The sequence below is a fragment of the Phoca vitulina genome, unplaced genomic scaffold, assembly GCF_004348235.1.
Source record: "Phoca vitulina isolate PV1807 unplaced genomic scaffold, GSC_HSeal_1.0 scaffold6, whole genome shotgun sequence".
In the NCBI taxonomy this organism is placed as follows: Eukaryota; Metazoa; Chordata; class Mammalia; order Carnivora; family Phocidae; genus Phoca; species Phoca vitulina.
Genome location: NW_022589709.1, coordinates 59684658 through 59828836, shown reverse-complemented (window position 1 = coordinate 59828836; position 144179 = coordinate 59684658). Strand labels below are relative to the sequence as shown.

General features: G+C 40.5%; 1 protein-coding gene across 3 annotated transcripts; it reads left to right on the top strand.

The window, feature by feature from the left end:
* Positions 1 to 29236: 29236 nt before the first annotated feature.
* Positions 29237 to 131223, top strand: RGS7BP (regulator of G protein signaling 7 binding protein). Of its 3 annotated transcripts, none has more exons than XM_032404345.1 (6): positions 29237 to 30062; positions 30960 to 31126; positions 87348 to 87478; positions 104924 to 105071; positions 114987 to 115057; positions 125938 to 131223. In XM_032404345.1, the coding sequence occupies exons 1-6, from the start codon at positions 29898 to 29900 to the stop codon at positions 126027 to 126029; spliced, it is 774 nt and encodes a 257-aa protein (XP_032260236.1). In that variant the 5' UTR covers positions 29237 to 29897; the 3' UTR covers positions 126030 to 131223. The 3 variants fall into 3 exon arrangements, with proteins under 3 accessions (XP_032260236.1, XP_032260238.1, XP_032260237.1); XM_032404347.1 differs by lacking the exon at positions 29237 to 30062 and adding an exon at positions 30221 to 30300; XM_032404346.1 differs by lacking the exon at positions 29237 to 30062 and adding an exon at positions 30453 to 30543.
* The last annotated feature ends 12956 nt before the right edge of the window (positions 131224 to 144179 follow it).

Here is a 144179-nt window from a genome sequence, read left to right as displayed (position 1 = left end):
CTGTATGGATTTTGCCCTCTTTACAGGAAAACAGCCCGTTAGTCAAGAACTCTTTCAGTAAAACATTTTTGGCATCCATTTCCCGGGTTATGCCTCTATCTAAAGGGTCCTTCAATTTGTCAGTTAATTCAGCATAATTAAATACCATTATTTCATGCAGGTGTGGGGCTGAGGATAAAACTAGCATAATAAATACAGCTTCTGGGGCGCCTGGGTGGCTCAGTCAATTGACTGTCTGCCTTTGGCTCAGGTCATGATCCTGGGGTCCTGGGCTGGAGCCCTGAGTCGGGCTCCCTGCTCAGCAGAGAGCCTGCTTCTCCCTCTCCCTCTGCCTGCCACTCTGTCTACTTGTGCTCTCTCTCTAGCTCTCTGTCAAATAAATAAATAAAATCTTTAAAAAATAATAAAATAAAATAATAAAATAAAAACAGTACAATACATACAGTTTCTGTCCTTAAGGAGACTACATTGGATGCCTTCACCTCCCCCTGGTCCCGTTTTCCAGGCTTTGCCACAATCCTGGTGGCCCCTTTCTGCCTCTACTGGGCCTTTCCTTTTTCTGCTTTTACTTAAAATCTAGGCACTCCACAATTTGTTTTCTGATTTACCACATGATACTTCAGGAGTAGTTTTCAATCACATCTAATATTATAACTCAGAAATACTGTCTTCTCTTGTGGTGTAGGCTCTGACATTCTCTGTGAGAACAGGCTAAAGGGAAAACTAATGCTTATATTGAATTCTATTTTACAGATGGAATCCCAGTTAATCAGTAAGTACTCCCAGAGTACTGCAAGGCCTTGGAATATTGCCAGTTGGTCATTTGTTCAATTGAATCTGGATTAAATGGATACATCTAGAAGAATACAAAGTACCAAATTTGATAAAATAAGAAAAATAAGGCTTGAATAAATAAGTAAACATTAAAGAAATTGAAGTGATGGCCAAAGATCTCTCCTTCCAAAAAGCCAAGAATGTTTAACAGATGAGTTGTACAAAGCTGCTCAGCTTCTTGCATGAGGCCAGTGTAATTATGATTCCAAAATCAGATAATAACAGTAAAAGAAAAAAATATATATGCTCATTTTATTTATAAATGTGGTTATAAAATTATTTCAAAAATAGCTAAATACAATAGTACCTTTCAAAAGTACACTTTTTAGAGTTCCTACATTCCCAAGAATGTAGGTATGATTTAGCATCAGAAAAATCTATCAATGTAATTCACCATATTAATATGTTGAAATATAAAACTGAAATCATTATGGCAAACAATGGGGGGGAATTCTATTAAATTAAGTGGTATCTATCATGAAAAATTCATAAATATCTAAGTAATAAAGGGATTTTTCAGCTTGGTGAACCAACAACAAAATGTTACATAGTAAACTAACTCTAAATATGTTCCTGATAAGATCAGAAATAAGACAAAGGTGACCCCATGACCAACACTGATTAACAGATTATTGAAGATCCTGTGAAACACTATATATATATAAAGGACAGGGACAGCAAAAGAAAAAAGAATGCAAGGGAGAAAATAATTAATGCAATATAGCAGATTATGAGAATGAGTGACACAACCTACATGATCCCCTCACTAAACACAAAGAAATCATGGGGCCAAATCCAGTGCCCATTTCTCAAAAATGAGAAACGGAAATGAACTTCCTTAACTTGATAAAGAGCCTCTCTGTAAAATCTAAAGATAGTATTGTACTTAATGTTAAGAGTCTTAACTTTCATCCCCTGAGATTAGGAACAATGCATGGATATCCACTCCTAACACTTTGATTCAGCATTCAAATGGATGTTCTAGACAACATAATCAGGCAAGAAAAAGAAATAAAAGACAGTCAGATAGTAAAGAAAGAAGTAAAACTCTTTAATTGCGTACAATGTGATCCCATTTGTAAAAAAAATCCTAATAAAGCCACATATAAAATGGCTATATGAACTCACAAAGGTCAGCAAAAGCAAAGGACACAAGATCAGTTTACAAAAATCAGTCTTATTTCTATATACTACAAATAATCAAACTATTAAGAAAGCAATTCCATTCATAACAGCATCAAAAATAACAAAATTCTGGGGCACCTGGGTGGCTCAGTCATTAAGCATCTGCCTTCGGCTCAGGTCATGATCCCAGGGTCCTGGGATCAAGCCCCACATCAGGCTCCCTGCTCTGCGGGGAGCCTGCTTCTTCCTCTCCTGCTCCCCCTGCTTGTGTTCCCTCTCTCGCTGTGTCTCTCTCTGTCAAATAAATAAAAAATCTTAAAAAAAAAAAAAATTCTGACAGTAATATGGCAGTTGGTAGAGTAGGAAGATCCTGAGCTCACCTCCTCCCAAGGATGCACAGAAGCAACAACTACATGTAATGCAACTCACTATGAAAACAACCTGAGACTGGCACCACAGATCTTTCACAGCTAAAGGCATAAAGAGAAAGCCCCATTGAGAAAGGCAGGAAGGAAAGAGGCAAGGTAGGGAAACAAACCCCCAGGAGAGTGGCAACCCACAAGCAGGAGGTATAACACAGGTGTGGAGGCACAACCTGAGAAGCAAGGGGATCAAGCCCAAGTAGGGTTGGGTCTGAGCACCTACAGTGGGAAGAGGAGCTCCCATGACATATGGCTTTGAAAATCAGTGTGGCTTAATCGAGGAGGACCAGAGGGCTATAGGAAACTGACTCTCTGCTCTTAAAGGGCCAGCATGCTATATCACTTAGCCAGAGGCCCAGCACAGAAGCAGCAGTTTGAAAAGCACCTAGGGTATACATGAAGGAAGTGTATTGACTAATTTTAGGACATACGCTGGAAGGGCAGGGATCTATAGGAGCATTCCCTGGGAAGAGAAGTGCTAGTGGGTGCCATTTTCTTGGCCTCCTTCAGCCTAACTAGCTGGATGCTTCTGGAACCAGCTCTGACACTCTCCGTCTACCCTGCTGGCACTGCTTACCCCACCATGCATTCCCCTTTGGGCCTACCCTACCCAAATGGTCTTTCTATCAGGCACCCCTCCAAAGAAGCTCCAACCCCATCACATTCAGCTGGAAGCCCCAGCCAGAGCAAGCACCTTCAAGAGCAATTCCTGCCTGGAGTTTGGGGAAACTAGTCCCATCTACCAGTGCCTCCTTAGTAGATACAGCGAGGCCTCTCACTCAGCTGTGCCAGGAGCTAACCCTGCCCACCAGTGAGCAATAGCAGTTGCACTGGTCTTTACAGACAACCAGGCCGAGGGCCAGCCTTGCCAAGTGGGCATCCTTAACAGTTGTGGTTGACTCACAACAGGAGGGTGCATGTAGCTCACAAAGGGTACACCACTGGAACACCTGGTTCTGGTGACCAGGGGACAATGTTACTGGGTACCAGAGGTCATAAGGCCACTCACTACTTTCAAGACCAAGAGACACAGCTATCTACCTAATAGATACTGAAAAACACAAATGGTCAAACAAAACGATGAGACAGAGGAATATAATTTGAATAAGAGAACAAGACAAAACCACAGAAAAAGATAAGCAAAACACAGATAAGCAATCAATCTAATAAAGACTTCAAAGTAATGGTCATAAAGGTAGTCACCAGACTTGAAAGAACGGATTAACTCAGTGAAAACTTCTACAAAGAGATAGAAAATGTAAAAAAGAGCTAGGCAGAACTGAAGGATACAATAACTTCTATAAAAAATACACTAAAGGGAATCAACAGCAGATTAGAGAATGAAAAAAGAACACATCTGAGAGCTGGATGACACAGTAGTGAAAAGCAAGCTGAAGAGAAAAAAAAAAAGAAATTTTTTTAGGCACCTCTGCAACACCATCAAGTGTACTAACATTCACTTTATAGGGATCCCACAAGCAAAGAGAGAGAAATAGGGTAAAAAACTTATTTGAAGAATAATAGCTGAAAATTTCGCTAACCTGGAGAATGAAAAGGACATATATGGTGAGGAAGCACAGAAAACCCTAAACAAGATGAACCCAAAGAAGTCCACAATACACATAATAAAAATGTGAAAGATTAAAGGGAAGGAGAGAATGTGGAAAACAGCAACTAGTTACATACAATGGAAATCCCCTAAGTGTCTTAGCTGATTTTTCAGCAGAAACTTGGCAAACCAGAAGAAAGTGGCATAATATATTCAAAGTGCTCAGGGGGAAAACTTACAACCAAGAATACTTAACTCGGTAGGATTATCATTCAGAATTGAAGAAAACATAAAGATTTTCCTGTACAAACAAAAATCAAAGGTGTTCATCACCACAACACTGGCCTTACAAGAAATGTTAAAGGGACTTCCTTAAGCAGAAAAGAAAAGATCCTAACTATAACTCAGACAATTATAAAAGGAAAAAAACTTCACTGGTAAAATCAAACATACAGTAAAGGTAGTAGTAGATCAATCACTTATAAAGCTAGTATGAGGGTTAAAAGACAAAAGTGATAAAATAAATTTTCTCTACAACAATTAGTCAAGGGATATACCAAATAAAAAGATGTAGAATATGACATATATATAAAACATGGAGGAGAGAGTAGAAATGTAGTGCTTTTAGAATATATTAAGTTGATGGTCATTTAAGTACAAATATAGACTGCTATGTACACAGAATGTTATATATCAATTTCATGGTAACCACAAACCAAAAACCTATAATAGTTACACAAAAAATAAAAAGAAAGGAATCCAAACATAACGCTAAACAAAGTCATGAAATCACAAGGGAAGTGAACAAGAGAAGAACACAGAACCACAAAAACAACCAGAACACAATTACTAAAATGGCAGTAAGTACATACCTATCAATAATTATTTCAAATGTAAACGGGTTAAATGCTCCAATCAAAACACAGAGGGTGACTGAGTGCATAGAAAAACAAAACCCACCTAAAGACACACACAGACTCAAAGTGAAAAAAATAGGAAAAGACAGTCTACACAAATTAATGAAAAAAAAAAAAAATCTAGGTCAGCAGTACTCCTATCAGACAAAATAGACTTTTAAAAACAGCCCTAACAAGAGACAAGGGTGTGACATAATAGTAAAACCAAGCCAATCCAATAAGAAACTATAACAATTGTAAATATCTATGCATCCAACATAGGAACGCTTAAATATATAAGGTAAATATTAACAGACATAAAGAGAGAAAATGACAGCAATACAATAACAGTGGGGACTTTAATATGTCACTTACATCAATGGATAGATAATCCAGACAGAAAATCAACAAGGAAACAGTAGCTTTGGAGGGCATATTAGACCAGATGGCCCTAACAGATATATATAGAACATTCCATTCAAAAATAGCAGAAAACAGGGACACCTGGCTGGCTCAGAAGCATCTACTCTTGATCTCAGCATTGTGAGTTCAAGCCCCATATTAGGGTGTAGAGATTACTTAAATGAATAAAACCTTAAAAGAAACCAGAAACAATATTCTTTTCAGGTGCACATAGAACATTCTGCAGGATAGATCACAGGTTAAGCCACAAAACAAGTCTGAATAAATTTGAGAAGATTTAAATCATATCAAGCATATTCTCTGACTGTAATGTTATGAAACTAGAAATCAATTACAAGAAAAAAATCTGGGAAAAAAATAAACATGAGAAGCCTAAACAACATGCTACTAAACAACCAATGGGTCAAAGAAGAAATTAAAGAGAAAATTAAAAAATTCCTGATGACAAATGAAAATGGAAACACAAGAGTTCAAAGAGTTTGGAACAGAGGAAAATCAGTTTTAGGAAGGAACTGTTTAGCTACACAGGCTAAGCTCAAGCAACAACAAAAATCCCAAATAAACAATCTAACTTTACACCTAAGGAAATAAAAAAAGAAGAACAAAGAAAGCCCAAAGTTAGTAAAAAGAAGCAAACACCAAAGATCAAAGCAAGAATAAATGACAAAGAGACTAAAAAACAATAGAAAAGATCAATGAAACTAAGAGGTGGTTCTTTGAAAAGATAAACAAAACTGATAAACCTTCAGCCACATTCATCAAACAAAAAAGAGATGACTCAAATAAAATCACAAATCAAAGAGAAGTTACAAATGACACCACCCAGAAAAACAAAGAATTATGAGACACTAGTATGAAAAATTATAGGCCAACATATTGGGCAAACTAGAAGAAATGGATAAATTCCTAGAAACATACAATCTTCCGAACCCAAATCAGGAAGAAACAGAAAAGCTAAACAGACTGATTCCTACTACTGAAATTCAATGAGTAACGAAAATTTTCCAACAAATAAAAGTCCAGGACTAAAAAGCTTCACAGGTGAATTTTATCAGACATTTAAGGAAGAGTTAATACCTATCCTCTCAAACTATTCCAAAAAATAGAATAGGAAGGGATGCTTCCAGATTCATTCTTTAAGGCCATTTTCACCCTGATACTAAACCCACACAAAGATACTACCAAAAAAATTACACACCAATATACCTGATGAACATAGATGCAAAATCCTCGACAGAGTATTAGCAAACCACATGCAATAATACATTAACAGGATCATTCAACAAGATCAAGTAGTATTCATTTGGGGATGCAAGGAGAGTTCAGTATCTGTAAATCAATCAACGTGATATATACCACATTAACAAAATGGATAAAAATCTAGGATCATCTCAATAGATGCAAAAACAAAAAAACAAAAAAACAAAAACATTTGACAAAAATTCAACCTCTGTTTATGATAAAAGCTCTCAACAAAGTCCATATATAGGGAACATACCTCAACATAATAAATGTCATATGTGAAAAATTCACAGCTAAAACCCTACTCAATGGTGAAAAGCTGGCAGGTTTTGTTCTAAGATCAGGAACAAGACAACGATGTCCCCCTCACCGCTTTTATTCAACATATTACTGTAGGTCCTAACCACAACAATCAGAAAAGAAAAAAAATCATCCAAATTTGTAAGAAAGAAGCAAAATTGTCACTACTTGCAAATGACATGACATTATATGTAGAAAACTCTAAAGACTACACCAAAAACTATTAAAACTAATAAATGAATTCAGTCAAGATGCTGGCTACAATAACAATATACAGAAATCCTTCAGATTTTTATACACTAATAATTAACTAGGAGAAAGAGAAATTAAGAAAACGATCCCATTTAAATAACATCAAAAAGAATAAAATACCTAGAAATAAATTGAACCAAGGTAGTGAAAAACCTGCTCAGAAAATTTTAAGACACTGATGAAAGAAATTCATGACACAAATGGAAAGATACACTATGCTCACTGACTGGAAGAATTAAAATGGCCATACTACCCAAAGCAATCTACAGATTCAATGCAATCCCTATCAAAATACCAATAGTATTTTTCATAAAACTAGAACAAATAATCCTAAAATTTGTATGGAACCACAAAAAACCCTGAAGAGCCAAAGCAATCTTGAGAAAAAAGAACAAAACAAGAGGTATCAAATCTCATATTTTAAATTAAGCTATAGTAATCAAAAAAATATGGTATTGGCACAAAAACATATACATAGATCAACAGAACAGAAGAGATCCCAGAAATCAATCCACACTTATATGGTCAATTAATTTATGACAAAGGAGGCAAGAATATACAATAGGGGTAAAGATAGTCTCTTCATAAATGGTGCTTGGAAAACTCAACAACTACATGCAAAACCGTGAAATTGGGCCACTTCCTTACACAAAAATAAACTCAAAATGGACTAAAGACCCAAATGTAAGATGTGAAACCATAAAACTTCTAAAAGAAAACATAAACAGTAATCTCTTGGGCATTAGCCATAGCAATATTTTTCTGGATATGTCCCCTCAGGAAAGAGAAACAAAAGCAAAAATCAACAATTGGGACTACATCAAACTTAAAAGCTCTTGCACAGTAAAGGAAATTATCAACAAAATGAAAAAGCAATCTACTGAATGGGAGAAAATATTTGCAAATCATCTATCTCATAAGGGGTTAATATCCAAAATATTTCAAGAACACACACATCTCAAAACCATAAAAACAAACAAAAAAAACCCCCAAATAATCTAATGAAAAATGATCTGAATAAACAATTTTCCAAAGACAACATACAGATGCCCAAAAGACACATGAACAGGTGCTCAACATCACTAATCATCAAGGAAATGCAAATCAAAACCACAATGAGATATGGCTTCATACCTGTTAGAATGGCTAGAATCAACAAGAGAAGAAACAATAACTGTTGGCAAAAATGTAGAGAAAAATGAACCCACATGTACTATTGGTGGGCATGTAAATTGGTGCAGCCAGTGTGGAAAACAGTGTAGAGTTTCCTCAAAAAATTAAAAATACAAATATCATAGAACCCAATAATCCACTTTGGGATATTTGCCCAAAGTAAATGAAAACTCTAGTTCAAAAAGGTACATGCACCTCTATGCTTATTGCAGCTCTATTTATAAGAGCCAAGATATGGAAGCAACCTAAATATCCATCAACGGATGATAGATAAAGAAGAAGTGGCAGTATATATATAGAATGGAATGCTACTCAGTCATAAAAAAGAATGAAATCTTGCCATTTGTGACAATCTTGGTAGACCTAGAGGTTATTAGGCTAGTGAAATAAGTCACACAGAGAAAGACAAATACCACATGATTTTACTTATATGTGGAATCTTAAAAAAAATAATAAATAAATAAACATCAACAACAACAAAGCCAGACTCATTCATACACAGAGAACAAATTTGTAGGTGCCAGAGAGAAGGAGGTGGGGAGACAGGTGAAATAGTTTAAGGAGATTATGAGGTAAACTTGCAGTTATAAAACAAATCACAGGAATAAAACGTCAGCACAGGAAATATAATCAATAATATTGTAATAACTTTGTACAGTGATGGATAGTAACTAGACTTATTGTGGTAAGATTTCATAACATATATAATTGTTTAATCACTATGTTGTACACTTGAAACCAATGTATGTCAACTATATTTCAACTAGACATACAAAAAATTGGGCACCTCGCTGGTTCAGTTGATAGAGCATCTGACTTGATCTCGGGGTTGTGAGTTCGAGCTCCTTGTTGGGTGTAGAAATTATTAAAATTAATCAAATCCTCAAAATAAACATGCATTTTGGGGCACGTGGCTAGACCAGTCCACAGAGCATGTGACTCTTGATCTCAGGGTTCTGAGTTCAAGCCCCACATTGGGCATGGAGCTTACTTAAAAATAAATAAAAATTTTAAAAATAACTTTAAAAAAAGATACAATCTTTTTAAAGAATTGGAAATTTAAGAAAGAATAAAATACTTAGAAATAAATTTAACAAAAAAATGGAGGACTTGTGCATCAAAATTTACAAAACATTGAGGAAAATTGGAGATCTAAGTGGAGAGGGACATTTCAGGTTCATAGATTTGAAGACTCAATATTATTAAAATGTCATTTCTCTCCAAACGGATCTATAGATTCAGTATAAACTGTATCAAAATCCCTGCAGGCTCTTTTGCAGAAACTGACAAGCTGATTCTGAAATTTCTGTGGAACAGGAAAAGATCTAAACTGCCAAAAAAATTTTTGACAAACAAGAACATTTATTTTTAGTTCATTGAACACATTTTCCTTTAATTCTATGAATATATTTATAATAGTTGCTTTGAAGTCTTGGTCGGCTAAGTCAACATCTGGACCCATTTGAAGTCATTTTCTACTGAATCCCATTTTTCTGAGTCTGAGTCACACCTTCCTGTTTCTTTGCATGTCTAGTAATATTTGGTTGGAAACTAGACATTATATAATGATGTTGTAGTGATTTCGAATTGTGTTGTGTTCATCTGCAGATTGTTGCCTTTTTGTTCTACTGGGTAGTTCACTTGCCTGGACTGAAACTGGAAACTTAGTCTTTCCTGGGTTATGCTGCTGCTGATATGTCTGTTCTAATCTTACAGTTGGTAGTAATTGCTCTGCTAGCCTGCGGTACACTGTGTGCCTCAATGTTTTTGGAAGTTCTGGAAGTAATTTCACAGGCATCCAAGGATTTGGACAGACATCACACTCATATCTGAGAGATCACCCTAAAGTCTCCTTGCTTCTAGGCAACCCACCCTCCAACCAACTTCAAAATAATCTGCCATCCTCGGGCTCTGTCCTCCAGTTGGTTTTATTCTTAAATTTTTAACTTTATATTGCCCAAACTGCACACAATTGGAAAATGTACTTGCTTTAAAAAAAAAAAAAGTGGCAGTAAATTCATGGCTGCCTTTTTAAGTTCTTTCAAGTCTCCTTTTTGCTGTCTTGCCTGGAATCCCCACACATGGGTAATTTGGCTGTCAGCCAGGAATTAAGGCAGCGTTGATACTCAGATTTTGATCTTGCTCTTCATTACTGTCCCACACAGAATTTCTCCTTGTACTTCCACCTAATTTTTCAGTGATGGAGTGTGATCTGGCACCTCGAGCCGGTTTACATCTGTGGTTTTCTAACTCTGTAGCTGTGGGGTTTAGGAATAAGGCCAAACCCTTCTCAAGCCAAATCACAACCTTGAAATTCTTAACTCTTCCAGTTACGGTTTTTTAAGAGAAAACCGTCCTCTGGCTTCTATTTCAGATCACAGTACCTTCAATCCATTGCATTTTAAAGTATTTTATCCAGCTATTATTATAATCATTACCTGTAGTGTGATTCCCATAATTATATGACTCAAAAGCCATTTACTAGAAGGTTCCTCTCCTCTCTTTTATTTTTAATTTCTCAATTTTTTTGGAAGTTCTTTTAAATGCTATCAGGGCTCATCTTTAAAGGCATTATTAAACTTACACTGATTTCTGTTAAAGGCAACGCTACACAATATATTTACTTCTCCCTGTTTGAGACCATTGCATAGGAGAGGGTGGTCGGTGGGCATAGGAGAGGGTGGTCGGTGGGCACAGGCTGAATGGACTCAGGAAATTTAAATGGCTAAGAGATTTGGAAACAAGAATAAAACCAAGTTAAAGTTGGTCTGCTTTTTATTATTGCCATGCACTAGTAATTCTAAACAATATAACTGATTAAATACAGCTCCCCTCTCTTTTGGTATGAAGTATGCCATTGTTGTTGATAAGCACATTTTAACCCCCATCCTCCTCCCCTCTAATTCTCAGTTTTTCCTAATAAGGTCTGAGATTTGAGGTCTAGATTATTATTGTGTTACTATATTTATACCATATAAGTTCTTCAAAGTAAACTAATATCAAGGTGTATCACAATTGCTTACAAACAGCTTTGTTTGAGCTGGTTTCGCTGCTCACACCCTTTTTTTTTTTTTTTTTTTGCATGTGTATTTCTCAGCTTTGGTTAACAAAGTGTGTGAGGCTTGAGGTCTGTATTATTACCATTGTGTTATATTGACACCACGCATTGCCTCTTTCAAGATTAGTTATATAACTAGATCAATGGCAACTCATCATATTTAGCTTTGTTTTTTTGTTTTTTTAAGATTTTATTTATTTATTTGACAGAGACACAGCAAGAGAGGGAACACAAGCAGGGGGAGTGGGAGAGGGAGAAGCAGGCTTCCCGCCGAGCAGGGAGCCTGATGTGGGGCTCGATCCCAGGACCCTGGGATCATGACCTGAGCCGAAGGCAGATGCTTAACGACTGAGCCACCCAGGTGCCCCTAGCTTTGTTTTTTATACTTTCCCACTCTTGAGCTCTTCTGCTTTATCCATCAATAATTTTACCAAGAAAAATAGGTCATTACGTACAATAAAATATCCTTATTTCACTCTCAAATGTAAAAACTAGTTGGGTATAAAATTTGGAAAATACAGTCTTTCCTCATTATTACTACAGACCTTATTCACTGTCCTCTGGTACATAATATTGCAAAAGAATTCTGAGGTCAGCCTGATTTTTATTACTTTGAATTAAGGTTTTTTGTTTTTTTTTTTTACCTTTTACTTTTTTTTACCTTTTACCTATATGATTTTTTAGTCTAATATTGCAAATATTATACAAGCATATGTTTTGGGGTAGAAAACATATTTTTACTAGAATGCAATGAATTTTTTTCAATCTGTACACTTAGATGAGAGATTTAAGATTAGCTTAGGGAGCACTAAAGAAGCTACTAAAATTTCAGTGGCAGAGTAAAAACTAGAAGAGGGAATTTACTTAGAAGGGGAGTTTAAGTTTACCCAAGAGAATCTGATAATAGGAGAAGAATTCATATTTCTAAATTTTAAACTTCAGGAAATTTATACTGCTAATTTTTTATTATTTGTACTCTATTATTATCTGGTGACATCTGATGTGGGAATGTTGGGGTTCAGAGTGAACAGTCAAGAAAGAATTCTTGAGATGTCTTTGGTGCAAAAAGTTGGTTTTATTAAAGCACGGGGACAAGATCCATGGGCAGAAAAGGCTGCACTGGGGTCATGAGGAGTGGCTGATTATATACTTTCAAGTTGGGAGGGGGTCAGAGATAGGGTAAGTCTCTAAGGAATTTTGGAAGCAAGGTTTCCAGGACCTTGAGGGGGCTAGCTGTTGTTAGGAAAAGGTCATTTATTATCTAATAAAACCTTAGTCATGAGACCCTTCAGATGTATATTGGTGGGCCATATGCTTGGAGGATGATTGCCAAAATACATCTTAGGGGGTAGCAGTAAAGGAAGTTTCTGAAGGAATTTTTATATGTTAAAGGAGACTTATAGGATCCTGGAAGTCAGGATAATGTTAAGATTGCCTTTTACCCTTAGCAAAGTATCAACATCGAGGCAGTTGATTTCCTAGAGGAAGGTCACTTTGCCTGTCTCAAGGATTTGTCAATGGGCTGTAAGTTGTAAGGAAATTTAATTTTTTTCTTTGGCCTCTGTTTCCTACATCAATATCCTTGTTCTGTAAGCTCAGTTAGACAATGTTACTGACCATAAGTTCAGATAGGAAATAGAACTAGAGGTGAATTCTTGGCCTAGTGTTTGAGGAAGCCTCAAATTACTTATTAGTTTTGATCATTTTAGAAATTTCAGAGGACAACCTTAATAGGAAGGAATAGTGGCAAAAACTAAGGAAGAAACCATACAAAGTTATGGAAAAGAATTCTCATATATTCCTTTGATCTCTTCTCTCAAAGGAAATAAACCATACCTTTGATAAACCAATGGTCAAATTTCAAGCCTATTAGTTAAGACCCTCAAAAAAAGGGTCTTACCATAGGGACATTTCATTGGCCACTTCCACTTGCTGGTGATCAACAGAGATGTGGACACTTTTACCATCTTTCATACTACCACGTGAATGGAATATTTAAAAGGCTTGCACTGGCTCAGCGAACCTTCACCTTTTCTCTTGCTCTGCCTTTTTTAGACTATCTTCCTCCCAAGACTGTGAAGAGTTCACAAATGGCTGGTACTTAATCCTTTGCCAGCTCTCTTTTACTGCCATGGTCTTGTAAAGGTTAGATGGCAGCATCTAGAAGTTTTCCTCTTCATATAATCACTGTTCTTCAGAGTGCCTACAATATGCACAAAGCTAGACATATGGTGAGCACTTTCTGATACCCTTTAAATAATATATGAAGGGGCGCCTGGGTGGCTCAGTTGGTTAAGCAACTGCCTTCAGCTCAGGTCATGATCCTGGAATCCCGGGATCGAGTCCCACATCGGGCTCCCTGCTCAGCGGGGAGTCTGCTTCTCCCTCTGACCCTCCCCACTCTCATGTGCTCTCTCTCTCTCATTCTCTCTCTTTCAAATAAATAAATAAATAAAATCTTTAAAAATAAATAAATAAATAAATAATATATGAATGAATAAGCCCATCATCACCTAGATTTTTATTTCAGACTCCTGAACCACTTGTGGCTTTTCCTTATTCTAAAACTACTTCCTTTTCTTTCCTCCATGTCCTGTATTTTTTTATATGTCTATGTATGTTATTCTAATGTTTCCCAACTCCTCTGAAAGGAAATAATAATCCTGGGCATATATCAATTTATCGTGCTATACAGATCTACGTTATTACTGATTTTTTTTAATGGATTGATCTATTAGTTATTGAGAAAGGTATGTTACAATCTCCCATTATGATTGGGGCTTGTCTATTTCTCCTTTTAATTAAGTCAGTCTTTGCTTTCTATGTTTTGAGGTTATGTTATCAGATAGCTTCCTAGTAAAGGCTTTACCACCATAGAGTGATTATCTCACACTAATGCCTCTTATTTTATCTTTTTTTAAGATTTATTGATTGATTGTGGGGGAGGGGCAGAGAGAGTGGGAGAGAGAGAATCTCAAGCAGACTCCCTGTTGAGCAGGGAGCCTGACTCGGGGCTTGATCTCAGGACTCTAAGATCATGCCTGAGCCCAAATCAAAAGTCAGACACCTAACCGACTGAACCACCCAGGCACCCCAGTGCCTCTTATTTTAAAGTATATTTTTTCTGATATTAATACATCTATTAACTTAAATTTGGTTATTACTTGCATGGAATGTATTTTCTCTTTCTTTAACTTTCTACCTTTCTGCATCTTTATATTTAAATGTGTCTCTTACAAACAGCAATTTTTGATGATATTTTAGAATAATTATAGATTTATAGGAAGTTGAAAAGATATTGCAGGAAGAATTACAGATTTGTAGGCAATTTAAAAGATATTATCTTCACTCAGTTTCCCCCAATGATTACATCTTACATAACCATAGTACAATATCAAAACCAGGAAGTCAACATTGGTACAACATGTGTGTAGAGATCTAGGTCATTTTATCTAGTTTTGCATAACTACCACTGTAATCAAGAGACAGAACTGTTCTGTCATCACAAAGACCTAAACAGCCAAATAAACAAGATGACTTAGCCAACTAATGTTAGGTAGCCTTTGTCAGGGTCCCTCCCACTTGCCATGTAGTATGGTGGCCTCTAAATGAAGTGGCGTATTGCAGACATGAGGTAAAACTATATTCAGCAACGTCTGGTTCTAAGGATTCAAATGATGTCGTTAAGGCTCTGTCTCTGCCTCCCTCTGGGAGGACTGCCTTATCAGGTAGGTTCTCTTTATGTGGTAGTAAAGAGGACTATAGGAAGCTTCTGGCTTCCATTATCTACACAGTGAGTGATTACAGAGAAAAGAGTTGGCCCTCTTTACCTTAATCTCTAGGCTAAATCCTAAAAGGATAGAGTCTTGTCCCTACCTTTGGACTAGTCATTACATCTAGGAGATGGATGTTTGGATGGTCCAGATTCAGTTGTGACCCTCCCTTATGGTGGAGAAGTAGGACCCCATAACTGCATCCCCCCATCACCAAATCATACAAAGAGGGAGAGAGGCAGCTCCTAAAATGCAAAGAGGTCTTCTGTTAGCAGAAGAGAGGGGCTGACAGAAATGTCAGCTGCCACTGTACCAGTGACTTTGAGAGATGGCCTGGGTGGACAGTTGCTCTTCTATGCTTTCTCTCAGAGAATTATTCTCAGGCCCTAAACTTTCACTTCTACCAGGGGAATTCTCAGACACCCACCCAGGGCCCTCATCTCTTTACTGAATTTCAGAATGGCATTTATAATGATCTGCAAGGCTTCTTCCTGAAGAAGTCTTATTATCACCACAATGTAACACATTTAGATGCGGTCTAATTATTTTCCCACCAAACTAGCTTCTCCTCTGCATTTTCCTATTTCAGGCAATGGTTGCATCATGATTTGGCCTCCTAAATGTAAAACGCTGGAGACATTCCCCACACCACCCTTCCCCATCTCTGTAGGTCTTCTCGAGAGTTCCTAGGTAACATCCCTCACAAGTTCCCTTTCCTTCCCCACCACTGCTTTTGAATTCCAGCTTCCATTATCTTATGGCATTAGTCTTTCTCATTCTAACCTCTACCTTCTCCATTCTATATACTGATAGCAGATTAAAAGTCACAAAATATTGCTGGACTTCAACTCCCAAAGTAAAAAAATAATAATAAAATCAATTTTCTCTAGTGTTTATAGGCTACAGTCCAAAACACTTGGCCTGATATTTCAATATCTGCTATAATCTGGCTCCAACCCACTTTTCCAATCTACTTGATTATCATTTGCTTATACAGACTCTCTGATCCAGCCAAACAGAGGTACTTATCATTCCCCACACATACTACATACATCAGAACCTTCTTATTATGCTTTTGTTCATACTGAGTCCCCTGTGTTGAGAGCTTTCATCATTGTTTTCTCCTCATCTCAGTCCTCTTTTAAGACCCACCTCCAATTTCATTTCTTCCTGAAACCTTTCTTTACAACTTAAGCAATGTGCTGCCTCCCTCTTCTATGGCTAATCTGGCCCACTACTCATTTAGTAACAATATGTGAGGTCACCTTTCTGAAGTCAGGTAAGTCACTCTGTGTGTCCCAAGCCGACTCAGCCTTTCACCCAGCTCCCCAGACACTCCAAGGACAGGTCATGCACCACAGTCTTCAGATCTAAAGTCAGTCTTGTTGGCAGAGGCCAGACGCCTGCTGTGGGTGAGTTTGTACACCAACGTGGTCCCTGAGTTGCAAACTTTCTCTGTCCCCAAGAGCGTTGGCATGGCCGGTAGCACCAAACTTCTGTTGTAAATTTTTCTTCACCTCTCCAGTTCCTTCTGGAAAACAGGATTCAGTTCTGTATCGCAGCCCATTCTCTGTGACCCTAAAATCTTTCTGAGCTCTTGTCAGCCTGCTTTCCTATTACCCTGTCTTCTGGAGATGCACTCCCAACAGGCTACTCTCACAGATGATACCCACCCTCTAGACTGATCACCACTTCTGCTTCTGTTACTCTAAGTTCCTCTTCAGCAGGGATTTACCTTGTCTTTGGATCACCAGCAACTAGCACACAGTAGGTACACGAGTCATGCTTTTGAACCAAAAAAAAAAAATCCCCACTGAATGAGATCTCCATGAATTTTTGCACTCATATGAATCATGCCAATTTTGTCCTTTCCCTTTGCACACGACATAACGGACAGTTAGTTCCCCACCAAGGATCAGTTGTCTTTCAGTCCTGTCCAGATTCTCTTCTTCCCCTTCCTTATATACCTATACTCCTAACTTCCCAGAATGCCTCAGTCAGGCATGAGTTATGGCAGTTAGCACTTGCCATCTTACACTGGTATCTGTTTGGATGGTTCTGAGGATGGACACAGTGTCATCTAATTTCTTGGACTCCCGATCGCATAGCCCAGTGCCCTGAAAACACCAGACACTCCATAAAGTTTTGTTGATGATGACCTGAGTTTATTATAGAAAACTGAAATGATCTGTTGTCTTTAATGTTGTGATGAAGAATTATCTATCCATGACTCAATATTGGTTTCTTATTCCTCAATATATCCCTGGCCTGTGCCAGATTCAGATACTTCCTCCTGTACAGTACTTCCCAGTCTCCTCGCCTAAGAATTTTAATAATTTGCATTGCAATTATGACTATAGAGTAACAAGAACATTTTTTTTTATAAAAAGGAGGGAGCTGGTAGCTCAATTTAATGCACACAAAAACACTGACAAACAATAAAATTAGGCCCTCTCCTTCTGAAAGTTCTGAATAAATCTACCTTTATTTGTCTTTTTTCTTTTTTCTCTTTTTAGGCCTGAGGGAAAAGCCTATTGGTATACCTTTGTTCTTAACTAATATTGTCATGTAAGGTGAGAATTACCTTGTATCTGTCATTTGGATCATAAAGTCAACATAGATTACTAAAGCAGTCATTTAATTTTTTTTTTTTTTTTTTTTAAAGATTTTATTTATTTCCTTGACAGAGAGAGACAGCGAGAGAGGGAACACAAGCAGGGGGAGTGGGAGAGGGAGAAGCAGGCCTCCCGCTGAGCAGGAAGCCCGATGTGGGGCTCGATCCCAGGACCCCGGGACCACGACCCGAGCCGAAGGCAGACGCTTAACGACTGAGCCACCCAGGCGCCCCCAGCAGTCATTTAATTTTAAAAAATAGTAGAGACTCAGTATATTTGTGGGATATACCACAAAGGTCTAATAAAGCTTCTTTTACTTTAATCAGGTTATCAGAGACCTTATTGCAGAGTTAGTTCCAGTTATGTGGAAATAACAAAAATGAATGTGTGCTTTTTTTTAATATTTTTTTAAGATTTTATATATGTATTTGACAGAGGGAGACACAGCAAGAGAGGGAACACAAGCAGGGGGAGTGGGAGAGGGCGAAGCAGGCTTCCCGCTGAGCGGGGAGCCCGATGCGGGGCTCGATCCCAGGACCCTGGGATCATGACCTGAGCCGAAGGCAGACGCTTAACGACTGAGCCACCCAAGTGCCCCTGAATGTGTGCCTCTTTGAGGGAAAGGTGAAGCAACAGAATTATTTTTGTCTGAAAGGAAAAAACCTGAAAGGTGACTTGCTATCCTTCTTTAAGGATGTAAGAGTTCCTGTAAAGGGACCAGTGGCCTCATTTTACCTGAGTGACGACTTGGAGAGCTGGTGATGGACTGGACACTGGCAGTTTTGAAAAAGCCAGAGGTACTGCAGCTGCATTTACTGCCAAAGTGGAAGTCAGACACACTGTCCCTCTGCCAGGTGCCAGAACAGAGACATCAGGTAAGTCCTTCCAACTTCCAGAGAGGTGGAGAGAGGACAGAATGAGCCAGACGGGAGGGGCTGGAATCCATCCTAGGCTGATGCGGAAACTTCCATCTCCCACTGCCCCGAAAGGGCCGTCTTACTCCCGGATTCCTTCGTGGAGGAAAAACCCCAAATCCTCCATGCCTATGAGTTAAGAGACACTCTCCCAGCCTCACTCCTGTCCCTATTTCTGTCAGGGTTTAAAAGACTTTGCTACACTATCATTTTCAAAAGCCAGTTTTGATTTTAACTCAACCAGCTCACTTCCAGCCTGGCTCTTTATTTCCTATATTCACTAAGAAAGTGGAATTAAATTGTGTCAGGGAGAAATTTAGAACATACATAAAGAACGATGTCCCGACTGCAGTTTCCTGGGTCTAGAACAAGTTACTGAGAGATACTGTAGAATCTTCTCCCAGAACCAACCTTGGAGTGGAAACCCAAGCCCGGCTCTCAGCTGGCCTCTCTCTCTCTGATGGGAGAGGAATGTCACTCACCACCCTCTGATGCGTCCGAATTTCAGTCATCAGGTCGCAAATTCAAGAGTTTGAATGCTGAATCTCTGAAGCCAGCCAATGGTGTTATTTTGTGGCCCTTTATTGATTCAGTCGATTATTTTATTAGCATTATCTAAGACCTAGATACTTTAAATCTGGATTTTATTTTCAGTATTGAATGGAGATCAACAACACTGAATTCCGATTAAGAACTCTTGGAAATACTGTCCACACTCATTTCCAAAAACGTCAGTAGATTTCCATTCATTTGCATATTGGACCACATTCTTTCTTCTCTTCTCTGATGCCTTTTTTTCTGTAATTATGTGTTTTTATTAAAAACAACATATAACTTTTGCTTATCCACTGGTTCTTCCCTTCTTTTTCAAAAATGGGCTTTAAAGGCAAACATCAGAACCTACAATTCTGTATCAACTGTCCTATCTCTGTCCTTACCCTCCTACTTACTGTCCCTGCCTCCTTCCCCTCTTTACCCTAATTGCTCACTTACCATTTGGAATTTGTTCCTTCCATTTATTAGATATACACAACTTTCCACAATGACCTCTCCTTGCCAAAAGGTATTTTTCTATGTCCCTTTCCTCCTTAATATCTCTAGGACAACTTACAGCTCACTCCTTGAAAGGGACTCTGCCTTGTGCTTTGTGACACTGCACTGAGTGATTCTTCGGTTTTCCTGGCAGCCCCTTCTCCATCCCTCTGCTGGCTCCGTGCCTCGTCCCACCTCTCGTGTGCTGACATGCCTCGGGATGTCATCCCTCTGCCTGCTTTCCTTTCTACACTTACTCCTTCCTGGAAACACAGCCATTCTCAAGGCTTCGGTGACCACTTTTTGCTTCTGATTTCTAAATGTACATCTCCAGCCCTAACCTGTTACCAAGTCTAACATTTTCAGTTGCCCAATTCTATCAGGAAAAGCTCCATTTTCTAATCGCCAAGACTAGGTAATTTGAATTCATCTTTTAATCTTTTCTCTTATCCCTGCCCTGCCTATTTTCCCTAATAGTGAGCCATCTGGAAGCCCAGTCTTTCAGAGACGGGATGCACCCACTCAGGGCTACTCATGTGAGCAGGAGTCCTGGAACCATGATGAGTGGGAAAGTAGTGTGTGTATGTGCACGCACATGCACGTGTGTGTGCGCGTGTGTGTGTGCACGCGCCTGTGTGTAGGGGATCATTACCAATCCAGACAGTCTACAAAGATTCTTTGCTAAGACGGCCTAAGTAAGTAGAACCCTAAGAAGAGAAACTAGAAGGCTGAGAGGTAAGAATATATGATCAATATAGAAAGTCAAATTGGCACAAATTTAAAAGTTTAATGATATCAAACTGGTATGTGGGGAAACAGGTACTTTCGTAAGAAGCTTGTTATTTGATACAGCTACTTGGGATACAAATTTCAGAGTGCCTCTTTTAAATGTAAATGCACGTACTCTATGACCCAGCAATTCCACTTCTTTATATATTCTTATGAAATATCTGCCTTCATATGAAGAAAAGGGCATGCTTCAGAATTTCCTTGCAACATTGTTAATAGTAAAATATTGGAAATAATCTAAACGTCCCAACTAGGGGATGGTTTAGTAAACTGTGATGTTTCTCTTACTCTGAAATAGGATGTATCAGTACCAGACTGAGGTAGATACATACTGATACAGAACCTTCTCCAAAGACATGCTGTTGAGCAGAAGAAAGGTCCCAGAGTAACACATACAATGTATCATTTCTATGAAAATATACACATACATAAACAACACTAAAAGACTACCTTCTTTTCAGGGAGATGTGAAGTAAACAACTGTGTAACAGGAGATCTACACAGCAAACAGCTAGGAAGGATTATTTCTAGGGAAACAGGATAGGACCGAGGCTGGGATGGTACTCAAAGGGGACTTTAGCCTTATCCGCACCATCACTTTTTTACGATAGGGAAAAGTTATGTTTCTATTAATTACGTAATTATTGGAGAGACGAGGACAGAGGGAAATGAAAAGGGAGAGGGAGGGAGGGCTAGAGAGAAAGAGAGAATGAGAGACAGCAAACAGGAACCAGGGAATGAAGCAAAGACAGGAAACAGAATAGCCAGAAATGAGCCAGGGCACAGATGGATCAAAGGACAGTTAAGGAACTGGCTCTGCAGACACAGCCTGTCCACTGCAGTGTTCCTCTGACATGTGCTTCAGCACACTTGGCAGGCCCAGAAGTGTCCTCAAAGGAACCAAGTTGTGCCGGAAGGAGTGGCCACTGCAGACAGGGTTGGTGGGGCCAGGACAGCAGTGGCTGATGCACATCTTGGTATGACCTGGTGCAGATCAGGTTTAGACCAGAGCCATGGTTGGCTAAAAAGAGGTCTTGTCGATGGGCAGGAGGTTCCAGAAGAATCCATAGACAAGGCAGGCTGAACTTTGGCCAGAGGGTACATGTCTTGTGTGCACAGAAGGCAGAAAGAGCTCTACAGACTGAAAGTTAGATGTACATTTCAGGGATAACTGTCAATGAGTTTTGTTTTTTCTGTGGAAGACTGAAACACCTGTTGCTTTTTACCTTAGATAGTTCATACTATTTTCTCGTCAGTTCTGTTATGAGGTAATGCTCTCACCCTAAAAAGGTCTTAAATTTCTCCCCAGGTCTTAGTGACACAGTCAGATTCCTGATCCACTTGGATTATTCTAATAGCCTAACAAATGGCTTCACTCTCTCTTCATTACAATGCATCCTACCTACCACTACCAAATTAATGTTCTTAAAGTATCACTTGCCTCTTACCAATTCACTTCATCAAGAAACAGCAGTCATTCTCTTTTGCCCATAGTCTATCCCAACACAGTGTCAGGATCAAACTCCTCTGTTTTGCTCTACAAGTTCTTAGGAATGTGAAACCTGCTACACTTAGCTACCATGAACTCCCTCTCTGCCCATAACCTGAATCTTCCTTAGCTCACTGGAAGAGAGCCCCCAAGTCCACTCTTTTGAAAGTCTACGAAGTCACTGGGAGACCTCAGAGTAGTCCCTTAGTGTTTCTTCTTCTCAATGTGGCCTAAAATCATGCACGTTATTGTCATTCAGAGAAAATCATTTCCTCTGCTTCTTACCTACTATTCTCCTTCCTTTCCTGAGCCAAAGGACCTGAGCCATTTATCCTGTCTCTGTGACCGGAACCCTATCACTCTCACACTAGCTAACATGGTGCCTTGTTCATGGCGAGTCACTACTATGATAGCATGATTTGACGCATCAGATACTTGAGCACACTTGTCCTTTATATATTATATTAATCAGAACTCTTTTGGCTGCATATTATGGTAACTCTGATCAAAAAACTTAGTTTAAAAGGAATTTGGTTCACCTAACTGAAATTATAGGTGTAAATTAATTTAAGGCCAAGTTAGATCCACCTGCTCATGTAATATTAAAAATCAATCTTTCTATAATGACATCAAAAAGAATAAAATACCTAGGAATAAATTCAACCAAGGAGGTTAAAGACGTGTACACTGAAAACTTTAAGAAATTAATTAAAGAAATTGAAGACACAACCAAATGGAAAGATACTGTGCTCATAGATTAGAAGAATTAATACTGTTACAATGTCCATACTCTCCAAAGCAATCTACAGATTCAATGCAATCTCTATCAAAATTCCAATGGCATTTTTCACAGAAAAAGAACAAAGATACTCCCAATAACCCAGGCAATCTGGGGAAAGAAGAACAAAGCTGGAAACATCACACACCCTGATTTCAAACTATATTACACAGATATCATAATCAAAACAGGATGGTATTGGCATAAAAATAGGCTCATAGATCAATGGAACACAGTAGAGAACCCATAAATTAGCATACGTATATATGAACAATTTATTTGCAACAAAGGAGCCAAGAATATACAACGGGGAAGGGACAGTCTCTTCAATAAATGGTGTGAGGAAAAATGGACAGCCTCATGCAAAAGAATGAAACCAGACCCCTAACTTACACCATACTTAAAAATTAACTCAATAAATAAAATCTTTAAAAAAAAAAAATTAACTCAAAATGGATTAAAAATTTTAATGTAAGACCTAAAACCATAAAACTCCTTATAGAAAACATAGGCGACGAGCTCCTTGACATTGGTCTTAGCAATGGTATTTTGGATTTGACACCAAAAGTAAAGGCAACAAAAGTGAAAACAAACAAGTAGGACTACATCAAACTAAAAGGCTTCTGCATAGCAAAGGAAACCATCAACAAAATGAAAAGGTAACATAGTGAATGGGAGAAAATATTTGCTAATCATCTATGTGATAAGGTTATTATCCAATATATATATAAAGAACTCCTACAACTCAATAGCAAAAAAAAAAAAAAAAACGTATTAAAAAATGGGTAGAGGATCTAAATAGACATTTTTTCCAAAGAACAGAGACAGATGGCCGAAAGGTACATGAAAAGGTGCTCAATATCACTAATCATCAGAGTAAATGCAAACCAAAACCACAAACAGATATAACCCTCACACATGTTGGAATGGGTAGTTTTCAAAAGACAAGAAATAACAAGTGTTGGTGAGGAAGTGGAGAAAAGGGAACCCTCATGCACTATTGGTGGGAATGTAAGTTGGTGCAGCCACTGTGGAAAACAGTGGGGAGACTCCTCAAAAAATTAAAAATAAAACACCTATATAATCCAGCAATTCCCTTCCAAGGAATTTCATTTTCTGAAGAAAATGAAAACACTAACTCAAAAAGATATATGCACTGGGGTGCCTGGCTGGCTCAGTCATGAAGCATGTGACTCTTGACCTCAGGGTTTTGAGTTCAAGCTCCACACTGTGTGTAAAGCCTACTTTAAAAAAATTTTTTTAAATTAAATTTTAAAAAATAAATTAAAAAGATACATACACCCACATATTCACTATAGCATTCTTTACAATATCAAGATATACAAACAACCTAAGTATCCACTGGTAGATGAGTAAATAAAGAAAATGTGGTGTACACACACATGCACGCGCGCACACACACACGCACATGCACGCACGCGCGCACACACACACACGCACGCGCACACACAGTGGAATATTATTTAGCCATAAAAGAGGAAATCTTGCCTTTTGCCACAACATGGAACATGGATGGGCCAGAAGGGCATTATGCTAAATGAAGTGAGACAGAAAGACAAATGTGTGATCTCACTTACGTGTGGAATCCAAAAAGAGGTAAAGAAAAAAACCGAGCTCAAAGATACAGAGAACAGACTGGTGGTTGCCAGGGGCATGGGATGGGAGTGGACAAAATGGGCGATGGGAGTCAAAAGGTGCAAACTCCCAGTTATAAAATAGATAAGTCAGGGTGACACTATGTCCAGCATGGCAAATACAGTTAAAACTGCATGTGGAAAAGTTGATGAAAGGAAATCTCAGAAGTTCTCATCACAAGAAAAATAACCACATATGCTGACAATATCAACTCTTACTATGGTGATCATTTTGCAATACAGTTGACCCTTGAACAACTCGGGGATTAGCAGGGCCTACCCCCATGCAGTCAAACATCCATGTATAACTCTGACCACCCCAAAACAACTACTAATAGCCTACTATCAACCAGAAACCTTACTGATAACATGGTAGTCATTTATTTACTACATATCATGTAAGTTGTATTATTTACCGTATTCTTACAAAGCTAGAGAAAAGAAAATATTAAGAAAATCATAAGCGAAAATATATTTGCAGTATTATACTGCATTTACCCAAAAAGTCCATGTGTAAGTGGACCCATGAAGTTCAAACTCGTCTTTTTCAACAGTCAATTGTTCATACAAATATGGAATCAGTAAGCTGTATACCTGAACCTGATACAATGTTATATGTCAATCATCCCTCAAAAAAAGAAAAAAAGACTCTTTCTCCATCTCTCCATTTTGTTTTTTTCTGAGTTGGCTCTCAGGCAGTCAGTTGACCCTAAGTGACAAAGGCTGCCACCAGAAACTCCAGGCTTTCATTGTATCACCCTAGAAACCCAACAGAAAGAAAAAATATTAGGTTGAAATACATGAAATTACCACTGATGTAGGTCAAAAACGGTTGACTAACAGCAATTTCATATGTTTCAACCTAAGAGCTCCAGAGTCCCCAAGGCCTAAAGTTCATTGGCTCAGCTTCAATGTCATGCCCACTATTATCCAATCACTGGCCACTAGAATAGACCACTCTTTTTGACCATGTCCAGGACATATGCCCGTTCGTGAGCCATGTCATAAGAAATGAGGTAAGACTGATTGGTCAAAGAAAACTTAAGGTGCTATTATCAGAAAAGGGGGAATAAAAACAGAGGAGGCCCATCAGATGCCCACTATGCATAAAATAGACATGAAATGTGTCCATGTACCACGAAGGTAATGAACACTCGCTTCGGCAAACCTCACCCGTGCAGGCTTTTCCAAAACCATGTATCTAGTTTTGTATTTACATTTTTCAATTCTTTTAATTTTTTTTCTTAGAAGTGAGTTTTATTCGCACTCTGACCAAAGCACAGATCCCACTACAGATTTCTCATCTGCACGATGGTACAGCAACCAGTGCAAAATATGTTTTATTTCACATACAAAACAACGTGGCAGGATTCTTTTTCTTTAAAAGGGGGCCTCCAAATTATATAAGCTTTAGAACCAACAGAATGTGGAAGTGCAACTAGTGAAAATACTCAAACATATTTTTGAAACTAGTATGTATTCCCAGTATATTGTACTTCCTTCCACTTTTGGTGTAAATAAAGCATTTAGTAGGTAGTTTACTCACTAAATTCTTCTCAATAACTCAATCTCTTTTGACACTAACAGGAAATAACCTGATCATTCCCTTCAAATCTCCCCAACTTCTCAGAGCTCAGCATCTTCATGAATATTTCCTCGCCTGTGTCATAGACCAACACAAATAAGGTCCTTTTTCATTTTTGCCCCACCCTGAACTTCACTCCCAGATGAAACCTGCCTCCCAGTACCTCCGTTCATGAGAAGTCAGCCCCATTTGAAAGGTGAGTCTCTGGGTCTCGCTGTGGTTTCTTATAGCACCAACTTGAAGAGACTTAACAGACACTCATATTCACTCCAAACTAACATTTATTTTTAAAAATTGCAAATCAAAATGAGTTCTCTGAAATTATGAAATAGAGAATGTGAAGTGTAAGGCGGATCTTATACTGGAGTGAATCTAGGATAGGAGATGGGGTCAAAGCAAATACACCTACAGAGGACCCACTATTAGGGCTGTGCCAAAATGGGTCTGGACAACCAGAAAATGTGCCTTTGTTTTTGGGATTTCCAACTGCACTTTACCCTTCTATTTGGCAGTCAGACAGCCCCAGGAATGTAAATTCATGCTGTTCTGAGTGTGGGGGAAGGTGAGGAAACTAAGCCTGCTTGCTGCTATTCTGATGGCAGCATTTGTCCCTGGGAGAAACGGCTCTGGCACTGATGTTACTTTTCTCCCCTCTCAGGAAAATGGCTTGGGCTGTGTATCGGGGAAGCCAACGGGCACCTACAATTTCCGCTTAATCCCCCAGCAGGTTTCCAAACCTGTAGTCCTTCAGATGTGGCATTGAGTTTGAACCCATTTTTCCCCTCCCCCCACCTCCTCCAAGAATTATGGCTAGAAACCGGGCAGCACGATTATGTTGCCTTTTTTCTTTTAATTTGTTGAAATTGTCTCTAGGCAGAAGAAGGGGGGAGTCGAAACCAGATGGTTGTAGTTGGAGTAGAAGCCTACTACTGAGGAGTTTGAGACGCTCAAATCTGGTGGCGGCCACTGTTGCCCTGCAGGGAAAGGGATGAGATAACAGACTGGCGGCAAAAGATTCCCAGAAGACTGACTGCCAGTGTCCTGTTTTCTTTATCCTCTGACCACACACATGTAAAACGAGGTCTCCTTTCCTTTAATTCTCCAAAGCACTACCAACCTTGGGTTAAAGCAGACTTTAACTCTTGCGGAGGTGGGATTAGTTACTTGTTACAAAAGGAGTTTGTATCACCAGGACTTAAACAGTTTATAAATGAGTATTATCCATTCTTCTTAAGGCCCCTTAGCCTGCCTGTATCTTCTTCGTCAGCATCCCTCTACCACTCACCAAATGCTAGCAAATCTCACTGAATCGCCTGATGTGTTCCTCAACTTCTCCCTACACATAGGAAACAGAGGGAAAATTGAGACTGAGGAAAGAGGAATAGTCAGAGAGCTGGTTAAGAGTGAACTTCTTTTATCTCCCAATATTTGGGGAGACTCTGCTAACAGAATAGCTCCCCACCCTGGTCTCCAAGTCATCCGAGCATCTGGAGGGAGGTCAACCTGGGGGCTAATGCCACCTCCTTCCCACTCTTGGGTAAAACTGATTCTCAATCTTTTGTCAAATACTAGGCAAATACAACTGAATATCCATTCAGATGTCCACCTGTTAGGGTTTGTTGTTCCCCCAACAGATGGTGTCTCTTTCACCACTAGTTCTTCAACTCTCCAGCACCAACTGGGTGTTCTACAATTCCTCTCCATCCTGCCACTAACTGCCTGGAGTTAGCATCAGACTCCATGGTTTAAGGGCTCTGTCCCACAAGAATGCCCACACTTCAGAGACCAATCACAAGTATCAAGTCCCCGGATTGCATCTGACACCCATTCAGGCGTTCCCACAAACCCCCCTCAGATTGCATTTGTTGCATCTTTGTTGGGGTGACTCAAAGAACTTGGGAAAGGGCTTTAGTTACCAGTTTACTATAAAGAATGTGATGAAGGAAGAGGGCAAGGTATGGGAGGGGGGATGTGAAGCTTGCCACCTTCCCAGCCCCTCCACACCTTCAACAACCCGGAAGCTCCCCGAATCCCACTATGTAGTGGTTTTTATGGAGGTTTCATGATGTAGATATGATTGATAAAGTTACCGGCTATTCATGATTCATCAATCTCTAGCCCTTCTCTTCAGGGAAGTTGGAGGTGGGACTGAGAGTTCCAAACCTCTAACCAATTCTTAGTCTTCCTGGTGACAAAAGACTCATCACCCTTATCACTCAGGAAAGTCCAAGGGTTTTAGGAGCTCTGTGACAGGAACTGGGCACAAAGACCAAGCATCTTTCTTATCCGACTCCATTACATTTACCTGTCTTGTTAAAAAAAAGAAAGAAAAAGAAAATCCTAGAGACACCCTCCTTAAGGTGTTAGTCTTCCTATTTCTGACTATCCCTCTGTGTGTACTCTCCATGTCCCCTTAAGAGAGTGACCAGAAATGTCTGATTTGCTCTTCATGAGGCTTTTGGACACATAATTAGTTCCCCTGTGGTAGACCTCTTTATCTGTCCCCTCCAAATAAATCATTCATGAGAACAAACATTAGACCAGAATGCCAACTCCACCTCTTTTCTTCCCACAAGAATCTTAGGATGTCAGTGGTGAAAGTGGACTTAAATGGCCCAGCAACTCACTCCCACCCCCACCCCCCTTTATGCAGGCTTCCCCTCCACTTCCCTGGGCCAGCTCCACCAGCCTCTGGCTCACTGATGTTCCATAAAGGAGAACTGGTCGTTCTGAATGTCCAAGGAAGGGAGGCCTGGTGGCTCTTACTTGTGGCGTCTCTCACAGGAAAAAGTCACACTCCGGAACAGGAGACCGGGAACTTTACTGGTGAAAACGGAAGGAGGACCAATTCGACAGCGCTTCCCCGGCTCTCTTCCCCGTTCTGCCCTACCGCCTGCTAGTCCCGCTCCCTGTATGCCCAACAAAGACAAAAACAAAACAAAACAAAACAAAACAAAAACACAACTACAGCAACAACACACTCAGGGAAACAAAGCTTTCCTTTTAGGTCATCAAGACATTTTCCTTTTGAATCAAAAACCTCGCTTGCTCCTAGGTTTGGGCTTTGATTATCTGTGGCCCCCAGATAGTCTCAGATGGTGAGGGCCTTCAACGCACACAGGTTGATTTGAAATCCACGTTTAGGTCCCAGCATGTGGCAATGTGCTCCACTCTGATGACACTTTTCGTTTCTAAGAATAGCGCAGATGAAGTAATATTGCAACTGACGTTCCCGGGGATTTGATTGGGTAAGTGCATAAACTGTGGAGGGAGAAGGGGGGGGGGGGGGGTTCTCTGGACGGATCACATTAGTATTCCCGTCCTATCAATGTGCGGGGCAGCGCACCACGTCAGGCGGACCGATTGCCTGCGTCTGCCAGTCCCGCCACGGATTCATTTGGGATCCTCAAACAGATGAGCCCGTAGAGACGGGGGATCAAGGCAGCCTATTAGAGCCGATTGCCTGCTTCGGGGACTGCCAGCCTTCCAGGCCTGGCGACGGGGGAGGGAGGGGAAAGACGACGGAGCGCCGCTGCGGGAAGACACTGAGGCGAGAGCTAGACTCATACCCGCCCCCCCCAACTCCCACCTTACAGCGCAGGCTTTGAAAGCTGCTCCCCCATCTGAATGGAAACTCAGAACCGCCTGGCGGCGCATTCCTTCTCGCCCAGCGCTGCAATCCATGCCGAGGGGAAGGTAGTGCGAGCCCGCGCCAGCGCCCAGCTCCCGGGACAGGGCCGGCAATGCTGCTGAGCAGAACTTGACCGAGCCCCTTCCTCGCTGCTCAGTGGAAGCGATGCTGCAGCGCACAGCCAGCGCTTCCCCGGCTCTCCTTCAAGCTGAAGGTTACCCACCCGCGCAGCCAGCCCCAACCCTGTGAGCGCCGCGCCTCGATTCCCGGCTCCGGCTGCTTGGCGGCGCGCAGGGCAACGACCGGGCCGCCCGCGCCGGGGCGCACTGCACCAGCGGCTTCGGCTTGGTGGATGTGTATGCATGAGTTCTGCACCGAATGGGCGCAAAAAGCGCCCCAGCCGGTCCACCCGCTCCTCGATCTTCCAGATCAGCAAGCCCCCGCTGCAGAGCGGGGATTGGGAGCGCAGGGGCAGCAACTCCGAGAGCGCCCACAAAACCCAACGAGCCCTGGACGACTGCAAGATGGTAGGTGAAAACTGCGCCTTTTTTTTTTTTTTTTTTTCCTTTTTGGAGAGGAGGTGGGGGCATCTTGTATGTTAGTCGTTTGCTTGACTGCCAGCCACTCCCCCACCCTCAGCTCCTCCATGCCGATCACGTGCACATGCACTATTTTTAAATCTGCAGTCCCCAGATTCGGGGTGACACCCGGGTCGTAATGTCCCCGCAAAGAAGTGCCACGGCAAGGGTCTTAGGGTCAGCGGCTGTAAGTCATGCCTCTACCCCCTCAGAGAACGGTGGATGCAAAAGACACGGTGAAGTGGCTTGCTCACCAGGGAGGGAGGGGATGGGAAGGTGGGGGTGCTGCTTTGTGGGGAGACAGCAGCAAATAAACCCAAACAGAGCACACGGGGCGCTGCAGAGGGGACGAAGGTTCCAGCGCAGAGGCTGTGGCCGGTCTTCCCGTCAGGCTCCTGAGCCAGTCTCCGGTTCAGTGGCCTGGCAGGAGGTGAATGGTTTCCCTCTCGCAACCTATCTTTGGCCTTTATCCCCACGCAACTTAAAATCCTTATCTTAGCTGTAGTACAGGGGAGCATTATATGTGAGAGTTCCCAACAGCAAGCTCTAGTGACCTGGGAGTGGCATATGCTCTTGCTCTTCAGAAACTGAGTCTAAGGGAGGAGGGGGGATGGTAGAGGGGGAGGGAGTAGGTCTGGAAATAGAGCTCCCACCACCGGACTTCCCTATGAAAATAAACACTTGCCTTGGACAAGGAGAAACTTACCATCTTTGTGCCTTGATCTTTAAGCAGTCTGTAGGCACCTTAGCTGGAACTTGTGGAGTTGGCTGAGGGGTCACTGAAAACCCATGTTTGTATACACCCAAATAGGAAACGTTGGTGAAGGCAATTCAATTCTTTTTCAGCTTGTCCAAGAGTTCAACACGCAAGTGGCCCTGTACCGAGAGCTGGTCATTTCTATCGGGGACGTCTCCGTCAGTTGCCCCTCACTCCGGGAGGAAATGCACAAGACAAGAACCAAAGGCTGTGAAATGGCTCGTCAGGCACACCAAAAACTTGCTGCCATCTCGGGGTAGGAGATTCTTGGCATTATTTGGTCATTCATATACATGATGCATGGATGCTCACAGTTATTTATGGTGTTCAAGACCTCAGAAGTGATCTCTGCAAATATGGGGTCACCTGAGATCAGGATTCTTTTGAGAGCTATAGACAAACTAGGTGCCAAATTACAATCTGAAGGTTGTGTGATTCTTGAATATACATATATTCAAGACTTGGGTCATTAAGTGATTTAAAAAAAAAAAATTAACTTGCACTATGCTGTCCACATATCGGGACTCGGGGCTTCAGAATTTTTTTGCAGAATGTTTGGCCGTCAAAATGAAGTTAAGTCATCACCCCTCGAGATTATTTGTCATCAGCTGCTAAACATCTACTGCACGAAAGGCCAGTTCAGTAGAGAGAAAATCTTTGCTAAATCCTAGATTTACTAAACTATTTATACCATGAGATAAATTCCGGTGATACCATTTAAAATAAAATCCCTAAAATAAAGTCTTGGATATAAATTACTCTCCTCAGTGTAGTGTATGAAAGGAAAGTTTTAACAGACGAAAATTTTGGTGAAGACTGTGGAGATTCACAAATCCATCTAAATCTAGGCTGTTCATGTGCCCCTCCCCATTATTTTTAGTTCTTTTTATCACCCTTATGGATCCCCAGTCCTATTTTAGGTGCTAATACAGTGAGCAAAACTTCACTTCTGAGACCTCATCTACTTCCTGATCTCCATATCAGGAAAGAAGTTAGTCATGGATTTTGTCAAGTTACTATACTCAAATAAGAACATAGAGCAAGGAAACACAGGAATCCTTATAGAAATACATTAAGTGTTTGATTCCGTCTGGATAAAGCCTTTATCTGTTTATCTGTGTATGTCTGTATCATAATCGAAGCTCAAGTCTATTAGACTAACCTGATAATATTGCAGATTGACCATGTGTAGGAATTATATCTAATTTATTCACTTGAATCACTCTTTGCCATCTTTAATGCCAATAATATGTATAAAGCCAGTAATATGTATGATGCCGGTAATATGTACAGTGACTATTGGTATATATAGATTAGAAAGCCCTATGTTGCCTTTCTCAGTAACTGCATTTAACAAGTGGCATTTTATAACATGAGAAAAGATGCACTATCTAATGTCCTTGAAATGAGACATAAAGTATATTACAAACCCATTTCATTTGGTAGAAATATTTAGAAGCCTCATCCTTTTCTGTTTTAACTGTTACACTGTGCTTAACAGGATGTGAATCTGGGATTTCATCTAGAAGGTGGAAAGGGATTCAGTGTTTAAGGAATTTGGGGAAGAAATGCAGCTGTGACAAACCCCAGACAAGAAGGGAGGTAAAACAACTAGAAACACAAAGGAGAACAGTGGTGGAATAAAAACTGGAGAGAAACAATGATTTCAGAAGGGAAACAGATTTACAACAGGAAATGTTATGCCCAGAGCAAAAGAATAGCATCTTTGTCAACTTGTGTCCAAGACTGTACGATGGGGTTATATTCAGGACTCCTCGAAGGTGAAACTCAAATTGATGACATGTTCTAATCACAGAAGATAGACTGGAGAAAGAAACAAGGAGTTTAATTTAGTCTGTGCTGCTACACACATGAAATTCAGGTCCTTCCAAAGTTTCAGGAAAGGAGTCTGAAACTACTGGCTCAAAGTTGAGTTTTGAGGATTTGAGATGGATTTTATATACTCAGGGGTTGGCAGCCCCTTGCTACTTACTTTTATGTTACCTGAGAGTTGATTTTATTGGGAGCAGTTTTGTAAGACTTAGTGGGAAAATATGTTGTTCTTAGAGCCTTGCAAAGGTAAGGCCAACTCTATACAATGTTCTAGGATAGAACCTGAAACATTTCCTCCTTAAAATAATGAATACAATTTAACCTTCTTTCTAAAAAAATGACAGCATTATAACTGAAGGAAATCCCTTTAGCTTCTTACCATCTGGGTTTCATTAATGAAGGATGTGATGATTTTCCTTGGTGGAATTCCGTTCCTGACACTGCTAGTTATGTTGGCTCTCATGTCAAGTTTGATGTGAAAGCTGGTAGGGAGACTGTAGCATTCACCTTAAAATCTGAAGCAGGGTTACGAAAAGCAAAGGCTCCTGGGGAATGTAGAGACAAAAACTGGATTTCTTGAGCACCCATCACTTGCCAGCACAATCCAGTTAATTCACAGAATAGTCCTCTGAGGGAAAGATGATTATTATCCTTATTTTTACAAATGAGTCTCAAAAAGGTTAAGGAACTTGCCCAAAGTTACACAACTAAGAAGTGGAATGACTGTGATTTGGCCCCACGTTGCATACTTCTGAAATCCATGATCTTTTCTCTACATAATTCTGCCATTTAAAGAAGTATTATGTAAAAAGGAATGAAATACGAAAACATGCTAACATATGGATGAATCACAAGAAGAGTATGCTAAGTCAAAGACACCAGTCACCAAATGCCACATATTATATGATTCCTTTTACATGAAATCCTCAGAAAAAGCACCTCTATTCACATCAGAAAGTAGATTAGTGGTTGCCTAGATCTGGGAGTGGGAACAGGGAGTCCCTGCAAATGAGCTTGAGGTAACTTTTTGGGGTGATGGAAGTGTTCCAAAATTGAACTGTGGTGATGATTGTACAACTATATAGCTACTAAAAATCACTGAATTGCACATTCAAAATGAGTGAAGTTTATGATGTGTAAAATATAGCTCAATAAGTGTCTTGTAAAAAGGTATGATCACTATCACCATGAATGATAACACCTGGCCTTATTCTTTCCTACATACACAGCTTTTAGTGAAAGGGGTAGGAACTATAGGGATGGGGAAACAGAAAACTTGGTTCTCCATGCATTCATCAAGATGCGGCCCAATGCTATCACCTAAACTCCAATGCTTTGCTCTGAGTAGGAACATAGGTGGGGCAAAAGCAAGACCTGAAGGAGTAAATGAAATGACTTATTTCTTAACCAGCACAGACCACTCCTTTCCTGTTTTATCCTTTATCACCTGGCTTTGGGGCCAGAGAAGGGAGACTAGGTTGAAGGTAGACAGGGTAAAAAAAGGATGAAGCAAGATAAATAAAAAAGAGGAGAAAAGCCAATGAGTTGGGATTAAGCCACAGATGCTTAGACCCCCTTCATCCCTAAATGACTCCCTCAAGGAATGGTGACCACAGACTGTGTTTCTCACTAGCTGGCCCTGGGTAAGAAGGCCATCATCACAGACGTCATCACGACACCTTCTCAAACTGTGTCTAGACCAGCGAAGGTTGCAGTACATCCTTTTCTTTCAAAGGCAACAGATGTCTTCTGGACAGAGCCAGCCAGGTGAATCCCCAGTCTCTCCTGCCTGGTTTGAGTGACCAGTTGCTGTCCCTCTACTGTGCTGATCCTCCCGTTGGTATTAAAGCTAAAAGAGGCCTCAGGGATCACTTGCTAGAATGGTCCCCAAACTTGTTTTAGCAGCAGAATCTTCCTTCCACCTTAATGTGGAAAGTCAGATTTAGAAGGCAGGTTGAAAGTAGCATTGCTGTGCCCTGCATGGTGTGTGTGTGTGTGTGTGTGTGTGTGTGTGTGCGCACGCGTGCGCGCACGCACACACATCAGGGGCAGGTGGCTACCAGGGCCGGTGACCTTGGACTTCCTTCCCAAAATGACTTCTGAGACACCTGTGAAGAACCCCTAGGGCTTCAGGGCACAGAGTATACTGATACAGCACAATGTCCTTGTTTTGTATTTGAGGAGATTTAGATGATTTCAAGCGACTTTAGCGGTAACTTGGGCAAGTATATGTGAAGACTTAGCATTTAGGCAGACCTGGGCGGAGAACCATCTTCTGTGACCTTGATGGAACGACTTCACTGTCTGAATCTCAATTCCCTCCTCTGTCAACTCGTTGTCATGGTCCCCACGGGGTAGTTGAGCGGATCTGTGGGGCCAAGTACATGACTCCCCACCTCTGGAGGATACTCTGCCAGTCCAAGGCCGCTCTAAGCCCGGAACCCATGCCGATCGCTCCGTGGTCTGGCGCCAGTTCCACCAAACACACCATGTCCTGAGAACCAAGGGAAGAGAGCACAGCGCGCCGGCTAGGACTGACCCAGAGGAGACAGTATCCTCCAGCAGACGCCGGAGACGATGCTGTGGCTGGCGGGCTGGGCGCTGGGATCCCGCTTCCTCCACAGCTGCTGGGGTGCTTGTGCCGCCCCACAGCTCCTTCACACCTCTGCCTTCTGGCGGCGGCTGCTGACAGAGCGAACGGGAGGTTCAAGTACGAAGATGTGAGAGGCAGGACCGAGCGATGGGAAAGAGCTCTGACTCTAAATCAGATTCGACTGGGATAAAATCCTGGCTTTACCCCTTGCTGGGAATCCGTGTGTATTGAGATGCATGCTGCTTCACAGACTTTGCCTGTGTTCAAATCTCAGCCCTGCCTTTTTTACAAATAGTGTAACCTTGGGTGAAGGTAGATACCGTCCCTCCCTGCCTCGGTTTTCTCATCAGCAAATGGGGTTAATAGCTAATGACACTGAACCATACGGCATTATAAGGACTAAGTGAACATATGTTAAGCACTCAGAAGACGGACTAGCACACGGTTACGCTATTACGAAATTCAGATTAGTGTTCGCATTCATAAGACATGCAAAATTCAGGATATCATGATACACCTATATGAAAAATAAATTTATCCATCCAATATTTTTCAAATAAATACCTTGGTTGAAATAAATGTTTATCTTAGTTCCTTATATTATGTTTGGAGGAATTTTCTAGGTTGAGGCTTCCCAGATGGTTATTAAAAGGCTTTTTTTTTTTTTTTTTTTTGAGAGAGAGAGAGCCTGAGTAAGGGGAAGGGGCAGATGGAAAGAGAATCTCAAGCAGGCTTCACGCCCAATGCAGAGTCCAACGTGGGGCTCGATCTCACAACCGTGAGATCATGACCTAAGCCAAAACCAAGAGTCGGATGCCCAACTGACTGAGCCACCCAGGTGCCCTAAGGCTTCTTCATTAATACCTTAAAAGCAATATGGATATGCGAGGGTTCAAAAGTAGATTAGGAAGATTTTCTTTGTATAAATCAAACTCTATTCCTAATAAATTACGTCATACTTATAAAATCTTTTGGCCTAGCTCTGCCACAGGCTGTGTGACATTGGACAAAAAGTCTGTTAAATTCTCTGTACACCTCAACGAAAGGGCTGAACTGAATGACCCGAGTCTTCTGGCCTCATCATTCCAGTGTTCCAGGTTAATTCAGGGGGAATCATACAGACTTTGGCTACAGAACTAAACCATAAAAAATAAAATAAGCATCATGCATGAAGTTTGATGATTGAATTCCAGAGATATATTTGTTGAGATGTGAACACACTATGATCACAAGAAGAACCTTAATTTCCTAATGGATTCTGGGAATAATATAATGAATATCATAGAGATTCATACCCAGAGATTTCAGATTTTTCCCTCCAGCAATTAGTTTCCTGACCAGTCATGCCTAGTTTACTCTTCTTTTCTGCTTCCATCTCTCTCCTCCTGGTTTTTCCTTTTTTTTTTTTTTTTTGGTCTGTTTTAGTTTTGTTTGACTCCTATTTGACTTTTCTGCCCCATTTTTCCCAGCTCCACTTTTAGCCGGTTCTTATTTGTTCCTTATTCTGTTTGCTAGGAAGTCAGGAGAGCAGGGAGAGGGAGAACTCAGATTCGCAGCTCACTCGGTAACGCTTTAGTACAAGAGGCCTGGTTGGCAAGCCTGCCAAGCCACCCACTCTGTCCTGTGTGTTCCCTTTCTATTACAGATGTTTTTGCTTTAAAAATGTTAACTCTCACTGGTCAAATAATGAAAGGGGAGAGATATATGCTAGCCATCAAAGGGAAGGACAGGAGAACAATTCTATATTAGTGTGCTAAGGGCTGCAGTCATAAAGTACCACACAGTGGGTGGCTTAAACATCACAAAGTTCTTGTTTCACTGTAGGAGGCTACACATCCAAGATCAAGGTGTAGGGAGGGTTGGTTCCTTCTGAGGGTTGGGAGAAAGAATCTGCTCCTCTCTTCTAGCTTCTGGTGGGTTTGCTGACAATCCTGTTGTTCCTTGACTTGCTGAAGCATCTCTGTCTTACATCCTTCTCCCTGTGTATGTGTGTGGGTCCAAATTTTGTCTTTTTATAAGGAAACCAGTTATATTGGATTAGGGGGCCTAACCTATTCCAGTATGGCCTCATACTAATGGAACTAATTACATCTGCAACAGTGTATTTCCAAATAAGATCTCATTCTGAGGTAATAAGAGTTAGGACTTCAACATATGAATTTGGGGCTGAGGAGACATAACTCAACCCAGAGCAAATTCCTTTGGCCCATCTGTAGGAGAATGAACACTTTGGGTTGTTGGGCCCAGTGGGAATGGAGGTAGAGCTCAGCCTAGCCCTTTGTACATTCTCTCAACACTTCCACACAAAGACTTCCCAGTGCCCAGTGCTTTATCATTTGCAAGACTTAAATATTTAACTCATATTATGGGTGGAGTTTGTGACCAAGGACTAGATTGTTTTCTGTATGAAATGAATATGATCACAAAGGTACTGAATCCCCACTGTGGTCAGCCCTTGGCTCTAATCAATTTAACTACTAGTGTGTAAACACGGAACATAAAGGTGGAACAAAAATCCAGCTGTAGGAGAGAATATTTGGCTGGGGGGCGGGGGGAGAGGAGAGGCACGTGACAGTCCGCATACACGGTGCTCACTTTCTCTCGTCCAATCGGCTAGAACTGGGGTAGGTGCTGGTGGTCTTTCAGCAGTACTAATACTGTTGCTTAAGAACAATAAGCAACTGACACAGTACTGGCTCAGACCAAATTAAAGAACAGTGCTATTATTAGCCACAAAATGACGGGTGATATGGAATCTAGACAAGGGCTCTCCAGTTGCCTATTGAAGTTAGCCTTTTTATGCTTTGAACAGATCTAATGACCTTCACCTTGCGAGAGCCTTCTTAACAAATGCTCCAGTCAGAGAGAAAATTAAACTAAAATGAACTTTAGGAAAATTTATTGTCACTTTATTATTGAGATGGTGAAGTATAAGAGAGCAAGGCTGTGTTTCATTTATGCTTGCACCCTGAGTGGCAAGTCAGTGAGGATATGTCCATTTTGTTCGTTCATTAACCTTACTTGGGATTGTAAAACCTATTCTGACAAAGACTTCAGTAAGAACTGATCGGTTAGATTAGCTCACATTTTATGACTTATCTATTACACCTCGACCATTATTTCTTTCTGATTTGTAACTGTAAAACCAGTATGTCGTTTTTAAACAATAGAAGACTTAAAAAGCACACCTAAGGAGCGCCTGGATGGCTCAGTCAGTTGAGCATCTGCCTTGGGCTCAGGCCCTGATCTCAGGGTCCTGGGATGGAGCCCCGCATCGGGCACCCTGCTCAGCGGGGAGTCTGCTTCTCCGTCTGCCTCTCCCTCTGCCCCTTCCCCCCCCCCCCCCCCCCCCCTCCTCCCTCCCCTCTCTTCTCTCTTTCTCCCTCAAATAAATAAAAGAAATCTTAAAAAAAAAAAAAAGACATACCTAAGAGCGATTTCTGAGGCATAGGTGTTCATTATTACAGGGGATCAGCGGGCAGGGTGTATTTTAAGATTACTTACATTATGTTTCAAGTTATTTGATAAAATATCACCCTAATATCTATCTGCTCAGTGGATATTGAATAAATAATGATTTTCCATTAGGATCACTTTTAAAAGGAATTTTTAAAGTTTTCAGCCCTTGAAAGTTTAATTCTGTCTCTTCTACAAGGATATCTACATAAAACACAGCTCAAGAGCAGTAACTATATTATTTCCTCTGCTCTACAAGACATGACTTTAAAAAAAGCAGTCCTGTCACCAGTCCAAATTCCAAATTCCAGACTAGAGGAAAGGATAAAGGGGGAAAAGGCCACACTTCCTAGCTCGGTCAGCTCTTTTTAAGTAAACCCAAACAAAACTTCTTCCAGAACTGCATCATGAGGTCACACCTAACTACAGAGGAGACTGGGAAGCGTATTCTTCTCTGACTGACACCTTAACTAGAAAGGAAAGGGAGAGAATGGATACTGGCCAGCAACTCACTCTCTCAGCCACGGCACCCAACCTGTATTCCTGGGCTCTCCTCTTACCATCTGACTTGTAAACTCTTTACTTACTCAAACTGATCGACTTCTTATTCTCTAAAAGTATATAAAAGATGGTCCCATCCTATTAGTCTACATCTGTGGGTTCTCTCTATAAAAGCCTACCCTCAGTCATTATTTTTTTAAAGATCTTATTTATTTATTTGACAAAGAGAGAGAGACAGCAAGCATAAGCAGGGGGAGTGTGAGGCGGAGGAGTAGGCTCCCAGCTGAGCAGGGAGCCTGACACGGGGCTCAATCCCAAGACCTCGGGATCATGACCTTAGCCGAAGGCAGACACTTAACCGACTGAGCCACCCAAGTGCCCCAACCCTTCAGCCATTAAAAGAGATCATTTACTCTTCTGAATGTCAAGGGCTTATGTGTAGTCTCCTCATAGCCCACCATACTCCTCACACGGAAATCCAAAAGAGAAGAGTCCCAAGGAGATTAACAAGTCTCTGCCACTTTTAAATGGACCTATGGAAAAGATAAGGGGTGCAGGAACCACTTGGGAGGGCAGGAAGTTAGGCAAGGTACCTTTGAAAGGGGTTGAGTATAATCTCCAGACCAGGAGGTGAAATGGAATAGGGCCTGCAGGGGATATAAGCAGTGGCACTCCAGAAATCAATTCGAAAATATCTACTTGAGATTCAGCGAGACTCTTTCGGGAATAATTTTAAAACTTCCTTTAATAAATCAAAGAATTTCATCAAGGACTTAAAATCTGATGAGCTATTAAGAATAAAAAGTAGAGAGGCAGTGCTTTCTGGATATAAGGATAAGCTGCAAGACGACCTATGATCAAGATTACAGTAAGGCCATTAAGAAAAATTGAACTGGAAACTCATCTAAATTATGTTAGATACAGCAGTTAGGTCCTAAAATGCACTTAACCCACTGTTTCCTAAATTATAAACCTATGCAACATAGGACAGTGTATTCTATGGGGAAATATATGCTTTTTGCAACTCTGGAAGTTTCCTCCCTGTCTGGGAAACTATTTATAGAGCACCCACCATATGCCACGTGCTTTTCTAGGTGCTGGAGATATAGCAGCTCTGAACAAAATAAAGAAGATTCCTGCATTCTTAGTGAGGATGATCAAGAAGTGCTATGGGTCTGAATGTTTATGTTCCTGCACAATTCCTATGTTGAAAACCTAACACCCAAAGTTATAGTATTGGTAGGTAGGGCCTTCGGGTGAAGCTCACGCCATGAGGGGGAAGCCTTCATAAATAGGATTAGGGCACTTATAAAAGGGGCTCCAAAAAGATCCCTCACTCCTTCCACCATGTGAGGGCATAGCAAGAAAGCACCAGCTATGGACCACGAAGAAAGTCCTCACCAAACATGACCATGTGGTGCATCAGTCTTGGACTGCCCAGCTTCCAGACCGATGAGCAATACATTTCTGTTGTTGCAAGCCATCCAGTCAGTCCATGGTGTTCTGTTATAGAAGCCTGAATGCACTGAGAGAAAACTAACAGGCAAAAGAGAGTGCAATTCAGAGAGTGATAAATGCAGTGAAGAAAACAGAATGATATGATTTAAAGAATGATGGATGACTGTGGGTAGTTATTTTCAGATGGGGTTTTCAGACAGCCCGCCCCCCAGAAGGTGACATTCTAACCTAGTATCTGACCTTAAGAAGGGGTCAGTCAGGTGATGATCTGTGAAAAAAGCACTTCGGCCAGAGGGAAGAGCAAATGTAAAAGTCCAAACATAAACTGACCTAGTCATGTCTAAGGAAAAAAAAACTAGATTATCAGTTTGGAATTGTCTTCGGCTGCAAGTAACATAGATAGGATTTCAGTGACTTAAACACAGAAGAGTTTATTTTCTCACGTCATTAAAAATTCAAGGGTAGGGGTTAGTAAGCACTGGTTCATGATTCAAAGATATGAGGTATGAGATGTGAGAGGTCCCAAGGTCCCAAGACTGCTGCTCCAGCTGTAGAAATTGTGTCTGTGTTCCCAGCAGGGAGTAAAAGGCAAGGACATAAGATAAATGCATCCCTTTCCGAAGGACTTCCCAGAAGCCTCACACAGAACTTCCACGATCAGGTCATTGGCCAGGACCAAGTCATGTGGATCTCCCGATCACAAGTTTCATGATCTGACTCACATATATCCCTCACCATACTAACTGTCCAGTGAGGACAAAATCTCCCAAACTGTAAACCAAAGTAATGCTTCCTAAGGCCCAGGATGGGATCTTTAGCAAGACTGGGGATGGGTAGGGAGCTTGGACGTGAGACCTGGGGAAAGGGCTGCTACAGTGGGGAAAAAGAAGTGGGAGGTGATCCCTCAACATCTACCTGCTCCTTTCTGCCCATTTTCTTCTTGGTTTGTTTGTTCATTCATTTATCCACGAAATACTGAACACCTACTCTGGACCAGGCACAGTGCTAGGTTCTGGAAATGTAAAGATAAAAGCAACACCACTCTGCTTTTGTGGAACTTGGGGGCTAGCATCTGTGTAGAGACACATTCACTGCAGAACGGGGTCATGGGTGATGCTATAGAAATAAGGATACAGGACAGACATAAAGGAGGCAGCAATCAGCTCTGCTCAAGTGACTAGCCAGGAAACAAGACTTCAAAAAGGGGATGGTGGCGCTTGGACCAAACTTTGAAGAACAAGTGGCAATGTCCTTTCTCTTTGTGTGGCCGCAGGCTTCCTGCCATGAGTGGACATTTCTGTCTTGAACCATGGGAAAGGAGAAATAGCAGTCAATGTGCTGAGAACCAGCTATGTGCTGGACCCTTTCATGAATACATGAGTTCATCTGAAATAGTATATCTACTTAGTCCAGTGAGAGGTTTTCAAGTCTGGTATTTTGGCTAAGAAATGCATCTACCTCAAAGTAGCAGAGATCAGACTACAGGGGTCCAATCACAGAGCCAACTATGTAGGTAGGTGGGAGCTGGGGTTACCTCAGTGGTTGGATCACGTGAGGACTATGGTCTTTGGGATTCTTTGTTTTCATTTTTCAGATTTTTTAAAAGATTTATTTGAGAGAGAGAGAGAGAGAGCGCGTGTGAGCATGCATACGGCAGGGAGCGGCAGAGGGAGAGAGAGAGTCTCAAGCAGATTCCATGCTGAATGCAGAGCCCGATGTGGGGTTCAATCCCACGATCCTGAACGGAAACCAAGAGTCAGATGCTTAACCGACTGCGCCACCCAGGCAACCCCGGTCTTTGGGATTCTTTGCACTTTTCCCTCATGCCTCCACTCTAGTGGTCCCATCCAGAGCCAGTGAGGCTTCAGGACTGCCGCTTGAATCCAGATGAGGCATACCTGGAGGCTTTCCAGAGCACCCAGACTGATAGATATTTTTCTAATTTTCATTTTGTAGTAAATTTAGGTTGAGAAAGTTGAGATATTTGGTTAATTGGTGGGGCTGGGGTTTGAACACTGGTCTCTGTAGTAGCAGAGTCTTTATTCTTGACGCTATGCCAGGCTATTCCTCAGACAGCTCCTTTCTTTCTTGGAATGGCCCCAAAATTGGCCTACCTGCTTTCCTTCCCTTTCTCTGCCACTAAATACTATTTCCGCTCAAAGCCTCTCCCCTCCCCTGGACACACTTCAGGACAAGGACTTCTTCAGCTGGCACACAGCTGATTTGAAGGCTTTTAAAGTTTACTCAGCTAGTAAGAAGAGAAAACAAGCAGGAAGGGGGAAAAAAAACACAATTATGGTCTTTCTGAAGCTGCCAGTAGAGTGTGAATGGACCTCGGCTCTGCATTCTGGAAGCCTCAGTACTTCTCTCTGAGCCCCAACTATTTCAGACTTTCTTCCTCCACGTTAGGTCTACTCATTTCCTTCCATCCTTCGGCACCTTCTTTCCTGCTTGCCCATGCAAGTCCCAAAAATGAGCATGAGCCAACAGACTTTAGGCTGAATTCGGGGTTTCAGGAAGCAATGTGCTTCTTCCCAGCAACGGACACGTGAGCAGGAGTGGGACACGCCGTGACCACAGTGACACTGGCCATCTAAGGCATCAATGAGTACAGGGGTGAAGAGAGAAATGGAAGTGAATGCTACCAAGTGTGCAGGGACTCAAAGGACAGAAAACTTCCCACTGAGGTGATGGGTACACCCAAGAAAGTAACACTCAAGCTGGAGAAAAATATGGGAAGAACTCATAGGACTACGAATGGGAAGAGATCATCAGACCAGTCTCAAAACACCACTTCTTAAAATAACCCAATCCTTGGTCAATGAACCCACAAGAGCCCCTGTTTGCCAAGAAAATGAAGTTTAAAATCACCATAGTTATGATCTACCTTGCCCACCTCAACAGAGTTCCAGTTTTGAGCCAGCATGACAGCTTGTTAGAGCTTCAGGCTCTGAATCTTGGACTCTTTTATTCCCTTAGTGGGTCTAATTTGGAAGCGTTTCAATTTGATTTGGAATTCCTATTTCCATTCTTGCCATCTACTTACCGAGCTAAGGAATTAGGTGAAGCTGATTTTTTTTTCCTTTCTCAGATATTCATGATGCATCAACAAATCATTTCTGATTTTTCATTTTTCATCCTACCAATTTCATCACTGTGGAAATTCCTATTTATCTTAGATGAATAAACCACTCCCCCCTCACCCACATGGACATATTTCTGATGCAGGTTTCTGATGTGTCGACTTATTGGGTAGAAGTAGAGTTCCTAAAATTGTTGCTGGTATATAGTAAGCACTTCATGCTTCTTGAATTCTGTGTCTCAAACATTTTGGGTTTTATGTCATTATTTTTGTTCAAATGTGTTTTTTCCCCACAGTATCCCATGTCTGTACTTATTCTACTATAACAAGCAGCAGGTGGAGTAAGAAATGAATAATGGGAAAGCTAGTCAAGGATCAATCTTAATCTTAAGACTATTGTTCTTACTAGCACTTTATTAACTTTCATAAAAATCTATTCATTTTGATTTCATAATAATCCTTATCTGGGTCCTACTTAAAAACAGTGGCTGGTATACAAAGACCTTCCCTATGAGGACCACTACAGAATTTTTCACCCCCAAATGAACTAGATAAGGCAAATATAAAGCATCAGAATCCTATGGTTGTGATTTGGAATGTGTGGTTTAAGTATAATTGTCCCCTCCACGGAACAGAGAAATATCCTACTTAGAGGTGAGTGGAAGATACCTTCTAAAGTGGGTGTGTTAGCGTTCTTCAGAGAAGGAGAACCAATAGGATATGTGGGGTGTGTGTGTGTGTGTGTGTAAAATGGGGAACTGGCTCACCTAGTTTTGGATGCTGAGCAATCCCACAGTTTGCTCTCTGCAAGCTGGAGACTCAAGAAAGCAGGTGGTATAGTTCAGTCAGTGTCCAAAGGCCTGAGAACCAGGGGAGTCAGTGGTTTAAGTCACAGTCCAAGGGCAAGAGAGGACTGATGTCCCAGCTCCGTAGCCAGGCAGAGAGAACTCAACCTCCCTTAACTTTTTGTTTTATTCAGGCCTTCAGTGGATTGGACAAGGCCCACACATATTAGGGAGAGCCATCTGCTTTACTCAGTCTACCAATTCAAACACTAATCTCTTCCAGAAACACCCTCACAGACATACACAGAAATAATATTTAACCAAGTATCTGGGCATCCTGTGGCTCCATCAAATTGACACATAAAATGAGCCATCACACTGGGTCCATTCCCTTGATCCCCACAGATGGCTAAAAGCCCCATAGCCCCTAACTCTTAGAGCAGAGCTGTGGGGAGATCACCTGTGGACACTGGAGAGGCCTTCTCTACGTGCACAGTGGAGGAGAGCCTGGAGGAAGCCCCTACCAGTCAGCACACGGTCAGGAATGAGGACATCGTTCACCCCTCACCAGGGAGTAACTCCAGGGCAAACAGTAGGTTCTGAAGGAGATGGCTGGATCTTCCCAACTGGGGGACTCCCATGAACATCCTTCACCAAGAAGTCATGTTTTCTTACTATCTGAATTTTGAGCTCAAATGGCTGCATCTGTTTTAGTACTGTACCATCACTGAATAATGAGGAAACTGCTCAGATTATTTTAGGCCACAGCATGCACCACAATGCAAAATCACTCGGCAAATGTTCTCTCCATAAAACAAGCCTTATCAACCATTTTTATATTCATAGATTCAATCTTCTGTTTTCTGAGGATGAAATATGTTTTAAGTTACCAAGTCTGTTCAGACTCAGAGTGCCTTTAAATTCTGCTCTGAATTTCAGTAGTGGGTTATGGTACGGGCACCGCTGTAGACCTGACGTGAAGATGTGAAATGATTTCAGGTATCTATTTAGGTGTCATCTTTGCAAAAGAAAGATCATCACAGTCATTCTGGGACTGTCTTTTCTTCCCACTTCAGCATTAAAAAGGCATTCCCCAAGTTCAGACAAGGAAACTCTGTGGAACAGGAAGGGGAAAGATACAGGAAAGGGGAACGATTTATCTGGACAAGAGGAAAGAAAGAAAGTGGGGAAGAAAGAATGAATTTGTTCTTTGGGAATGGGCTGGTTAAGGAGCTGCTATGGCCAAGAGATCAAAGGAATGACGTGAAGAGAAAATAAAGGGAATAGACAGTCATGGGGTTAGCGGTCAGAGGAAGTTCAAGCTTTCCAAACCCAGGCCCACCACAGGCCCAAAAGACAATGCGAAGAAGTGAAGTGAGCCAGGCGCGGTGGTGTGGGAGAGAGCATGCGCCTGCGTGTCTGAAGCAGGCAGTTGCCACCCAGGTTTCATTGATTGCTGGTTCCCATGTGGAGAGGTGGGCCGAATGTGCCATATCTGTGGCTTTTTTGTTTAAGAGAATCCATGAATTCATGCTTGTGTGTCAAATAACCCGATTTTAAAATGTTGGCCAAGAGAAAAACGCTACAGACTACAAGTGGCCCTCAGCCATTAGTGTCTACCTCTGTTAATTATCACCTGCTTCTTGCTCGGAGTATTTGCAGACTATCAGATGTGAACAATAAGAAACACCAGGAGGTCTTCTCATTTTGGTTGGCATTAGTAACTCTGACCTGTATTACCTTCTCAGTTTTTTTGCTGCTTTCAGAATGGCACCTTGGGGATCTAAAACTTGTCAGTATCTGTCACCTCGTTAAAAAAATAACCAAATACAGGGGCGCCTGGGTGGCTCAGTCGTTAAGCGTCTGCCTTTGGCTCAGATCATGATCCCAGGGTCCAGGGATCGAGCCCCGCATCGGGCTCTCTGCCCTGCAGGAAGCCTTCTTCTCCCTCTCACACCCCCCCTTGTTTGTGTTCCCTCTCTCGCTGTGTCTCTCTCTGTCAAATAAATAAATAAAATCTTTTTAAAAAATAAAAATAAAAAATAACCAAATACAGAAATACATATGCATATTTTTAGCCTTGAATTGTTAGGTAAGTAAGGCCAAATACTTAATTAGCCTTAGGAACATGTTAAACATTTCTGGAATTGAACCTAAGGAGAGAAAATAGAATATTTGTATATTTGCCCTGAAGTCAAATTCCTTGAAAGACCCTTTCTCCTTTGATAAGAGGACAATTATTTAAATTATCATACAGCTGACACATTACTTTCTCATATCAAACAGGAGCCATTGATCTTATTATGATCAAGATCAAGACAAATAGCCTGTCAGATATGTAACAGAGTCTGAGGTCCACGTGAATGCTGAATAGGGAGCAATTTTTCTAAATAAATGAAATACTGAGGGGAGGGGCAAGAGTCAACCTGATTTCCTGTTATTTTTATCATTTGGCAGCTGACAGGATTTCACCGAAAGAAGGTACTCTATACAAAGTACTGACAAATGCCCATTCACCCAAGAGTCATGACCATTTCTAAATAGCTATTTCTGAATTCCCAGCAAAAGGTATTCATTCCATGACCTGTTTTTTCTGCTTACAAGTGTGGAACCTACATCAAAGCTTTCCTTTCGATCCTCAATGTGTCCCTATCGAAGATTCAAGACTTAGTGTAGCCCAGTGGATTATCTATTCATCTCTTGCCCTTCCCCCTGCTTATCACACCCCACTCCCTCAATAACCCACAGATCTTCCTCAGCCTACAATAGGGTTACGTCCTGATAAAGCCACTGTAAATCGAAAATATTCTAGGAAGAAAATGCATTTAATCCACCTAAGCTACTGAACATCATAGCTTAGCCTGGCCTCCCTTCAAGCTGCTTGAAACACTCACATTGGGCCATCGGTGGGTAAGATCATCGAACACCAAGCCTGTTTTATATTCAAGTGGTGAACAGCTCATGTCATGTACTGACGACTAACCTGACAGTGAGACCCAGAGTGGTTACCAGCGTGTGGCGTGTGGGCCCTCACGCACGCGCGGCCAACTGCGAGCCAAGGCTCCCTGTCGGTGCCCAGCGTCCCGAGAACGCACCGTACTGTACCTTGCTAGTCTGGGAAAAGGGCAAAATCTAGAATTGAAAATAGTTTCTCCTCAATGTGTCTTGCTTTTTCACCATCGTCAAGTTTAAAAATCCTAAATCAGACCATCCTGAGACCAGGACCATCGGCACGCAGGTAAAGGAAGGTGAAGGTACAGGGGATCGGGCTTGAAAGGCACAGGTGGCCCCAGCAGAGGGACGGAAGTTTGGAGGAGAAACTTAAGCGTTTTGCAGAGAAGCTGGATCAAACGGCTGACCTGTAAGTTCAAGAAAACGCTAAGAGGCTGGGATTCTAGGGCAATTTAACTTTTTCTTGACAGTTTGTTCTAGTTATAGATTCAGGGTCTATATCTATGATTCAACATCAACATTTGAAACATCAATGTTTTATTGCTGATACCATTATACCTTCGGGGACTTTGAGGTCAGTAAGGTCCCCAGTTTCTGAGCTTTCAAAGTGCTTTAGAATTTTTTATTATTATTATACTGAGTCCCACAGAGATAGCCCACAGGAGCCCACTAATGTGTCTGTCATCGCAGGTCCCATGCTCTTTCAGCCCTGCTCCCTCTGTCCTACTTCAGCCTCTGCCCTCTGCCCCCAAAGCCCCTTAACATCCTGAGGAATCATGCCCCTCAACTCTCCCTAGCCCAGGCCCTGAGATGGAATCTGTGGTTTTGAACTGAAAGCTGAATCACTAAATGCTAGAGCTCTGCAGTCCAATTAACTTTGCTTCCCGAAGCTTCTTCAGGTAAACGGACGACATGGCAGTCTTTCTAATTTGCAGCCTCTGCCCTCGAGGAGTGGTAGGTAAGCTCCACTTCGCTCAGCCTCGGGGTACAATTTCCAGCTCACTGTAGCCAGGAAGGGACAATGGCAGTGATGGACAGTTCTAGTGCAGTTGGCACCTCTCTGGGACAGTTGGGGACTGAGGCTGCAGAGGATCAGGCTAGCTGTGGCAGTGAGCAACAAAAGACATTGTTTAGACACCTACCAATATTTTACAGAAACCACCCCAGGGCTCTTGGAGATGCCTGGGGGAGGCTGGCTGCCGCCAAGCAGGTGGGGGCCAAAAGCTGTGGAGATCCGAGGGCTAATGCGAAGGGGTCTTGTAGCTGTGGGGGCAGATGGTGGCCGCCCTCAAGCTGCAGCTCCTCACTGCCCTACTGCCCTTCCACTGTACCAGCTCTAAAGCAAACATTCAAAGCTCTCGAAAAACTTAGTTACAAGAATATGCATTCCTCTTCCCACTTTCAAGACCAAAGACCCATGAAAATTAAATATGAAGTCACCCAAGTAATACACTCGGGTGCTGGTAGCTCCAGAAAGAATAATTGTAAGATGTTTTTAGTTCCACTGTTAATTTGCACAAGTGAGTGCCAGGAGGATCACCTCTCTGTGAGCTCGTGGTTCCAGAAGCTGCGTGGCATAAGCAGTGGTCCTAACCCTGCTGCACATTCTAGTTCTTGGACAAGTTTTTTTAAGACATTCTTATCAGGGCTCCATTCCTAGATCCATTAAATCAGAATGCCCGGGGTGAGGCCCGGACACAGTATTTATTTAAAAACAAAAACAAAACCTCTACAAGTATTTTGCAAACCTACAGCAGGGTTTGAAAACCACTGAGAAGTTGAAAGGAAAGAGGATGGGACTGATAATCAAAGGACCCTATTTCGAGTTATGGCCATACTTTCAACTGGCCTCACCCCTTGATTTCATTTCATTCAATCCCCTTGATTACGCTGGGCTGTAGATACCATTCCTACATTTCCTTGAGCTGCACAAATGTGTGTGCACATTATAGCATGACTTGTAACAGAAAAAAAAACGGGAAATGATCTAAATATCCAATAGAGGATTGATTAATATAGCCAGGTGCTAAGATACTGTGCAAACATTTAAAATGACATTAAGTGGCGGCACCTGGGTGGCTCAGTCGTTAAGCATCTGTCTTCGGCTCAGGTCGTGATCCCAGGGTCCTGGGATCGAGCCCCACATCAGGCTCCCTGCTCCACAGGAAGCTTGCTTCTCCCTCTCCCACTCCCTCTGCTTGTGTTCCCTCTCTCGCTCTCTCTCTGTCAAATAAATAAATAAAATCTTTAAAAAAATAAATAAAATAAAATGACATTAAGTGAAAAAAAGCATATTATAAAACAGTTTTACATAACGACCCCATTTTTGAACCAAAATGAAAATTATATAACTAGATATAATTGCAAGGATATACACCCAGATTTTTACTTTCTAGATAAATGACTTCCATCTTCTTTTTACACATCTGTATTTTCTAAATATTCTGTATTAAATGTTAAGGAGCAAAATCTACTCACACTGTCAAGCCTTGAATATCAGTCTTGAATATAAGTGGAGAAAATATGAAAAATAATTATTTATTTATATAGGTAAAGTTCTAGTTCTTGTATTTATAACGCAGGTAGATGCAAAAACCTGATGCTCTGCTTCTCCTCTAAGTTACTTATAAAAAAGGTACTAGTCTTAAACTTGTTCATCTTCCTTATTAGGAACTAAAGATCCAGAGGCAAAAAAAAAAAAAATGAGACAAATGAATCGTCCTACAGTATTTGTTCTGGGTACTGGTGGGTCTGCCCCCATTTGCTTAGAGAGAATAATTAGACAGGAAGCTAGAGTGAGAAAGTCAGGAGGCCAGAGAGCCAGGGGAGAAGGCTTTTGATCTCTTTTCTAGAACATTCTGTCACATTTTTTGCCTGGTATGTTGGTGGTTATGACGATAAAATGAGAACATCAGTGAAAGGACTGAGCACACCTTTAGACACACCAATGCTCAACAAATTCCCATTCATTCATGCATGTTCTGTGAAGGTAATAACTTAGCTTCTTACCCAAGGTGTGATCTCAGAGTGTTCCCATCTCCTTCATGTCTGTTTCCATCCCTAAAAAAGTAGGAAAATAATATCACCCATCCTCCCTGGTTGCTCTGAGACTCAAATGAGGTGATGTAGGTAAAGCACTAAACAAAACACTGAACACATAATAAGCACTCAATACATACCAGTTACTATTAATATTACAACTTAGTCCAGTATTCCTTAACCAAAAACACCTTGCAGTATTGCTAAGATTTTCATTGTAATCCAGAGAAAGAATTGTACAAGTGCATAGCTCTAACAGTTTGGGATGAGAATGATAAAAATAGTTTGGAAGATTATATTTTGATTAGAAAAACGTACTTTTTTTTCACCATTTCAGTACTAAAAAAAGATTATTATTTCAAGTGCTCAAGAATAATCCCTCTGTGGTTTAGCACCAAGAATAGAATATTTCATTTCAGAAAGAATGCCTAAGAGAAATGATGAGCCACCGATAAAGGTTATTACACTACAAAATGACTTTGGGTTTAAGGCAAGTATTTTTGTGTTATAAAAGTGATTAGGCCTTTAGAAAGGTTTTCAAAACAACACAGTGTATGCATATAATATAATGAATGTATAATGATTTTCATTGTTGGGCTCGAGGTTTCAAGAGGACCAGGACTTGGTAGAGGAACGGGGGGAAAAGAAAGGTGGACATTGATGGTTTCAATTCACAAGCTTTATTGAAATAAATAGGGTGTGAGAACAACATAGAGCAGCGGTGTGATGCCATGGAAATCACCTGGGGAGCTTCAAAAAACTCTAGAGCCAGGGTCTCACCCTCAGAGATTCTGATTTACATGGTGCGGGGCATGACCTGGGCTCCAGAATTTATTATTGTCTCCAGTGATTCTGATGCATGAACAAGTCTGAGAGCCAGAGACAAAGGATCCGTCCGAGCACATGGCCCCCAGGTGCCTCCCTTCCTCTTTCCTCAAAGGGGTGTTCCCAGGGCATGGCATGGAGAGCAGCACACACTGGGGACCCTCTTTGCTTTCCCCTTTTTCCCTGCCCTGTGCTGGAAGAGTTACATCAACTGCCCAGAAACAATTCGGGTTGCATCATCCAAGTCCAATAATCAGATTTCAGACTGTAATTCATGCTGGGCCAGCATCAGGCCACCTCCCTTTCTCTGCATCTCCATCTCAGCTCAGACACCCTTCCTTTAGCTGTGTCACAAAACCAGAACTCTTCCATTTCTAGCCACCGAAGAACCTCCATGGGCAAGACTTTAATTCTGTACTCAATGATATGAATAAAATGAGAAACCATGTTTCAACCATTCATTTTAGATGGAAGCCAAAGTTCAGATGGTAGCTTTGAAGGATCTGGTGAGCCACAGGCAAAAGCCCCGTGGTTTGGGCTCTGCGCTATGTGCGTATGTCTGTCTGTCTGGGACTGAGCTAAGTTGGGTCAAATATAAACTTAGCTTTTGAATTGAGAAAGAAGTCATCTACTCACCTTTTTAACAGAGTTTAAGCTTTACTGCCTACACGTGAAGTAATGATATAAGGTACTTTTAGCACTAAAATTTGAAGGCCCAAGTATTTTACCTCCCAGGCAATATCCAAAAAGGAAACTAGGAAATATGTAACAGATGTGGATTATGTACAAAATGAAATTATAGAGAAGAAATTTTGTTGGCCTGGAATGATTAAAATAGCTTGAAGTTTTAAAAGTGCTTTCATGATAAAAATAATCTCATCTTGTCCTGAGAATATACCTGCGTTATATTTTTATTCTCGTGCTCCAGTTGAGGAAATGGAGGCTGACAAAGACAAAGTGTCTTGCACAAGGTCACATGGTCAATAAATAGGGTCAGTACTCAAACTCATGACCTCTTCATCCCAAGGCCACTGGACTTTCCACTGTGCCACAACAAGAATTCAAGTACAGCTGACTATGACTCAAATTTATTAGATAATTTCTAACTTTTTGCTTTTCCCTTCATTTTCTCTACAAATGCCAGGAACAGGCTTAGTTCTGTTACTGATCAGTAATTGAGGCGATATATTAGGATTTTTTTTGCAAGGAAGAGCAGGTTCCTCTGAATACTTTAAGTAGGAGGACTTACTGGGAGGTTATGTAGTTCTGCGGGGATCACACAATCAAAAGGGCAACATGAGGGAGGGCTTGGAAAATGGACATGAACCAAAGACATTGCACAGACTACATAATAGAGACAGGCTGGCTAAAGTGTTGTCCCGGCCAATGCCACTGCTCGACGCTGCTGCCTCAGATAAGTTGGAACCATCCCTTCCTCTTAGGTCACAAACTACAGATTCAAAGCCCTAGTTGGTCAGGTGCGGCGTCCTCGCTACCCGCACCAGGAGAAAGGCCCTCTTGCTTTCAGCTTCCACAGTGGGAAGGAAGACGCTGGAACCCCTCAACACCATGGATAATAGGGAACCTCCCAACAGAACGAAGGGTCGGATGTTGGGACAGCCAAAGAAATGACAATTATCTCCTGCAGAACAACACTGATTTAAAAGGACGTATCTATATTTTTCTATTTTCCTGCAGTATTAGACCTTTTTTTTTTTTAAAGATTTTATTTGAGAGAGAGCGAGAGAGCATGAGCATGAGCAGGGGGTAGGGGCAGAGGAAGAGGGAGAAGCAGACTCCCCACTGAGCAGGGAGCCCAATGTGGGACTCAATCCCAGGACCCTGGGATCATGACCTGAGCCGAAGTCAGACACTTAACGACTGAGCCACCCAGGTGCCCCAATATTAGAAGACCTTTAAGAAAAGTTTCTAAGGAAAATTATAAGCTACTATAAGAAGTATCTTTATTCTTTTCATTATAAAAAAAATCTGTGGTTAATAACTCAAAGTCACTGGTGACATTAGTCAGCTTGCACACTGAGAAAACAATACTCTGCCCCTGGGGAGTGTGCTAGGAGGTCTGTGGAGTTAGCCTCTCGTTAGCTTTCTAACAACCCAGTTTCGGTCCATGAAAAAAACTGCCCCATACAACAGGGTCACATCTGCTATAAGCCAGTCTGCAAACACATTGCTTGTCCATTCATTCATTCAGCCTACATTTATTATGCACTCTTCTATGTGCTAGGCATTGAGGTTTTCAGTTACCTGGTACTAGGAATACAAAGAAAAATTCAGAGATCCTGGAAAAACATCTTGTCTGTGCGTGTGTGTGCTGAGCCTGCCTCTGCAGGTATGATTCTGAGTTTGTGTATGTTGCAATGCAAGAATTAGAGATAATCTAATCTTTCAAACCACATAGGGGATTTAGGTAATCTGCTACTAGAGTAACAGAGAGACTAAAATGTTTAGACCTTATCAAAATTTATCATCTTGGAAATTCACCTCCTGCTGGATCCTCGAGTCTCCTACCTGCCAGATTTCCCTTTTTTGGCTATGCGCATACATACTCAACTAAAAAATAAAAATTCCTTATTGCTAAGTGCTATTTTTAGAGAGAATCTTAGGTCTTGCAAGATTTTGCTCCATAAATCTGTTCAGCGGGCTGTCTTTCAGAAAAATAAAAAGGAGGGAGCTCACCAAAGACAGGTTTATACTTACAGTCAGGCTAATTTAAGGGATGAAAACGGAGCTGGAGCCCATATATGGGAAGAGCTCAACAAGCACTTCATGTTATCAGACTAAATCTCTTTCGAAACAGTGCAAGCTCCACCACAGTTTGGGTGATACCTTTTCTTTCCTGAAGCTGTACCTGGGCTGTATCAGCTCAGTGTCTGTTTTCATAAACCAAAACAGAAAGCTCCCTAGAACAATGAGGCTTAATCTGCAAAACAGAGAGAGGCAGAATGGGCTTTCTAAAGAGCATTTACTCTTAGGAGAAATTTTGTAAATACCTTTTCAAGTGTCAAAATAATCACCTTTTATTTCTGGAACTTGAATGTTAGAGCATCTGTGTTTGCTTTTCTAGGTATTTAGAAGGCCATTTGCATTTAAAAACATGAGGTAAAAAAACCGAGGATGATCTCCTCTCCCGCTTCACAGAGAAAGTAAAAGCATCAGCTACTGGAATACCTCTATAAATAATAAAACAAAGTTTCTCTCCTTTGCACTACTCTTACCTTTAGTGGCCTTCCCACATCCTTCAGGGTGTCCAGTGCTCCCCACACTCCCGGGCAAGGCCATTCTACTCCCACACATTTGGGTAGCAGGGGGCTCATCCTACATTCGCTGTGGAATCAGCCCCCGCTGCAGCCTGAATCGCCCATATTACCAGACTAACCCCTGGGTATTGCTCTTGCCTCTTGAGTCGCTGGCTCTTTCCTCACAGCTTCATCCCATACACACACTGATGGGACTTTGGCTCACCACTCTTGTGCCATCATTTCCCAAGGAAACGCTAACATAAAGCTGCTGTTACCAATTAACCTCTCCCCCTGCACTAGCATCCCCTGGATGCCATCCCTGAGAATTCTTCCATGTCTTGATATGATCCAGGTGAGAACCATTGAATCACACAGGCAGCCCCTTCATTTCTTTCCTCTTGAGTGAAACATCATTCCCACCTGCATTCAATTCTCTTATCGTGGCTTCCGGAAAGTCTTAGCCTTTGTGTTGCCTTCCCAGCTTTAGAGGGACCAATGTGGTTGGTGATACCCAAACTCAGCCAGGATAAGGAAGGCTTTTTCAGGCCAACCCTGGTCGTAGTAAAAAACCTCTAATACTAGGTTCTAAGATAAATGGCTCTACTTTCCATTTTATGGGCTTTGGGAAGTATATTTCATGAGATCCAAAAATATCCTCTAGGACAAGTGTTCTCAACTTTGGATGCATATAGAATCACCCAGAAAGATCTTACAACCCCTCATGGCCAGGCCACAACCCGTATCGATTACATCAGCATCTCTGGTGGTGAGACCCAAGCTACTCAGCTGATTCCAAAGGTCGACCAAAGTTGAGAACCATTGACCTCAAAAGTGCCAGGTGGAGGAATTCAACATAAATATCATCACCTGATATTTTTTCTTCATAGACTAACTTGAGTATCTACAAGACACCTGGATTTTAAGACCAATTTCACACCCTTCCAAAGCTTTATGTCTCTTTGTCATTACACACATTGAGGTAAAAATGTGTTACAAGTAAAGGTTAGAGGTTACTCCAACTTTTTTTCCTCACGTCTGTTTCTGAGCTACATTACTCTTTCAACAAAGATTGATTGAACACCTACTATTTACCAGGCACTGAGGGTGACCCAGGAAATAAAGCAGACATGATACACCCTCCTGGAATTTATATCTGATAGAGGACACACACAATAAATAAGAAAACAAATAAGATTATTACAAATGTGGTACATGGACAAAGAATCTAATATAAAAGCATAATGTGGCAGCAAGTGTGTCACTTCCAGGGACAGGGAAAGGGCAGCTGGTTTAGGTGCCAGGTAGGGCCTCTCTGAGAGAGTGACATCTGAAATGAGACCTGAATGGTAAAGAACCAGCCAGGTGAAGATCGGGGGCAGAGCATTCCAGGCAGAAGGAGAGGTGAGTGCCAAGACCCTGAGGCAGGAACAAACTTGGCCAGTTCCAGATTCTGACAGACTGGAATATGGTGACAGCGTGGGAGAGAAGGATAAGACAAGGTCAAGGAAGGAGTCAGAAGCTACGCAAACTTGTTAAGTCACAGGGAAGAGGGGATAGGATTCAAAATGTAAGGAGCCACTGGAGGAGGAGATTCCTGTTTTTTAAGTGTGTTGGGAATGATGACTGAGGGCAAGAGAGAAATCAGTTGCTTTGGTGAGAGTGGCTCATGGTATTGTTTTAGAGATAAGGCCAGAAGGACTTCCAGATGGACTGAGGGCTGGAGGGGGCAGGGTGGCAGGGATGAGGGAAAGGGAAGACTCAAAACTGAGTCCTCTGCTTTTGGCCTGAGCAACTGGCCGCACCGTACCGCCGTGTCGTGGAACAGGGAGGTCTCGGTGGGGAGCATTTTGAGAGATGAGAGAGCAAAAATCAACGGCTTTCTTTGGACATAATAACTTGGGGATTCCTTCAGGCATTCATTAAGATCCATTAGAAGCCAGTGTCCATTAGGATAAGTCTGGAGCTCAGAGGAAAGGTCAGGGCTGTACATTTAAATTTGAAGGTCATTGACATGGAAGTGGTATTTAAAACCCTAGGACTGGAAGAGTTTGCTTAGAGAGAAAACGTAGACAGAAACCAGAAGAGAGCGAAGGACTGAGCACTGAGTTACTCTTAAAGTTTATGAAGAAAAGAGAGATCCAGTTAAGGAGACGGAGGAGGGGCCAGGGATTTCGAGTTACAGGGCCCTGGACGTCCAGAGAAAAAGCGTCTCAAGATGGAAGGTATGATGGTTGTGCCAAAGGCTATGGAAATGTCGGAAGTGTCTAATAAGAGGAGGACAGAGGGACTGTGGATTCTGTGAGATGTTCTTGGTGACCTTGACAGGAGCAGCCAGTGAGGCAATGGGAACAGAAGTCCAGACAGGAGGGGTGAGAAAATGGTGGCAGGTGAGGAAGGCCATGGGTGGTGGCCGCTGACACACGTACCAACAAATTTTGCTGTGCTGGAAGAATGTGCTTCTCTGCATCCTGACTTACACTGTGAGCAGAAAGACACATGACAAATGTGCACACTTCTCTTCTCAGGACCCAGGGGGATGCATTAGATGCCTGCCCCCAGTTTGCACGCCATATATTCAGTGTATCACCTGGTTGGAATAATGGCCACAAGAAACACGAATGAATGTTTGGGGTAGGATTGATTCTGCCCTTACCCTGTGCATTTTCCCTCTGAAAATTTGCTCCCTACGAGGCCCACCTCTCCAGCTAACCACCATGATCAAAGAGCAAAATATACGGTCAGCTTAAAAAGCTATAAATGGAAGTTGATTGTCAAATGACAGGGAAAGTTAATATATCTTCAACCTTAAATCGCATAAAATAACACTTCTTCACATTCCTATTCCTTTTCACATAAAACTCGAATAAATTCCTATGGCTTTTAGGTGCGCTAGATTTTCACTTTCTTCCACAGCAGATGGGAAGCTGTACATCCTCCTTTACAGAGATTAAATGGTCCTGCCAACACCGTTTAGGTCTTGGCCTCAAGAAGTAGTTTCACGTGTTTGGACAGTAACTGTCAGTGAAACAGCTTAATGTCAGTTTTTTGTTGTTTTGTTTTTTTTTTTAAGGCAAAAATATAGTTTTTTGGAAGAGAGGCCTGGAAATCAAAATGGATAGAACACAAAAAAGATTCAAAGAGACTTAGTTGTCTGGGTGTCCATGCAGACGAGCCCTTGGGGTACGGTCATAACTGACATAAATTACTATTAGAGGTGCCAATTTAAGTCTCTATTTTGCAGAGAAGGATAGTTTGTAACTTTCCAAGTCAACATAGTCTTGCTCTGCATAACGGGCTTTCCGAGCTGGAGTCCGCAAGTCTCTTTGGATGGGTAAACGTCTTCAGTAGACATCAAGGAACAGCTAAAAAAGTGGCCCATAATCTTGGAGCAGGGCCAAGTTCGAAGACAGAAGCCTGTAGCCATAACAGTAAAAGGAAGTTCGTTCTGATTTTTATGGGCAAACCTCAGCTGGGAGCAAGAGGTGGGGATCATGGTGAAGAAATATGAGAAATACAGAAAATTCTGAGAGAAACCATGTGAGGAATTCAGTGGGCATCAGGGAGAGCAAGGAGAAAAAGGAAATGTTTTATAACCAGGGTGATTATGTTCCTTCTGGTGTTGACTGCTATGTACATTCACATTAAAGAAATCCAAATGTGTTTAGAAGTAGGAGTGGTAGTTGTAGGATGAAGATGTTGACCCTATTTGCACTTACTCCTGCAACTCATCTTTGTGCAGAGGGGGGTTGATTTCTAATCAAGGCAAGGAAGACATACCACACACTTTACTTTTCAAAACAAAATGTACATAAAGCGCACATGTAGCATGTCAGTCAACAACACAGAATATCTATATTTCAAGTACGATAGGTATTATTTTACCTGACCTTCACTTACTTGAGTCACTGGATTAAGGGAAGCTCCCCATTCCCTCTGTAAAACCAACTGATTGATGCTCATGTTAGCAAGCGTCTTCTAAACCTGCCTTGGACTTCTGCCCCACCACCCAAGTCGTAAGCTTATCAAGAGTCAAGTTATATTGGTTTCCAAACCTGTTTATATTTATGCTGTAATTTTGATTAGGTAATATGACATAGGAGGGACAAAAAGAGAGCTGCTAGTAGGGGCACATGGTGGTGATCTCAGGGTCATGAAATTGAGCCCTGCGTCATGCTCTACCCTCTGCGTGGAATCTGCTTGAGATTCTCTCCCTCTCCCTCTGCCCCTCCTGCTTATGCGCTCTCTCTCTCTCTCAAAGAAATAAATAAATCTTGAAAAAAAGAGAGAGATGCTAGTATAAAAACTTAGTTGAATAACTTTAGAAAGTAACCATAAAAGTGAGCTGATAAGAAAAAACTTAATATCAAATAATGATATCAAAACTTAATATCAAGATAATGATAAAAGGCTATGAACAATAATCATAAAATTCTAGGAAGATTCTACACTCAGTGTGCATCATGAGTGTCTTTAAGTTCTGGTACATTTAAAAAAAAAAAAAAAAAACCATAAAGGGAAATTGGAGATGACGTATCATGAGTGTGGTTTTTGCCAGATGGAGAGCTCCACACTCAGAGAAGTCCTTAGCTTTTCACCAGAAGACTGCTGGAGGAGTATGTAATTGCGTCTCAGCTTAAAATAACAGTTTAAGTTATAGAGTTATAGCCAACGTATTAACCACCAAATTGCCAGTCTAAGTGACACTGGGTGAGTTTCGACTGTACCTGTAGGGATATACACTTTGGAGCCTCTGAGCTTTCCTTCTCACTAGAAGCTTGGCTAAAATCATTTATACTCAAGAGAAATATCCTAGAAATATGTTAGCCATGAGTTTCTCTAAGCTCTATCTCCGGATCAGGTCAGATCCTCCAAAAGTTATACTGCAAACCATTGTGCTCTAGACAATGATGGAAATTCCTTCACAGAAATATGATTTTAGTGTTAGACTCTTGACTTTTATGAAGGACCCATAAAAGAAATGATCATGGGAAGAATATCTCTGCCTAGTTTGTCAAACTGATATTTAAGCTAATACACCATTGAAAGCCTGGTACATACATGAAGAATCGCATGATAAACTTCACTCTGTTAAATGCCTGAAGTCATCCATGTGGGAAGAGTGGGAAAGAAGAAAGAAATCAAAGAGAAATCATAGTCTTATACATAACTGACCCAACCAATTAATTACAAAGCTCCTTTTTCCTTCTGCTTTAACATGTTTTCTTGTGGATTTATGATTTTTAAAAGTTGATAAACCTAATAACTATGCATTATTTTACCTACTTAACCTAACCCATATGTATAGTTAATTCTTTTTCTCTGCTTTTTTTAAATTGAAGTATAGTTGACACACAATATTATATTAGTTTCAGGTGTACAACATAATGATTTGACAAATCTCTGTTATGCTATGCTCACCAGAAATATAGCTACCATCTACCACCATACAACACCATGACAATACCACTGACTATATTCCATAGGCTATACCCTTCATCTCCATGACTTATTGTTTCCATAAATGGAAGCCTGGATCTTTCACTGAACTTCACCCATTCTGCCCATCCCTCCATCCCCTCTCCTCTGGCAACCACCAGTTTGTTCTCTGTGTTTATGAGTCTATTTCTGCTTTGTCTGTTCGTTTGTCTTGTCTTATAAATTCCACATAATAAGTGAAATCATGTGGTATTTGTCTTTCTCTGTCTTATTTCACTAGCATAATACCCTCTAACCCCATCCATGTTGTCACAAATGGCAAGATCTTTCTTTTTTATGGGTGAATAATATCCTATTGTATACATCTTCTTTATCCATTCATTTATTGAAGGACACATAGGTTGCTTCCATACCTTGATATTGTAACTAATGCTATAATCAATATAGGGGTGCATATATATTTTCGAATTAGTGTTTTGGGGTTTTGGGGGGTAAATACCAAATAGTGGAATTACTGAATTGTATGGTATGTCTATTTTTCATTTTTTGAGGAACCTCCTTGCTGCTTTCCACAGTGGCTGCACCAATTTACATCCCCACCAAACAGTGCACAAGGGTTCCTTTTTTTCCACATCCTTTGCCAAAACTTATTATTTCTTTATCTTTTTGATAGTGGCCATTCTGGCAGGTGTAAGTGATATGCCATTGTGGCCTTGGTTTGCATTTCCCTGTTGATTAGTGGTGTTGCACATCCTTTCATGTGTCTGTTGGCCCTCTGGATGTCTTCTCTGGAAAAATGTATATTCAGTTTCTCTGCACATTTTTTTTTTTAAAGATTTTATTTATTCATTTGAGACACAGAGATACAGAGACAGAGAGAGAGCATGAGCAGGGAGAGAGGCAGAGGGAGAGGGAGAAGCAGGCTCCTCGCTGAGCCAGGAGCCCAATGTGGGGCTCGATCCCAGGACTCTGGGATCATGACCTGAGCTGAAGGCAGACGCTTAACCGACTGAGCCACCCAGGCGCCCCTCTCTGCACATTTTTAATTGGATTTTTTTTTAGTGTTGAGTTGTTTAAGTTCTTTATATATTTTGGATATTAACGCCATATCAGATTTTTCATTTGCAAATATCTTCTCCCATTCAGTAGGTTCCCTTTTCATCTTGTTGATGTTTCCTTGTCTGTGCAAAAGCTTTTTTATTTTGCTGTGTCCCAGTAGTTTATTTTTGCTTTTGTTTCCCTTGCCTCAAGAGCTCTATCTAGAAAAATGTTGCTAAGGCCAATGCCAGAAGATTGCTGCCTATGTTTTCTTCTAGAAGTTGTATGACTTCAGGTCTCACATGTAGGTCTTTAATCCATTTTGAGTTTATTTTCGTGTATGGTATGAGAAAGTGGTCCAGTTCCACTCTTTGGCATGTAGCTGTACAGTTTTCCCTATACCATTTATTGAAAAGACTGTCTTTTCCCCATTGTATATTCTAGCCACCTTTGTCATAGATTAATTGACCATATAAGCATGGGTTTATTTCCGGGCTCTCTATTCTGTTCTGTTGATCTATGTGTCCATTTCTGTGCCAATATCATACTGTTTTGATTCCTATAGCTTTGTAGTGTATTTTAAAATCTGGGGTTCTGATACCTCCAGCTTTATATGCCTTTCTCAAGATTACTCTGATAATTTGGCGTCTTTTGTGGTTCTACACAATTTAGCATTATTTGTTCTAATTCTGTGAACAATCCTATTGGTATTTTGACAGGGATTGCACTGAATCTGTAGATTGCTTTGGGTAGTATGGACATTTTAACAATTTAATTCTTCCAATCCACGAGCATGAGCTATCTTTCCATTTCTTTATGTCATCTTAAATTTCTTTCATCAATATTTTATACTTTTTAGAGTACAGATCTTTCACCTGCTTCATTAAGTTTATTCCTGGGTATTTATTCATTTTGGTGCAATTATAAATGGAATTATTTTCTTAATTTCTCTCTCTACTACTTTGTTATTGGTGTATAGAAATGCAATTTTTTATATTAACTTTGTATCCTGCAACTTCACTGAATTCTTTGATTACTTCCAATAGTTTTTTGGTGGAGTCTTACAATTTTCTCTTTACAGTATCATGCCATCTGCATATAGTGACAGTTTAACTTCTTCCTTACCTATTTGGATTCCTTTTATTTCTTTTTCTTGTCGGGCTGCTGTGCCTAGGACTTCCACTACTATGTTGAATAAAAGTGGGGAGAGGGCACATCCTTGTCTTGTTCCTGGCCTTAGTGGAAGACCTCTCAGTTTGTCACCACTAAGTATGATGTTAGCTGCAGGTTTGTTATCTATGGCCCTTATTATGGTGAGATATGTTCCCTCTAAACCCACTTTGTTGAGAGATTTTATCATGAATGGATGTGGAATTGCGTCAAATGCCTTTTCTGCATCTACTGAGATGATCATATGATTTTTATCCTTTGCTTTGTTCATGTGGCGTATCACATTGACTGATTTGCAGATACTGAAACATTCTTGCATCTCCAGAATAAAAATGATTTTTTTAATGTATTGTTGAATGCAGTTTGCTTATACTTGGTTGAGAATTTCTGCCTCTTTGTTCATCAGGGATTTGGCCTGTAGTTTTCTTTTTTTTGTGGTATCTTTGTCTGATTTTGGCACCAGCGTAATGCTGGCCTCCGTGGAGCCTTTCCATCTCTTCTGTTTTCTTTTAATAGATTGAGGAGAGTAAGTAATAACTCTTCTTTTAATGTTTGGTAGAATTTACCTGTGAATCCATCTGGTCCTGGATTTTGTTTTGTTGGGAGTTTTTTGATTACCAAATGAATTTTGTTACTAGTAATTGGTCTGTTCATATTTTCTATTTCTTCATGATTCAGATTTAGCAGACTGTATTTTTCTAGGAATTTATCAATTTCTTCTAGGTTGTCCGATTTGTTGGCATACAATTTTTGTAGTAGTCTCTTATAATACTTTGTATTTCTGTGGTATCAATTACTTCCCTTTTTTTGTTTCTGATTTTATTTATTTAAGTCCTCTTTATTTTTTTCTTGATGAACCTAGCTAGAGGTTTCTCAAATTTTGTCTATCTTTTCAAAGAACCAGCTCTTGGTTTTATTGATCTCTACTATATGTTGCCTAAAAGAGACCCATGTCAGACCTAAAAACACACACAAACTGAAGGTGAAGGGATGGAAAAAGATATTCCCTGCAAATAGAAGTTAAAAAAAAAAACGCATAGCAATACTTATCAGAAAAAATAGACTTTAAAACAAAGACTGTAACAGGAGACAAAGAAGGACATTGCATAATGATAAAGAGATCAATCCAACAAGAGGATATAACAACTGTAAATACCTAGGCACCCAAATTGGAGCATCTAAGTACATTAAGGCAAATATTAACAGATAGAAAGGTGAATATAGGTTTTTTGTTCTCTTGGGTAAATGCCTAGGAGTAAAATGCTGGATCATAGGATAGATATGTATTTAGCCTGAGTAAATATAGCCACAGTTTTTTTAAAGGGGCAGTACCTATTACCCTCCCCAAATCAATCTATAGAAATTCTTCTCACCAAAGCTTGGTATTATTTTTCTTTTTCATTTTTGCTTTCCGGTAAGCAGACATTTTGAAAGTCAGGTTTTCTGAGATAATAAACCACAGCCTCTCAGTTGGCCCAAATACAAATTTCAAAGCTTTCTACCTTAAGCACTTCCCACCATTGGCAATTGCCCTTCAGTAATCTAAATCTAATATTAAAAACATGTAAACAAATTCAAGATGTTTCATCATAGAGAGAGAATGTAATTCTCCTTTAAAGTTAGCTAAATTTAACATAATGATCAGGAAAATCTTGTCAGAAAGAGTCTCACCATGAAATATGAAGATGTAGGAAGTATTCTCATCCAATATACTAGTAAGAATCAAGTAACTTACATGGTGATGGAAATTCTTCATTGATATATCTATTCCAATTTGCATTCTATATAAGCAGTGAGTCTGGAGATAATGGTTTGGTTTCCTCTTCTCATTTTCATTTTAATGAACTATATTTGAAATCATCATTCACTACGATCAGAATTATAAACTACTATTTTGAAAAAAACAAGCGAGTCTTTTGGGGGAAAATAATGAAATAGAATAAACTACTCACTTACAATTAAATACTGATTATTTTGTATTTGACTCCAGTTTCCCTCTCTTTGATGCAGTTTCTGTTTGATGCAATATCCGAAACTTGACAAAGAAAGCAAATATAGGACACTCAAATAATGTTATCTCTATAATTGATTGTTTCATTAAATAAATATTTATTCATGTTAATATTACAATCAAAATTGGTTGTCAACACCATCAGCTAATAATTTATTTAATTCTTACATGTATCATGGTAAATCTGTTACAAAATCAGTTCGCACATTCGCCATAATAGGATGGGTAACAGATTTAGGTTTAAAATCCAAAGCAATAAAAGTACTGCAAATAATAGAGATACACACACATTTACATAATTAAGTTTGGGAAGGGCCTTTCTCAAAATGAACCCAAGGCGCCTGGGTGGCTCAGTCGTTAAGCCTCTGCCTTAGGCTCAGATCATGATCCCAGGGTCCTGGGATCAAGCCCTACATCGGGCTCTCTGCTCTGCGGGAAACTGTTCTCCCTCTCCCACTCCCCCTGCTTGTGTTCCTGCTCTCGCTATCTCTTTCTCTCTGTCAAATAAATAAATAAAATCTTTAAAAAAATGAAAATGAACCCAAGCCAGTGATCATAAATAAAATGTTAGGTACATTTGAGTATATAAAAATTTTAAATTTGCATATGCAAATAAAATAACACCACATAGAAACAGATAAATTCAGAATGCAAACCATCTTACTGGACAACTGACCCAGGCTCTTCAAAAAGAAAAGCCAATGTCATGGGGAAAAAACGGTAAGGTACTGTCATAGATTAAGAAGAGATGAAAGAGACTTCACACCTTGTGTGAACCTTCATTGATTTTGGGTTTGAAAAATTTAAAAAGATATTTAGCAACTGTTGAGAAAATTTGAAAACAGATAGTATTAAACATGTTTTCTCTATTAACTGATTACATATCTAATGTATTTATCAATTAATTTCTGTAGCTATTTATTTAGCAGTTGAAGGGAAAACATACAAAGAAAAATATTTCAACAAGTGTTTCAGAAAGAAGTTAATAACTTACCTTTAAAACTTTTACACATTAGTAGAAGACAAACACTTCATGAGTAAAATAAGCCAAGGACATGAAATCCAAAATCATGAAAAAAGAAATACAAGGAGCAGAAAGCTTATGGAAATTTTTCGTAGTTTGCTGGTAAGCAAAGAAATGCAAATTAGATTGCTAAGGATTGAAAAAAGTTAGGAAATCTATATATTCTCAGAAATGGCTGGTACAGGACATAAATTAGTCTACACTTGATGGGTGACTCCTCAGCAACATTTATCAAAAGCCTGAAATTGATTCCTCCCTTTCATGTACCTATTGGCCATTTGTACATCTTCTTTTGAGAAATGTCTCAACATCATTAGTCATCAGAGAAATGCAAATCCACATCACAATAAGGTATTACCTCATACCTGTTAGGATGCCTATTAACAAAAAGACAAAAAGTAACAAGAGGATATGGGGAAGAAAACCCTCTGCACTGTTGGTGTGAATGTAAATAGGTGCTTCATTATGGGAAACAGTATGGAGGTTCCGCAAAAAACTAAAAATAGAGCTACCGTATGATCCAGCAGCCCCACTTCTGGGTACATATCCAAAAGAAATGAAATCAGGATCTCAAAGAGATATCTGCAGTCCATTCACTGCAGCATTACTCATAATAGCTGAGATAGGGAAACAAGTCAAGTGTCTTTGGATGGGTGAATGGATAAAGAAAAGATGGTATACATATAAAATAGAATATTATTCAGCTTAAAAAAGAAGAAAATCATGTCATTTGCAACAACATGGATGAACCTAGAGGACATTATGCTAAGTAAAATAAACCTCACACAGAAAGACAAATACTCACATGATCTCGTTTACATGTGGAATCTAAAAAAGTCAAATTCATGAAAGGAGAGAATAGAATGGTGGTTGCCAGGGGTTGAGGTCGGGGAAATGGGGAGATGTTGGTCAAAGGGTGTGAAGTTGCATGCAGGATGAATAAGTTCAGAAGAGCTCATGTACAGCATGGTGACCACAGTTAATAATACTGTATTATATACTTGAAATTTGCCAAGAGAGTAGATCTTCCCATCACACACACACACACACACACACACACACACAAATGGTAACTATATGAGGTAATGGATATGTTAATTAGCTTCATTTCACAAATATATACATATATCAAAACATCATATTGGACACCTTAAATATATACAATTTTTGTCAATTATACCTCAATAAAGCTTATTAAAAATCCTCCAACCTTGAATGAGAAATCCCCATTGTAGTAATTTATCCTAAGGAAATAATCCTGCATTTTGCAAGTACGGATGAGTAAGTTTTCCATAAAATGGAGTTCTGTAGGTGTACTATCATGGAAAAATTCACAATGTAGTATTATTCTAAAAGCAGGTTACAAAATACTGTTTATGACATGATCCCACTCATTCTAAACTTGTGGGGTTTATATATTATACATTTACCTAAGAAAACATCTGAAAAACACAATGAAAGTCAATTATTACTAGGAATTATGGGTAACTTTTTTGCCTTCTTTATTCTAAAGTGACTTGCCAAAAATTCTATGATGAGCATGTATTCATTCCTTATTAAGAGGGAGAAAATGTTACCTTTAAAAGAAAGCAATCTATTTGGGGCTTTGCCGGTCTTTTGAGAAGATTTTTTTTTCCACTTCCTTTTGCCACAAAGAAAAGTGTTCAGAACCAACTTGATTGGAGCCCCTGCTTTATTTTTGTCTGATTTAAATCAGTATCTGGAAATATGAAGTACTTTCCCACATTTTACCCACACAAAACCCCAAGATGGCATTTGAACTAAGTCTGATCTCTTGCTTTTATAATTAAGCAAAGAGAAGGTCACAGTGATGAGCTGGATCTTTCCCCTCAGTCAGTGGGGAAAGGGTAGTGAGTGGGGAGCCAGGTCTCCTAACTTTTTCCATAGACCCTCAGGAGTCATTTTTTAAACACCTGTCCCTGAAGCACATCATGCTAACAAAGCCAACTGTACCTGATTTATTTTCTCGGGGATTGACACCATTTACTGAAAACCTCCCCGAATCAAATCTAAATATTCCTTTTTAAGTGAATCTCAAAATAAAATTTTTGCTAATTTTTTTCTTTAGAAATAATTTCAGACTTACAAAAAAGTTGCAGAAATAAAGATTGTGCCAGTATCTGCATGCCTGTCGTAAATATTTTATTCACTTATTGTAAATATTTCCCCCCATTTGCTTTATCATTTGCTATATATATGTATCACTAAATATATGACTATTTTCTGAATCATTAAAGGGTAAGCTGACTATTATCATGGCTCTTGACACCTAAATATTTCAGTGGATATTTCCTAAGAATAGGGATATTGTCTTCTATAACCCTAGTACAGTTAGCAACATCATAAATGTACATTGAAATAATAATGATGTAATCTATCTATATTCCATATTTGTCAGTTGACCTTAATAACTGTTGTTTATAGCAATTTTTCCTCAAATTTCCAGTACAGGCTTTACTTTAGGTCAGGTATTGCATTTAGGTGTTATGACTCTTTAGCTTCTATTAGTCTGGGGTATTTCTAAAGATTTATTTTTTTAATCTTGTTATCACATTTTTGAAAAAAAGAGCCCTCCCTTTTTAATAGAACTCTTAGTTCGCACTGAGGTTTTGATTTGTATTTCCCTGATGCCAAGTGATGTTGAGCACTTTTTCATGTGTCTGTTGGCCATTTGGATGTCTTCCTTGGAAAAATGTCTGTTCATGTTTTCTGCCCATTTCTTGATTGGATCATTTGTTCTCTGGGTGTTGAGTTTAGTACTTTATGGGTTTTGGATACTAGACCTTTATCTGATATGTCCTCAAAAAGTTGAAAATAGAGCTACCCTATGTCCTAGCAATTGCACTACTGGATATTTACCCCAAAGATACAAATGTAGGGATGTGAAGGGGTATGTGCACCCCAATGTTTATAGCAGCAATGTCCACAACAGCCAAACTATGGAAAGAGTCAAGATGTCCATCAACAGATGAATGGATAAAGAAGATGTGGTATACATATATACAATGGAATATTATGCAGCCATCAAAAACAAAACAAAAAAAACACCAAATCTTGCCATTTGCAACATAGTTCGCTCTGGCTGCAGTAACAAGATATCATAGACAGGGTGCGGAAACAAAAAATTGATCTTCTCACAGATCTGGATGCTGGAAGTCCAAGATCAAAGTACCAGAATGGTCAGGTTCTGGTGAGGGCCCTCTCCCTGGCCAGCATATGGCTCCCTTCTCACTATGTCATTACACGGCAGAGAGAAAGAGAGAACAAGCTCTTTGCTGGCTTTTCATTTAAGGGCATTAATATCACACCAACGCACTGCCCTCGTGGCCTCATCTAATTTGACTCACTCCCCAAAGGCCACATCTTCAAACACCATCACACTGGGGCTTAAGGCTTCAACATACTAGTTTTGAGGGGGATACATTCAGTCCACAATATAGAACAATCCTCGTTTTGTAAAACAGATGCATTTTTAGTTAGATTAGAAATGAAAATGGTCTAAACCCATAAAATAGTATTTTCTAAAGCCACTAAGCCAAATAAAATCATAGCAATTTCCCAGACTGAGTGCTCACGGAGCTGATATTTTATTGTGTTGAAACCCCAGTCATTACCAGCTAGTCTCTGTATTGGGCTTTCTATTTATGTGTCACCCTCGTTCAAGAATGTGCCCCCTTCTGCCAACACAGTATTAAAATAGAAAAAGATTACTCTCTACAGAAACACACTTGTGTCTCAAGGATTTTTATGGGAAGTCAGCCTATATCAGAACCATAGAATGTGCTTCAATTCATTTTTAGACATGAAGTATTCAGAAAAAGTATAGCAGATCAGCACTCCCGATCTTCTTTTTATTTATTTATTTGAGAGAGAGAGAGAGCGTGCACACGCAGGGCAGGGGAGGGGGTGGTAGCAGGGGAAGGACAGAGGGAGAGGGAGAGAGAAACCCAAGCAGACTCCACACTGAGCATGGAGCCATCATGGGGCTCAATCTCACAACCCTGAAATCAGACCTGTACCGAAACCAAGAGTCTGTTGCTTAACCGACTGAGCCACCCAGGAACCCCCCCGATCTTTTTTTAAGTCATTATAATACAGTATGTTTTTTCTGTACTTTTTGAAATATTGCATCTTTATTTCCTTTCACTATGTGTTAAGCAGTTATTAATATTGAATTAATTGTCCATTACATATTAGTATACTGTTTACTGTTCTTTACTGTTAATCTAAAATCCTTTACTTTTCAAATTTTAAGACAGTTTTTCAATTCTTCCAATTAGGTTATCACCTGGTTCAAATGCAGTTTCTTTTTATTTTTTTGCTTTGTTTTGTTTTTAGAGAGACAGAGACAGAGAGAGAGAGAGAGAGTGCACAAGTGGGGTGTGGGGGTGGAAGGGTAGGAGGAGGGGCAGAGGGAGAGGGAGAGAATCTTAATCAGGCTCCCCGCCGAACGTGGAGGGCTTGATCTCACCATCCTGAGATTATGACCTGAGCTGAAATAAAGTCAGAAGTTTAACCAACTGAGCAACCCAGGCACCCCAAATGTAGTTTCTTTTTAAAATATATTTGTTAACCTGACATCCTTACATTAAGTTTACTAGGGGACAGTACCCAACTCCATGTCTGATACCTTACAAACTTGACCCTTCCTTGTTAATTGGAATCTGGGTATGTGCCTTTTTCAAATATTTTTGAAAAATTAAAGCATCCCTTTATCTTTTATCTACAGAATTCAGTTTTCTTATTTTCAATATATATTCTAAAACAAATTTCCCCAACATTCAATAAAATATGCCTCTTGGTGATCACAAAATGTTGATAATGTGGTCTAATTAAAGTCTAGAGAAGTTTACCCACTAAATAACAGTTCCTAAAATGATATTTTAAAATGTACACATTAAGAAAAATTCTTATTTTTTTTCTTTTTTAACTTCCTACTTTCTATTAATTCTGATTATTTCTTCTAAAATCAGTAATATTTTTTATGTACCTTTCCAAAATTGTCTAGTTTTTAGACTATATTTGCTACATCTCACATTTTCTTGATTATTTAGCCTTTCCAGTAGGATATGTTACTGCGTATCTTTTTTTCCCCTTTTCTTTGCACTGATTTCTCTACAAAGCAGAATTTTTTTCTTTGTTTTTGTAAAACAAAAGTTTTGGAATAAAAATGATCCAATACACCTAACATAAATTCATTTTCAATTTCTTCTACATGTGAAGCAATTATTTGACCTGATTCAACATAATCTGGAAATAGAATTTCTTCTTTTTGCTCCCAGCACCTGGTTCTGAATTTAAATCAGGGTTTTCTGGACTTTTCAATGTTTCTTTCTTCTTTCCATGGAGTGTGTTGACCATTTCATCTATTTGGAGGCCTTTGATTCTGTTTTGCAACAACATGGTCATGGTACAGCTGTAAATGCTCAGATAATCTGAAATCAGGATTATTTACTTCATGGTCATGTATGATCTAAAGGAAAATAAATGATCAAGATTTGCCTTTTTTCCTACGTTAATGATGGCTTCTGTGGAAGAAGCAATGTCAGATTCACACCTGCGAGCTGTAATACTTTAATGCTAGTCCTTTTATTAAACATCTCTGGTGTTCTTGTGTTTCAGCCTATTTATCTTTTCTTTTTGGCGCTTCACAGTTAATTTCACAGCTGACCTCATATTGCTTGAATTTGCTAGGTTTCCTCCCTCCCTCCCTCTCTCCCTTCCTTCCTCCTTCTTTCTTTCTTTTTTTTTCCAAAATGGCAGGCACACAGCAAGGCTGCATACAGTGTATAATGTATCATAAAGAGCCTGGACTCTGGAGGCGGTATTCGAGTCCCAGCTTACTCGTTCTGTGCCCCAGGAGAAAGTAACCCATCATTAGCATGTGTAAGGATATCTACATCAGAGAGTCTGTGTAAGACTGGGCAGGGTAATTTGTCTCTTTCCTTTCTGGTAGTACAGTTAGGTGACTCTAGGGCCCCAACGCAACTACCTTGTATAAAATATGACAAGCAACACGCTTTTAAATGTATAACTGAGCTTGTAGGAAAGAGAAATCTGTAAGTTCAAAAATGGAGAAGGAATAAAAAGTGGGGTGGTAGACAGCATGGACTGGTCCAATGGCTTCCCTGAGGGCGTTTGCTGGCTCCCTTACAGAGGAGCTGGCTGTGGGAAGGTCATGTGGGGACAGGAATTAGAAGTGAGATACCCACATAAAGTCAGGCGCTGGCTGGCTGTTCTCTGCCCCTCCAGATCCACTTTTTGCCCATCTCCACCCTGTATCATGGGGCTCCCTTCTCCTCTGGCTTCCAGCTGGCCTTAGCCAATGAGGAAGAAGTTGGGAAAGAAGGAGAAGAGTAAGGTCAGGGTATTTATTCTCCTGTTTCCCTCCCTATGCAGTCCCTTTGAAGTGGCTTTGTCCCATAACCCCAGGCCTGCTTTATATAACTCTCTCCCCTGCGGTCCCAGGAACCTCTTTCTCCTCTCATTCCTCAGTGCCTACCCAGTGGTGACAGCACCACATGGTCAGCTTCAAGTTGCTGTGACTCCCAGTTGCCGCCCATACCTTTGTAATGGATCCATATGTGAAGAAATGCTCCTCAAACCTTTTCTGGTTGAGATTCTGATACAAACCAAGACTCTCGAAGGGCTACATGTTTAGTGAAAAGGGAGTCCAGGGAAAATGTCCAACCAGCGCCAGGAGAGCACTTGCTTGACTCAGCCTCCTAAGAAATTATAACCATGCTTTACACTGCCCTGGAGTCCAAAAGCAACCCATCTCAGGTATCTACAGAGAAAGTCCTGCTGAATAGGAGATCACAAGCTTAAATGGTAAAACACACAAGGAAAGAATCTTGCAACGGTGAGACCTGCAAAATAGACAAGAGGATTTAACTCTCCAAGAGCCTTAGTTAACAGCATTACCTGATAAGGACTTAGAGGAAGTGTGTCTTCAATCATTAAAGACACAGAAGAAGACTAGAAAACATGGGACCAAAGAGAGTATGTAAAAAGACCAAGCACACCTGGAGAAGAACTCAAAAAAATTCCAGAAAGGAAAAACATATAAATCATTAAAAATAAAACCAAACGGCTAGATTATACACAGGCAAAAAGAGTAAACTGGAAGGTGGATATGAGGAAAATGCCAAGAATTCAACAGTGAAAGGTAAAGATGCAGGAAATAGAAGAAGGGGGTTAAGACATGAAAACTAGAAATGCAAAGGTCCAACATGTTTCTAATCAGAGTTTCTGAAAGAGAAAATAGAGAAAGGAAAGGATACCACAGGACACTGGGAGGGAGGGGGGCTGAAGATCTTAAAAGCAACCAGAAAGAAAAGACATTACCTACAGAAGAACTGCAATTCAAGTGGAAGCAGTTTTCTCCACAACAGAAACTGAAGCCAGGTGGCCAATGGAATAAAATAGTAGCGGGTAACAAGCACGCAGTAAATGCGCAAGAACCCTTGCTACACGTCTCAGTCGACTGCTTCCTTTTGAACTGGATGAGCTCTCCGTATGTTACACAAACATATTTGTCTGTGCTCCTTAATGCAATCCAGTGTGGCATATTTCTTTTAATAGTAGTGTAGGCTTAAAATCTTAGTTTAAAATCTTTTTTTTAAAAGATTTTATTTATTTACTTGAGAGAGAGAGGGAAGGACGGAGAGAGCACAAGCAGGGGGAGCAGCCCAGGGAGAGGGAGAAGCAAACTCCCCACTGAGCTGGGGGCTCGATCCCAGGACCCCAGGATCATGACCTGAGCCGAAAGCAGATGCTTAACCGACTGAACCATCCAGACACCCCAACAGTAGTTTAGTTTTTATCTAGTTAAACCGGCTGGTCTTAACTAAAGCCGTTTTAACCTTCATACAAGAAGCTGGAAGTAAAAATGCAGAAATATTTTAATGCTTACTGAAAAATGCAATGAGAAAAATTGCACTGAAGTTTTAGAGGATACAAACTGAAAAGAAATTAAGGAGTGTATAAAAGTGGTAGGAACCAGTGCCAGAAAAAAGAAAAAGAAAATACTACCTAGGACTTCTTTGTTAGAAAATAAGTAAAGGGTATGGACAGAGAGCTGGAATAAGCAAACATGAGAGAAAATATTCAACTCTGTTAATAGATGAAAAAAACATGTTAAAACAAAATATAGAGTTGCACATACTATAAATTAGCAAAATGTCAAAAAATGATTACAGCCAGCTCTGGTAATTCTGTGGTAATCCTGGTATACTTAGATATTGCTAGAGGCATAGAAATTTATACTTACATAATTAAAGTAAAAAATTCAGTTCTTTAGTCCCACTAGCCTATTTTGAATCCACATGAAATGAGTGCCTCTCAGACTGTTCAGCACAGAATATCTCTATTCTATTGAACTGGATGGAGGATAGGGGACAGACACTCCTCTTAAACACTTGGTACTTTCAGACTTATTTTTCTAATCTAATAGGTATGAAATGATAGTCCTCACTGATTTAAATTTGCATTTTCCTGATTACTAATTAGGTCAAGTATTTTTTCATGTATTTATTAGCCTTTCATATTTCCTCTTCAGGAAGTTTCTTGTTTGTTTGGTTTTTTTTCTCCACATTACCCTGTTGCAATTATTTAAAATGGGAAAATGTTTATGATGTAGTGACAAGTTTAAAAAAAAAAAGGACAAGTTCTTATTCTTTGTTTTTTAAGTCTTCCTCTTGGCTCCATGTAGACAGAGTGATTATTTTTCTTTATCCCTGCTATTATTTTTATTTCACATTATTCCTTTCTGGTAGAACACTGTGTGCTTGACCTAAAAAAATCTGTGTCTGTCTGTGTGTGTGTGTGTGTGTGTGTGTGTGTGTGTGTGTGTGGTGTGTCTATGTGTCTGTGTGTAAAAGCGAGGATTGAGCAGTGAGAGAAAAACAACATTTCAAGATCTGTATCTTTAATTAGAGTACATGTTTAAATTGCAAAGGAAACTGCCTTTCATAATTCAAGTAGAAGGAAATGAATTCGTGTATATTGCTTGGAGATTTCACATATTCATGATGTGGAAATTAACTTAAGCACACACTTGTCTAAGTAGTCAGCTTAGAAAAGAGATGACATTCTTTAAAGAAGTGGAACAGCACAGTTTAAAAACAAAAACAAGACGAAGAGAAATGGTAGTGTAAAAATTGAACAGAAATTAATTCCTGCCCAACCTAAATCCTTGGGAAAAATGGGCCGTGTTCCCTAGCATGTTTCATGGCAACATCGGCTTCCAGCACGTGGGACCTTCCACGCTAGTGAAATGCAGTGAAGTTCCAACACGTACCCACGCAGATTTGTCCCCTATTGGTCCTTTCCCTCTGTTTTATTGTCAACCAGGCCCTTTTCTATTATTCTTTCATTTCCTATCTAGATCAACGTTTCCAATTTCCCTGTTAACGCTCTGCTGAATGGTGTTCCCCCCCCCCCCCCCCCCCCCCCCCCCCCCCCCCCCCAGGTCGGGAGAGAACAAGCAGCATTTCTACCCCTAACAAAGACAAACAGGGGCTGTCTTACTCCCTGCTCACGGAGACCACAGGCCCTTAGGTGATGCTGCAGCCTCGCATTCTCCAAGCAGTTTTTGTCTGTTTATGTGAGGGAGCTCCAGCATTTTAGTAGTGTGAGCTGGAATGCGCCTTTGTACATTCTCTGCCTTTCCCACTCGCTTCCAAATGAGCACCCCTGTAAGTGGCTTCTTCAGAGCAGGGGGCAGAGAGCCTCTGAGTTTATCGTTCCTGCCCTTCCTGGATCAGTGCCACCTTCCAGTGGCCTCACCACGTCGGGCTTTTTGTGAACTCATATACTAATTTGTAAAGTGGGTGTTGCCGCATTTCCCTTTGCTTTGCAGTCAGATGTCAATTCATTCTAAGGGTGTTACGACATGAGTTATGGGACAGGAAATGAAAGAAGGCCACACTGAAGTAAAATTTATAAAACAAGACGTTTTTAAAATGAGGATAAAACCTGGCCCAGTAAAACCTGGAGCATGAACAAAATAGGATTTGCAACTTGAATGCACACCCTTCAGGAGGCCTCTCAGAAGAACGTGCCAAGCAAGGCTTGACTTCCCAGGGGTGCTTGTGATGCGGGAGGCCCTATCACTGCAGTTCTAGAACCTCCGATGGTCTTCCATCTGCTTAAGTTTGAGCTCAGGTGTGGGTTTGGATCTACTTACTAACATTTCCCTAATGTGGATCCTGAATGTTATCTGAAAACATTTTTCTCTCCATGGGCCTCAAATGTACCAGGATGTTTCCTGAAGCTACTCTTTTGTGTAACAGAGTTGGATTTGCAGCTGTGTGTCATGATTTGGGGGCACTCCATAGGGTCGTCTGCTTTAAATATCAGCCTTACCACTGGCATACTAACATTAGTACTTCTTTCCTTTGGATGCTGGATGCCTTCCCTAAAGGGGATGGCTGTAATAAGCTACCCCATTGCTTCACAAAGTGTGGTTCCTGAATCAGCTGGGAACTTATTAGAAATCAAATAATCAGGCCCCATACCAGACCCACTGAACTGGAAACTCTAGGGACAGTACTCAGCGTTCTGTGGCTTAACAAGCCTTCTGGGTGATTCTAATGCTCACTAAAGTTTGGGAGCCTCCTACTGAAGCCTGTGAGCTTCAAAGTGACATGTGCAAGATGATCTGAAAGAAGATACTGCAACTTTCAATTTCATAGTCTCCATTTCTAATTTCTATTTTTGTGCATTTTTAGATACAAAATATGTATTACCCTATATATGTATAATTTATCAACAAATACATATTGTATACTAAGAGTTCATGTTTAATTTTGTTATTGACAGGGATGCATGATATACAAAGTCCGAAGGCTACTTGTATAACATTTAAAAACACTTATGCTTTAAATCCAACTGAGCTATTAGCCACCAATTATGTCTTATATTTGTGTTAATATTTTTCTCCTTAGTTCTAAAATGGTTTGCACGTAATTTATAGTGCTTATTTCTCCTGTTGTGCAGAGAACTCTCACATTTCCAGTAAAGTAAGAAAAAGAGCCCTCTGAGTTGTATCCTGGACTCTTTTTGCCTGTTCTTGAACTAAGGAGAGACCAGTGATGGCCCATGAACACCATCAACGGCACCTTCCCACGTCCCCCTCGGTGCATTCATCATATGTGCATGCAGGAAAGGGTACAAAGAGCTAGAAAGAGGATTCTGTGCCATGTCCTTTTCCCACTCCCATTGCTCTGCTTAGATGGAGGAATCCCTGGAGTCTGGGGAGGCACTCTGTTCTCATTCCTTACTCCCCCACAAATACCAGCTTGCACTGGCCCAGCGGGCCTCCTGTGTTACACACTTATGCTCCCTTTGTCTTATGTATTCCTGAGCTACCCAGAAAAATACCACTGTGCACTTATTATAAATGGAAAAGTGGAGGAACTAGGAGTAGGGCTGACTTTTAAGCCACAATAATTTACAAGCTCAACAAGGAAAACGAAAAGAAATGATTATTTCCTTCTTAGCATAGTATGTGCATAAAGTATGCTCTCCAAAACTGTGCATGGCATGAATGAACAAACACATAAATATAGTTCGGTTCCCAAGCACTGAGTTCTCGTACACACCAGCTAAAAGCATAAATCCAGGTTTGAGCCTTATCAACGCACTTACTATTTGTGTGACCTTGAGGAAGTCCCATAACCTCTCTTAAGCCTCATTTCCTTCACTCTGTAAATTAAGAATAAGGATACTAAGCACTCCATAGACTCACTGTGAGAATTAAATGAGATGTAAGAGCTTAGCATGGTATCTGGCACATAATCAACCCCCAGGAAAGGTGAGCTATGTTGTATGTTGCTAACGCTGAATCAAATGCCAAAAAGGAGTAAATCATATTCCTACCCTCAGGTCCTTTGTCAGTGAAGCTCACAAGCCCCCCCTTTTTTTTCCTAGCTCAGGCCAATGATCTTACATAATCTATGCTATTTCGAAAATCAAAAGTAACACCTTTATTGGAGAGACTGACCTAAACATTCGTTAATCGCTATCTCCTCCTGCCCATATGTCTGTCTGCCCAGAAAAGCTATTTTTGCTCTTGAGCTGTAACTACCGGCCGAGGTACAGAGTCCTTTCATTCTGTTTCACCTAATGGTACATTATACTTCATCATTAAAAGAGAAGGGGAAAAGTATATGTAGATCTCCACGCGGGAGCCATTTAGTTGAAAATTTGATGGCAGTAAAATGATACCACATCAAGGAAGGAATAAAAGACTGCAAGTTTTCTATCACTGTTTAGAAAAATTAATTTGTCTCAGAGGAGACTTTATAACATGCTATCAAAGAAAAACACCAGAGGATAATAATGGAAGTTTCCACGAACTCTGAAAAAAAGGACTCCAGAAAAAGTAACACCTTCCTCTTTTTCCCCCAGATTTGCCCTTTGTGAATAACGGGAAATCAATAAATATGATTTGAATTAATAAGGAAGAAGAAGGCCTGTGACAAAGGTGTAAGGATGTCAAGGCATAAAGTGCAGAATTGCTTCCCTGAAACACTTCTGTTCATTTGTGCTTGTTATAATCACATAATTCCCATATATGGCTTGACTTAAATATTTTCAGTACTGTATGAAGTAGGTATTACCATCCTAACTTGGTATTTCAGGCAGCAAGAATTTGAGAAATTTGCCCAAGGTCACAGTTATAAGTCATGAAATTGAGATATAAACCCCAAACCACTTACGGCTTCATGTGGAGGATGGAAAGGGGCCTTTATGTTCATCTCTTTTCCTTCTTTGAGAAAATGTGAATTACTGCAGTAAAGTGGACCCCTTGCTCCTGCACTCAGGTTACCCCTGCTTTTCCTTCACTGACTAGAACACTCTGAAGTCACTAGCCTTGCCCCTCTGAGACCGCTAGATCTGTCACATGGACTCAGGTACAGGGTCAGCCGTGAACGTTCAGTTTGATCCATTTCAAAAAACAGGGATTGAGAGCCTTCAATGAACCAGGCGCTATGCTAGGGGTTTGGGAACCAGAAATAATGGATAAAACTTCTTGCCCCTCAGGGTATCCAATCTGGAAGGAAATAGACCAAAACGATAATAATGGATACCTCTGGCATTGGTTTAAGTCATCTTTTCCTCTTTTTTCTTACCTGCATAAAATGTCTACTAATACGTGTTACTTTTATAGAATAGCTTAAAGAAAAAAGGGGGGTGGGGGCTGCAAGAAAAGAAACTGTTAAGGAACTGATCTCTAACCAGCAGTGTAACCCCAGGCTTCTGACTCCTTCCACCCTGGAGGCCCTATTGTTTAAAGCCACTGTGGGGAACTCTTTAATTGAGAGCCTGCTTTGTATCAGACAATCTGTTAAATGTTGGAAGTTCTAGAGATAAATAAGATAAACTTTCCAGTGGAAAAATGGTGGAATATGATATTTTCCATGTATACAGACACTGGTTTGCATGAAGCTTTTGCCTTTTTTTTTGTAGCAAGTAGCTGTTACATCCATCTAGAAATGCACATGGCCATACTGGCATGAAGTGTCATCTTTTGAGAGCCATGTAAAAAACACAAATTATCATTACATGCCAACAGAAAGAATAACCCCACAGGATCTTATTAGATTTAATATTTAAAGAACCTCCAATGTTGGGTAGGAGTCTGAGGCTGAAAAAGTAAACTGCAAAATGCTAAAGAAGTATTAACGCTTCTCAAAATCCTTCACGTAAATGAAAGAATGAACCAGAGGGCTAAACTGAAGTTCTAGCACATAGCAGAAGCTCTGTGTATCTGCCATTGTTATAATATGAAAAACAGATGCCATAGATGCCAACTTTCTACCCTAGTCCTGAATCCTCCCCAAAGAGCCTAGTTTAATCCTTTTATGAAGCTAAAAAAAAATAATTTCAGGCCTGTGTGAGCCATATTTTGGACTCTTGTCGTCTTTTGTCACCCTTCAGACCATCAGCCTAAATAGCTTCTCACATGTAGGAGGAGGCCTTTAGCACTGACAACAATGAATGTGACTGTTATTCTCTAACTATACAACTGATACATCATCACTACTTATTCAAGTGTTGATCAAATATTGATCACTTTGTGTTGTTACAGTTAAATGAGATGAGTTATCAAAAATTCGCTTTTGGATAAACTGAATGAGTTAAATTTGGTCAGCCAAGTTATCTGAAGTTGTTTTAAAACTGTATTATCATTTTGGCTAGCTCAATGAAGCCCGTAGTTTTTAGCTAAAGGGAAATATGACATCCCCTAAATTAATGACATAATTAAGAATGAAGGGTTGAATGCCATTTAGATAAACCAACAGTTTAATATACTGAGCCCTACAATTCCAGGGGATAAAAGCAGGAATTAACTGGAAGCTGCAATTAATGACCCAGACTTTGAATATAATGAAAAGTAATGAGCTGAATTCTTTCCAGTGCAACACATGATAATTGAATGATAATTGACCTTTGAGGATTATTGGTATCAGGTGAAAACAGTAAGCATTAGAGGATGAAAATCTTGATTTTCGATGCAAAAAATATTTTCCAATTATAATGTGAAAACATACATATGCTTATTTAATTTAAATATAAATATATATACACGTATGTACGTATATGTATTTAAAATTAAACTGATCCTGGCTAAAGTCAGGGGGCTAGGGCTTTGTTGGAAGCACGTAACCCCCTGCTGATTCTCACCCCAGCAGAGATTCAAGAATCCAGGACTCACACTCTATCAGCCACACGCCTCTCTCTGCAAGCCTGTAAGAATCACAAGACCTGGGAGACCAGGACCTAAAGAGCTGTTTGCAGGCCCCATATGACTCTTAACCAGAGACTATCAAGAGAAAAACATTGAGAGACTCAGAGAGGAAAAATGGAAGTTCCAAGAAAGGATAAAGGGCAGGGAAGCAGGCCAAGACAGGATAAGAAAGATATTTCATTTTGGAGACTGAAGAAATATTGCTTTGTAAATGTTAGCTTTCCCCTGATCGATAAACATGAGTCTCGAGTATCAAGCAAAGGAAGTCATAATGTGCAGCCTGTTAACTCCTTCAACCTCTAATGCCCCAAGAAATGCCCAGAAAGTCCCTTCACAATCACCACAAAAGTCACCACCTCTTCCCAAATTTATTTATTTAAAATAAATAAAAGATGATTTTAATTCAATAGTCATATTTTTAGTCTTCATTATAAGTATCATAATGTCAGGAAACTGATGGCTATTGATTTCTTTAAGTGTTTAAATACAGTTTTTACTCTTCAAATGGAAAAAAAAATGAATAAGGTGTTCAGTAATGCTACCCATTATTTATCCACTTTCCCTTCTGGCTCATGGAGAAATGTCAAAGGTCCTGCCAGAGGGCAAACCAAAAGCCACAGGCAGTTGAAGACCAGAACATGGCCCTAAATCAGAAAAGGTTCTCTCTGCCTCCTGAGGCTTTGCATAAAGGTACCTGAAGAAACCACCCACAGATAATTTAGGTGCATTTCAGATTTCACTTGGCTGTTAAAAGTCAAGTTTCATTTCTGACTGAACCCAAACAGCTTCAGGGCAGAATTTGATCCCAGCTCTGGTTCAGTGGCGAGGAAATCCCGGAGCCCTGTGTTCCTATGGGATGGCACACTGGCAAGGGAGGGGAGTTTCTGCAATGTCTTCTTCAAAGGCTCCCAGGGGAACCAAACTTGCTAGGACTCTCTATGAAGATCATGGAAGAGACTGCCACCGAAAACACAAGTTTCATGAAAACTCACTGAAGAAAGTTTCTGAGAAAAATGGAGACAAGAGGAAAAGTCAACTGTAATATACATAGATACCCTGAAAAATGCCTTGTTTCTGTTCTTCTGATTAACTAGGCTCCTCTTTTTTTTTTTTTTTTTTAGAGAGATTTTATTTATCAGAGAGAGAGCATGAATAGGGGCAGGTGGGAGGTGATGGAGGGGTGGAAGGAGAAGGAAAGAGACAAGTAGATGCCCCGCTGAGCACAGAGCCTGACCCGGGGCTCGATCCCAGGACCCTGAGATCATGACCTAAGTCAAAGTCAGAGGTGGAACCAACTGAGCCACCCAGGCGCCCCTAACTGGGCTCCTTTTTTTATTGCAGTGCTTATTTTGGTGTAAAAGAGTGTAGTCATTTAGTAGGTTCTCAGCCCCTAATCTGTGTTTATGAACTTGGCTAGCCTTGTAATTATACTTAAGAATTTGAAACCTAAAATAGTAACTGGGGCACACACACACACACATTTGTGCCTTCTCTGTCCTCTAAGTATCCACTGATCACTTATGCTATGAAAGCCACCCTGAGAAGTCTCTTTCACAGAAAATATAGGAAGGCAGGCCTCTGCATCTGTCACTGCATGTGACCCAGACCCAGGCTATACTGTCATTAAGTGGAATCCATCTGAGAGGAAACTACTGGAGGCACTCAGAGACATCCTAGAGCTCGCTATCCTAGGCTAAGTCAGTTAATCCCCATCCTCCCTAGCGGTTTGCTCTGAAAAATAAAGCAAAGGATATCATCCCCTTCCCTCATGCCGTTTGGCTCCCTGAGTCTTTCCTTGCCATTTCGCCTCATCGCTGGCAACAGAAGTGATTCTGAAAAGAGAAACTGGGATCTATCTGCTGCAAGCACGAGTTCTGGTTTCCGTCTCCGGGAGCTGACGAACCCCAAGTGTTCATCTGTCATCACCCAAGTCTGTGAAATGCTGAGGGGATTGTCAATGGGGTCACGCCTTTTTTTCTCAGCCTAATGGCATGTTTATTTAAGCAAAGTCCATATTTGGGAACTGTGAGCAAATAAAGAATGTTATAGAATAACAGATAATTTTTAAAACCAAAGACTTCGCTCCAGCATAAAGCTAAATAAACACAACTTTGAGGTGTTGAGATGGATGGCAGCCAACTTCAAACAATCCTTCACAGTTCTTACTTATTTTCCCACACATGATCTCATTTGATCCTTGCAAGCCCCTTGAGGTACATCAATCGTGAATAGCCGTTACCCCTATTTCACAGCTGAGGAAACTGAGTCTCAGAGAAGTTAACATGGTTTTCCTAGGATCACAGTTCTAAGCAGCAGTCTATATTTAGAGCTGAGTTTTCTGACTCCAGACCCACTCTCCTGTTTTTATGTCTTGCTGCCTTCAACTGAATATACAAACCATGACACTGGGCACAGACTTTCAAAACAACAAGCATTTTGCTGTTTTTTAAAATGCTGGTAGCAGCTGCATAGAACACCAACATCTGGCAACCTCGACCAAAGACCGGACAGATGCAGGGCCAGAGCATTTCCTAACCAAAATCCCTAGTGTGTCCTCTCTAGAACTTGACATTACTAGTCGTAAAGCTTCTTGGTTGATTTGTTCAATTTATGGCATGTAATTATTTGGGGGACTATAAATCCTTGGACATCAAGTAAATACCCATCACCTAGATTCTACAGTTAACATTCTATTATACTTGCTTTACTGCATATCACCCTGTCTGTCCATTCCTTTATCCAACCAGCAACCCATATTATTTTTCTGAAGTTGCAGATATCAGTAAAGTTTACCCCTAAGTACTTTGGCTTGCATGTCATTAATTAGAATTCAGTATTTGCTGATGGTTCTTATTTTTTAAAGTAAAATTTGCATATAATCAAATATACAAATCTTAAGTGTACCATCCAATAAGTTTTGCCAAATGTATACACCCATGTAACTCAAACTTCCATCTAGATATGGAATATTATCCCCACCCCAAAAATTTTGTTCTCCTCATGCCCCTTCCCAGATTCCCTCCTCGCCACTATTTTAATCTTTATTACTGACAATCAGTTTCATCTCTTCTAGAACTGTATATAAATGGGGTCCTACAGTATTTACTCTTGGTGTAAGGATTTTCTCACTCAAGATCATGTGTTTGAGATTCATTCATGTTGTTTTGTGTATCAAGAGTTTACTCCTTTTAAATGTTGAGCATTACTCTACTGTAAGAATATACTAGTTTCTTTATCCACTTTCCTCTAATCAGACACCTGGGCTATTTGCAGTTTTTAGGTATTCTAAATAAAACTAAGAACAGTCTTACAGAGATCTTTCTGTGAATATGTTTTCATTGCTCTTGTTAAACACCTAGAAATGGAATTGCCAGGTCATAAGTAGGTATATGTTTATTGTCATAAGAAACTTCCCGAACCCTCTTCAAGGCGGTTGCACTGTTTTAACTCCCATCAACAATGGATGAGAGTCTCTGTTGCTCCATATCATCAGCAACATTTGGCGTTTGCAGGCTTTTTAATTTTAGCCATTCTGGTGGGTGTTTAGCATATTACTTTTTGAATTACCAAACAAGAATAGCCACCAAGTATATCCAGACTTGCATTACCAAGGGACATCTTGGGCAATATTGTGATTTATATTGTGATTAAGACATTAAATCTTGATTCTCCTCCTTCAGGAGTTGATTGAAAGATTCATTATTTGACAGTTAATTTAAATGATTTTGGCTTCAACCTGAGCTCCAAGTCACTGAATATCATTGAAGTTAATCTTTAGGATGTTTTTCATTAATACTAAGACTTTCAAATTCATCAAAATGATCAGGTGAGCTCTTGACTTATGCTCAATAGAAAAATAAGTAACTAAGCACAACCTAGTCACTAACCTGTAAAATGCCTTTGACTGAATTAAATGGGCACCACCACAGCGGTGACTCTCTTAGACCTAAACTTGTTATTAATAAGAGTGAATCCATTTAGACGAAGCTTAAGCAATACGTGGTAAAGTCATCTCCCGGTTCAATTGCTTCCAGGTGCCGGAGGAAGTCATAGGCCTAATTCTTAATGCAAATTCTTCCTCAGGCCTTCTAATTGATCCTTAGAAAGTTTTCAAGCTTTTACACTGCTGTTTTCTTGGCTTTTGCCGCATTCTCCCTGCTCTAACTTTATTGCTTATTCGTTATGAAAATAACCTGCATGATCTTAATGCTTATCAAAAATGTATCTCAGTCCACTGCTTATAGCATTAGACATATTATAAGTCATCGGACATTCTGTCTTTTAAGGAACGTTTAGTGATCAGCAGCAGTAATGCTGCTTAGAGCTCTGAAGTGGGAGAAACAAATTGTATAAGTCTTAAAGCTAATGGAACTTGGTCAAGGCAGCTCATGAAACACTCACATGAATGGTATGTTAACTTTGCCACTGCTCTTTAACTAACTTCTTTCTTCGTACGTCAGTTTTCCAAGATGTTAAAGGATACTCTGCAAGGATATGTAAGAATTTGTGAACCGGCAAATTTATAATGCAAACTTAGTGTTGATTAATTTTTGTTGGGCAGATTATATTTCTGGTGGCACCTATTCAGTTCCTTCCCGTAACATCTAGGAAGGGCAAAACGCTTCCGCGGTTTCGAGAATCCCCCTGGTTACAGAGGCGTTAGGGAGATGGCACCTGAGGGAATGTTATGAATTACACATTTTAATCTCTGTCCTGACTTGCCTTTTTCGGGAGCACTAAATACACAGCTTTATCGCTCACTGCCTAGCTGTAAGATAAAAAAATATACTGGTTCTTATGATATGTTAATATGGTAATCATTTGTTGAAATTACATAAAATGTCACCTATATATGAGTTTGCATATTTTGGGAACTAACCACTAGGCACATATTTTGTACTTCTGAAAATAAGAACATTCCATGGCTTGAAATGATATGACAGTGACTAATTGTCCCACACATCAAATGTGCAATATATACCACAGATTTATCATAGGTTTCTTTTTTTTTAATGTGTCTATGTGCCACCAGGGCCAATGTTATACACAGGTGAAAACAGGCAACTATTTTGGGATGATGTAGCAGCACAGGAAAAACCTGCCTGCCTTAAAATATTTTTCCTCTAGCCTGCCGTAGGGATGAGACACTTATCTTCAGATTTTCCTATCAAAATCAACATATTAGCAGGAAATATACGAACATCACTTTTTATTATATGAACCATTAATGCCCACTATCCCTCCAGCATCTAGCAGAACCATGAAGGGATGGAACAAAGTCAGAGACATTAGAAAGGCTGCAGATGAGGGGCGCCTGGGTGGCTCAGTCGTTAAGCATCTGCCTTCGGCTCAGGTCATGATCCCAGGGTGCTGGGATCGAGCCCCGCATCGGGCTCCCTGCTCTGTGGGAAGCCTGCTTCTCCCTCTCCCACTCCCCCTGCTTGTGTTCCCTCTCTCGCTGTCTCTCTCTCTCTGTCAAATAAATAAAATCTCTAAAAAAAAAAAAAAAAAAGAAAGGCTGAAGATGAGATGAAGTAATGAGACATTGAGTCTGTGCGGTGCAGGGGGCAGGGAAGAACCCCAGGGAGCAGGAGGGCAGCTGGAGGGTGAAAGGCACCTGTGGGAGGAAGCTCTGAAAGAAAATCTGGGACTTCGGTAAAAGAGACACTTGTTTCCAACATTCGCCTAGGGCTGGACCCATGAGACACAAATGAGAAACTAACGGAGAAAGCCAGATTTTGCACGTAAGCTCTTTTGAGGCACTTTGTTCTGACACAGGAAAGACAGTAACTTTGCAGGCATCGACACTACTGAGGCAAAAAATGGTGCATTTTCCTGTTACATCAGCCAGATAGTTAGATAAACTCTGGTTCATCTACTAAATAAATATGGAAAATGAAGATTGATTATCATTGTAAAGTGCTGCGTAAATGCAAATTCTTTATACTCTGAGTCCAGAGCTTAAATAAAAATCAAGTCATCATTCTTTTCTGATAATTGCCCCTCACATTTTGCCAGCGACCACTTTATAAAGGAATCAAATCCAAATGCTGCATTATTTAATCAGATTTCATTGCATTCTAAATGAACGGGGATAGAAGTGAAGATAACACATTAGGACATGTGACAGAGCTCACTTGTAGGCCACTTCCATTTCTAATGTATCTCTAAATTTTATCCCCTTTATGTAGTTTGCTTTATTCAACACATGCTATTTTAGTGGCATATAAAGAGTTTTAATGACAACTAACTATTCCCTTAATAAAAATAAAAGTGATCGCTCCATGTTTTATCATATTCCCATTTATACATTTTTTTAAAGATTTTATTTATTTATTTGAGAGAGACAGAAAGAGCACGAGCGTGGCGGGGGAGGAGGAGGAGGTAGAGGACAGGGAGAAGCAGACTCCCCACTGAGCAGGGAGCCCAAAGCAAGGCTCAATCCTAGGACCCCCAGATCATGACCTGAGCTGAAGGTAGACGCTTAACTGACTGAGCCACCCAGGTGCCCCCCATTTACACATTTTATCATAGTCAATAGAGAAAGGCTCAAGGACTTCCGAATAAATTTTAGAGCATAAGTTCAGTAATTAATTAGCTTTAGATTGTTAAGCATACTTATTAGAATTATATTACTTTTCTTCTTCATAAAATTTTTATGTTTTCATTAAAATCTGTTGGCCTTTTATAAATTAACCATAGCAAACAATAAAGGAATATCCTTCAGACTGAGACAAAAGACCTTGATCAAAATAACTGATATCTTGGCTCTCTAATCATATTATTCCAGGGCCTTAATATTAAAAAGCTCTCATAATTGGTAACTGAATAGCTCTTCCTTAGATTCTCTAAAAATAAGAGTTTTTAATCTCTTCTTGCATGCTAGGAGAGTCTTATGACTTACATGTATTTTGGAAACTTGTTTCAACACGTAAAAGGAAAATGTCTGATACTTTCAATTACTTAAAACATTTATGATTTTAAGCTCCCAGCAGAAATCTGCTGCTGAAGGGAGAAAAAAAATTAAGAGCTGTTAGTCAGGAAGACGCTTATGTAAGAACTGTGACATTGGTCATTGCTATGAAAGCAGGAAGTCCTATATTTTAGAGTCAAGGCTTAAAGGAATCTTTATTGAGCATTCCGCGCCCCTTCCCCCCTCCTTGGAGCTGAGACAAATGGCTGAGGAGTGAAATCTTGAGAAATGCTCACGGCTTTTCGCCTTCGTTCTGTTGCAGCCCGGAAGATGGTGAGATCCACCCAGAAATCTGTCGGCTTTATATCCAGCTGCAGTGCTGCTTGGAAATGTACACAACAGAGATGCTCAAATCCATATGTCTGCTGGGGTCTCTTCAGTTTCATCGAAAAGGTATCTGCCTTTAGCATACCACCATAAACACTGATGTTAAACAAAAGCTTACCTTTTCCAAAGGCCTGTAAGCACCCTGCCTACACACAATTGGAATGGATGTAAATGTTCAGGAAATATTTGATACAAATTAATAAAAGAAGTCTATACCAGTACTAAGTGTGAAGAACACCAATCATCTTGAACAGAAACTGTGGGAGAAACTGTTCTCAAATGTATTATTTCACCACTTGTGAACATGGCTTTGGTTACAATCAGCACAGAGAGAAAAAAAAAAAAATATATATATATATATATAACAATCTTACTAGGGGTAAATGCCATCCAAGACCGCTGCTCTTTCCCTAACTGAATTTGGCTGCAAGAAGGCAAATTACATATTATGTCTCAAAGATTTAAAAATAGGGGGAACTCAACCAACAACAGGGAGGCATAGGAGTAAAAGAAAAGTCTCATTCCTTGACTTAAACTATAAAGGAACATATTGGCTCAAATGGCTGAACCGTCCAGAGATGGCAGGGACTTTAGCGTGGTTTTGTCAGTCTTTTACCTCACCCGCTGAATGATACTCTGCCTTCTCCTGGGTGTTGGCTTTCCCCCACATTAGCAAACTGATTCTCACAGTTCCAGTCATCATATCTGCTTACTAAAAGGTCCATAAAGAGAATTTCTCCCCACCGGAGACTAGAAAATGTCCTGAGCTTCATTCTGATTGGACCAGGTTGGATCTTGGGTCTATACTTGAACCAGTCACTCTAGCCAGAGGGATGGAATTATACCGATTGATTTAGGCAATCAAAGGCCATTCCTGGAGCTAAGGGAGGAGTCCTTCCTACCCAACCAGTGCCCATTACATGATGGGAGCAGGTGGACTAGAACAGATGCTGGGGAGGAAACCAAAAGTTTCTGTTAGTGGAGGATTCAAGCTATATTTTCTTTACTCATTTATTGCATAGTAATTTATTGGGAAGCTTCTGAATGCAAATACTTGTCGCTTGAGCTCAGAAGAATAGGATGATGTGTAGAAGGTAATCCTTGTCTGTGATTTAAATCCTGAGAGAGTAAGCCCTATAATATTCAGGGAAAATCTTATAGAAAGGGTAGAGCTAGGTTATGAAGATAAAGTTCAAGTAGGAAAGGAAAAAGCAGGACCTTGCAAGGGAAGAAGCAGTTAAAGTAGAGATTTGAAATCATATGAGCATGGAATTTGGGGGGGAAGTAAATGGCATGACAAAGTACTTGTAAAAAATCAAATCTTGTGTATTCATGGATATATGCACAAGGCAGAACTAAAAATAGGATTATGCTACACTGCTCCAGAGTGAGGAGAACATTTTCTGGAAACATGAGTATTTCTTTTTCCTTTTTCCTTCTAATGGCAGAACTTTCAACAGTTTCCTTCTTTGCTTCTGTTATTACTGCAAGTGAACATGTTTGGAGAGATGAGCTTCTACACACTCCTGATGCCTGATCAGAAAATTGAATATTCACATACACTGATGCCATTCCAACAAGTTGTCCCTGGCCCAATGTCTTCACTTATCCTGTCTGCTCTCAATCTCTGTCTCTCACACACACACACACACATTCTCACATAAACTCACAGAGTAGTATTTTCACTCTTTTTAATCATGGCTGAACAGAACAACATAGTTTTTTTCTGAGTGCTGCACTGGCTACTCTTACAGTATTTTATTTCATGGCCGTGTTGCCACTGGAATCGCCCTCATTGATGACATGTCCGTAACACCCACTGTCTCCACCTCCACTCTCACTCTAACTCCTCGGGGTACCACCTGCTCTCCTGCCATCCACTCCTACTCTGTCTTTCCACGATTGGCTTTTGAAAGATGGCCTCTTTTCTGCTAGCTCTCTATTTAGAAGTAAAAAGTAGGGGCGCCGGGATGGCTCATTCGGTTGAGCTTCCGACTTGATTTCAGCTCAGGTCATAATCTCAGGGTCATAAGCTCAGGATGCTGGGATCAAGCCCCTCAAGGAGCCCCACTCAGCACAGAGTCTGTTTGTCCCCTCTCCGCCCCCCTCTGTTCCTCCTCTCCCCCTACCCCCACACTCCCCCTGCCCCGGCTCATGCGTGCGCTCTAAAATAAATTTAAAAAAAAAAAGAAAGAAAAAGGAGTCCCTCATCCAGGTTTTTTCCTTATTGTATTTGGTCTTGAGCACACAAGTAAAAAAAGCATCACCTCTTAACTGATCAGCTCATTTGGTCTTCACAGCCTCCTGTCCTCATTGTCAGTCTCTGATCTGCTTCCTTCCCTGCCTCTTCTTTTAAAAATAATTCCCCCCTTCTCTCTACTCTAGCACCCAGCCTTCTATGTACAACTCTAAAAAGAATCTGCCTGATAACGTCTTTGATTGCTCCCACATGTATGATTAAGCTCCGCTTGGACATCTATTTTATTCTTCTAAAATCAGTATTACTTAAAGTGCAAATCCTTAGAAAATCTGCTTCAAAATTACCCAGGATGCTGAATAAACATGCAGGCTCATGGATCCTACCCAGGACCTACTGAATCAGAATCTCTGGGGGCACTCCAGGTGATTCTGAAACCCACACAGTGAGGATTGAGAGCTGTTGGTCTACTTTCGAAACGAAAGGAAATCTCCCCACCATATGAATACAAATTAAAACTTCCAATTCCTCACCTTGCCATTCTCTAGTCACCTAAGTATATGCTTTCAACTTTGTTCTCAGCTTTTTCTTCTTTATCACCCAAGGTGATGAAAAGCAAACACCAAAGTAGTAGCGAGAGCTGTGTGTGATGGCTCACGCTTTCTCCGCCAGCCCTTCACATGACCTTGAAATCTAGCTGTGGTTCCCAAAGGCCGGCCTCTGGCCTCTGCCCTGGCAGCACCAGCGTCCCTTGTTAGAAATGCAAATTACTGGCCCCACCCTAGACTTACTGAATCGGAAACTCCCCTCAATTTACTTTTTTGCTGCTTGACAAAAATTAAAAGAACAATTCATGGAGACGTTTCTTCACCTGAATACATTTATAACCTTCTCTGATCCCCATCTATAATGAGCAAACCATTCTTTTCTACTCTTTTCAAGTATGTATATCCCATCTACCCCTGGCAAACCTCCTGTGTTTCCAGAAAACCCCTCCAAGAGCTGACTGTCTTATGGATTGTTACCTCTGTCTGAGAACCCGTAGAGGTAAGGCAGTGAGGAGAAGGACATTTTCTTATTAGTGCGACATCTTCAAACTAGTTGTAAAGAAAATAGTCTTATTTAAAGTTTAAAAATGACATTGAAAATGGAAATAAGTCACTAAAAGTAGGCCCCAAGGAAAATGTCATTAAACCAGAGAAAATAAGGCACTAGAAAACATGTATGAAAATACACACCAGACAAATACCCTGAAAATTTCTGGAATGCCAGATAAAATACGAGCTCTTGGGAGACGGATGGTTCCATTAAAGAAATCATTTTTAATTTTTCTGGTCCCATTTTTGTATTACACTTCTCTATTTCTTTATTCTCTCCATTAATTTCCTCATTACGCCTAAGAGATTAATGCTATAATTATTGATTTCGACTCCTGGCTTTGTTCTCTAGTTTATATTCCCACTGTTAGGACAGCATAGAAAATGTCAGCTGATGTCACTAGTTTTTGTTTTTTTTTTCTTTGGTATCATCGGAAACTGGAAAGTAACCTGTGTCCAGAAGGCTCCAGCTAATACACAATAAGTATATTACATCTGCTACTAGCAATCTGGAAGGCCCTGACTAAAAAGAATAGAAACACTTGACTCCAATGACCATGGACTGCCAGAAATGACTGGAAGAAATATGTCCAGGGGAGCCTGGCTGGCTCGGTCGGTAGAGCATGTGAGTCTAGATCTCAGGGTTGTAAGTCCAAGCCCCACTTTGGATGTAGAGATTACTTAAAAATAAAATCTTTAAAAAAAAAAAAAAAAAGGAGGAAATATATCCATAGACCACAGCACAAGAGAGTGTTTAAGAGTTGGGCAAATTAAGGGCGCCTGGGTGGCTCAGTTGGTTAAGCGACTGCCTTCGGCTCAGGTCATGATCCTGGAGTCCCTGGATCGAGTCCCACATCGGGCTCCCTGCTCGGGGGGAGCCTGCTTCTCCCTCTGACCCTCCCCTCTCTCATGTGCTCTCTCTCTCTCATTCTGTCTCAAATAAATAAATAAGATCTTTAAAAAAAGAGTTGGGCAAATTAAGAGATATAACAGGCATCTTGTCCTAGAAACATAAAGTCCCTATGCAGACTAGTAGACACAGGGGAATCAGCAAGCCTAAGCAGTCTTACTGCATGAGAACAAGAAATGGGGAAGGGGTGGGAAGAAGGCTTTGCCAGTGGGACTTACTAAGAAATGGAGTCAGGATGTGTGATTAAGGAAAAATATATAAAGCCTTTATTTTTTTCTTTTATTTAAGATTTTATTTAGAGAGAGAGAGCACGAATGGGGAAGAGGGACAAAGGGAGAGGGAGAAGCAGACTCCCCACTGAACAAGGAGCCCGATGTGGGGCTCGATCCCAGGACCCCAAGATCATGACCTGAGCTTCACCAACTGAGCCCCCCAGGCGCCCCATAAAGCTTTTAAATGAGCAATGGAGTGGCACCTGAAGTGTAGGTGATTCCAAACTTCAGGCAAGGTGGTAGAGGTGGCAGCAGGAGGCAGTCCCCTTTCACCAGATATACACAAATCTGTTTACCAAGTTTTAAGATGTGGGATAACATATTCTTTATCCAAACACAGTGGTATCTCTGGTGTGGCCTCCAGCTGGGGGGGTGGCCTGTCTAGAAGATCTCACTAAGTCCCTTCATTCAGGAAATCAATAGTCCTCAGTCTCAGGAATAGTGACTCCCATTCTAGTCTGTGACTCTCTCAGTATCTTTCTGCTTAGAATTTCTTTCTGGTGTGTCTCTTCTAATGTATGATAAAAAATGGTATTTTGGATAAGTTCTAGGTTAGCTCATTTCCTCTCACTCTGTGTGCGTGTTACAGGCTGGCCATTCCCCTCTACTTCACTATTGCTTTTCCATCAGGGAAAAGGAAGGAATTGTAACCCAGTCATCCAGTCTGGCCAGTTTTGGTTTTGGTTGAGATTAGATACTGAAGCCAAAGTGTTTCACATTTATGTGGACTTCTAATTTATTTTCAGTTCTAGTTACCTCGTGGCTAACACCAAAGTCTAGCAAGTACTGGACTTTGGTGTTAGCCACGTCCTTGGTAAATGTGGTACTCAGTGGTAAAACTAAATGTGTCCTGTGTGTGCCCTTTTTCTCCAAAGGGTAAGCTCATGCCTACTCAATGGTAAAACTAAATGGACTGAGTGGGGAGAGAATGAGAGAGAGGAAAGCTATGGTCAAAATAGCAGGGTCATTCGATTCCTTTAGAAATCACATTTAGTTTTACCATTTAGTTTTACCATTGAGTTTTACCATTTAGTTTTACCATTTCACATTTAGTTTTACCATTGAGTACGCATGAGCTTACCCTTTGGAGAAAAAGGGCACACACAGTCACTGCAAGAGTAAGGAGCATGGTTTCTTTCTGGGAAAAATAAGGCTCCAATCATTTTAAAGCTCCTTCAGTGAGCTTGAATTTAGTACTGATGATTGTTTTCCTCTCCCAATTAAGCCAGTTATAAGTATCCTTAGTCCTTAACAGTATGTTCAGTGGAGCTTCATGCTCTTTCCATGCACCATGCTTCTGCATTTTTGCTGTCTCATTAAGCCTCATTGGTACAGTCTACTTGGAAATCTTTTATAATTTATAAGATCATGCTACTGCCAAAAAGAAGAAGGAAGAGGAGGAGGAGGGAGTGGTGGAGGAGGAGAAGAAGAAAAACAGCAATAAAATGCTTTTCTTCATGGCCAACAAAATTAAAGTCAATTACAGTAATGTGAGGTAAAATCCAGATTTAATAAAGGCATTGGGTTGTACCACGTAGCATGTGGTTCTGAAGAATTGTTTGTTTCGAGAAGATGACAGATGGGAATAATTTTAGTCATTTTGTAGCTTCATATTCTAACACTTGAAGTTATAGATTGGACCACTGCTTGACAGCGTGTAATTTCTATGTTTATAGTGCAAAATAGTTGCTCTCTCTTCTTCACACTTAGGTAGGCAATCTTTTTCCATAAGTGAGTTCATGTATCGCATTGACCATCAGTGCCTGTTGCCTGCCTCCCGAGGAAATGAGATTGCAGGTCTCATTCCCTCTGTTGGCGGAAAGTGGAGCCAGATTTCTAAAGGAATCGAATGACCCTGCTATTTTGACCATGGCTTTCCTGTCTCCCGTTCTCTCCCCACTCAATCCATTTTGGCAACATAGCCATTCTCAAAGGAGCAGAGATCATAGAACACTCCAATGCAGCTCCCCTTCACGTGTGAACTTGAGCTTTCCATCTGTGTTTTTGTCTCACCTTGCCCCGTCAGTGGCCCTCTCTGACCCTGCTCCACCTCTCGGCCCCAGCTTACAGCAAAATTGTCCCCAAGTCCTCAGAGGGTATTGTAATCACAAAGGGAAAGGACAGAGGAATGTTAAAAGTTGAAAAATCTTAATTCAAAATCTAGTGGAAGCTGAGAGCTCAAGATGCTATAATGAGAAATTAATGAACTACTATCCAGCAAAAAACAGGATGCACTCAAGACAAAGAATAGAATATGAGCAATAAAGACTCCAAAGTATTCAAGCCTCCTATTAAGAAATGGAAAGGAAATAACCCAAACCAATAAAAGAAACAAGCAACATAAAAACAGAATACAGCCACAAATAAAGGCTTTATTTTCCAAAGTAATGAGGCAATTGATACTAAAATAGAACAGCAGGTTAGAAGAAATGAAGCAGAACGAAGCTTAAAACAGACTATGATTCAAATTCTGCGTGGAAACATGTATTCATTCTTTGAACAAAAATTTAATGAGCAGCTATCATATCTAAGCTGCTGTTCTAGGTGCTAGGGGACTTTAACGATCAAGGCTGAAGAGATCACTGTTATTGTGGAGTATATAATCTAATGCAGAGAAATAGAAAAGAAAGAAAGAAAGAAAGAAAGAAAGAAAGAAGAAAAAAAAATCCAAATGTTCTAAAAATCCCAAATACTGGGCGCCTGGGTGGCTCAGTTGGTTAAGCGACTGCCTTCGGCTCAGGTCATGATCCTGGAGTCCCTGGATCGAGTCCCGCATCGGGCTCCCTGCTCGGCAGGGAGTCTGCTTCTCCCTCTGACCCTCCCCCCTCTCATGTGCTTGCTCTCTCTCATTCTCTCTCTCTCAAATAAATAAAAATTAAAAAAAAAAAAAAATCTTTAAAAATCCCAAATACTAATAAGTGCAATGTCAGTAATGTCACAATTAAAACAGAATGGGTGAAATCCTAGAAAGTGACTGGGCGGCTAACCCAGAAGGGATGGTCAAAGCTCTGTGAAGAGATACCATTTAATCTAAGATTTGAATGACAAGAAGGGAACAACCTCATAAACTCTGGTGTCTGATGCAAAGAATGCAATCCTAGGACGAACTTGGACTGTTTGAAGAATATAAACATAACCACCTTCTGGAATCTACAACTAGGGTCATCTAGTACCATCTATTACTCTCTCTGCAGGTCTTCATATGCCAAACAGTGAATAGGGCACCATATTAACCACACTTTGTCAAAGTAGATGTCAGTTGAGGACTAGGATGACAGCAGTAACAATAGCTTCCACTCACTGTGTACTTTCTACAGCCAGGTGCTTCATACCTGCTACCTCATTTTATCCTCAACTGTTATTTCCCCCAAAGCCGAAAGAGAGAACTTGCCCAAGGTCACATAGCACATGAATCCCACGGCCGAGTTCTGACTGTCCCACCACACCAGACCATTTCCCATTAAGCTACATTGGAAAAGGGCAAGAGAACATATCAAATGAAGAAAGAAAAAATAGTCGTGTCATTAGTTGAATTTTTTCCATAGATTTGACTTATTTAATGATTAGTGTACAATATTTCAAAATACCATGTTTAATGGCTAAAATCCATTATGTATTTAATTTCTTACCAAAATAACACTAAGTTGGAGAGTTAGTTCTAAGACGAGAGGGAAAGTTAACTCCATAGAACATTTAATGATTTATAAAATATTTTACTTTGGGTGAAGAATTCTGACAAAGAAATGATTATATTTAGTAAAATAAAATAAAATAAAATAAAATAAAACAAACATAGCATTTTTGTGATCCAAAGGCAGCATGATTCAGCCACGATACCCATTATGGGAAAGTTGGAATTAATTAATTATACAGTAAATATATCTTGTACATTGTTTTGCTCTACTTTAGGGGGGCCAGATATTGAGCAGGAAAAGCCTCATAGAGACCTCCTCCAAATGCATCTCCTTATCTGCTCTTGTCCTGTGCTACAGGGCGGGGGGAGGGGGTGCCTTGTGCTTCTGCTTTCTCACACGGCTACCTGGAGCCACCAAGATGGCTGACACTCTGGGGGGCAGTGCTAGGACTACAGTACCGTAAGGAGCACAGAGAAGGACTGTGGGGAAAGGAGGAGAGTTCTGTATCTCTTCTGAATTGGAAAATGTTTATTTTCCAGTACATGGGTAAGAAAGGGGCTCTGCTGATGATAACATTTTTATTTTCCACTATGTGTTTTATGGCACTGTGAGTATCTTCCTACCACAGTGTAGAAAAGCCTTTGAAATGACTTTTTAATACAGGTAAGCAACTAACTGAATTAATATAACTTATTTCTATGTAAATTACATGCTTTTTAGAAACACAGGAGTAAAGGTGGAATACCCCACAAACAGCCTCCATTTCCTCCATTTTTTTCACAGTGTATCTCCCAGTTATGGAAATGCTTGAAAGTGAGAAGAACTATCTAGATAAGGTTCCATACATGCATCTCATGTATACCGTGTTCATCTTGTTCACCATCGGGATGAAACTGTTGTAAAAGCCTTCCCTGAGCATAGCAGATACTCCATGTCAGGAGTACAAAGAACATAGGAAATTTGTCCCTATCATCAAGGAAATGATAGTGCAGTGGTATAATATTAGCTCAGAGAAGACTGGTTTGGTTTGTTTTGATTCCTGGGGAAATTTACGAAAATGGATAATATTGACATTGCTAGACACCAGAGGTCAAACTCAGGGCCTCCAAAGAGACACTGTCTAGCACAGTGCTTCCCAGTGTCACTGGTGGACTGAAGATGGGCAGGAAAGCAAGAAGGAATGGAAGGGAGAAATGGAAAAGGAATTGAGGTAAATATGGATAGAGAAGAAAAAGGGTGGGAGAAATAAGAAATCAGGAGGATGAAAGTCAAAGTCGAGTGTGATAAAGAAACTCCCACTATAAATAAAGGACCCCAGCCCCATCTGCCAGGGACAGTGCCTAGGATATCTGCGGTGGAGGGTGCTCTATTGAACTCTTGAGGCTGCCCCACAATCAGATGTGTTTTTATTTCTCCCAAACAACTGACCATTTCTCACGAATATAAGAATAACCAGCTTTCCAAACTGGTATGTGCTTCATGGGTGGTTTCCCTTAACTTTTCCTCAAACATGCCTATTATATTATCCATAAACAAGCTAAAAATACATGGTAATCCCAAAGGAGCTGAAGGCAAAAAGCTTTGCAAGGCCCTGAGGAAAGTGGCCAACTTTTTGATGTCTTAGTTCTTAACAGTGATGAAGCCAGCTTAGTATGATTTCAAGGTACCGTACGGACTCTCTCCCCTACCTCTGTCCCCAACTTGAGCAAATATTTGTTCACTGAGGCCTGAAATTGATTTTTCAGGGGCCAGAGTTTTTCATTTCATAATCAGAAATTATTTTAAATGCATATTCACTCTCTTGGGTAAAGTAAAACATTGACCTGAAGTTACCATTTGCAAGCTGGTTGGTCCCTTTCCTGAGAGCAGGGCAGAGAGCCCACCTGATGTTAGAGAACTGGTACTCCACTCCGAGGACAGCTGGTCAAAGCAGGGAAGCTACAGATAAAGAACTCCAGTTGGCCACTGTCCAGGGTTGTGGAGCACTCCTCTGCTGACTCGTTAATGTAGCTCAGAAGAATATGTATGAACTGACCCTAATTTTTCCAGCCTCCTCTTTCAGTAGCAACCCCCACCTCACCAGCCCCCCCATACCTTACCGTGCCACTCTCCAGGCATTTTGAACTAGTTGTAGGTACCTGAACTTGCACCTTCTTTTCAGTTGCTCCTTGTACCTGGAACATATCATCCACTTCACATCCATCCCTTTCATCTGGCCTAGTTTCTGGGTCAGAACTGAGATGGGACTTCCTACAGGAAGCCTTTTGTGGCCCTCCAATGCTGGGCTGATACACACTCAGTATGTCCTCCACACATCTCCATGGCACAGATTTTAACACCTTTTACATGGAGGGGTAGTTACCTGGTTTCTTGTCTGTTGTCCTCTCTAGATTTGATCTCCTTGAGTGTGTTCACCTCTGTATCCTCAGAATTTAGCATAGTGCCTAGAGGAGAGTTCCAATTAATAACTACTGAACGAATGAATGAACAGCTTTCATTCTGCATCTGTCACCAAAAGAGGAGTTTAATTGGTGGAAAATCTTGTCCAGAGATGTGAGACTGAACTCATTCCTGTATTTCCCCTCGTACGAAAATCCATTGAAATAACAGAAGATATAATGAAAAAAAATCCATATTATTTCTTAGATTTGTCAGGGTAGAGTAACTACTGCATGAAACAACACCAAATCTTGACAGATTAGAACAATAAGAGTTCATTATTTATCCACATCATAGTCCAATGCCAGAGCTGGGATGGCTGGGCAGTGTTGCTCTTTCCATTATCCACATCCATTCAAAGGTCAGAAGGGGAAAAGAAAGCAAGTGGAATCACATGGGAAGATTTTTAGGAGCCAATTTGGAAGAGGCATACATCACTCCTACTTACAATCCATTGGCCGTAGCTCTGTCACGTGGCCCCTCCTAACTGTAAGAGGAAAAGAAAATAGAGATTAGCTAAAGAGTATAGTCTTCTATACCCCTGAAAAACAAGGAAGGATGCCCTCCACAAACCAGAAATTTTGGAGAATTTCGCAAAGCTCCAAAGCTATTGGGAATGGATTGGTGGATATAAATGAACAGGAGAAACCATAGCTGATAAGACACTCAAAAAGAAACAAAAGAAATTCAAGCAGGAGAAAATTACTGCAAAAATAAAATCAATTCCAGAAATACTTTGAAGTTGGAATCAACAAATGCAAATCACAGGAAGGATTTCTGGAACTGTTGTCAGGGAAATTAGGTTTGAAATTGCATTCAGAAAAAGCTGGGCTGCCCCACACTGAGCAATAGAGACCATCACTGCTCCTCGCCCCAGGAGGACATCTGGTGTGACTGTCAGGACGGGGCAGCGGAGCAGAGTGTGAAATAACTCTGCGCCTCCATAAAGACAGCAGTAGAAGAAAAAGAAAGTGAGCACATTACTCCCGTGTTTTTCCCAGGCTAAATTGCTCAGTGTATGTCGCTGTGGTAGGAGTTTTAAACAGGAAACTCTGAGTAGACAGGGGGCCCAAAAACCAGGCCAAGTGCCCAGGTAACTTATCACTGGAGATGAGAAACACCCAGAAGACAAGCTTGAAACACACATTTTGCAGCCACACATCCTGTCCCTTCTCCTCAATAACCAGAAGGAAGACACTATAATCAGAATGATAGGCAAACAGAGATCCTCATAGATAAATCTGGATAGACATCCAGGGATGTCAAATTTTTAAAAAATAATAAAAAAGCCAACACGCCAGAAAGGGGATGCCAAATGCAACAACTAATTCTTGAAGAACAAATTTGAAAGTGGGAACAGATGAAGAATTTAAAATATATGTAGTTGATATTCTTAGAGAGATTTATGAGTTTACCATACCCATAAAACAATAATAGTCTGTAACAAAAAGGATGCAGCCAGATTTGTTGGGGATAAAAATGTTATCAATCAAATAAAAACTAAATAGATGGGTTAATTGGTATTGGGAGCCAACCCTCCAGTCTCTTGCATTTCTGTACATCTTGCACAGTGAGGTATTGACTGCCCTTTGTTTTATAGTATCTTTTCAAGTATATTTATTTAGTAAATGCCTTGGAAAATAGAGATAATGTCTGTCTCCAGAGCAGGGCATACTGACTATTCAGTATAATGAAAATGTTTCCCTCTGGGGCAAAGGACAGATATGCTTATAGAAGACAGGATCCCCAAGCTCAGGGTTCCTCTCCTGTCACACGGCCCCATGTTCCACAGGTAGTGATCTGGCCCTTTCTGTGTCTCCCTGTGGGAATTAGGACTCAAGAAACCAACACAAATGCTTATAGTCTGGCCACTGCTGTTCTGTGAGTAATGAACTGTTTCTGTCTCTGACTGAGAAGTCTCAAGTCTTCTTCCATGATCCATGAGACTGTGGCAGGCTAACTCACAGGTAGAGTAAAATCTCGGACCCTTCACAGTTCTTAACAATTATTATAATGAATATGCTTAGACCCTAAAATAGTGAACTATAAGATCAAGTCAAGGTATTCTCCCAGAATTCAACCCCCAAAATAAATGTGGAGTATGGGGAATAGTTAAGAAACATATAGGTTGGGTGGCTCAGTCATTGGGCATCTGTCTTCGGCTAGGGTCATGATCCTGGGGTCCTGGAATCAAGTCCCGTGTCGGGCTCCTTGCTCAGCAGGGAGCTTACTTCACCCTCTGCCTGCCACTCCCCCTGCTTGTGCTCTTTCTCTCATTCTTTCTCTGGCAAATAAATAAATAAATAATAAAATCTTAAAAAAAAAAAAAGAAAGAAAAGAAACATATAGGATGGTTCCAGAGACTCCAATAAGAAAGAGGAATTCTGAAAGAATGGAGAGAACAGAGAAGTAGATAACCAAGAAAAATAGAAAAACTTTTCCCAAACCTAAAAGAAAGAAATACTTAAATTGAAAATGCCATAACATCTCAATGAATCACTCCATAGAGTACTTAGTAACCACTAAGGGAAAAGGGTACATCTATAATGGGGGATCCCTTTTTCCCATTGGAATGAAACCTTTTGGCAGAAACCAAGCAATCAATAATACTTAACTAACAATAATGGGACAAAGTGACTTATGAGCTTTCTGATGCACTGCACTAAGAAAGATACAATATCACTTCTATAATATGCTTGCCGAAAAATGTTTACGCTGAACCTACGCATGCAGAAACAAGAAGACGAATCCAAACTGAAAGACTCTCTCTAAAACAACTGGCCTGAACTCTTCATTCAAAAATATTAATGATGTGAAAGACAAAAAGACAAGGGTGCTGTTCTACATAAAAGGAGAGTAAACAAAAAGGACAACCAAATGCAGTGCACAATCCTTAACCGGAGCCTTCAATTAAAAAAAAGCTAGAAAAAAACATTATTGAAACAATTGGGGAAATGTGAATATAATCTATATATTAAATAATAGTATTGTATCAAACTGTATTGAATCATATTTAATCCAAGTTAAATATTTTTTTTGGCGTGATCATTATTTTGAGCTTACGGAGGAAAACATACTTGTTCTTTAGGAGATATATGCTGGAGTATTTAGAATAAAGTGCCATTAATGACTGCAACTTACTCTTAAATGGGTCATTAAAATTATATTTAAATATATAGTTTTATATATATATAAGTTATATATAAGACATATAATCTCTATATATGAAACCTATATACATATACATACATATAGAGAGATACAGAGAGAGAAATAAAAGAAAATATAGCTAAATGTTAACAGTTGGTAAAACAAGAATATCTGGGTGTCCATTGTATTATTGCAAGTTTACAGTAGGTTTGCAAATTTTCAAAATAAAAAAAGGGAGATGAGAGATTGCAAATGCCAACAAAGATTAACATGAAGAGAAGCTACACTTACACTATTTAGGGAGCCATCTCAATAATTAAAAATTTAAAGATAATACCCTAAAAATTTTTCAGAGAGCCGTAAACAGGCTACATACAAATCACTCTGGATATGGACATTAAGATAAGGACATAGTATCTTCCAAGTTTGAGAGAAACTTACTTTGAAGATAGATTTCTACATCCAGCCAATTAAAATTTAAGCGTGAGCACAAAGAGAGAGAAAGAGAGAAGAAAAAAGTATTTTCGTTACTTAAAGAGTAAAAAATTTTGCATTCCACAGATATGCTCTGAAATAATTAGTCGAGGATATGCTGCAACAAAACTGAATCCAAGAAAGCTAAAGATGTGGAACTCAAGAGATGGTATACAAAGAAATCAGGAGCCATGAATACACAGCATTAGAGATATGAAAGAGCTACAAGAAAAAAGCATATTCAAATTTATATACTATTAAAAATGTATTTAATTTGTTAACAAATACATAAGCAAGATAATTTCTAAGAGACGAGTACCATGAAGGCAATAAACAGACTCTGTACTGGGAAGGGATGCGCTGAGTACATGAAAGCAATTATTATCTACGTGCAGAGTGAACTTGACCCCACAAATACTCTGGAATTGAAAACCCCTTAAATTCATACTGATCCCTTCTGTCTTTTTAAGATGTTTCAGCCAGAGAAGATACAATATGATCAAAATTCTGCAGAGATTGTGTGAGCTGATAGCACTATCTTGCAAGCCCAGCATCCAAGGTTTTTATTTTTGTTCATCTATATTAGCAGAGTTAGAACTAGTCACTGAGAAATGAGGAGAAGGAGGAGATGACTTGGCATTACAAGCTCACAGGTGTGTTTCGGGAATATATGAACAGTTATTTTACTTTGAAAAGGTTATAGAATGATCTTTGTCTTATGTAAGTATTATGGAAGTATTACGGGCAGTAAGTATAAACACACTGATTGTGGATTGGATTTTATTTATGCCTTTTCGTGTAAAAAGTGTATATATATATATATATATATATGAGGGAGGTAGAGAGAGGACTCAGAGAAAGAGTGTGTCCTCCCCTGTCCTCATCCGAATGAAAGCTCTGACCACAGGACAGGGGCTACAGTGGCCCCAAGCCAAGCAAAGCCCATAAGCCCATAAGTGTATCTTCTTCCTTTCCCCCTTGCTGCCCAAACCATACTGTGTTCCCCAAGGCATTTCTACTCCACAGGAGGACCACGGGAACCATGTGTGCTTTCAGATGGCCCAATCCTTCAGAGTTCTGAGCAGCAGAGGACTGGGTTTAAGGAGCCCCCCACTCCCCCACCCCCGCCTTTTGCTTCTCTCTCAGATCTTAGCCACCCCTGTGGAACTGCATCCTAAGGCGGACCTTGCTCAGCGGGGGGTGGCAGATGGACTGTATTTGTTGCACTCTCCCAGGAAGCGCGATGCACTTGCTTTTAAGAGGTCAGTGCCCTCCAACTGTGAAATGGTAATATGCTAAATTACGTGCTTAATTAAATTTCACCCCAACAGTATACCATAAAATTGGAAAAGCAATTCCATCACTCAGGATCAATGAGCATAAAGTACACACAAAAGGATCAAAAGTTCTCATCAGTAAACTTATGTTTGTGCTTTGGCTGAAAATTCAGAGGTCCATTTCTACTATAGGTTGATGAATGGCGTACAGTTAATAACCACTTAATCGCTTGTCTCTTTTTCCTCGTGTTGCTGCCATATAGGTTAGAAATGACAGGGATGAGATTTTTGCTAGTCTCCTTCAGTCAGGAATCCAAGGGGAAATCTTCCTATTAGATTTTACCATCCTGTTCACAAGTGTCTTTAATTTTTCTGTTTATATTGAGTTTTTTTTAAGATTTTATTAATTTATTTGAGAGAAGAGAGAGAGTACGAGTGGCTGGGAGGAGTAGAGGGAGAGGGAGAGGGAGCAGCCCATTCGCCACCGAGCGGGGAGCCCAATGCGGGGCTCGACCCCAGGACTCTGAGATCATGACCTGAGCCGAAGGCAGATGCTTGACCGACTGAGCCATGCAGGCGCCCCTATATTGTTTTTTTTTAACCATGCAAAACACACATCAGGATTAGGGAAACTGAGCTAAGAGGTAACCTGGTGTAGCTGCTATCTCATGAATATTCAATGATATGGGCTATCACAAATTCTTAACAACTCCTCTACAGCTGCAGCTACATACTACAAATAACACTGAATAAAAGAGTAAAAGAAACAATCTAGCATCAAGCCCAGTACCTGATACTTGGCTAACACTCGGGAAATGTTTGTAAGTGAATAAATGAATCAAAGAGTGAAGGAACAACTGATAAAACTCAGATCTCCCGCTTCATAAGCCATTCCCATGATACCAGGACACACCCTTGCAAATGACAATGTTCAAGGCCAAATAAAAGATGTTTTTTTTTTTTTTTAATTTTTTTATTTATTTGACAGAGAGAGACACAGCAAGAGAGGGAACACAAGCAGGGGGAGTGGGAGAGGGAGAAGCAGGCTTCCCGCCGAGCAGGGAGCCCAATGCGGGGGGCTCGATCCCAGGACCTTGGGACCATGACCTGAGCCGAAGGCAGACGCTTAATGACTGAGCCACCCAGGCGCCCCTAAATAAAAGATGTTAACAGACGATATCTGGGCCATAGATTATAACTCCCATTTATTTTCATATGAATTTATTACTGAACCAATTTGGAGATTTGTTTCTGGAAAGTACTGATTTATTCACTTGAGATGAGGCATGGTAAATACAAGTCTTGGACTGGCAGTGCACTGCTGTGGATGGCTACCCAGGAAGTACATGGCACTTTAGTCGATGGCACTTTATGGTCCCAGCAGAGCCAGTCTGGATCTTGAGGCTGAACTATTTCCTCATAGAAGGATAAACGGAAGGAGGTTGGAAAGCCAAGGAAATGGAAGGCAAGTCCACAATCTCCTGTTTCCTACATTCTAAGATAATACTTCTTTCCACATACTGGGTCCCAAAACTTCTATTTGTTTAAGGGATATGAATCCAAGACAGTGTCAGAGTCAGAGAGAAGGGCAGGAGCTCCCATTCTTCCTGCTGGGTGTCACCTGCTTCTGGCCGTCTTAGTTGCCCTTGAATCAAAGAACAAAAAAGCAGCTCGATTTCATAGGCTGAAACTCCCCTCTCAAGCTGACCTGATCTACCTCACTAAGAATGGATTATAGAGTCCCCGTACTCCATCAAAGACTGACTTTTACCTTGATCTTGGGTATCTACAAACTGGGATCTACAAACTATCTTGTGAAACATGCTAAACACACAAGTACATATATTTATATAGCTAGAGATAGAGATATCTATATTCATGTTATTCAGAAACAACTGAATTGGTATTGTATTTAGTATTCAGAAAGTAACTGGGGTTAATGGAGCCTCTGACTCAAAGCACAGACAATCCTTGCAATGATATCTTGGCTAAAGAACTTGAATTTATGATTTCTTGTCTTTTTCTCTTTACCAACACCCCCACCACCACCCCCAACTTAGGAAAGGAGCCTGGTGGGGGAACCAAGAGTTTGGATTGCAAAATTGAGGAGAGTACTGAAACACCTGCTCTAGAGGACTCCTCATCATCCCCTGTAGATATTCAGCAACATTCCTGGCAGGTTTCCACAGACATCGAGAACACTGAAAGGTAAGTGGGAAGTAACCCTAAATAGACTTCCAGTATTCCTCCAGTTAATACTCTTAAGGGCTATAAAAGTTGAGATTTTTCTCTTTCAGATTCAGCTTTTGTCTTTCAGATTCAGATTTTAGAAATCTCAGAAAATTGAGGCAACAGAAGGTAAGGAGTCTAAATCCTGCAGTAGAATGTTAGCAGAATTTCCAGTAGTCACAGGCTCCCAAGCCTCTTTTTATCCCACTCTACCACATTGTGTCTCCATGGAAATGAAAATAGTGTGCTTCCTTGGGAAGGGAGAAAGTTGAATCTATATACCATCAGAGCTCACCCACTGGGCTAGGGACCAAAATTTCCATTTGTTTAAAGGAGAATCCAAAATCATGCAAAGATGTCAACAGTAGATTCTTGCATTTCAGGTGTATGGAATGGCCTGCTGAGCTGTCAGTCAGAGGCTAAGCATTCTGTCCAGTTGACAGCTTTTCATAGAGCTCCCTTCTCTTGCTTTCCCAGAATGTAGCTGATGGCCCCTTAGTGATCAAAGCAAGTTAATGCATTTGTCTTAACAAGCAGTAGCTCACTGATAGAGAGGGAGTTTCCTTCTTGAGAAGTGATTCTACAGTGATTCAATTTCATTTGGGGAAAGGAAGCAATAATAACATAATAATACATGCCATGGCTCATCTAGATGCTAAAAATGCCATTCTGTGAGGCAGGAAGATGAGGCCCTTGTTTATTGGCCTTCATAGTGATCTCATGTCCTTTGCTACTAATGTCCCTAGAGCTGACACAAAGGAGTTGAATGAATACTGGGCAATTCCACTGAGTGCTTTGTGTGGAGTTGAATCATTGACAAGATAATGAACATTTTATTTTTTTATTTTTAGAAATGTAACACACAATGGCATTTATAGCCATTGTGGTTCTACTTTCATATTGTAATATAATTCTAAAGCTAATTACTGAATTTCTGTGTTTATAGAAAATTGAAGCATGTGGTAATTATGTGCTATTAATAAAACTTGGATTTTGTATAAGCTTGGAAATCTAACAATTCAAACAATAAAGCTGTTTGGCATGGTCTGATACAGCTATAGACAAATGGTGAGGGAATGATTTATCTTAATTTATGAAATAGAAAATGCTTTGCTCTATTCCCAGGAAGAAATATCTGCCAGAGTGCCATGATCAGGGCATAATCCATCAGCAAAGACATTTTCCCTTTCAGGCACCTTGCACAGCAACTATATCTAAGCCTTTTGAGCTTGTAAGAAAGCAAGCTATGGCTGGCAATAAAAATAAGAGAGGGTGCAGTTAGGTTCAAGATGGTGTCATAAGATGTGAACTCACTCCCTCCCATGGACCCAACAAATATACAATAATAATTTCCTCTGAAAAAGACCAGCAAATTGGATGACCAGAGCCTCCACAACAAAGGACAAAAAGGACAGCACTGAGATAGGTAGGAGAAGCAAAGACCCTGCCTTGCCAAAAAAGACTCCACCATAAGTGCTGGGATCCACAATCAGGAAGGGTCTCAAAAGTACAGAACTTTTTCCTAAGAAGTGAGGGGTCTGTGCTCCACGTCAGGCTTCCAACCCTTAGGCCCTGCATGAGAGATATGAGACCCCCTAAATGCCAGACTTTGAAAGCCAATGAGGATTATATCCAGGATAACTATAAAACTGAAGGGAATGGAGAACCCACTCTTAAGGACTCATGCACAGATTTGCTTGCCCTGGGACCCAGCACAAAAACATGAATTTGAAAAGTTCCTAGATCGTATGTGAAGGAAACCAACTTACTAATCTTAAAGCACTTCCCAGAGAGGCAGGAAAGTGTTGGGACCTTATATAGAGACAGAGACAATGGCAGCCAATATATATGTGACCTCTCCCTACCTTGCTAAGTTTGGTGCTGGTGGGCACCATTTTGGAACTATCCCTCTAACCTATTAGAGCTGGTGGGCATGCTCAGGTGAGAATCCCACACACCATCAGAGCAAAACCACATGTCACAGCCAGACCAAGGGCCAATCCCACCCACCCCCATACCACAGATACAACCCTGCCACAGCAGATGGGTGTGTGCAGTCCATATTGAGGATAATCCTTGAGCACCTAGTTCCGGTGGTCAGAGGGGATTGCATATCTGGGTTCCACATGACCTCTCCTGCCCAAAGACATTCTTCCAATATTGGAAGGGGTAGTGAATTTGACTAATACATACAAACAAACACAGAGAATAAGACAAAGTGTTTCAACAAAACATTATGTTTCAAACAAAAAAACAAGATAAAATATCAGAGAAAAATATTAATGAAACAGACATAAGCAACCTATGTGATAAGGAGTTTAAAGTAATAGTCATAAAGATGCTCAGTGAACTCAGAAGAATGGATGAATATGGAAATACTCAACAAAGAGACAGTAAATATAAGAAAGTTCTAAAGAGTAGTTACAGAGCTGAAGAATACAATAACTAAACTGAAAAGTATACTGAAGGGGTTCAAGAGCAGACTGGATGAAGCCAAAAATCTGATCAGCAAGCTAGAAGAGAAAGCAATAGAAGTCACCTGAGCAGAAGAGCAAAAAGAAAAAAGAATTGTAGAGAATGAAGATAATTTAAGGGACCTCTGAGACATCAAGTGGAATAATGTTTGCCTTATCGAGATTCCAGAAAGGGAAGATAGAGAAAAAAGGCCAGAAAACTTATTTGAAGAAATAATAGTTGAAAACTTTTCTAATCTAGGGAAGAAATCCAGGTTTAAGAAGCACAGAAAGTCCTGAACAAAATGAAACAAAGAGATCCACAAAAAGAGACACTAGAATTAAAATGGTAATTTTAATAATAATTAAAATTATGGGGCGCCTGGGTGGCTCAGTTGGTTAAGCAACTGCCTTCGGCTCAGGTCATGATCCTGGAGTCCTGGGATCGAGTCCCGCATTGGGCTCCCTGCTTAGCGGGGAGTCTGCTTCTCCCTCTGACCCTCCCCCCTCTCATGCTCTCTCTATCTCATTCTCTCTCTCAAATAAATAAATAAATTCTTAAAAAAAAAAAAAAATTATAAAAGTTAAAGAGAGAATCTTAAAAGCAGCAAGAGAAACCCCATAAGTATGCCAGCAGATTTTTCAACAGAAATCTTGCAATCCAGAAGAGGGTGGCATAACATATTCAAAGTGCTGAAAGGAAAAAAATTTCACCAAGAATTCTCAGCAAGTTATTATTCAAAATTGAGGGAGAGGGGATCCTGGGTGGTTCAGCTGGTCGAGTGTCCGATTCTTGATCTAGGCTCAGGTCTTGATCTTGGGTTCATGGGTTCGGGCCCCACACTGGGCTCTGCACTCAGTGTGGAGCCTACTTAAAAAAAAAAAAAAAAATTGAGGGCGAGATTAAGAGTTTTCCAGATAAGCAAAAGCTATAAAGGAGCTCATCACCACTGACCCAGCATCACAATAAATGTTAAAGGGACTTCTCTAAACTGAAAAGAAATGGCACTAATTAATAACAGGGAAATATATATGAAATCCTCCTGGAAAAGGTAAACATATAGTAAAAGTAGTGAATCAATCACTTATAAAGCAACTATGAAGGTTTAAAGACAAAAATAATACAGTTAACTGAAACTACAAGAATTAAAGAATGCATAAAATTAAAAGACGTAAAATGTGACATCAAAAACATAAAATGGCAGGGGTAGAAGAAATGTAAAGTTTTGGAATGTTGCTATTAACTCAAAACAGACCATTATATACATAGGAACTTACATGTGAACTTTGTGGCAAGCCACAAAGCAAAAACTTACCATAAAAACACAAAGAGGTGCCTGGGTGGCTCAATTAGTTAAGCATCTGCCTTAGGTTCAAGTCATGATCCTGGGGTCCTGGGATCAAGCCCCACATTGGACTCCCTGCTGAGCAGGGAGTGCTTCTCCCACTCCCTCTCTCCCTGCTTGTGCTCTCTCTGTCTCCCTCTCTCTCAAATGAATGAATAAAATCTTTGAAAACACACACACACACACACACACACACAAAAAAAAAAATGAGAAGAGAATCTAAACAAAACACTAAAGAGAGCCATCAAACCACAAGGTAAGAGAGACAAAAGAGAGAAACAGAGAGGAATTACAAAAACAGCCAGAAAACAATCAACAAAATGGCAATACTTACTTACCTATAGTTACTTCAAATGTAAATGGACTAAACTTTCCAATCAAAAGACATAGAGTGGCTGAAGGGATACATAAAAATAAGACCCATCTGTATGCTACCTACAAGAGACTCACTTCAGGACACACACAGACTGAACTCGAAGGGATGAACAAAGATATTTCATGCAAATGGAAATGAATAGAAAGCTGGTGTAGGAATATTCATAATAGACAAAGTAGACTTTAAAACAAAGACTGTAATAATAGACAAAGAAGGGCATTACATAATGTAAAAGGGTCAATCCAACAAAAAGACATACCACTTTTATTTTTTTTATTTTTATTTTTTTAAAGATTTTATTTATTTATTTGACAGAGAGAGACACAGTGAGAGAGGGAACACAAGCAGGGGGAGTGGGAGAAGGAGAAGCAGGCTTCCCGCGGAGCAGAGAGCCCGATGTGGGGCTCGATCCCAGGACGCTGGGATCATGACCTGAGCCGAAGGCAGACGCTTAACAACTGAGCCACCCAGGCGCCCCAAAGACATACCACTTTTAAATATCAAGTATCTTTTCTGACTACAGTGGTATGAAACCAGAAATCAATTACAAAAAGAAAGCTGGAAAAAAACACAAAAATGTGGAGATAAAACAACATGCTTTTAAACAACCAACAAGTCATCAAAGATGTCAATGAAAAATAAAAAAAAAAAAAACCGAGAGACTAATGAAAACAGAATTATGACATACCAAAATCTGTGGGATGTAGCAAAATGATCTAAGAGGGAAAATCATAGCAGACTTACCTCCATAAGCATGAAAAATCTCAAATAATCAATCTAACTTTACACCTACAGGAGCTAGGGAGAAAAAAAAAAACAAGCAAAGCCCAAATTCAGTAGAAAGAAGGAAATAATAAATACAGAGTGGAAAGAAATGAAATAGAGACCTAAAAATTAATAGAAAAGATCAATGAAACTAAAAGCTGGTTCTTTGAAAAGATAAAAGAAACTCAAAAACCTTTATCTAGACTAGAGAAGTCTAGACTAGACCAAGAAAAAAAGAGAGAAGGTTCTAATAAATAAAATCAGAAATGAAAGAGCAGAATTTACAACGGACATCACAGAAATACAAAGGACCATAAAAACTATTACAAACAATTATATGCTAACAAAGTGGACAATCTGGAAGAAATGGATAAATTCTTAGAAACATACACTCTTCCAAGACTGAATCATGAAGAAATAGAAAATCTGAACACACTGATTACTGGTAAGGAGATTGAATCAGTAATCAAAAATGTCCCAACAAACACAAGTCCAGGAATAGACAGATTCACAAGTGAATTCTAGTAAACATTCCAAGATTTAATACCTATCCTTCTCAAACTCTTCCAAAAAATTAAAGAGAAGGAAACACTTCCAAAGTCATTTTATGAGGCTAGCATGGCCCTGATACCAAAATCAGAGAAGAACATCACAAAAAAAGAAAATTGTAGGTCAATATCATTGATGAATATTAATGTAGAAATTCTCAAAAAAATATTAGCAAACTGAATACAATAAAATAAAAGGACCATACACCATGATCAAGTGTGACTGATTCCAAGGATACAAAGATGGTTCAACATCTGCAAATCAATCAACGCGACACACCGCATTAACAAAATGAATCATCTCAATAGCTGCAGAAAAAGCATTTGAGGGGCGCCTGGGTGGCTCAGTCGTTAAGCGCCTGCCTTTGGCTCAGGTCATGATCCTAGCGTCCTGGGATCGAGCCCCGCATCGGGCTCCCTGCTCTGCGGCGAGCCTGCTTCTCCCTCTTCCACTCCCCCTGCTTGTGTTCCCTCTCTCGCTGTGTCTCTCTCTGTCAAATAAATAAATAAAATCTTAAAAAAAAAAAAAAAAGAAAAAGCATTTGACACAATCCAACACCATTTTTAATAAAAACTCAACCAAGTGGGCGTAGAGGTAACATATCTCAACATAATAAAGGCCATATATGACAAACCCACAGCTAACATCACAGTCAATGGTGAGTAGCTGAAAGTTTTTCCTCTAAAATCAGGAATAAGACAAAAATGGCCACTTACCACTTTTATTCAATACAGTATTGAACATCCCAACCAAAATAATTAGGCAAGAAAAATAAATAAAAGACATCCAAATGATAAAGGAAGAAGCAAAACTGTCTCTATCTGCAGATGACGTGATACTAAGAAAACCTAAGAGACTCCAACAAAAAAATGGTTAGAACTAATAAATGAATTCAGTAAAGTACCAGGATACAAAAATCAACACACAGAAATCTGTGGCATTTGTATATACTAATCACAAATTATCAGAAAGAGAAATTAAGAAAATAATTCCATTTAAATTGCATCAAAAACCCAGAAATAAATTTAACCAAGTTGAAAGACCTACACACTGAAAACTGTAAGACACTGATGAAAGAAAATGAAGACATAAATAAATGGAAAAAAAAATTCCATGATCATGGATTGGAAGAATAGAGTTAAAATGTCCATACTACCCAAAGCAATCTACAGATTCAGTGCAATCCTTCTCAAAATTCCAGTTAATCTTCAAAAATTAACTCAAAATGGATTAAACACCTGCATGTAAGATCTGAAACCATAAAATTCCTAGAAGAACACATACACAGTAAGCCCCTCAACATGAGTCTTAGTGATATTTTTTGTGCATCTGATTCCAAAGGCAAGGGAAACAGAAGCAAAAATAAACAAATGGGATTACATCAAACTGAAAATCTTTTGCATAGTGAAAGAAAAGGTCATCAAAACAAAAATGTGATCTACTGAATGGGAGATTTTTGCAAATCATATATCCAACAAAGGATTAAGATCCAAAATATATAATGAACTCATACAACAACAACAACAAAAAGAAACAATCCAATTAAAAAATGGTCAGGGGATCTGAATAGACATTTTTTCAGAAAAGACATATAGATGGCCCACAGGCACATAGAAAGATGTTCAACATCACTAGTCATCAGGAAAATGCAAATCAAAACCACAATGAGGTATCGCCTCCCACCAGTTAGAAGAGCTAGTACCAAAAAGACAAGAAATAACAAATACTGGGGAGGATGTGGAAAAAAAGGGATCTCTCATTCCCAATTGATGGGAATGTAAACTGGCACAACCACTATGGAAAACAGTATGGATATTTCTCAAAAAAAAATAAGAATAGGACTACCATATGATCCAGCTATTCCACTTCTAGGTATTTATCCAAAGAAAACAAAAATTCTGATTCAAAACTATATATGCACCCCTCTGTTCATTGCTGTATTATTTACAATAACCAAGAAATTGAAACAACCTAAATGTTCATCAATGGATGAATGGAAAAAGAAGATGCAGTGTATGTGTGTGTGTGTGTGTGTGTGTGTGTGTGTGTGTGCGTGCTATAATGGAATCTACTCAGCTTGCTATTTGCAACAACATGGACAGACCGTGAAGTTATTATGCTAAGTGAAATAAGTCACACAGAGAAAAACAAATACCATATGATTCCACTCATATCTGGAATCTGTAAAGGAAAACAAAACAAAAACAAACTTATAGATGCAAGAGAACAGATAGATGATTACAGAGGGGAAGGGTGGGGGGGATGGAGGTGGGTCAAATGGTTGAAGGGGGTCAGTTACAGGGTAATGCATCATAACTAGACTTGTAGTGGTGATCACTTTGTAGTACATACAGATGGAAACTTATAATGTTGCACACCTGAAGCTTAAATAATGTTATATACCAATTTTACCTCAATTTTTAAAAAAAGAAGACTATAGCCCACAGTTTTGAAGTTCAGCCTTAAAGTCCAGATTCAGGTCCAAGGAGGTGGGAATGACTGAGACAAGTAGGCACAAGAGACCTGGTCTGGTAAGGCAGCTTCCTAAGTTCTCCCTCTCTCTGCCCTAAGAGATCAGTGCGTCTCACACTGGACTGCACATTAAAATCACCAGAAGGGCTTTTTAAAAACACTGATTCCTGAGCCCCATCCCCAGAAACCAGCTATATCAGGCTCTCATGGGGTGGGGTCTTGGCACATGGTGATTCTCCTGTGCAGCACCACACCTGGGAGTTGGTGCTTTCCAGAGAGGCCTTGCCTCAGTCTCACATACTGCATTCCTGACCCGTTCCCACCATGTGCCCGTCCACCTCCCATCCCATCCACCCTTGAGAATTTTACAGGAAATCAGAATACGCCCCTTGCACTTTTGGATGTAAGGGCCCTGCCCTTCTTTTTTCCAATCCCCCACTTTCACCTTTTCTCTCTAGAAATACCCTTTGGGGCTCGTCAGCATCGGTGCCCCACAGACATATCTTCATACTTATGGAAAAGAATTCCGATTGTTTTTATGGGTTTATTTCTACACCTGACCCACAAGGCTGCTTTCTTCTCCTTTTCCAATCAGCTATTCCTGGGAAAGAGTTCCTTTTTACATGTTAGCCAATACTTAAGGAGAGACCCTATGGGGTCTCTCGCCTCCCCCAGGACAAGTAGTCCTCAAACCATACTCAAGAGAACAGCTGTGTATCAAGAAATACACAGGGGTGCCTGGTTGGCTCAGTTGGTACAGCATGGAACTCTTAATCGCAGGGTTGTGAGTTCAAGCCCCACATTGGGTGTGGAGCCTACTTAAAATAAAAAAAGAAAGGAACTGAGGGATTTCATACCTAAAATTAAATGGTGATTCTTTTTCTTCATATAGCAAGAGAAAAATAAGTTAGTAGATAGAATTTCCTCAACTTTCAGATTATCCGCCCCCCAAAACTTTATTAAATCCTTAGTACCTGCTGCTATTGCTTGCCTGTTCTAGAGCTAACTAAAAGATGTATCTGATTTTTGCTCTTATAAATGAAATCGACCACTACGTCCTGTGATTTCAAGAGTAACTAAGTCCAGGGGATGACCACCAGAACATGTGGAGAACTACTGCCCCAAGGATTTGAAAAGTCCAACTGATTCCTATCCCAAACTAGAAGCCCCCTGGTATGGCTTCCTGCTCCACAGTTGGGTGGTTTTAGGATCACATATATTCCAAGATGAGAGAGCGGAGATGTTGGAAGGATGCAGTGGCTTACCTGCATGGGAGAGGCTACAGGAAGGTCCATTTGTCCATCTGTCCCAGGTGCTTCTCTCTCCCTCCTTCTCCCTCTCCACGCCCCCCACCCCATCGTGAAGAGCTCTTCTCTGAAGATTTTAGAATTCGTCAGTTTCCCATTATTCCAAGTCACTTCGATCAATGCTGAACCTTGTGAATCCTTAACACCTATGTTACACTGAATTTCAATCATGAGACAATAGCAAGTGAACCAGTACAACCACAACAGCTATCTGACCTTAAAGCCTGAGAGCAACATCACCCAGCCTCGGTTTTGCCCAGAGTACCCCTGTTACACTACTTGCATGTCCTTGACCTCCCTCTTAGAAATCTGCGATACTGGCCTTGTTATCAGAGACTCTTCTCTGATCTCAGCCAGGTCCAACCGAAGGCAGAGAAGAAGGCTCCTAGAGCAGAATGCCCTGTGGAAATGTTTGCCAGAGTAGTTCTCATTCCTTCCAAAACCATCAGTCTCAGATTTTTTTTCTTATAAAAGCAAAATAAATTCAACATTTGCCTACTGGAAACTAAAGCTAGTACAATTAAGCACAGACTCTCATCTCTCAATTGTCTCATAGAACAGACTGTTTGGGATTGCATTTCAAAAATTCACAGCTGATTTTTTTTTTCTTTTTATCACTTTTACAGAGACATGCGAGAAATGAAAAACCTTTTAAGCAAACTCAGGGAAACTATGCCTTTACCATTGAAAAATCAAGGTAAGTCTTGTCCTTTTGAGGCAGAGGATGTTTTTAACATGATAACCTTGGGACTTGTTTCTTGAGAAATTACAAATTTGTTTTACACAAACAATAGAAGGCACTGAATATACATTCCTCTCTCTTCAAGAAGATACAGTAATGAAAATGGAGCCCCGCAGGCAAACACAGTTGTGCTCTGAGGAGAGCTGAGGTACACTCTGACCCTCAGAGGCCTCTTCCACTGGCCCTGTCAGGCAAGAGCATGTATTCATGAACAAGCCGTGGAAAGCACTATACCAGGGGTGGCAAACACAAAACAACTGAAGACTTGGCCCTTGACTTTAAGAAGTTGGACATTAAGGAGGGCACTTGATGTAATGAGCACTGGGTATCATTTAAGACTGAGGAATCACTAACCTCTACCTCCGAAACCAGTAATACATTATATGTTAATTAGTTGAATTTAAATTTAAAAAAAAATAGTTTACAGCCTAGAGGAGGACACTTAAGAAATTTCCAAAGGGAGGGCACCTAGGTGGCTTACGTGATCGACTCTTGATTTCCGCTCAGGTCCTGATTTCAGGGTCGTCAGATGGAGCCCTGCTCAGGCTCCGTGCTCAGGGTGGAGTCAGCTTGAAATTCTCTCTCCCTCTGCCCCTCACCCTCCCCGCAGGGCACTCTTTCTCTCTCTCAATAAATAAATAAAATCTTTAAAAAAAAAAAAAAAAGAAAGAAATTTCCAAAGAAAGACTTCTGTCATCTAGATGTTTAGTTATCTAAAAGAAGTAATAATAATTAACACATATTGAGACCTTACAGTGTGCCACTGTGATTCTGCACCCAATTCCAATGTGTGGGAGCCCTTTTCCACACCACCAAGCAATTCGTGGACACCAGTACGGTGTCCTGCAATTCATCTGCATTCTGCGATGACCTGGAGGACAGCACCAGATCCCCTAAATTAAGGGCTACAAGATTGCCCTCCCCCACCACTTGAGATGTACAGGTTGGAAGTTCCAAGGAGCCCCTCCATGGCTTCGGTTAATTTGCTACAGTGGATCATAGAACTCAGAGAAACATTTTACTTACTAGATCACCAGTTATCACAAAAGGATATAACTCAGGAACAGCCAGATGTCAGACGCAAGCATAGGGTATGGGGAAGGGCAAGCAGATTCCATCCCTCCCCCAGTGCACCCCGCTTCGCAGGTCTCTACTTGTTCACCAACCCGGAAGCTCTCCGAACCTGTCCTTTGTTGGTTTGTGGGAGGCTTCATTACACAGGTGTGCCTGATTAAATCAGGGGCCGTTGGTGATGAACTCAATCTTCAGTTCATCTCCGTTCCCCGGAGCTTGGGTTTGGGACTGAAAGTTCCAACCCTCTAATCACACTTTTGGTTCCCCTAGCAACCAGCCCCCATCCTTAGGCGGTTTTTGAAAGTATCCTCATTAACATAACAAAAGACACCTTTCTTGCTATCATCCCTTAGGAAATTCCAAGGGATTTAGGAGCTTTGAGCCAGGAATGAGGTGGAAAACCAAAGACATGCCTTATTATAAATCACAATATCACAAACCACTATCCTAAATACTTCGCATGTATTAACTCTGTTAACTTATTTAATTCTTGTAAGGTCTTTGAGGGAAATGCTATTAATGTTTCCCAATTGACAGGAAACTGAGGCAAAGAGAGTTAACTAACTCAGCCAAGGTCACACAGAACTGTAAGTAGAAAGGTTGGGATGTGATTCCAGACAGTCTGTCTCCAGAGCTATCCTGTGGGAATATACACCGTAACACAGAAATGGAGAAGGTATTTTCACTAGATTGTAACTTCCACGAGGGAAAGGCCTCTACATGTTTCTGTTAACTATTATTGTATCTTCCGTACCTAGAGCAATGCCCAGAACGACACCCGGCATACACAATAGATGTTTGTTAAATCTGCGCCCAACTTTGCAGCCCCGGGGGCTGATGATCTGTACGAAGGACCATCATCGGCACTGTCACTGAGCATGCGTGGGCCGAGCACCTGCCGGGAAGCGTCCGCTTCAGAGAGTGCTACGTAGAGGGTGGGGAAAGGGTTTTTAGAGTAAGAAAGAAACTCCTCTGCTTTCCACTGAGCAAAGCAGAGGGAGGTCAGGGTGCTGCCTGGCTCTGAGAGGATTTGGTAGCAGAGCTGGAGAGCCTGTTGGCTCCGGGAGCGGCGTGGCAGAAGGTGGAGAGGTGGAAGTGAGAACGCCAGGTGAAGAGGCCGAGAAGTAGTGTGGCCTGAGCGCCATGGGATGGAGGCAGGGTGTCAGAAGACAAGACGCAGGGGTGTGGAGCATCAGTCAGCTACCTGGAAGCACCCCTGCAGGGCCTGGGATCAGACTAACGGGCTTGCGCCCTGGGCGTAGTGCAGTGGAGACCTTGCGGTGGTTTCCGGAAGCAGATAGGGTGTAGTGAGGAGAGAGCCCTCCGGCCACAGCCTGGAAGATTGTTGCTAGAAATGCGCATGGTGGTGGGGACCGGGGCCTTTAGATGAAGGCCGATCCTTGGGTTCAAATGCTGGCTCTGCCACTTAGCAACTTTGTGCCCTGGAATAATCTGTTTAACATCCAGCGATGTCAATTTCCTCATCCCTGAAAAGGAGATAAGAGCATTACTTACTTCAGGGGGCTGTTGGGGCTTAAATGAAGCACCGCAGGTCTTGTGTCTGCTCCCGACCTGGACAGATGCTTTGTTGTGATGGCTGTTGCTGGTACTGGTATTCTTTACCAGCCAGCCCAGCCAGCCCAGCTCAGGAGAATGCCCCATCATCATCCAACAGAACAGCCCCAGCTTCCGCTCGTTGATCTGGAGCCCACAGTACAGAACATTGGTCCCTGGGACTTCGGAGTTGGAGTTCATGTCTGAAGCTGTTCTGTTTCTTTATATGTTTGGCAAGTCCCCCTGGGGCAGCATGGAGGCCCCTCCTTATACCTCACCATCGGCTGCCCGGGAGAACGCCTGCCAGGGCGTGCAGAGTGAATGGCATGTGTGCCCTGTACTTTATAGTGTAAATCAAACCATCCAAAACGTCCCCTCCACATTTCATGAAAATACATCCAGCGGTTCCTGAAGCATGCATTAATGGAAAAACAGAAATTTCAGTTTAATTACTTGGGACATTTTTATAATCATAAAGAGTAGAAATATTTTGTGTGACTTTGTATTCTTTTATAAACAGGAAAAAGTAGAATTTTAAATACATTTTCAAAATGTAATAATAATAATAAATGATTGATACTGTGAGTAAAAACATGAGTGAAAAGGGCCCTAAATCTGTGTAGAGCATGAAAAGGAAAAAGCTAGGAGATTCAAGGACCTGTTAGGAGGGAATGATGCAATAGGATTTTGAATAAAAATAATAAAAAATTGGGGTGAAGGCTTCGATTCAGGTAAATTCAGGTTTTCTTCACTTAGGGGAAAAATGGGACCCTCGGCATGAGATGCCACATCCCCGTTCTTTACGGGTTTCACGGGAATCATAGCATGATGCCACTTGAAGCTGACCAGTGGAGACAGGGGGTTGTGAGTCTGAACCAGAGGGTCTGAGAAAGCCTGAGGGAAGGAGAGCAAGTCTCTTGTGTCCCTCTGGGAACATTTTTTAGCAGATGCATATAGCACCATTTTAATGAACAAATCAGCCAGATTCTTCTGTCTGACTCTGTATACCAAGCTAGACCATAGGAGCTTTCCCATGACCTTCCTGGAATTCTTTTGCAGCTGATCTGTTTATTCTATGGGTGTAGGTGAACATATCCAAGAAACAGTGTGGGGTGAAATGTGGAAAAATATATTCCAGTTCTTTTCTCTAGGACCTTATTGTCAAAACATCTTTGTAACTGGATGAAAACCATTATAGAAAGCCATCTGGTTTTTTTTCTGGCTTCTTTTTTCTTTTCTCTTTTTATTCCATTTACATGTGTGTTTGAAGCAGAGAGGAAAAAAAGGGGAACGATACCACGCCTGGTTTCCTTTGTTCCTACCTCAAACCCTGACCATGTGAAGATCCTGCCAGGCGGGCACTGGGGAAACCTCCCCCGGAAGGGCTCCGATGCCTGTGTTCTCCAGGCTCCACCCTAGTCTTCACCTCAGAAACTTCCATGTTTATTTTCGCATTTAAAGATTCAGTCGTATCTTTCCCCCTCTTCCTACCACAATCAAAACTTGACAACAGTTTGTTGTAAAGTGATTTTCAGTGACAAATAAAGGAAGGTAGCCAAGAGCAGGAATTTTAATGGTTAGTGATTATGGCCTCCTTTTAGACAGTGCCTTTTCTTTCCCATCCTTCCAGTTTAAGGCTGGAGACACAGAGAGGCACAAAAGAAAAGCGAGCTGTCCTCCTTCTATGGCAGCCCCACAGCAGGCCCCTGACCACGTCCAGGTCTCCTGGCTCTCAGCCCACTGTTCTTTCCACTGCTTCAGCGCCTCTCCTGTCCTACATTCTGGGTCACTGGCAGTGCTGTAGGAAACTTCATTAATTATGATAGTCTTGCTGTGTCAAATGGATTACAAATGGAACCACCTGTGGAGAGCCTGCAAGGTTACTGACAAAGGCTAAAAGGAGACTGGAAAGTGAAGGGCAAGCATCTTCTAAATGTATGTTGTAATCAAACAAAACAAGTTGGCAGAAATAAATTCATCCTGAAAGACAGTTTCACCTTTTCCAGAATTCTGACTTAATGAATGCCGTGGGGTGTGTTTGTATGTTCACTCTTGCCTAGAATTTGGTCATTGAGACCAGGCATTAAAATCGGTCTGAGGTGGATCCGTTGGGAATTGAATCTGTTCTAGAATGGGTCCCCTCCTGGGGACAGTGCGACTCCAGACTAAATTGGATCTAGGAACAGCTCCCCCAGATTCATACTGTCAGCCCACTCCAGTCTGGAGCCCCCATATCCACTCTAGCCATGTCATGGAGCAGGGTTTGATATCTGGCTGAAGAACATGAGGCAGCTATGCCACCCGATAGCCTAGAGATGATCTTTTAGGTCCTTTCACCAGGGCCTCCTAGAAGGACTTTGTGTGCTTCAGTCTGGTGTTCTCTGAATGTTACTCTGGGTAGTTTTTACTCCAGCAGCTCCATATCTTTTGTAATCTCTGCAACTTTCCATCCAGGATTCAGGATACCATATGTACTTCCTCTCTGTCCTCCAATTAATTCACACATCACTGATCACACATCACTTTCTTAATGCATTACTCTATGTTCAGCCCCTCCTCACAAATGTTACATTCCCACTCATCCTCTTCTAGAGGAAGAACAGACATTTTACCCTAGCATCTGGTGTCCCTGCAATCATCTAACATGGGCTGGGACTATCTCTCCCTCTAGAGGTTCTCTCTCTCAACAGAACAGACTGGATGAGAATCACCTGGAAAGACTTCCCAAATGACAGGCGTCCCCTCATAGAGATTGGAATAATGTTTCTGGGGTAGGGCATGTGAATTCTGGAAACAACTCACACACACACACACTATTGGACAGACAAAGAAACAGTGCTTAGAATATAACAGTGCCATAATAGCTAGACAGAGGTCACTACAAGGGTATATGGGATTCTCACCTAGCCCGATGTGAGTTGTAAGGGGTTAGGGTGTGAGATGGGGGAGAGGGTTGCTGGTATTGAGAATTGCTTTTTGGAAAGTGAGCTGAGATTTCTGAGGATGAATCAGAGTTAGCCAAAGAAAGAGATGAAAAAAAGAAAAAGAAAAAAGAGGTGGGGGAAAAAAGAGAGTATAGGCAGAAGATTCTGGATATTGAAGGTATATGAGGAGATGAAAAAACAGGGCATTTTGATGAACTACAAGCACTTCATTCGTTGGGAAAGTGGTTAGAAAAGAGGCATGAAAGACTAGAGAAGTAGGTGGGCCTGTATCATTAAGACCCCTATAATTCATGTTAAGAGGTTTGGACTTTATCCTGAAGCCATTGGAGGGATTCAATTAGGAGGCAGTTGCAATAATCCAGATGAGAAACGCTTAAGGTCTGACCGAAAGCCAGGGGGTCGGAGAAGAGAATATGAACAATTGGATGGGCTGCATAAGAGAAAAGACAGAATCAAGGATAAAACCCAGGTTCTGACTTGGAAAGCAGGGTGAATGCTGGTGTCTATTCACTAAGTCAGAGAGAACAGAGGAGGAGCAGTAGAGATAGAAGACGATTGAAGTTTTGGAGATGGAGGGACTCCAAGAGCGATGTTCAGTGGTGAATAGCAGGTGTACAAGTCTTATGCTGAGGTGAGATGTGTAAACTGGGAGGCTGGAAATACATATTTATTTTTTTTTTTTTTTAAGATTTTATTTATTTATTTGAGAGAGAGAGAATGAGAGAGAGAGCGAGTACATGAGAAGGGGGAGGGTCAGAGGGAGAAGCAGACTCCCTGCCGAGCAGGGAGCCCGATGCGGGACTCAATCCAGGGACTCCAGGATCATGACCTGAGACGAAGGCAGTCGCTTAACCAACTGAGCCACCCAGGCGCCCTGGAAATACATATTTAAACATCATCGGCATAATGGTAATTGAAGCCTTAGGAATGGTTGACACCACTCAAGGAGTGTGTGCATAGAGAAGAGCCCTGGAATACCACAGTTTAAGTTTTGAGGGGGAAGAACTGCAGTTTACAAAGGGGACTGAGAAGAAAATCGGAAGAACATTATGAAATAAGTCAAAGAAAGTTGCAAGTTAATCTTGGAGGGACTGGCATTTGTTTAAGAAGGGAGGACTTCTCTGGAAAAAGGAATGGCATGTGTAAAGCCGGAGAGGCAAGAGAAGTCACGGTCATATTTAGAGAATTCTATGTATTTCTGTTTTGTACTATTCCCTCCCTCATACACCTTTCAGTCCACCCTTCATTCCGGACTGGACTGTTTACTTGGACCCAAATTCAAGTTGCCTCTGACCTCCTTGACTCTGTTCACACTGTTCTCCCTATCTAGAAAGCCCATCTCCCCCTTCATCAAATGTACAAGTTCTCCTCATCCCTTGTGGCCCAGCACGAATACCAAGACCTCCATGATTTTCCATGATTATCTTCTTCCTTCTCCCCTTGGGAGTAATTCCCCTCTTTGGAATTCTCATAGCATTGTATCTGTATCTCTCTTACGGCATTTTAATGAAGCTTCATAGTTACTCAAGCAAACATCCTTGAGACCGAGAACTACCTTTGTATTAGGACCCATCAGGTATAATCCCCAGCACCCAACATGGAACCTGCCCTTAGAAGGCCTTTGATTAATGCAGGGCTTCTCAGAGTGTGGCCTCAGGACCAGCAACATCAGCATTTCTGGGAACTTGTAAGAAATCTAAATTCTCCGGCCCCACCCCAGACCTATTGATTCAGAAACTCTGGAGGGAGGGCCAGTGATCTGTAGTTTAACACACCTTCAGATGATGCTTAATACAGCTAATGTTTGAGAACCACGGGGTTAGCTGAAAGTCTCCTTTTCTTTCTGGAATAGAAATTTGCAACTACAGTTACATTATGAGCACTTCTCTTGATTCTGTCTGAGACCATACCTTGAAACTCAAATGCTCAGTTGATTATTTGAAAACTTCTTATTTTTATGTCCTTCTGTTTCTTAACACATCATCCTTGTAAGAAATCTTGCATTAGCAAAAGAAATTTGAGCAACAGAGAAATGGTATCATTGTGCCTTAGGGAATTCTGGTGTCCCTGGCTTTAGTAGTATCCAGGAATTAAGCTTCAAATGACCAAGATTTGAACTTGCTGATGGCTGAATTGTATATTCTCCTTTTCTTTCACTTTCTACTCTGCTTTCTCCCCTCCCTTTCCCTTTCTCCACTTTTCATTTTCACATCTAAAACTGTCCTTGGTTACAGCTGTCTCAGAACATGCACTTTGGAGAAAAGATGTTATAAAATCTCAAACATTCACAATAAAAATCAAAGGTTTCCCAGCAAGGTCAGGTGAATTCGCCCAGAAAGCTGAGAACGAGTGGGGGAAACATTCCATTTTGTTCACAGTCTTTTGGCAACCCGTAATTTCAGAGACAGGATTTCAATCAATGTGGAAAGACATCTTTCCCTGGAGTTGAATTCACTCCAAACCATTCCAGGCGTACTTGCTGCTGGTGAATTTCAGCATTTACTGCTGGTGTCAGCTTCCTAGGGTGTAGAAAGCTGCTCTGAATTTCTGCCAAGAATTTTTGAGCTTTTGTGTCACCTCAACCCTAGGTGATGATCAGACAAGCTAGGCAAATGTGTCACAAATGCTCAACAGAGATGCCCCAAACCAGCAGTCATCCTTAATAGGCAGCCCATCCTTTGCTTAACATCTGAGCACCTTCTCATCAATTCTAACACTTCCTATTCATGTGAATGCTGTGTGTGTGTGTGTGTGTGTGTGTGTGTGTGTGTGTAGCACTCACAAGTGAATGTATATGTGTATATCTATCTAGCTATATAGAGATAGGTAGATACGAAAAGAAGGCTGAGTGAGAATTTCAATAGCACAAAAGGTTTTTTGATTCACGGTAATGAATGCACAGATACAAAGGTCAGTCGATATGAATCCCATAATACCTGTGTGCTCTTCATACATAAGAAAGAGAACATGGGAGCAAACATCCCACCACAGCATACACATATACAGCTTCTTTGTAAATACAACATGTAGTAGACATTTCCTCATGTAGTGGGAACAATACACATCGGCAATGCAGTTTACAAGATATAAATACCCATTCGGTCACTCCCCAAATCTCTTAAATGTTTGGAGAAAGGGAAGGATATATGGGCATTCAGGAAATAGATCTTCCAAGTCTTAAATGGAAATAAGGAGATTTTTCTTCCCTATAAAGATCTTCATAGTTTTGGTGAGTCTGTTCAAGGAACCATTGAATTCCTGGGGAACTTGTGTTTCAGGAAATATAGTCAGTATCCAAAGAGAAACCCAAAGGTGAAATTCTTTACTCTTCAGGGTCTGCTGTACCTTTGCCATTTCCAGTTAGGTTAAGTTTGTTGGTCACTTGGCGATTAAAAAAGTAAGGGTCCTAAAACTGATGAGACAGCGAGTTATCATTTCTTTCTGTTCTAAACAGACCATGATTCATCCCTGAGAGATTCTCCAGAGAAATGAGGCTCACATGTACTGTTTGACACTGCTTTCCGAGTCTTAACTATTTGGGGCAGGTTTAAGTATAAAAGAGAGATGTCCTATTTTTAGTCTCAAAATGTTGACATCCAGAGTATAGTGAAATGCTTTTCATCACAGAAAGGACAAAGAGCGTCCTGTTTTTCTCCACATTTGTGGAATATGAATCTTAAGAGAGAATATTAATCTGTGGGACCGGGAGAGTGCCCTGTGTTTGATTAATTTGATGTGCTCAGCTGGGGCACCTGCTTTCTTCCCTGACTCTGACTTGCTACTCTGTTTCTATCTAAATGTATAGCATAGGGCACCATTCCAAGCAACACTGTCCACTTGGTGAGGGAGGCTAATTTACAAATAAGTATGACACATGGCAGCCTTTGGGGAAGGGAAGGAAAAGCCCAAGACCACTTGGAGGACACAATTGACGTAAGAGGACTGGGAAGCCAGAACTTGTTTTTGTTCTTGAGAGTTCACTGAGCATCTAGACTCAGTAATCAAGAAAACCCACCCTCATCTACAAACTAGTTTTCTTGAAGTGGGGCACATCTTTCACTTTATCCACCCCTTCATCCAATTCCTGATTCTGGGCTCCTTCCCAAGGTCCTGTATCCTCCAGGTTAGGATGGGGAAAGGAGGGAGCCCCTTAGCTCTGCTCTGGGCTGGCAAAAGCTTAGATGCCTAAGAGCTACCAGAGCCAACCAACCATTTTGTGGCGCCTCGCTCCATTCCGATCATGTCCAAGTGTTGCCCTCACTGGCAATTTCCAGGGCATATCCTGTGGTCCCTCTCCAGCCTCTAGGACCAGACTGCCGGTTCTGCTGCAACAGGCTATTTCTACCCAACCTCTCTTTGGGGCTGCACTATTTCTTTAAAACCCAGCTCCCTAAACTGAATTTGGCTTACTGGTTTATTTCTTCCTCTCCTTGTCATCGTGCTAAAAATTTCAACTCAAAACTTATAAATTCAACAGCTGGCAATCTTCTCAGAATGCCCTTGTGTACAGAAATCTGTAGAAATTGGTAGGCAAAGACTCAACAAGGAATAGTTGAGAAACTTCTTCCCGTGGCGTAAAGTAGGTGAGTGGAAGCAAGACAATAGTCCTCTGTAAAGGAAAATAGTTAACAATAGCTATATTTACTGAGTGCTTCCTCTGTGCTAGGCACGTAGGATACCAGCCAAGCTTCATGTTTTTCATAGATTATTTCATATAGTCTTCATCTAAGGTAAGTATTATTAAACCCTGTTTTACAGACGGGAAAACTGAAGCTTAGCAAGCTTCCAGTTACATTTTCAAAGTCACAGAGCTAGGAAATAGCAGAGGTGGGTTTAGAAAAGAGGCCAACCTCACTCCAAAGCAGGGGCTCTTTCTAAAAAGCTACCCTTCCCCCAACTGAAAGAGCACCTCCAAGCAGCTTACATTTAATTCTAAGCCGTGGTTCTCAACCGCAGGCTACGTGCCCCTCCCCCCAACAAAAAGAAGAACATTTCGTCGCTATCTGGGGACATTTTTGGTTGTCACAGCTGGTAGGGCACTGCTACTGGCACCTGGTGAGTAGGTAGGACCAGGGATGCGGCTCGATAGGCCACAGTGCTCAGGACAGCCCCAACAGCAAAGAATTGTCTGGTCCGCAATGGCCGGCAGTGCGGAAGTCAAGAAACCTTGATTCAAAAGATGGTGGATTTTTAAAGCCAATTCATAAAACCCAGGTTATTTTGTCTGTAATTCACTCATATGTACATTCTGTCCCATCACAGATGACAGCAGCCTTCTAAATCTAACTCCCTACCCCTTGGTTAGAAGACGGAAGAGAAGGTTCTTTGGGCTGTGTTGTCTGGTCTCAAGCTAGGCAACTCCTCCTGGAAACCCACCATTGCGAAGACCTGAAAATATCACAGAACCTGAGGACCTCCAGACAGCTGAACCACAATTATTGGTTTTTGACTATGTTTTCTATGCTTCCTTATTACTTTTATTCGCCTCCCCCTACCCTTTTAAATGATTTTACATTTGAAAGCAGCTGCCGTCAAGGGAAAAAAAAAAAAAAAGATTCACAAAGCAGGCTGTTTTTAAAAGGATTTTTAAAGCTGACATTGTGCATGTCTGCTCCAAACCATACCATGACAGATGCAAGAATTATGGTTTTTAAATTATTTAAAAGTTTTTTTAAATGTATTATACAGAGAAAAATTATTTCATGTATAATAGTATATCTTTAGCTCTTGCTGGTCTCATGTGAACAATTTATCATATATGAGAGTCTTTAAACATAGAAATCTATCTAAAACTGCAAAACTGTGTTCAAAAATCCAATCTATCAATATTATTAGAAATAATATTATAATCAAACATATACCACCTCACCTATTGCTTTGTCTGCACCCATTTACATTTAGTCTTCCATTCTGTCAGAATCCAAGAGCTTCTACATAAAGATATCTTAATTTATAATGCAACAAAAACCATATATGAAACGTATTTAAATTTTGTAAATACACAATAATCCTAATACCTTCGTACAATGCATATGGGCAACTAATTTCCTTTTGATCCAATGGTGTCTTTTTCAGCTTCTTGGAGAATGAAGTAATCCAGTTAGAAAATGGTGTAGTAACATATACAATTACCCTCAAATGTAAAATTGAATATTATCATATTTTGTTCTAATTGAAATCTGAAGCATGATGTCTGCGCATCAGCATAGTGTTAAATCTTATAGGGCATGCTGGAATTAGCTCAGATCATAAAAATATTTAACATTTTATGTTAATAAAATCTTTTTAGTTAAGCTAAGCTTGTCTCATTTTAGATAACTATGCAGATATGACTTTTCCAATGTGTACTTGGTGTCTTGTCTTAAGCTTAGAATCTTGAAAGCAGGACACATTAAGCAATACTATATTTTAGAAAGGAGGAGGCCACACGCTTTGTTTTTCTGCTCACAGCTCTGTTATGATCTTCCTCACTAAACTTGTAACATGATACAAATTTTGTTGTATTTTCCCCTGTTCTTCCTCGGCCCGTTACCCAAACAGAATTTCCCATGGGTTGAGAGATCAGGCCTTTGGACTTCTTTTCTTGCTTTCCACAATCTGAGGAATCCTCAAGTCAGACAAGAGGCACCAGTGTCTAGTCCAATAAAAGGAGGAGCTAGATGCCGATCAGTGGTTTACCCAAGATGCATCTTTAATCCCAACCCTATACTTTCTCAGTACTTATGTGCATAGGCATTTATATGTCCAATATTTTGACCCAACAACTAAATATATTAAAGCTGTTAGCTTTAGTGAAGATGAAGATAGGTTATACGAACTACTGGAATAATTCTTGTATTAGATTGACCTATATGAGATTGCTGCTATTTGACTGTTTTGACCTACAAAAATGGCAATTTCATATGGTTCAACCTAATATCTGATGTTGTGAAAATTATACTTGGAATTATCTTCTAGCTTTTGTGATTGAAAGCAAAAGGATTAGAGGGTTGGAAGAGATCCTCAAAAGGCTATGCGGGTCTCTATTTAGATCATACCAGCTGGGTTTTGGCCTTATTCTTGGCGTCCAGAGTTGTGTGCTCCAAAGAACTGGTAATTAACGCATGATTACAGGTGTGCCTGACTTCATATAAAGAGGTATCCTTGAAAGTTATATGAGAAAACCACAACTTTCTAAGTCAAATATTTGGAAAACGGTTGTTGGAATATGCTATTTAGAGACTCTTAGAATGAATACCCCCTTGCAAAGCAGGTAACCACTCCCAGATTTATCTGGTCTGCAAACCCTGATTTCATAAATCAGGTTTGACAAAAGTTTAATATCTTTTTTTGAATATGGTTCATTTCATCCCGTGTGCTTAATTCACTTAAGGTCCATTGTTTTAGAAATTATAAAATAGCCCAATTGGGCCCGCTCTCGGCTCCCGCCTTTGCCCTCACCCACCTTTCCACTATACTGAACCCTTAGCTTCAATCTAGTTCCCATTAATTCATGCGAAGTTATTAACCAATAAACCCAACCTTGGTGTTCAGCACGTTCCTCTAAATGCTTGATCTAAATCACTTCTGCTTGGTTCATTTGTGCTCACTCTCGCCTTAGTCCGGTATGAAAGGAACACTTACCTCCTGTGCCATTGTCCTTTGTACAAACTGAAGACTGTTAATAAATTCAGGTCTCACCTCCAGGTCTGGGAGGGCTATAGTAGCTATTCATGGGGATGGGAATTTGTCTAATTCCCCAGCTAGGCTTTCCATATCTAAAGTAAATAAATTCAGCCACCTTATCTTTTATTCATAGTGCCTGTTTCCCAGACTTTGATTGGTTTTGTAGTTCCTGTGGACACACTCCAAGATTTATAGATCTTCTTTCACTAGCAGGTCCTAAAGTGAAATTTAGTGCTCCAAGTCGTGATGACCTACACTGGCTCATAATGGCAATAGATAGCTCACCATCTCCCATTAGATATGCCAATGCATCTCTTTAGGAGCTGACCCCACTCTCCTCTCACCTACCAAAGGACTTTCTCAGGTGTAGTCCATGAGATAGAAGTCTACTGTCTCGGCCTCTTGCTGGTAATTCGCTTTCAGATTAGCAATAATACTGAGCTGATCCCCAGCGGTAAGGTGAGAACACTGAACCCATTCCGTTGCATGTACTCACATGCGGAAACTGGAAAAGGATGTCAACTTTTTCTGGCACACCTTCACCCGTTTTACCACTATAATTTTAATATCCCGTGTTGATTCATCGTTTTCTTTTTTTCAGATTACAGAGGCAATATATGTTCTTTGTGGGAAATCGGAAACATACCACCAAGTATAAAGAAAATAAAAATCAGCTGAATCCCACCACAGTCATATTGTTTAAAACCACATTTCCAGGCTTTAAGTCAGTCAGTGGCTGGGCCCAAAGGCACTTGTGGTAAGGTACGTGAGCAAATGCCCACAGGGTCGAGGTATCACTTTAAAATGTCTGTCCGCTGATGTTTTACACACCTCTAGGAGCAGATCAGCTCAAACTTCTGGTTGAGCCATTGTTCAAGGGTACAAAGAAGACTTTAGAAGTAAGCACAGCCCTGATGCTTCCTCTCATGAAAGCTCTTAGGGAAATTCTAAAATCCTACCAGATGATTTTGTTCCTCGGTGCTCCGCTAACTGTTGGATACTTACTATATGACAATACTGCCACCTACCGAACGCTGAGCTTCAGAATAAGAAGGGAAAATAAACGCACAGGGTGTAAAAGCTTCTCATTTATTTTAGACAGCAAACAGTGGGCCAGATTAACAATATCCCATATGGAATTCAGATTCTGGAAGTCTCAAAGTGGAAAGGATGAAGAATATCATCCAGACTCACTTCCCATGCCACACGCACATACCTAAGCACTGTCTATCGTTTCTTTGTGTTGTAGAACGTCACCAGATGCAAAATGCTCAGCTTTCATATAACTGTAGATAGGATGAGAAAAACCAGTGATGCTATAGGCCCATAATAAATCATTATAATTAAATATAAAGATCAGAAATAAACCCAAGAACATAGAAGCATTGAGTGCAATATAAAGATGGTATTTCAAATCTGTGAGAAAAGTTGGATTACTAAATAACTTGGGATGACTTGTTGGCCATTTATTGGGGGAAATACTAGATCTATACCTCATAACTTCCATCAAAAGAAATTCTAGGTGAAGTTAAGATTTAGATGTTAAAGCACATAAGCATATAAAAGGACTAGCAGACAATATTGACAAATATTTACGTGATTTTACCATTAAAAAAAAAAAAAGCCTTTCTAAGCACGACAACAAAGGAAGAAACCAAAAAGAAAAAGATGGATATATTTGACCAATTAAAAACATGGAACTCTTATATGGTAAAAAATAACAAACCAAATTAAGAGAAAACAAAATTTGAAATATATGCAACAAAGAGCATGGATCTCTAATACATATCAAGTGCTTAAACTCCATTACCCTTGGGAAGTTTCTATGATCTACAACTTTCCCAACTAAGTGTTCCCATTTCATTGTTTCCTCATTGCCCTTTTAAAATTATTGCTTGTTTGTCTGTTCATCTTCACTACACTGGAAGTTCAAGAAAGCAGCAACCATGTCTATTTCGCTTACTGTTATATCCTCAATACTTAACACAGTGCTAGACACAAAGCAAATACTGAAAACATATTTATCGTGTGAGTGAATAATGAATGCATGAATAAATAACATTTTATGATCAAAAAGAATCAAACTTCCCAGTAGAAAATTGAGCCAAGGATACAAACTGGCAGTGTACTATAAATTAAAGTAATGAACTAATAATAAATATGAAAATACTTAACTAGTAATCAAAAATGCAAATTATTATAATATACTCCTTTTTATGTATCAGAAGGACAAAGGGTGTAAAGAATTATAGTTCCCAGGGAAACAAGGAAGTATGGAAATGAACATTCTCTTACAGAGTCAATAAGGGTATAAATTGATCTGATCTTTCTGGAAAATATTTTGGCAATATATTTTTTGTGTATGCCAAATACTTCCACTTTAGGGAAATTCTCCTCAAAAAAAGTCAAGAAAAATGAACTAAGATACATTCATTCATTATTCAAAAAATATATGAAAAAAAGGATGTTTATAGGAGCATTATTTGGAGGAATGGAAAAAATATAAGTAAGCCTATGACATAGGGTTGGTTAAATATGGTATATCCTTTCAATGGAATACTGTGCACCAATTAAGAGTAAGTACTAGATGTATATTTATTGAAATAAACAGCTATATTGTTAAATGAAAAAGGAAGTTACAGAAGAATATAGTATGTTTCCATTTTAAAAGTAGACATATACATGTGTGCTTTACAGCATCTGAAAGGATATTTGCTAAAATGTTAACACCATCTATCTCCGGGAGGTGAGATTTGGAGCAACTATATTTTCTTTTTGCATATCTGTAATTTCTGGTTTTTCCACAATGAGCATGTAGTATCTGTATAATTTTTTCAGGGAATAAATAACAATGTTCACGATATATCTTAAATGAAAAAAAAACACGTTATAAAACAGTATGTATAGTATGACACAATATTTGTAAAAAAGAAAATTATATATAAATATATCTATGTATGTATATATATGCATAAGAAGCTAGAAGGACATACACTAAAATGTTAATAGTAGTTATTTATGGGTAGTGGGGTTATGGGTGATTATTTTTTCTTTTTGCTTTTCTGTGTTTTCTAATTTTTCTACAATGAATATGTATTCCTTGTGTAATAAAAACTAATAATAAAAGTTTTAAAAAAATGAAGAAGTGAGACACTGTGACCCCACTTGCTCTCATCCTCCCCACCAACCCCCTGGACTTACTCCTCCTCCTCACCGGGTGGGGAGTGGGGATATGGAGAGGAAACACCAGGGCACCGTAACTTTGGGAAGACAGACTAGCAAGCCAGACAAAGGGGGCTGGGGAGGGGGGAAAGAGGGGAAGAGAGAAAGAATGAATTAAATGAAAGTGAAGTCAATAGTGGAAGGATTAAAGCAGGCTTTGGAAACATTTTCCCTGACAATAGCAGCGAATCTCTAAATGTAACTCAGTTTTCCCGATAGACATGACAAATGAAACAAAAACAAAAACAAAAAACACTGAGTTAAATAAGTTTGTTTTCTAATAAAAGGAATTCTGTACATGTCTGGAGAGACATCCAGGAATTCAGTTCTGACAGGAAGGTATCCTAAAGTTTTTCAAGGAGGCAAACTTCCACGGTCCGGCTGGTTGTGGAGGGCTGTGCAGCAGAGCCCGGAGGCACGCAGGCTTCTGTCTGAACCTCAGATGTGCCGCAGCCAAGTCTACAACCAGGGCTAGCAGCTCCCATATCCATTCTCTCCTTCTTCCCTGTACAAACGGAGACCCCAAATTCTGGCAGGATGCTGGGCACCTAAATTAAAGACTCCATTCTCCCAGGCTCTCTTGGTTTGGGATGTGGCTATGTAAGTGAATTTTGGCCACTAGGATATAAGTAGAATTGTGTAATTTCCAAGTAACATCCCTAAAATAAGGGGCATGCATCTCCATGCTCACCCTCTCCTCCCACTAAGCTGCAATGAGAACATGTGAATGAGAGCTGAAACATGGTCTTGGACCCAGAAATGGACACCACATGAAGACCTGAATCACCCATCTCCGTACTGTTATCTGGTTAATTAATTAGTTAATAACTTCTATTTCATTTAAGGCATGAATAATGAGAATCTTAGTTCAGGAGAACCTGCCCACTAAAGTAATGAACCTCTGTAAGCCTCAGTTTCCTTAGTAAAGTGGAGATGACAATGTTACTATCACAAAAGGGTCAACCAAATAACTGTTCACCGTTCAATTACTTGCCTAGAACCAAAGCTCTTTCATGAGAAAAATCCAACAAATGAAACACTACATGATACTGAGCTGCAGAACAGTAGACAAAAAGGAATCTTTTAAATAAATAGTCTTTTTAAATCAAATGGTCAACTGATTTCCATACGGAAAACAATTACGCTTCACCTTTAACTCATTCCAAGTTGATTATTGATATAAAGGTAAAAGGAAAGCACTAAAGCTTCTAGAAGATAAATAGAAAAATATCTTTATGCCCACAGAGTTGTGAAATAATTCCTAACAGGACAAACCACTTCAGAAAACAGTTGGCATTATCTACTATTGTAGATCTTATGCGTACCTTGTGACCCCATACTTTCATTCCTAGGTAGAAACACAACAGATATGTATGTGTACATTCAAAGACAGGTAAAAGAATACCCATCGTGGCATTATTTGTAATAACCAAAACCCACTAACCATTCAAAGATCCATCTACAAAAGAATAGAAAAGTAAATGGTATTATATTGAGAACACCAAATACTACAGAGCAGCAAAAAAGAAATGAACTCCATTACAGCTATATATAACCAGATGAAAGAACAAAACCATTGTAATGTTGAATGAATAAAAACTAGGTGTTAAAAAAAAAAAAGTGCATACTGCCATTAGCAACCAACATTCACAGCAAGTGAGAGAGGGATGCCGTGGCTCAGTTAAACCCACCTGGGCAGGTACCACAGCACCTCCTACAGTTCATCCCTGGCACTGCTCCGATCCACTTGGTTCTCACATTGATTCACTCCACCCAGGTATAGATTCTTCTGGATTCTGTTATCACAATTCACTCTACAAAAAGAGGGACAGTGGGACGAACCACAGCTTCTTCTTAACCCATGCTAGATTCCCTTGATCCTAGTCAGGCACTTCTGAGCTGCCTGGTAAAATGATCCAGACCCTCACCCCCAAGCAGTCTGAAACCCTGGTTACCCTGCCCTTTAGTACACTGCAGTTGCTATACTTGCCCATTTACAGTTAAACCTGGGTATACCAAGAGGTGACCCGGTGGGTCGTATGAGTGCCAAACATACTCCTCTGTGCCCTCATCATGTTGCAGTAACTCTCCCTGCTGATGATGATCAGAGCCGATAACCTCTGTCAGTATGCTAACTCTTTTATTTGCCTCCTACTTTTCTGGCCTTAGGAACCTAAAGTCACCACGTAGCAGTGGTAGCTTAAAGCTTAGTGCAACTCTTATTTTCTCCCTCTAGAACTCAGGACCTCTAGACACACAGATTCTAGACCCCCAGATAGAGAGCACAAATTCCTCAGTGGATCCTAGAGCCACTCTTACTCTCACCCCTTGATTTTTGGACCCATGACTTTAGAATACTATAATGACCATTGATTGCCGTAAGGAGTGGAGTGCATCCCATAGGTTACACCATCCCAAGGTTATAAGGCATCCTCTCCTTTAAGAGGCCAGGTCACCTCTCCATCGGGATGGCAGTTTCTGCTTGGGTGGAGTATGTGTAGGAACAGCAGATCCCACAGTCATGTCTTCACTGATGCACCTGCTTGGCTAAAAAGTGGGGCCCTTGGTCTTAGGCAATGTTATATAGCATCCCATGTTGGTAGATTGACACTTTTTTTTTAAGATTTTTTTATTTGAGAGAGAGAACGAGCAGGGTGAAGGGCAGAGGGAGAAGCAGACTCCCTGCTGAGCAGGGAGCCCAATGCAGGACCCAATCCTGGGACTCCAGGATCATGACCTGAGCCGAAGGCAGATGCTTAACTGACTGAGCCACCCAGGCACCCAATCAGACACTTTTTGAGTCAATGAATACCAGTGCTGATGGAAGCACTGCAGACAATAATGGCAAACTCCTATCTAGAAAGTAGGTAAATCCTAGTCAGGATGGATGTAGTCTCAACTTGTCACCAGGAGGCCGTTTGTTCTCCCGAAGGAATGGTGTTATCTGAAGAGCACAGAGTCAGTCTCTATTGCCAAGAGGCTGGATATTCAACAGCAGCTATAAATAAATTTTGCTGAAAAAAGCTTGTATTAGTTTCTTATTGCTGCTGCTATAACAAATTAGAGCAAATTTAGAGGCTTAAAATAACACAAATCTATCGCTTCCACTTGTGGAGGTCAAAACTCAGTTTCACTGGTTTAAAGTCAAGAGGTCAGCAAATCTGTGTTCTTTCTGGAGGCTGCAGGGGAGAATCTATTTCTTTTTCTTTTCCAGCTTCTAGAGGTTTCCTGTACTCCTGGGCTCGTGGCCCCTTTTTCCATCTCCAAATCAACAACGAAGTAGCATAGCTTCAATTCCCTCTCTGTGTGGCTCCTTCTTCAATCTTCACATATCCTTCCTACTCTGACTCTTCTGCCTCCCTCTTAGAGGGAACTTGTTGTTTTGTTGGGCTCACCCAGATAATCCAGGATAATTTTCCCATTTGAAGAGTCTTAAGACAATCATATCTGCAAACTCCTTCTTGCTAATTAACATATTTACAGGTTTCGGGGATTAGGGTGTGGACATCTTTGGGGGCCCATTATTCTGTCTACCACAAAGCCGGTGCTGTTGGACTCATTTATAGCTTCCATCTCTGCCAGGAGCTGCTTTTTGAATGGTCTATCTTTCTCTGCTGCAGATAACATGGCCTTGCTCTGGAATTCCAAGGGTCTGTGCTTTGTTAGGGCTCTTTTATTGGAGTTTGCCAGAGTGTCCACATCATCTTTTTATGCCCAGATACCCCTAGTACAATGGCCTCAGCCAAATGATATGGTCCACATGACTACTTATGCTAAAGCCTAAACCTGCTGCAGAAGCCCTTCTTCTCTGGGACCAACTTAAAACTAGTACTCCTATTATTGTCCAAAGGTAATTCAGAGCTCTACCCCATGTGAAATATGCTGCGTCCCAAACCTAAAGAGGCTGCCCAAGCTTCATGTTTCTATCTTAGTGGTAGGAGATGCAAGGGACAAAAACTTGTCTTTGCTTTGGAGGACAAGTCGCAGCATTTCCCAAAGCATTCGACTCCTAAAAACTGCACTGACATAGCAAGCCCCCTCATCTCTGAAGGCTTATCTCCTGTCCTCTAGAGTTTGTGTTTCTTACCAAGGCATTCAGAGTACTCATCAGTTCATGCTTGCTATGTCAGGGTAACATGATGTCATCATCTTGATGGGCAAATGTGATGTTCTCTAGAAAGAACTCTCAGATCAATAGGATTGGATCAATATGCTGCTGTGAGCTTTGGTGAGGTCATCTAGGGGTACACAAGCCTGCTTCCAAAAGGTCATCTGAGAACATAGAGTAATGCTAAACCCTCTGTACAAAAACGCTGAATGATGAAAACAAATATTATACAATGAGGACATAACGTGCTACAGACATGTGAGATCTACTAGTGGGGGAGAAGTCTGGTTCCAAAAGGTCATCTGAGAGCATTGAATGGGGCTATACCCATGTACACAGCTGCTAAGTAATAATATTATACAAGAAGTACACAGAGTTCCATTTTCTGTGTTCTCATTGTTAGATCAAAGCCCATAACAATTTGGCATAATTTCTAATAGTGTGTATGCATTTGCTGGTTGATAAAACTCAGCCGGGGCTTTTAGGGATCTCATCTCCACCTGCTCCCATAAAACCTCTGCTGGGAACACTTAAGGATAGTTAATGTGTTGCAGGGAAGATAAAAGTAGCAACTGCTCTGGGGGACCCACAGTGTCTCTAGAATCTCGACGCTCTTCAAAATTCTTATCTTGATTCTCTTTGAACTTCTTACAATTTTTTCTGTCCATAAAGCACAGTCACTAGAGATCTTTGGAGCTGTGTTAAAGTCTCATGACATATTCTTGAGGCTGTAGTATTCTGTTCTAGTAAAGATGCCACAATAGGCCCGCAGCTGTGCTCTTCGTCTGCCATGATCCATCCAGTGTTTGAAGAGGCCAAACTGGTGATTAAAACTGGGGATATGATAAGAACCACCACCTCTGACTCTCTTCCATCATCTTTGATTTGTGATAATGTTTTTGATTAAATACTTACAATAGCTTTTCTTCTGTATTTCAAGAAATCAGTGTGATGGTATTGATAACCACTGAGTATGTCCATAAAATTGTATGTTTAGAAACTAGAGAAAAGATTGCTGGATGGGTCCATGGGTACGGCTGACCCGTGGTAAGGCAGATATGGACCACAACTCCACTTACGACGTTACCTCTGTCCATTTTTCCCCGACAAGTGCTGGATCCCTGGGTAGCAGTGTCAGCTCAGACCCTTGAAAGATCTAGGTATTTCCTTTTCCCTTTGTTTGGTTATCTGGGTGAATGGATATAGGACCCTTTGCAGAACGACTAGAAGCATCACTACTGTATAAACGTGGCAAGTTTTGCAGGATTTGTCTTATATATATATAATATATATACATATATGTATATAAGTTATATATATAACTTATATAATATAGTTATATATAGTATATAGTATATATATAGTAATACCCTGTATTTTTTATATACACACACACACATACATAAAGTAATACCCTGCCCACTTGTCTTACCCCCAGGAATACCATGATCACCATTATTGACCATCTCCAAAGATCCCTTCAGGTCAACCTCTCCTGTGCTGTTCTGATCTTGTTGCCCATGAGAGCAATTATGCTCACCTTGCTTATGACGGTCATGTGCTCTCACCTAGCCTTTTCCAATCCAGGATCCTATCCATTGCTACTAGCAGCCCTGTTCAAGAATAGCAGCTAACTACCAGCCTGGCCTATAAAGGAAAGACACTACTGAGCTCCAGCAGATACCACTCATAGTTTAACTGCTCATTCTTAACCACAAACAGACAAACAAGGTTCATCGGACAAGGTTTGTAACTTGAAAGAGAAAGACAATCATCAAACAAACAAATCAAAAACATTGACACTGGGGGGTGCCTGGGTGGCTCAGTCCATTGAGCATCTGACTCTTGATTTCAGCTCAGGTCATAATCTCAGGGTCATGAGATTGAACCCTGCATTGGGCTCGCACCAGGCATGGAGCCTGCTTAAGACTCTCTCTCTCTCTCTCTAATTATACCCAAATGAATTTGAAAAGATATTCCAGCCCCATCAAACAAGCACAGGATATATAGAAAAAGGAACAATGAAATAGGAGCTAATAAAAATTCCAATCAACTGCTGACATAAAAATTCACAAGAATTATTGAACAAAACACTAACAAAACACAACAATATATAAAAGAGATAATTTGGCTAGACCAAGTGGGAATTGTCCCAGGAATAGATGACTGGTTCATTGTTTAAGAATCAATCAATGTACTGGAGGGGATTATGCTGAGGGAAATAAGTCAATCAGAGAAAGACAAGTATCACATGATCTCACTGATATGAGGAATTCTTAATCTCAGGAAAGAAACTGAGGGTTGCTGGAGTGGTGGGGGGTGGGAGGGATGGGGTGGCTGGGTGATAGACACTGGGGAGGGTATGTGCTATGGTGAGTGCTGTGAATTGTGTAAGACTGTTGAATCACAGACCTGTACCTCTGAAACAAATAATACATTATATGTTTAAAAAAGAAGAAGAAGAAGAAGATAATAGGAAGGGAAAAATGAAGCAGGGGGAATCAGAGGGGGAGACGAGCCATGAGAGACTATGGACACTGAGAAACAAACTGAGGGTTCTAGAGGGGAGGGGGGTGGGGGGATGGGTTAGCCTGGTGATGGGTATTAAAGAGGGCACGTACTGAATGGAGCACTGGGTGTTATACGCAAATAATGAATCATGGAACACTACATCAAAAACTAATGATGTAATGTATGGTGATTAACATAACATAATAAAATAAAAAAATTAAAAAAAAGAATCAATCAATGTTATTTCCCATATCAAGAAACCAAAGAAGGAAAACCATGTGAAAATCTCAATAAATGGGGGGTGGGGGGAAGCATGTGATAAAATTCAACATCGACTCATGATTTTTTAAAAAAACTCTCAGCAAACTAGGCATTAAGCAACACTTCCACAGAACAGACATAATGGACATCTACAAAAAGCCACAGCTAACATTATACTTAATGGTGAAAGACTAAATGCTTTCCCCTGAAAAAGGGAAACAGGTAAGGACATCTACTCTTACCATTCCTATTCATATTGTACTAAAGTTACAATACAAAACAGAAGATAACAAATGTCGGCTGGCATGTGAAGAATCTGGAACACTAAGACATTGCTGGTGGGAATGTGAAATGGTGGGAGCTGCTTTAGAAAACAGTCTGGCAGTTCTTCAGAAAGTTAAACAGAGTTACCACCATATGACCCAACAATTTCACTCCCAGGTCTATACCCGACAGAAATGAAAACATACATCCACACAAAAATCTGTATACCAACAGTCATAGCAGCATTATTCATAATCGCCAAAAAGTAGGAAAAGAACAGCATCAATCATCTGATAAATGGATAAACAAAATTTAGTATAGCCATTCAATGAAATATGAAGTAGCAATGAAAAGGAATGACGGACTGATGCATGCCACAACATAGATGAACCTCAAAAATACACTAAATGAAAGAACCCAGTCACAAAAGACCATATTTTGTATGGTTTCATTGATGTGAAACGTCCCGAACAGGCAAATCTATGAGAGACAGAGAATAGATTTCTGCCTGCCTAGAGTAAGGGGATTGGAAGGGGGAGTGACTGCTAATGGGTATGGGGTTTCTTTTGAGCGGGGGTGGAGGCATCCTTTCCCCAGGCATGGCTGGGCTCTGCTGACACTTGGCTTCTGTGACTCTAGTTTTCCTAAGCTTAGAAGGATGATTAAGCTCACTTATGACTGATACGTCCTCCCTCATAAATGGTCATACTTTCAAGTGAGTCATAATTGAGTCTGGCTGACCTGGGAACAATTGTGCTCTTTAAGGTGACACTGCATTTCTCTGCTATAATTTATTTGTGAGCTAATACCATAGTTTAATTCTTAGAGGGCAAGTTTACTTCCAAGTCCTTAGGGAGCTTTTCTTTTTCACTTCCTTGTACCATTTACAAAGTGGCAATGGGGTAATACTCAATCATTAACTGAATTATTTTTTTAAAATAAAATATGGAAGATGAATTGTCAAAAGCCACAGAAATGACCCCTACGAGAGGCAGCATGTTACAGTAGAGAGCCCTGGGCTCTAAGTCAAAAGTTCTGGGTTTCAACCTCAGCCCGACCTGCTGCCCAGTCTGACACGTCGCTGACCTCTGTCCATCACCCATCAGCCCTATAGAGATGATAATATCTGTCCTGCTGATCTCCGGAACTATTATAAAAGGCCTGTAAGTTGTAAAATTCTACACAAATCTAGCAGACCACTGATAGGAGAATTTCCTCAAGCAGCTGGGAAAGTACTACCATTCTACAGGGTATTTTGATAACTTCACCACATACTCTGTGCATACCACCCCTGAGCACTGCTTGCTTTCAGGCAGCTCACCATGCAAGAGGCAGACAAGCCCTGAGAAGAATAACATGTTGTTAGAACTAAGCAAGCAGTCATATAATTAGAGTCAATCTGCCTACTGGGGGGAAAGGAGCTCCTTTGCAAATCTAAGCAGGAGTGTTGGATATTCTCCTTTTACCCCTCCAAATCTATCTCCAGTCTTCTCCAGCCCGCTCTGTACCCCAGGAGGATGACCCAAGTGCATTCCATCAATGGGCTCCCTTGGCCTTTGGCTTCCAAATGTGTTTTGTCAAGGGGAAGCCCTGGCAGGAGTGGGGAGAGAAGAAAAAAGAGAATAAAGTCAGACTTATGTATTGCCCTGAATCTGTCCCTTCAGAATCCCAGTGGGTTGGCTGAATGTCTCAACTCCTGACAGAGGGCCCCTCCCATACAGCTTCTCTCTCTGCAGGTTCTGCTCCATAGGGGTGGTAATCGTATCCCTACTGTTACTAGCCCTGGGGTCCCACACTATCTCTTCTGGTTTTGCTGTACCCTGTCCACACTTTATAAGCCCTTTTATTAAACTCTCCTCAAACCAACCGTCTGCTTCCCACAGCGATACAGTCACCTTGTGTCTTATATCCTACAGTTGATACACACACGCTGAGGTTCTCATACTCAAGGCAGCACAAAACATTCACTCCTTCCCACAAATACTGAGACAGCTCTGCTAGGCCCTAGGGAATATAGCAGTGAACAACATGAATAAATCCTCTCCCTCTATCCTCAGATGGTTGATTAGGGAAGGCTTCCTTGAAGAGATGACATTGAGGCAGAATTCAGGACAACATGAAAAAAACAGATAGGCAAAGATCTTTAGGAAGAAGTTTCCAGGCAGAGAGACAAACAGGAATAATGATTCTCGGGCAGAAACAAGACTGACCTTTTGAGGGATGGCTAGAAATCCATGTGGATATAAATTCACGGACATAAATCTGTAAAGATTCACTGGCTGCTATGCAAGAACAGACGATACAGCAAAAGTGGCAGAGAGACAAATTACAAGAGTATAAAAATAGCTGAGGCAAGGGACAATGATGGCCTGGATCAGGCTGGTGACAATGAAAGCTGGGGAGAAGTAGTAATACTCCGAAAGTATCTCAGTTTGCTTGTGAATTGGATACAGAGTGAGGGGAAAAGGAACAGAGGATGCTGTGAAAAATTTGGTCCCGTAACTCAGGTGCCATTTACTGAGTTGTAGAAGACTGGGTTTTTGTAAGTTAGAATAGCTGTGGAGAAATAAGAATCTGTGTGTCTACTCAATGGCCAAATTGAGATGTTTAGGAGGCAGCTGAGCATGAGCCCGACTGTTACGAAGGTGATGAGAGTTCAAGACCTATATGTGTGAGCCATGCACACAGGGGACTGGGTAGTATTACCTTGGAGAACAGGGTGACTGGAGAAGGTTAGGGACAGAGACTGAGCCAAGAGCATCAGCTGGGGTGTAAACGAGGAAGAGCAAGCCAAGAAGAAAAGGCACCAGTAAAAAAGAAGGAAGATTATGACGGGTGATGAGTGTTCAAGGACTCGTAAGACTGAGAGCTAGATCACCTAGTAAAAGCTTGTTCAAGAAAAATCAATTGTACTAGATGTTGCTGAAAAGGGGAATAAGACAAAGCAGAAAATTAAATCACTGAGTTTGCCAACATGGGGGATGTTGATGATTTCAACAGTGAATGATAGAAAAAAAGTAGGTTAATGAAAAAAATTGAAGGTTATGGAATGGAGGCAGCCAGCACAGATAACTATTTGAAGGAATTTTGCTGAGGGGGAGTAGTTGGAGGGGAAGGCAGAGTCAAAGAGGGGCTAAGGCAGAAGATATTATTAGAGCATGTTTGTATGCTGACAGGACTTATCTAGCACAGAGAGAAAAAATTGATCATGTAGGAAAAAAGGGAGGTGAATGAAGGAACAAGGCTTTGAGGAGATGAGAGAACGATCCATCCTGTAAGCAGGGGATTTGCCCACTCATAGGACCTCGGACACTCTAAATTCTTTCTTCTGAATTCTGGTGTATATTAGAATCCCTTGAGAATTAAGAAAAAATGTCCTACATCAGATGAAATCATTCAGAATGTCCAGGAGTGGGATTTGGGCATCAGGATTTAAAAATTCTATGTAGAGGGGCGCCTGGGTGGCTCAGTCAGTTGAGCATCTGACTCTCAGTTTCAGGTCAAGGTCATGATCTCAGGGTCAGAAGATAGAGCCCCACATCAGACTCCTCACTCAGCACAGAGTCTGCTGGGGATTCTTTTCCTCTTCCTCTCCCTCTGCCCCTCCCTCCATTCACACGTGCACCCCCCTCAAATAAATAAATAAAATCTTAAAAAAAAATTCCATGTATAGCTCCTGTTGATAACCACTGAAGCACCAAAACAGCAGAGATAGACTGAGTACAAATGCATGTAGTTAAATCAACTTGGTGGTTGAAAGATGAGGCAATGCTCTGATAGTTTCTGTTTTCTCAATGAAATATAAAACAAGGTCGGAGCAGAGGGTGTAGTTGGATTGAAGAGAAGGTTAAGGTATGAAATAATTTTAGGAAATAGGAAAGCAAATCTACTAAAAAATCTATAATAGGATTGCAAGGATTTGCAGAGAGCCCACTTGAGATTTGTGGTGATAAATATAACGTGAGACTAAGTTAGCACAGCTGTGTTTCTTCTCTAGCCACAGCCATCCGGGTACAGGCAGGGAGTAGGTGGACATATTCTTCGGTGACATCAGAAGCAGTTGCCATCACTTGACTCCTGATTAAAGTTACAAAGTGGAAGCGAGCTGTCTTTGGAAATGCCCTACCTCCATCCTGCTGCCTAAAATTAAGGTACCCCAGGCTGACCTAACCCCTACCATCAGCCCCCTGAATGTTATAAAAGAGGAACCAGTAAACCCAAATGGAATTCTGATTGGTGGAAAGATGGAGGGAGAAGAAAAGAGACTTTAACAGTACCTTACTGAGGCACAATTTACATGAAGTAGAAATGTGTAAACCTTATGCGTCCTGCTTGATAACTGTGCATATTTCATACACCACTCTGTGACCACCACTAGATCAGGACATAACAACATTCCTGTCACCCCACAAAATTCCCCTCCTACCAACACTCATATTCCCAGGATGAGAGGCTCCAAGGCTGATTCTCTGATTTCTAGCCTCAATCCAAACCGAGCCCAGGGTCACAAAGGAAGAGGGCCTGACACATCCATTCATCTGTTCATTCCTTCTTCCGTTCACATAGAGATAAAACAGGTGATGCATACTCATGTGGCACCTGGATGTCTGTTGTCTCTTCTTTATGCCAGAGATTGCCTATCTCCTCTTCCTGGGCACTTTCCAGAGCTGAAACCTACTCCTTTTCCTGTTGCTAAATCCCAAGTTGATCTCGGGGCGGCAAACAGGAAGCCATCTGCAAGGACTGGCTTCTAATGACCCTTCCAGCTTTAACAGCTCATCATTGCGGGGGACCAGCCTCATCCATAGTATGGCCGTGTGACAGGTGTTTGTCATTGTTGACTCAATTCCTTATGATTGATCTAGTAACTAAAACACCCTCAAGCTCTACACCAGTGATCATAATCACTGTTGTTGATACATTTAAAACCTAACTCCATTTCTTTTGAAAAACATTTACGTCAACTACGCAAGTGCAGTTCAAAATATGTCCCAAAGATGGCAGTACAATTATACTTTGTGATCCACTGTATCTCCAAATATTTTTAATTCTGCAAAATTAGAAAACATGCTGAGGGGAAAACATCATCAGAGACCAGAAAAACATGGAATTTTTGTTTTCTGTGATTCTATTACTGCTACAGTCTGCAAATAAATAACATCACACTCTGCAAAGTACTTTGAAATATGCAAAACACCATCACATACCTGATTTCACTTACTTTTCACAACAAACCTGTATGATTATTATTTTAATTTTATATCATGAGGGTCAAAGATTAATTATGCCTAATTCAAGGTCACTCAGCTAGTAAAAGCAGCAGAAACAGTTTTCCAATGACCAGAACTCTTACCCTGCACGCCTCTGCTTAGCAAAAAGCAAATATCGACAAGTCCATAATTTCCTCTAAATATCAGGGGTTATCATGACCCAGCAGACACTTGGGGTTAAAGTCATAGAATTTGGAGATGAG

Excerpts from the sequence above, each read along its gene's own strand:
- RGS7BP (XM_032404345.1), top strand. The coding sequence starts at position 29,898 with ATGAGTTCTGCACCGAATGGGCGCAAAAAGCGCCCCAGCCGGTCCACC. Across the intron at positions 87,479-104,923 it reads TCTTCAGTTTCATCGAAAAG|GAAAGGAGCCTGGTGGGGGA; the intron begins GTATCTGCCTTT and ends CCCCCAACTTAG. Across the intron at positions 105,072-114,986 it reads GACATCGAGAACACTGAAAG|AGACATGCGAGAAATGAAAA; the intron begins GTAAGTGGGAAG and ends TCACTTTTACAG.